The sequence below is a fragment of the Lissotriton vulgaris genome, chromosome 10 (genome assembly GCF_964263255.1).
Source record: "Lissotriton vulgaris chromosome 10, aLisVul1.2, whole genome shotgun sequence".
NCBI lineage: Eukaryota > Metazoa > Chordata > Amphibia > Caudata > Salamandridae > Lissotriton > Lissotriton vulgaris.
In genome coordinates, this window is record NC_141698.1 from 456,328,081 (window position 1) to 456,472,259 (window position 144,179).

At 45.6% G+C, this 144,179-nt stretch overlaps 1 pseudogene; it reads right to left on the reverse strand.

Moving 5' to 3' along the window:
• Window positions 1–18,817: 18,817 nt before the first annotated feature.
• On the reverse strand, window positions 18,818–72,710 carry LOC147685402 (uncharacterized; annotated as a pseudogene).
• Window positions 72,711–144,179: the final 71,469 nt, after the last annotated feature.

Genomic DNA, 144,179 nt, shown 5'->3' on the forward strand with positions numbered 1-144,179 from the left:
AAAGCATCCAGGTAATGCTCCAGCAACAGGATCAAGAACTGCTGAGAAGTATGTGCATGGACGTTGTTTGTCGCCGTGTAACTGAACCAACACTGACAATGCACATCCATCTTTCTCGTGTACATAAAGTGTAAAAAGCTTCGTATAATCAGGTGTGCCTAACACTGGTGCTGAACAAAGAGCTTGTCGCAACTGTCGAAAAGCACTTTCACATTCTTCTGTCCATGGAAGGGGTACTGGGGTATCTTTCTTCAAAAGTGCTAATAAGGGCTTAACAATGTGTGAGAATCCCAAAATCCACTGTCTACAAAAGGAAGTGAGACCCAAAAATGCACGTACTCCTATCTGTGTGGTAGGAACTGGTGTATCTAAAATTGCTTGTATGCAATCTGATGTCAATGCACGTCCCTCCTTAGACAAAAGGTGACCTAAGTAGGTTACCTTTGGTCTACAGTATTGCAGCTTTTTCCGAGAGACTTTGTGATGATGTGAAGCAAGAAAAGAAAGTAAAGATAAAGTACATGTTTCACATTGCTCAGGAGTGTCGGCAGCCAGCAAGATGTCATCGACATATTGTATGAGAGCCATACCTCTGATCAATACGAAAGAATCAAGTTCTCTTTTTAATGCTTGACTGTAAAAACTTGGACTCTCAGTATAGCCTTGAGGAACTCTACAAAATCGATACGATCTATTATTCAAAGTGAAACCGAACAGATATCGGCTATCAGGATGAATAGGGATCGAAAAGAAAGCATTCTTCAAGTCTATCACAGTAAATGTAGTGGCAGTTGGGGGAACCAAAGTAAGGAGTGTTGTGATATCAGAGACCACAGGATACTGCGGTACTACGATTTTGTTTACCTCTATCAAATCAATAATGAATCTGAAAACTAGTGTGTCAGTATCTCTCTTCAAAATCGGAAGAATCGGGCTATTGCAGACATTGTATGGGACTTCCTCAACAACCCCAACTCGTATCAAATCCTGTACAATTCGTATGAGTGCATCTTCTCCCTCCTGTGAGATGCGGTATTGTGGTAATCGGGGTAACACAGCTCCCTCCTTGACGCTAATCTGGATCGGAGGAATGACCATGTGACCCACATCAGTGTCTGAAGTAGCCCATAAGAATTCGGGAAGTGAGGCTAATGCAATATCTTCTTTGACAAGATAAATTCTAGCAGGTTCAATGTAGTTATGACTCGTACCCATTCAGGAAAACATCGTATCGTTGCTTTAAAATATTTCAACATAACCCAAAATATTATCTGGTGTGTTAGGGGAAAGCAAAAACGGGCATGGAGCATCAAATTTATCCACATAGAATAAGAGTGGCTGTGACAATGGGCTAAGGGAAGGTGTTCCATCGAAACAGACAAAGCGCTACGTGTAGCTCCTGTATCAACCAGAAACCGATCAGTAGAGCCCAAAACATGTGCTGTAACATAGGGACCCGTCTGATCTACTGGAACTTCAACTGATTCCTTACCCCATCCTAGGCAACCCTATGCATGGGCAGAATCATACAAATCGGGCTCAACATAATCAGACATTTGATTTTGATTTCGCCTATCAAAAGTGTTTTGTCTATTCTGTGAGGATGCGTTCATGTCAGATCGGGCACAATCGTTCGTGTTTCCTCGAGGCTCGGAGAAACCTGAACCAGTTCTCCCTTGGCCACGCCCCCTAGCATCATGCTGGGGACGAAGCGCCGGACAATTACGCATCCAATGACCCAACTGTTTACAATATGAACATTGATTTAAGGATAAATCCGTACGACCATAAGGAGCATTAGGGGGTGCTCTACCGCCTATGTCATCATTTCTGTCGGGGCCCCTATCGTAACCTCTAGAAGGCGGACCATAGACTTGGGCCAACATAACTTTCGTTTTTAACTCTTTTGATTTCTTGTCCTCGTTCCCCTTCGCCTCCGCTTCTTGGCGCTCGTAATATTGAGCCATCGTTAAGACAGAGGCCGGAGAGGAAGTAGTCCAAGAACTTTCGCTAGCTTTTAGGCGACTGGCTATCCCTGGTAACAGATTCATAACATATTTATCGACAAACAAATGCCTGCCGGTATCATCTGTTAAAGACTGGCCACTAAAATCATGAAAAGCTTCTTCGAAACGTGTGAAAAAATCAGAAACTGATTCATCTATCTTTTGTTTACACGATGCTAATACAGTCCAATCAATCTTTTTAGGGGGAATGATCGTTTTAAGTTTAGTCAAAATGTCTGCAGGAAGTTCTAATATTAACCAATGTGGTTTTTGTGTGGGCTCTCTGTCTGCATCTATGCGCTCTAAGTCCTTCCATTCAGCACCTAAAACAGCCCGATCATCAATTTTACGAACGGTCCTCCACATATCTGGGGGCAAAATGAGACCGAAAAACAGATCTATATCGCTTAAAGTCATAGTACAGTCATAGTACAGGAATTGAGAGCGCCCTCAACTTCTTCGTAAAAGGCGGCTGGGTTTTTACGCGGGTCAGGCAACGCATTTTTAAGCGCCATTACATCTGCTCTATTCCAAGGGGTGTATACCCAATTATAAATAAAATAACCCTTGGCATCAACAGAATTTTTATCATCATTATCACCCGCTCCTTTAGGAGGAACATACAAAGGCGCGGCTTTTCGCATAGGCCTCATGACAACTGGTAACATCTTATCTGCCACGAAGATAGGAGACTGCGCTTCTCCGGGCGGATTGGACTGTGGAACGTTGTCCGCAATCTTTTTCTGCTCCTTCAGATGGGTCGCCTCATCTCGAATTTTAACCAGTCGTCTAATCGCGTCTTCTACCTGGGAAAAAACAAAAGTACCGTCATGTAACTGTTTACGATTAGTTGCAATATCAGCAGGTTCTAATACTGAAGAGTGTTTTCGGAACATTTCTACAACTTCATCAGTAAATGACGCAGTGAAATATATCTGCTCCTTTTCTGTCCAAGCCTTTATCATAGCAAAAAGATTAGAAGCAGGATCAGTGCTATGTAATGCTTTACGAGCAGTCTGTCTGATGTGGACCGCTCGTTCAGCAGACAACATGGATCGAGTGTCCCGCGCTTTCTGTTGTCCCGAATCAGAGTCCTCATCATCCCCTGCCGGAGCGGACGGAATGGCATACGGAGGTGGAGGTCAAAAAAACATCTTGCGGTTTATTAAGGACAGGATAGAGAGGCTGACGGACAGGATATTGGCCAGATATCTGTAACCTACGTTCTTTCTCCTCTCGCTCCTGCAGTTCTTTCGCTTCCTTCTTTTTCAATTCAAGCGCTTTCTCATACACACTCTTCTGTTGCTCTTTCTCAATCAATGCTTGTTCACGCTTCTGTTGCTGCCAGACTTCTTTCTCCCACATTCGCAAACTCTCAAACATACCACGCCTAGACTTTTGCTCAAACAAACATCGTTCCACATACTCAACCTTACGCGCATCAAATGACCTATACAGTGGCCACCGTAACTCAGGGTCCCTTTTGGTATACATGTGCCACAACGTGCTGTACATTATAGCAGGAAGACCAAATTTTATGTACATCTCTCTATTAGGTGTCCCCTCGGGGGGAGCCGGCTGCGATTCCTCAAGTCGTAAACTGGTATCACCAAACAAGCAGCACATCTTTCGAAGTGCGCGAAGAACAGGCATGCTCAAAAATAGTGCAAAATATACACTACTATAGGGAAGGAGCGCTTAAGGTACTTTCTTAGTACGTTGCGCTATACATATCAAAAGTGGAGGAAAAGTCCTCACATTGCCTGCCTATATGGGTTGCAACTCATATATCCATATCAAATCATATCAAATCATATCATATCATATCAAGCAAGAGCCAAAGTAGACAAGTCTATCCCAAATACAAATATGCCACGGTAAGCGTTCCTAAAACTATCTTACCACTCAAGGGCATCCAAATTCCAAAACCTACAACAGGACTCTTACCAATCATAGGCTGTCCAGATTCCAACTGCCAAGTTCTAAATTCGACCAAATGGTCACTGCACGCAGACCAGCAGAAGAGATCTCAGTCGAGGACCGGCGCCGCCTGGATGGTCGGATCGGAAAGTAAGGAAGAACCACCTCGGCTGCCGAGACTCGGGTCTCCTCTGGCAGCCATCGCGTCCTCAGCGACATTCCGAACCTTCGTCACGACCAATCCTTCGGACATCCGAGTCGCCGGTGAGCCCCACGTGCCGGGCGCCAATTTGTCGTGCAGGCCTCAGCCAGACCCGCTAGTGCAAGTGGTTCGCCCTTCTGCGCACAGAGTTCTCAGACCCATCAGAAAAGTTGGCACGGAAACTGGAAATACAAAACATAGAGTTTATTACACCTCATGAGGTGGTGCTAAAGTTTGGACAGTACCCTTCAGCACTGTGAGAAGTAGCACAACCGGGCTACCGGACACAAGGCTTATTTATACCCACACAGGGGCTCAAAAGAAGGCGGTACAAAGCTTAAGAGCACATTTTATGTCCATACAAGGTAATATCGAGAAGCACAATCGATCAGTGGGAGGAGCTAACAGTCTTGGGGTCTCAGCTAACACATTCCAATCTATGGCTAACGAATAACAGATGTGGACCCTAACGGTCAGCAGCGAGGACAGAGAAGCTATTAATAGCTTGTTGCCGGGCAGATTTAAAAGGCCATGAGCAGAAAGGTAGGACAACACACATGGTCAACATGAGGTAACACGTGGCAGATAAAATGGCTGCCATGAACTCAAAATGGATGCCATCAAATGCTAAGATAATGGCAAAACTCAGATGTCTTTCGCTAACGCTCAACTTAATCACTGTCAAATTACAACAAAACTTCCTCACTCACAACACCGATTCCCTTTTTTACCCAAACCAGGAGATCCCTCGATGAAGTGGGAAGATTGGAGAGAATGCTTCATGAACTACCTAGAGGCCCTGGAGGACGAGAATGGAGAAGCATTTCCCAGCAAAAGAAGGAAGAGGATATTGCTTTACAACCTAGGTCCAGAAGGCATCAGGGTGTTCCAGAATATAGTCCTGACACCACGACAAGCGGCGGATGACGACGTGTTCCAGCACGCGATTGACGATCTCAACAAACATTACAGGCCGGCGGTGTGCACGTCCATAGACAGATACAACTTCCAACAAAGGAAACAAGCAGTAGGGGAGTCCATAGATGAGTATGTAGCAGCATTGAAGAAATCGGAAATCACGTGTAAATTCGGCACCCTACACGATGAATTCATTAAAGATCAAATAGTCATGCACACCACGAATTTGGCGATACAGGACAAGCTGTGGTTAAACGGAGATGCGACCCTGAAGGAAGTCAAAGCCATGGTGAAGAAAGCAGAGCTATCAAAAAGATGTGCAGAGGCAGTGAAAAGGGAGACAGCCGCCAGGCCGATGGTGAACAAAGTCACTGAGGCAGAACCACAGGAAAGAGGCAAGGGAGCCACAGGGGACATGAGGACACAGATCAAATGGACGTCCAGACCAGCACAGGTGAAGAAACCTGGCAATGAAGGCAAGAACACGTGCTACAGATGCGGCAGTCTGTCTCACCCAGCCAATGATAAGCGGTGCCCAGCCTTCCGTGCTAAATGCATGTTCTGTGGGATCGTAGGGCACTACGAGAAAGTATGTCGACGCAAGCAGAAAAGATTGACAGTCAAGTATGTCACGCAAGAGTTAGACGTAGAAGGTGAAGGAGAAGAAGAAGAAGACAGCGTTTTGTGCATAGAAGAACACATACTGGGGATCAACTGCAACCACTCTAAGAAACCTCAATGCGACCTAGTGATAGGAGGAATAGCGATCAAGATGGTAGCAGATCTAGGATCCCCGTACACTATAATACAACAGGCTGTGTGGGAGGAACACTTCAAAGACCAGCTGAGACACCACCTGGAACCCCTGGACATTCGTTCAGTCACCTTCACAGGAGACCCCATTCCTATGGTAGGATACCGTAGCCTTAAATTTGAATTCAAGGAACGGAGTGCAAAGTGCAAACTATACGTGGCAGAAAAAGGTCCCTCGGTCATGGGATGGATCGATCAAGGGGACTTGGGTATACAGTTGAACCCTGGTGGCACCACACAAGTTCTGATGACCAGCGAAGAGCAACATCCGGACATCACAAAACTGAAGGAAGTATTTCCCACCGTGTTCGGAGGCAAAGTTGGCAAATTGACTAAATTCACACACAAGATCGATCTCAAGACAGATGCGAAACCAGTGTGCCACAAAGTGAGAAATATCCCACTGACCATCAGAGAAAAGGTACAACAAGAATTACAGAGGCTGGAAGACAATGGCCTCATAGAACCGATAACAAGTGCAGAGTGGTTGGCACCGTTGGTGGTAGCAATGAAGCCAAGCGGCAAGGTACGTCTGTGTGTGGACCTGAGCGAATTGAAAAAAAACATAATAGTGGAAAAAATTCCGACTACCAAGAATAGATGAGATGCTGGCACAAACGAAAGGGGTGAAATGGTTCTCCACCATCGACCTCACCTCGGCCTATCATCAAATAGCCCTACATCGCACATGCCGAAAATTGACGTCGTTCATATCCACCTTCGGGTGCTACCAGTTTCTCAGGATACCATTTGGACTGGCCTCAGCAGCGGCCGTATTTCAAAAACTTATGCACAAGCTGTTCAAGGAAGTAGATGGAGTCCAGTACTTCCAAGACGACATCTTGGTGATGGGCATGAACAAAGCAGACCATGGCGCTAAGTTATCCAAGGTCCTACACATCTTGGAATGCAACGGACTCACCCCGGAGAGGGACAAGTGCCGGTTTGGAATGACATCTGTCACATACTTAGGCCACGAGATTAGCGACCGAGGCATCATACCCAAACAAGCCAATGTCAAAGCAATATGCAATGCACCACCTCCGGGAAACAAGGAAGAAGTCAGGTCATTCCTTGGCATGGCTGAGTTTTACAGCAAATTTGTGCAACATTTCGCCACTAAGACACACCACTTACGCCAACTCCTCCGAGATAAGACAACCTTTGAATGGACGGAGGAGGCACAGGAAGAATTCTAGAAGATCAAAGCGGACATCAGCACAGCAGTTCCTCTATGTAGATTGGATCAGAAAGCAAGATCTGTACTAACGACAGATGCGAGTGAGAGAGGCCTGGGAGCGGTCCTAATGCAAGAGACAAAAGACTGAGAATTGGCCACCCTCAGCTTTGCGTCTAGATCTTTGTCACCTACGGAACAGAAATACAGTGTAATAGAAAAGGAAATGTTAGCAGCAGTCTGGGTCATGGAGAAGTTCCGCCAGTTCTTATGGGGCACGAGATTCAGGCTGAGAACTGACAACAAACCCCTGGTAAAAGTCCTCACGTCTTCCGGACATGCAAATGCGACCCCCGCATCGCTGAAATTGTTGGACTACAGGTATGACGTAGAACACATCCCGGGAGCCAGAAACAAAGTATCTCAGTCGAGCCTCAGCAATGGAGGAAGCTCCTCGTAGTTCCGAAGACGAGGATACCAGAGTGGCATTCATGGAGGATCACGAAAGTGTGATGAGCAGGAGTGGAAGGAAGCATACGAGAACGACTCAGACATCAGGGCTGTCAAGCAGTTCATACTAAAAGGATGGCCCGAGAAGAGACACGTAGAGGCGGCGCTCAGAAAATTCATCGAAGTGAGAGAGGAATTATCGGTTGGAGACCGAGGAATCTTCTTGCGGAGAGGAGAAAAGGTAATCCTCCCAACACGCTGGTACTGTGTTTGCTTGCCCTCATACATGAGGGGCACCTAGGTATAGTGTAGACCAAGCTCAGGGCGAAACAGATGTACTGGTGGCCCGCCATGTATAACCGGATAGAAAGGCACGTGCGGGAGTGTGAACAATGTCAAAGAGCGGACAAGTCCCAAAGTTTGATGCGCCCACCCGTGGGAAAGCTGGACAATCCCGCTAACCCTAGGGAGGAGCTGTCGATAGGTCCAATATTGGATGCTCAGGTAGTCCAGAAATACGTAGTAGTCCTAGTAGACCGGTATTTCAAGTGGCCTGAGATCGACATAAAGGAGGACATGGATTCGGACAAAGTATTGAAGTTTCTAACAACCATATTCCTTACAGATGGTATTCCACGCTCCATCTTAAGTGACAACGGACCTCAGTTTACATCAGAAAAATGCAACGCGTACAGGGGAAGGAATGGTATAAAAGTCAAGTATACATCCATTTATCACCCGGCGGGAAACAATCTAGCCGAAAGGTTCAATAGAGTCATCATGGGCTCGGTACAGTCAGCAATCGGGGCTGGAAAAGACTGGGAAAAAGAATTAAAGATCATGCTGTGGGCGTACAGGATGACCCCGACCAGCACCGGATACAGCCCCTTCCAGGTCCTAAGAGGCCGAGACCCATTCACAAAGGACAATGTTGCATGGAAGTAGCGCACCATCACGAGCAAGTGATCTCCAGCAGTAGTGCACCATAATCTGGAAAAGGTGCAAAGAATATATACGGAACAATTCAATAGAAGACAAAATGTCAAGGGTGCAGTTAGAGAGAGGAGAGTGGGTTCGAGTCAAACTAGCCCAATTAAGAAGGAAAGGTGAAAGCAAGTTCAGTGCACCAATGCAAGTGGAAGAAGTTTACAACCGAGCAGCCCTGCTGAGCGATGGGAAGGTTTGGTCTCTGGACAGGATGTCCAAATGCAACAAAATACTGCGATGGAATGAAAGAGAAAGGGAACAGGTAGAAATCCCCCTGACCCAAGGCACACAAGTCATTCCGGCTGAAGAAGGAGCGAGAAACGATAGAGAAAGAGAAGGAGAAGAGGAAGTAGAGATAGGGAATGATCCCAGTGCTTTGGAACACTCGAGGAGCCCCGGTGGAACACCTCAAAAGAGCATTCCCCTGAGTACAGGAAGAAGTGGAGCAAGTAATCCCCAAGAAGTTGCTGTGTACACATCTAGTACACCTGTGAGGCGTACCCGCGCTGGCAGAGCTGTGGTAAGACCGTTGAAGTACAGAGACTTTGAGATGGGAGAAGGGGACGAGTCCACCAGCAGGTAGACTAGGACACATTACCTTAAATTTGAAATGTATGTCCATAAAGGAGGGAGATATGTAGTGTTGCGCGCTTTCTAGTCTTCACGCTCACACGTGATGAGGTAGAGCACAGCGGCCATTTTCGGGTGCCGGCAGATAGCGAGCAGCCCGCGAATTAAGCGGACGACTCCCGGCGCTCTCCATATGCGCATATGTAATAAATACTATTACTTACCTCAAATCCAAGTGTATGGATGTTCTTCCACCTGGGGGAAACGTTAACATTACAGTTATTTGCTCATTTTTTCCACTTCTACTCCTATGTCTGAAAAAACGGCTTTCACCAATACTCTGTTATCTGTGGTGATAACATTTTTTCTCATTGTTGGGTTCAGCCAGTTCTACGGCAGTTTAACTGTCCCAAAAAAGAATTTGTTATACTTTGCACGTGCTGCTTACCTCATCCTCAAAGCCGCACAGATCTTCTCGAGTTTCCAATGTGATGACACGAAGCTCCACTGCTTCAGAACAGGCTGTTTGATAATGTTTGGCGCCTTAACGTGCCTCCCGGCACCAGTGGCTTTTGTGCCACCATCTTGATTTTTCTTCAGAAACACCCGAGCTAAGCGGTTGTGAAGTTTGCTGTTCAGACTAGCCTGTTTCTGATCTTTTCTGGCGAGTCCCCGAGTTGTCTAGCTACTCTTTTCACTGCTCGGTTGCAAGCGTCCAATCTTTGAATCGTCAGCTGCTCTGTGAACATGGCGAAATTGGGTTAAAGGTAGGATTGTCTCCAGATCTCAGCTCTGGAACTGTGTACTCCTGATGAACATGAACAAATTTACATTGCCAGACGTGTGGTGTATTTCTTAAAGTACATTTTGTGACTGCGGTTATTGCCATCTCTTCAGGCTCTATTAGTTCAACTTCAGCATGTTTAAGTGGGTTACTCCACAGATTACAACATCCACATTCGTCTTCTATCTCTGAGCTGCCAGGCCACATTGGAGTAACGTGTCTAGCTTGGTTTTCTGCTATCCCTGCTAAGTTGGTTTATTCACAAACGGTGTGTGTCACAGGATTATGGTGACACGATGTCAGGACCGGAGGCTCCAATTATGCTTCTCAATTTTCTTTACTGAAAATTCTCAGCAGCCAATCAGAAAAGAAAACAAAAAATACATACTACAATACCCATGATCCCTAGAGGGAATTACATGGTAACCATAGAGAGGACCCCTATAAAAGGAGTATAAGAGACTAGAACATCCTCTTTCTTTGCTGCTCCGCAGCCAGTTAAGTGCATTTAATTTCCTTAATTGTACTGTTTTTGTAATGTTTTGATTACCTGCTTATATGCTGTTTATGCGCTCTTTCTTGCACGTATTCTGCATTTTGTGGTCGGGCTGCTCGTGCTGTGGCCGTCTGTGGAGTTTCATGCTTCAGTGGCTTCATTGTGTCTGTGGAGTTTCATGCTTCAATGGCTTTTTTGTCTTGTTTACTTGAAGCGCTCGTTCACGCTTGGTTAGTCACGTGCGTTTCTTTTTCATAGCGCTCCATTGCCCTTTCCCCGGCGACACTCGTCTGGGAGCGAGCGCCGCCGGTTTAATTTCTCTGCCCTTCGCGGTTCCTGTGTTTCTCTGTGCGTTGCTTGGGAGCATGGTTTTGCCTCCCGGTTCGAGGGCGCTCTGTGCCCTCAGCTTTATTTGGTGGAGTGGGAACCAGGGAGCGACGTTGCGCGCATACTGCTCGCGCTGACCTCGATTGCTCAGACGAGGAATTCGGCCCGTTCTGCGCATGCGCAACGGCCGTGTATTTGATACCAGTGTTTAAACAGCTGTTTCACTGGCAGTTTTTGGTGCGCAGGAGCGGCGCTTTTCCTGCTCAATACCCACAACCTTGTCGAGCCTCCCAGGGACGCCCGGGTCCTGTTGCAGACTTTGGGCTGAATAATTGCGCATAGGCTCTGCCTAGAGTGGTGTTGTCAGGCAAGCCCTTCCTCCACATTCTAATTTAACTGCACACTTGGTTGTCTCTCTTCCTGTGTTGCTTGGCTTGCCAGGGATCTGTACCACTCCCCCTTATTTGTCACTGCCTTTAGTTCTACGTTTATTTATACCATTGGCAGCGTTTATTTTTTCTCATTTCCTCCTGTGGGTATATTTTTGCACTTACAAGTGCATATCATGTCTGACTACTACTATGATGACGCTGATTATTTTGAGGAGGAGCCCTCTGGGTCTTTGGAGAATGACCTTGCTGAGATTCTAGATGTGGGTGTACAGCACTCCATCAACAAAGCTATGGTCAGGGCTATTGAGCCCCTGAAACGTCATCTCTGCAACTATGCCATTCAGCCAGGCTGGGTCCCTGGTGCTAAATATCGTTCTACTACTGCTGGTGTTAAGGTGTCAAAAAATCCACATTCAGGGGAGGAGCCGAGCCAGCGTCCAAGATGGCCGTTTGAAGATCGGCTCCGGCCGACCTCTCTTACCCGACTCGCCATCCTGAACAGATCCTGTCCCCGACCCGTCCTCCAGGTGGGGGAGCTGCAGCGGAGCTCGTGGGGACTGTCCAGGACTTTTTTGGTGCCCCGGCGACCGCGCTGCACCACTCGTAAGATTGCGGCCTGCAGCTTCTGAAAACCAGGGCCTCGAGTGCCTGCGACCCCCGGCCGCAACGCAACAACATCGGCCCCCGGGTCGGACCCGAATCAGCCCGGCCAGAGGTTGCGGGGGTCGCGGCCGCATTTACCCCTGGTGCCTTGCTGGCTGCTCTGGCCCCCCCATGTTTGCAGGGGGCGCTTGAAATCAGCCCCAATTGGATTGGCCCCTTGTTCAGTGCCCGGGGTGCCGGATCTCCGGAGGTTGCTGGCCTGCACCTTGGCTACTGGGGCTGGGGTAGGACGCCCGGCAGTGATCCTGCGCAAAGGGCCTAAGTGGAGGCCCCCACCGATGCTCCCAGCACGGCAGCCCGCCTGGACTTCTCTCCGATGGAGGGACAGGGGGCGGCCGGTCCCCTTCGTGTGCTGTGTGTCCCTGATGGTGTGCCGCAAATTTCAAAGAGGTGCTCCCCTGTGCTCCGGAGGGTCCTGGATGACCACGCTGGGCCCTTGTATATGAGGGGGGCCCTGCTGGCACGCAGCTTTCCATCCTTGGCTGCCCTGCACCCCTGGTGGGCCTTCTTCATTCTGGCTGCTGGTAGCGGGGCCACAGGGTGGTTTGCTACCTCTGCCCCAATGTTGTGCCCGGCTGGTGGATTTGAAGCGACGGGCACTATAAGGACCAGTGACGATACTAACCCCAGTTGTCGCAGCTGCTGAGAGAGTTGGTCTGGGTCCCCGGATCGTATCCGCTCCATGTGGGGGCGGTGAGGCACCTCGTTCCCTTGTTGGGTTCCGTGTGCCATCGGGCACTTCCCATTGTTAACTCCGGAGCGCGACGGCGGACGCATCAAGTGGGGGCACTATGGCGACGAAGACAGAGTCGGAGAAACTGTTGCCCAAGACCACCAGGGGAGCTAGGCAGGTGCAGTCCAATAAGTTGGACAGGTATACTCTGCCTAAGGGGTCACCGCTTGACTCGAGGAGGGGTCCAGGCGGAAGCTCCGACGATCATCCTGTGGGGTAGGAACCAACATTAAAGGACCTCATGGCGGCCATCACAGGGGTCCGGACGTCCCTGGGCCAGAAAATGGAGACTCTTGATAAGCTGGACACTGTCTCGATAGAAATGGGGCTGATCAGGGAAGACCTTTCGAAGGCAAACGAGAAAGTTAAATCACTGGTAGTTAAAACAACAAGCCTTGTTGATGATGTGAACCAGCTGCAGCAGGAGGTGCGTGATCTTATATCCTCTAGGGAGTTTACTGATCGTCGGCTTGATGAATACGAAGGCCGGGCTCGACGCAACAATGTTCGCATCCTGGGAGTGCTGGAGAAGGCGGAGGGGCAGGCAACTGATCTGTTTGAAGAGAACCTCATCCTCAATCATCTTAAACCTAAGGGCCTCAGTAAGTTTTCTACGGTAGAACGTGCCCACAGGATCCCGGGTGGCAGGCCTCGTGTTGGGGCGATCCCAAGACCGATCATTGCTCGAGTCCTTAACTTTCGTGACCGGGACGCTATCCTGCAAGCGGCTCATGCTGCGGATTCCCTAGAATTCGAGAATGCAACGCTCCTGTTCTTTCCGGACTTCACTCAGGCGGTGCAGAAGCAAAGGCAGAGGTTCATGTCGATCAAAAAGAAACTGGGAGACAAAGGTATGCGGTACGCTATGATGTTTCAGGCCCGCCTTCGAGTGGAAATGGATGGGAAAGCCTGGTTCTTTGATAATCCTGACGTGGCTGCGAACTGGTTTGATGGTGTTCAGCGGCCGGACCAGGAGTCCTGCGACCAAGGGGAAGCCGATGAACAATGACTTGGTTTATTGTGAGGTCAGCAGGGGGCTGTAGATAGTTGTTCGGGGGGCGGCTCAGCGGGGGCTAGTGATAGGATTACCTGCAGGTCTGTGTTCATACTGTTCTTGAGGAGCTTTATGGTGCGGGAATATCCACATGGAGTTGGGGGGTGGTTGGCCCACTCGTAGGCCCTCCTCTGTTTTCTACTTTTAGATTTTCGTAGATTAGCTGGGGCGATAGGCACACTGCTAGTTGGGGATGAGCGTAAGCTGTATGCAGGGGTGCAGGGAGGGGAGATGGAGGGGGTGTTTGGGGTTTGTTTTTGTTTTATTGTATGTTGTTTTATTTCACACTGGGTGCCGTCAGTCAATTATGTAACGTCATGGTATTGCAATGTCCTCCGATAAAAGGGTGGCTGGGATTTCTGCACTAAGTTGGAATGTGAATGGGCTTGGGGACAAAATCAAGAGAGGTATGGTTGGCCAGTTGATCCGGAGGCACTCCCCAGATGTGGTGTTATTGCAGGAGACTCATCTCATGGGAAAGCGATGCATGGCACTATACAAAGGGGGATACAAACTGGTCGCCCATGCTGGTTTCACAGCCAGGTTAAGAGGGGTTGGGATCTTGGTCAAGAACTCCTTTCCGCTGGCCATCCAGGCCACGTGGACTGATAATAGAGGTAGATATGCTGGGATTTCGGGGCTATGGGAGGGGAGGATTGTGACCTTTTTGTCCGTCTATGTCTCACAGGCCCTTCAGACCGATACTTTTCAGGACCTGTGCAAGATGTTTTTGACATTGCCTGTCGGGGTGCTGATTGCTGGTGGTGACTTCAATGCAGTTATGAATGGTGAGGCTGATAGGCGTCCGGCTATGGCTTTGTTGCGGTCCCGGAGATGGTTGACCGACTTTGTGGAGACTACTGGTCTGATTGATGGGTGGAGGCTTAAAAATCCCAGTGAATTGCAATATACACACGCTTCGGCAGCACACAAGTCCCTCTCCAGGATAGATTATGTATTGGTGCTGGCGGCACAGGCAGTCTGGATCCGGGAGGTGCGGCACTTGGCTAGGGGGGTCTCGGATCACTCGCCGGTCTGGATTGGTTTGGACCTTGGTGGGCGTGACGTGGCTAGAGTTGCACCTATTAGCGCTTGGCAGTTGTGGGACCCCACAGCTAAAAAGGAGATTGTGCGTGTTGCTGATAGTTATTTTCAAGAAAATGTGGGTACAGTGAACTCAAAATGTTCCCTGTGGGAAGCCTATAAAACTGTCATTAGAGGGGAATTACTATCTTTCATTTCGGGGAAGAAGAGGGAGGGCCGTGCTGAGGTTGACAGAGTGAAAGCAGGTCTGCTGGCATTAGAACCGGAGGTATTGCTTGACGCCACCCCGGAGGGATTGCACCGCCTGCGCCTCCTTAGAGATGAGTATAGGAGCTTGGCTCGGGATAGGGCGACGACACAACTGGGGGATACCCAGAGCAGGGTGTATGAACATAGCGATAAGGCCAGGAAGTTGATAGCCTGGCTGGAAAAAGGGGAATGGGTGTCACGGTTGGTACCGGTGCTGCAGCCCATCGGCTCGGATGAAATAACGGATCTGCAGCAGATTGCGGACAAATTTGCTGGCTACTACACGGTGGTGTATGCGACCGAAAGCAGGTACACTATGTCCGAAAATGCAGAGATGATTCGAGATATTCCAATGCCCACTCTCTCCGCTGAGAACAGTGATTACTTAGACTCTCCATTTACGAACAACGAAGTGGCGCGGGCCATTAGAGGGGTTCACTCTGGAAAGGCCTCTGGCCCAAATGGGCTCCCCATAGAGATTTATAAAGTGAATGCAAACAAACTGGCTCCTTTTGTCAAGGATATGTTTAGCGAGAGCAGGGAGAGGGGCCGGCTTCTGTACGATCATCGTGTTGCGAATATCGTAGTCCTGCACAAGGAGGGCAAACCGAAGACGGAATGCTCTTCATACCGGCCGATCTCCCTTCTGAATGCCAAACCGAAGGTCTTAACAAAGTCGCTTGCGACTTGCCTGGTTAAGGTCATCTCAGCACTGATCCATCCGGATCAGTCAGGTTTTATGCCCTGCCGCAATACGGCCCTTAACTTGCGCAGAACGCCGGGGTCTTGGGTGGCGCATCAAAAATACACGAGCCGACTGTCTTGTTGTCCCTGGATGCCACCATGGCTTTTGATAGAGTCGAGGTGCCTTATCTCTTTGCCGTCTTGAACAAGTTGGGCATTGGTCTGGAGTTTGCTTCCTGGGTCCGTCTTTTGTATTCTGATCCCCTTGCTCGGGTCGTAGGAAATAATCATAGGTCTGCTGACTTTGCCTTGGGGAGGGGCACCAGACAGGGATGTCCTCTCTCCCCGTTATTATTTGCCTTAGCGCTAGAGCTGCTAGCGGCGTGGGTTCGTTGGGACAGATCGATTAGGGGGATTAGGTGGGCATCCGAGTAGGAGGATAAGATATCACTTTACGCCGATGACATTTTATTATACTTGTCAACCCCCCCGGACTTCGCTGATAGTGTTTCTGGACGTCCGGGTGGTGTTTGGAAGAAATTCTGGTTTCGCCATTAATTGTGCGAAGTCGGTTCTCTTTGTTTTAAGTGGTGATCCCCCGATGTCCCTGCGGGCTGCCCAGTTAGATTGGAGCCGGAGGGGTTTGGGTATCTTGGCATTTTTGTGTCATTAAATCTCCAGAGTAGGTATATTAATAACTTGTTGCCACCACTGGCCAGACTCCGGAGGGACCGCTCTTCCTGCTGGGACGCATCGTCCTCTTCAAGATGATGGCTCTTCCCCGTTTCTTGTACGCACGCCAAAAGTCTATGGACCCTGTTCCCCCGTCTTACTTCAAGGAGATTGAGTCGTTCCAGAGGCAACTCCTTTGGGATGGTAGGACGCGAATCGCGTTTACTAAACTGACATTGCCGTGGTATGACGGGGGTATCGGCTCACCAAATATCCGGAAGTGTTATTGGGCGTCTGAGCTGGCGGCAGTTAATCATGCCATTTATGGATCGCCGCTGGATCCCGGCTATGCTATGGATCGCGGCCAGATTCCCGGTGGAGAGTACTCCAGGGCACTGTATGCCAGACGGGGGCGCTTTCCCCTGGTTGGGCGTACGGCGGTAGCTGTTCAGGTCTGCCATGAGGCTATTCGTTCCCTTAAATGGGATGGGAATATAACTTTGGCCACGCCACTATGGAATGCTGAATGCCTGGGTAGTTTATGGAAGACTAAAGGTTTTGACAAGTGGGACCTCATTGGGATTTCCCAGGTAGGAGATATATGGGGCAAAGACAGGATCTTTACGTTCGAGACTCTGCATGAACGGTATCAATTGCAGGAGAGTGAGCGGTTTCGTTACTTGCCGATTAGACATGCGTTGCTGTCTGGTATTCCCCGGGGAGTCACACCCCCGGAGGCTTCCCCTCTGGAGGATCGGGTGTTGGACGGCCATCTTCCGATGAAAATGATCTCCTTGATCTATAAAAAGCTAGTTAATCACACGGACGATTCACTTGTGGCTCTTAGAGATCAATGGACTGCAGATGGGCTGATCCTTGACGATGAAGACTGGAGGGACGTGGTGGCTTCCCCAAGGGTCATTGCTATCCAAATGAGACTCCGATTGGTGCAATTGAAGGTCCTCCACCGTTGCTATGTTACCGGCCCACGATTGGTGCACATGAGTTTGGCTGCAAGTGGTGAGTGCAGAAGGGGATGTGGTGAGGCTGGAACGTTTATGCCTATGTTATGGGACTGTACCATCATCCGGGGGTATTGGTCAGGAGTTCATGGCAAGATACGCGAGGTGTGGGGAGTAGGTTTCGAGTTGGAGGCACGCCGTTGTCTCTTGAATGTCTGGGAACCAACTGATTAGACATCTCACGGAAAGGTGTGGGTCACGCTGGCATGTACTATTGCCAAGCGTAATATCGCTCAATTATGGGGAGCAAATCAGCCGCCTCATATCGGGAAATGGATGGAAGACCTGGACTGGTGCATGTTTGGAGAGCGAGCTGTATACGTGGCCAGGGGGAGACCCAAGAAGTGGGGGAAATTTGGGGGGCCTGGAATGTGTATAGAGGTGATATATGTGTTCCCCCGCCACACCGGACGATCAAGCTGTGTCGGAGGATCCCTGAACCCGCACAATGTTATTGGTATTGTATTTTGTAATTGGGAGGATGTGAAATTATTTATTGCATGCTTAGACGCAACCCAGTGTATTTTATTGTCTGTGCTTTTGGTTTGTATTTTTTGTGTGAGTTAATAAAAAGAATTAAAAAAAAATCCACATTCCTCAGACTTTGCAAAACTGTAGCAGTCATTGTCTTCTGACCATTCCTATGTCTCCACTAACAAAGCTGCATCTGGCAAATCAACTCGCAGGGATGATGATGACACCTCTTCTTCTGCCTCGACGTCTGACCCAGAGGCTTCACCTCCCCCTGCCAAGAAGTTGCGCAAAGAGCGATACGTTGATGCTCCTTCCCACCCCACCTTGTTAACCTTTGATCCTACTTCCATTATTCATCCAAATTCTACCTCCTGGCTACCATCTACAGAGGTTGCAGATTACGTCCAATCCCACTTGTGACAACCCTTTGACAAGGATGTCAGGGCGCGTTTGAGGTCCAAATGCCCCCATCCGGATTTGTCAGACAAGGTTGCGGACACTACGGAAGTGGATCCTTCTATGCTCACATATTTAAAAAAATAAACCAAGGACCCTAAGAAGGGTATAGATCGTGCATGGAGGTCCTGTCAGGACAAATTGCTCGATTTGACCGGTCCTATTACAAAAATCTTGGATTTAGGTTTCAGAGCAAAGGTTACTAGGCAGATAATTAACCCTGATGACTTAATTTGTTGGGCTTAGCGTGAAGTTTGTCTATTGGGCAATGCCAACTGCGCAATGTCCAGCGAACGCCGCCACTCTATCCTCCTGAAACTTGACCCAAAATTGCGGAGTTGTCTTCCTCAGAGTCAGGTCCCTTGGCGCAGGGTCTTTTGTTTGGCCAACCGTTCCTGAAGGAATTGACGAAGTTTCTCGCCACCTCAAGTGGCCTTGATAAAGCGCAGGGTTCCTTGAAGTGGGCGTTTTGTCCGGTTTTTGGCAGGGCCGGACGACATCGGGGCGGTCGTTCGGCCGAGGTTACCAGCAAGGCACCCAGCGAGGATTTAACACTCAACGAGGGAAGTATCAAGACTCTACTTCCTCTGCAAATTTCTACCCGATCCCGTGGTTCCCGAAAATATAACAGGAAAGGACGTTATGGTGGTAACCAGGGAGGCCAACGCGATGCCGCTGCTTCAGGTGAGCCTAGTTCCTTTTTCAGAAGTTCAGTTGGGACAGGCTACAGTTTTTTCTCAACAAATGGCAAGAGATCTCGCAAGATGCGTGGATCCTCGCATCGGTTCAGGGATACAAAATCAAATTTCTTCATTCCCCTTCTCAGTCTCTTCCCCCGCGTCCGATGATTTTTTCTCATCAGGATCAGGTCTTCATTTCCAGCAAAACCGAGTCTCTTCTGCAAAAAGGGGCCATAGTGCGAACGGCTCGCCATCCTCAGGGTTTTGTCAGCAACGTCTTCCTGGTTCAGAAGAAGGGGGTGGATCCAGGCTTGTTTTAAATCTCAAGGAGTTCAATGGATGGGTTGTATATGTCACTTCAAGATGGAGGGGATCCATCTTCTTCAGGAAGGGGACTGGATGGTCCGTCTAGACCTGAAAGACGCTTATCTGTCAGTGCCCATCTACGAACCTCATTGTCGCTTTCTTCAGTTCCAATGGCAGGGGACAAGGTACGAGTACAAAGTCCTTCCGTTCGGCCTTTCGTCAGCACCTTGGTGCTTCACGAAACTTCTAAGACCTGTCGTGGAGTCTCTTTGTTCCAGAGGCGTTTGCCTCATCATTTATCTGGACGACATTCTCATCTTGGGTCAATGCCCTCGGCTGGTATCGCAACATCTTGCCTGGACAATAGACCTCTTGCAGAATCTGGGATTTCTGGTCAATCCTCAGAAATCGGTATTGGTTCCCTCGCAAACTATGGAGTTTCTGGGTTTTCTAGTCAATTCCCTTTTTGTCAGCTCCTTCTACCCCATCAGAAGATCAGATCAATCAAGAGAGAGTTGAAGTTGATTTTGAACAAGCAGACTGTGTCCTTGAGGTCTGTAGCCCGAGTTGTCGGGTTATAAGCTTCTTCAATACAAGTGATCTTCCAGGGTCCCCTTCATTACCGGGCACTTCAGCGACTCAAGATGTGTCATCTCCAGAAAGGCCTCCGGTATTCTGATCAGATTCCTCTCTTAGAGGAAGCGAGGTGGGAGATGTTGTGGTGGCTGGAACACATGGAGTCGTGGAACGGCCGAGCACTGTTTGGTCACACGCCGGAGGTAGTCATCGAATCCGATGCCAGTCGGTGGGGTTGGGGAGCCCGATGCGGCCCACTGTCCACACGCGGTCGCTGGTCTCCGGAGGAACTGTCTCTCCATATCAATTGCCTGGAACTCCTAGCGGGGTTGTTTGCAATTCGATGTCGCTCTCCCCGTCTGACGAGTTGTTGCATCCTTCTTCGCATGGACAACGTATCTGCGGTTCGTTATGTCAACAAGTTGGGCGGGACGCGATCCTGACATCTAGTGGAAATTGTGAAGGACTTCTGGCTCTTTTGCCTTCAGAACAAGTTGCTTGTAGTGGCGGAATACCTTCCAGGGTGCAGCAACCAGGTTGCCGATTGGCATTCCCGCCACCTTCGGGACTTCAGCGATTGGCGGCTTCACCCTCGAGTGTTCCGTTGGTTGAACAAGTTGTGGGGTCCTTGTCAGATTGCCTTCAGGCTCAACACTCAGATCCTGGTGTTCTTCAGCTGGCGTCCGGATTCAGAGGCCTCAGCCACGGATGCTTTCCTGCAGATTTGGCCTCAGGCTCCGACTCTTTGTTATGCGTTCCCTCCGTTTGCCATGATTCCAAGGGTCCTGGCTCGGACGAAATGTTATCAGACGGAAATTATTCTGATCACTCCTCTTTGGAGGGCTCAAGCATGGTTCCCGGTGCTTCTGGAAACGTTGTGTGCGATTCCTCTCCTTCTTCCCCAACGGTGGAATCTGTTATTGGATCCTCTCCAGTCTCCCCATCCGTTGATGACATCGGGTCAACTCATGCTGGTCGCCTGGCAACTTTCGGGGATCGCTGGAAAGTCCCAGGCCTTTTGAGAGACGCTGCCAGATTTATCAACGAAGCTTGGTCGCCCAACACCCACAAACGTTATGCTACAGCATGGAAACGTTGGTGTGATTGGTGCTCTCAACGGGACGTGGATCTCACTTCAGCAGATGTCTTTTTAGTAGTGAACTTCCGAGCGTCCTTCGCCACTTTCGGCCTTGCTTATCGTACTGTCAACAATTTCAGGTCAGCCATCTCGGCGGGTCACGTGTCCGTTGACGGCAAACAACTGGGGGAGCATCCGTTGTTATGCAAATTACTTAGGGGCAGCCGGTTAGTCAAACCTCCATGTTCTAAATATACGGAACTTTGGGATGTCTCCCTTGTTTTACGTCTCTTGGATTCCAGTCCTTATCTCGCAAGCAACTCTCTTCCAAGCTTGCTATGTTGCTTTGTCTAGTCATATAGTGCCGGTGCGGGAGTGGATGGAAATAATGTAATCATACATCCTAGAGTGATGTTTGATAGAAAAGTGCAGTGCTCAAGTGATAGTGATGGATAAAATCGACTACAGGGACTCCATACCACGTTTTAAACAGGAGTCCATGTGTCGAGGTTAAAAATACGCCAAGTAGTAAGACTACTCTCTGGCGCCGTACAAGATGGTCGACATGTTTCAGCCTTATGGGTGTTTGCCCCGGCTTTCTTCAGGACCTTAGAGATAAAGTGGCTACTGCAACTACACGTAATGTGTTCAGCGGATCATGACAAGAATGTACTTGTAAAAAAGTTACATGTATACCAATACTTAAGTGTCCACTGTAGGGAGAGAAGTATGTCTTCTTCCTATCAAAAACAAAAAGAAAACAATTTGTCAAACAACCCTAAACTACACACATACACCCACACACGCACACAGAGACCGTCTTGCCACACCTGCTAGAATAATTTGCATTCTGCATTATAAAGAGCATAATAGCTTGATCACCCTGAGGCATTTCCTCAAGGTGATACTCACCCAGCTTTGTGTGGGTGACGACCTCACCTCACCCGGCGACCGCTCGGGAGTATGAGGCCCCGCTCTATAGTGTAGAAAAAAGGGGGAACACAGTAAGCACATACCTTTACAGTGCCCAAACCAATGGTACTACACATATAACCCAACTGACGTGTGTTAGTGACCTAACTGTCAAATTAAGAACTGACACATTAAAAGATTCCCAAGAGGCGCATAGAAATCGCGCATCTTGCGATGTCCATCATGTCGCAAGGTGTTGTCCTGACATTCTACTGTGCCTCAAAACAGCTACTTTAGGACTCCTCTATAGATGATATAAATATAAATAATGAGTGTAGACTGGAGACTTAGTTAAAGGCCACAGTACATTGGTGTTATTGGGGGGTCCTGAGGGGCGCCCATGAGAGGCTATCTAGGCCACTCTCAATCAATGGCTCCTTGATTGTTAGGGAATACCAGAGTCCTCTCCCAGAAACATGAATGGCTATCTAGGCCACTCTCAATCAATGGCTCCTTGATTGTTAAGGAATATAGAATGACGGGGTCCCCTCCTAGAAACAGAGCCATCATGGCTCCTACTACCTGTCTCATCAGTAGTAACTGACCGGCATAAAGAAAGACCACCAGGCGACTCACCTGTCCGTCGGTGCCCCCGATTTTGCACGAGCGGAAGTGGAGGTGTGTATAGTGCCGCCCATTGCCCTTTTAAAGGCCACTGATAATTGAATAATCAGTCCTCCGTGGTGTAAAAATAGAACAGATGCGGAAGCTAGCGCGAACGCGAAAGATGCCGCTGCTTCTTCGCGCATGCGTGGTAATCAGAATCTGTTGCTTATTAGCGCATGCGCAGTATTTTTAGAGCGCACGGCTTCGGCTTTTTTCATCGATTCATGGCGCCGTATTTAGAAAAAATGAAAACAGAAAAGGAATAACCTAGCACTCAATCGTTGAGGCAGGAAACAAAGAGATAACTAAAAAATCCTGTCTTGTACTCGGTCCTGTCTCACTAAGGACTAATTTGCATGCCCCAACAGGAGACACTATTCCTCAGGCATGCGCACGGCGAGTCTCGCCGGGCTCCCCGTTTTTTTTCAAAAAAACTCCCAGTACAAAGAGGGGGGAGTAGGGGATTGGTTTACCCATGTGCGTATCTCCCAATGTGGGAAATAACACTGCATGGTGGAGTGGATGGTATCCCTACACCATGGAATGAAATATTGAAAAAATGATAATGCAAGATCATTCTTTAATGTGAAAACGCCCACACTGAGTGGCAAAGGGACGTACTTTCAAAAGTAGCTCTATAACAACCTGTTTATAGAAAAAAGGGAAGGAGGTGCCTAACCCACAGAGTAAAGATTAACAGTATAAATTTAATTTTAAAGGGCATATACTCCATAAGGAGTCGCTATTCGATGAGACCTAACTAAATCCCAAAGAGGATTGTTGGTTACACAGTGATTGTAAAGGAGATGGAAAGGATGTTGTTATCCTAGAGTGTCAGTAGAGATAGACAGAAGGGCAACATACACAATTCAGTTGGGTGAGCTCTAGGGGTGCAAACAAAACTGCGTTTGCATCCAATCCAAATTGACCCGCAACTAAAAAGTTGCTCTTAACACTAGAAAAACAGAAGGGTATGTGGAGGGTCGAGGGGAATATTTACCGACCTGTCTGCTCATTCCCCTGGATACAAGATACATGACACACAAAAGAGCAGACCAGGTCTAGAGATGGTGTGTAACTACAACAGTGACTGTGTGACAGTAGTGGTGCATGCATGAGAAAAACATTGAAAACAAAAGGCTAAAGTAATTCCCATCAGACCACCCTTTTGGTGGAGTTTACGTCATGTGGGAAATACTATTCATACCATCCCAAGTCTGGCCATATAGTGCCGGTGCGGGAGTGGATGGAAATAATGTAATCATACATCCTAGAGTGATGTTTGATAGAAAAGTGCAGTGCTCAAGTGATAGTGATGGATAAAATCGACTACAGGGACTCCATACCACGTTTTAAACAGGAGTCCATGTGTCGAGGTTAAAAATACGCCAAGTAGTAAGACTACTCTCTGGCGCCGTACAAGATGGTCGACATGTTTCAGCCTTATGGGTGTTTGCCCCGGCTTTCTTCAGGACCTTAGAGATAAAGTGGCTACTGCAACTACACGTAATGTGTTCAGCGGATCATGACAAGAATGTACTTGTAAAAAAGTTACATGTATACCAATACTTAAGTGTCCACTGTAGGGAGAGAAGTATGTCTTCTTCCTATCAAAAACAAAAAGAAAACAATTTGTCAAACAACCCTAAACTACACACATACACCCACACACGCACACAGAGACCGTCTTGCCACACCTGCTAGAATAATTTGCATTCTGCATTATAAAGAGCATAATAGCTTGATCACCCTGAGGCATTTCCTCAAGGTGATACTCACCCAGCTTTGTGTGGGTGACGACCTCACCTCACCCGGCGACCGCTCGGGAGTATGAGGCCCCGCTCTATAGTGTAGAGTGTGTGGCAAGACGGTCTCTGTGTGCGTGTGTGGGTGTATGTGTGTAGTTTAGGGTTGTTTGACAAATTGTTTTCTTTTTGTTTTTGATAGGAAGAAGACATACTTCTCTCCCTACAGTGGACACTTAAGTATTGGTATACATGTAACTTTTTTACAAGTACATTCTTGTCATGATCCGCTGAACACATTACGTGTAGTTGCAGTAGCCACTTTATCTCTAAGGTCCTGAAGAAAGCCGGGGCAAACACCCATAAGGCTGAAACATGTCGACCATCTTGTACGGCGCCAGAGAGTAGTCTTACTACTTGGCGTATTTTTAACCTCGACACATGGACTCCTGTTTAAAACGTGGTATGGAGTCCCTGTAGTCGATTTTATCCATCACTATCACTTGAGCACTGCACTTTTCTATCAAACATCACTCTAGGATGTATGATTACATTATTTCCATCCACTCCCGCACCGGCACTATATGGCCAGACTTGGGATGGTATGAATAGTATTTCCCACATGACGTAAACTCCACCAAAAGGGTGGTCTGATGGGAATTACTTTAGCCTTTTGTTTTCAATGTTTTTCTCATGCATGCACCACTACTGTCACACAGTCACTGTTGTAGTTACACACCATCTCTAGACCTGGTCTGCTCTTTTGTGTGTCATGTATCTTGTATCCAGGGGAATGAGCAGACAGGTCGGTAAATATTCCCCTCGACCCTCCACATACCCTTCTGTTTTTCTAGTGTTAAGAGCAACTTTTTAGTTGCGGGTCAATTTGGATTGGATGCAAACGCAGTTTTGTTTGCACCCCTAGAGCTCACCCAACTGAATTGTGTATGTTGCCCTTCTGTCTATCTCTACTGACACTCTAGGATAACAACATCCTTTCCATCTCCTTTACAATCACTGTGTAACCAACAATCCTCTTTGGGATTTAGTTAGGTCTCATCGAATAGCGACTCCTTATGGAGTATATGCCCTTTAAAATTAAATTTATACTGTTAATCTTTACTCTGTGGGTTAGGCACCTCCTTCCCTTTTTTCTATAAACAGGTTGTTATAGAGCTACTTTTGAAAGTACGTCCCTTTGCCACTCAGTGTGGGCGTTTTCACATTAAAGAATGATCTTGCATTATCATTTTTTCAATATTTCATTCCATGGTGTAGGGATACCATCCACTCCACCATGCAGTGTTATTTCCCACATTGGGAGATACGCACATGGGTAAACCAATCCCCTACTCCCCCCTCTTTGTACTGGGAGTTTTTTTGAAAAAAAACGGGGAGCCCGGCGAGACTCGCCGTGCGCATGCCTGAGGAATAGTGTCTCCTGTTGGGGCATGCAAATTAGTCCTTAGTGAGACAGGACCGAGTACAAGACAGGATTTTTTAGTTATCTCTTTGTTTCCTGCCTCAACGATTGAGTGCTAGGTTATTCCTTTTCTGTTTTCATTTTTTCTAAATACGGCGCCATGAATCGATGAAAAAAGCCGAAGCCGTGCGCTCTAAAAATACTGCGCATGCGCTAATAAGCAACAGATTCTGATTACCACGCATGCGCGAAGAAGCAGCGGCATCTTTCGCGTTCGCGCTAGCTTCCGCATCTGTTCTATTTTTACACCACGGAGGACTGATTATTCAATTATCAGTGGCCTTTAAAAGGGCAATGGGCGGCACTATACACACCTCCACTTCCGCTCGTGCAAAATCGGGGGCACCGACGGACAGGTGAGTCGCCTGGTGGTCTTTCTTTATGCCGGTCAGTTACTACTGATGAGACAGGTAGTAGGAGCCATGATGGCTCTGTTTCTAGGAGGGGACCCCGTCATTCTATATTCCTTAACAATCAAGGAGCCATTGATTGAGAGTGGCCTAGATAGCCATTCATGTTTCTGGGAGAGGACTCTGGTATTCCCTAACAATCAAGGAGCCATTGATTGAGAGTGGCCTAGATAGCCTCTCATGGGCGCCCCTCAGGACCCCCCAATAACACCAATGTACTGTGGCCTTTAACTAAGTCTCCAGTCTACACTCATTATTTATATTTATATCATCTATAGAGGAGTCCTAAAGTAGCTGTTTTGAGGCACAGTAGAATGTCAGGACAACACCTTGCGACATGATGGACATCGCAAGATGCGCGATTTCTATGCGCCTCTTGGGAATCTTTTAATGTGTCAGTTCTTAATTTGACAGTTAGGTCACTAACACACGTCAGTTGGGTTATATGTGTAGTACCATTGGTTTGGGCACTGTAAAGGTATGTGCTTACTGTGTTCCCCCTTTTTTCTACACTATAGAGCGGGGCCTCATACTCCCGAGCGGTCGCCGGGTGAGGTGAGGTCGTCACCCACACAAAGCTGGGTGAGTATCACCTTGAGGAAATGCCTCAGGGTGATCAAGCTATTATGCTCTTTATAATGCAGAATGCAAATTATTCTAGCAGGTGTGGCAAGACGGTCTCTGTGTGCGTGTGTGGGTGTATGTGTGTAGTTTAGGGTTGTTTGACAAATTGTTTTCTTTTTGTTTTTGATAGGAAGAAGACATACTTCTCTCCCTACAGTGGACACTTAAGTATTGGTATACATGTAACTTTTTTACAAGTACATTCTTGTCATGATCCGCTGAACACATTACGTGTAGTTGCAGTAGCCACTTTATCTCTAAGGTCCTGAAGAAAGCCGGGGCAAACACCCATAAGGCTGAAACATGTCGACCATCTTGTACGGCGCCAGAGAGTAGTCTTACTACTTGGCGTATTTTTAACCTCGACACATGGACTCCTGTTTAAAACGTGGTATGGAGTCCCTGTAGTCGATTTTATCCATCACTATCACTTGAGCACTGCACTTTTCTATCAAACATCACTCTAGGATGTATGATTACATTATTTCCATCCACTCCCGCACCGGCACTATATGGCCAGACTTGGGATGGTATGAATAGTATTTCCCACATGACGTAAACTCCACCAAAAGGGTGGTCTGATGGGAATTACTTTAGCCTTTTGTTTTCAATGTTTTTCTCATGCATGCACCACTACTGTCACACAGTCACTGTTGTAGTTACACACCATCTCTAGACCTGGTCTGCTCTTTTGTGTGTCATGTATCTTGTATCCAGGGGAATGAGCAGACAGGTCGGTAAATATTCCCCTCGACCCTCCACATACCCTTCTGTTTTTCTAGCTTTGTCTAGTCTCCTGTAAACGTGTTTCTGACGTCCGTGCTCTTGATTTGGCAGGTCGCAGGTTTACCCCAGAAGGGGTTACTTTTTTGATCACAAAACGCACTAAATGTCACACTTCTTCCGTTTCTTATCCTGCATTTCCTGACAACCCAAACTCTGCGTGGTTCAATGCATCCGGGATTTCGAGGTGAGTACCCCAAGTTTTCGTCCAGATTTGACAGGTCAATTGTTGATTGCTTTGCAGAAGCCTTTTCGCCCAGTGACCCCAGCTACATTAGCAAGATGGGTTCACTGGCAGATGGGCAAAGCAGGCATTGATAATTCCAGATTTGGTGCTCATTCTGCTCGTGGTGCTATGGCATCCAAGGCTTTTTCTCTCGGAGTCAGTTTAGCGGACATTATGAAAACTGCTGATTGGTCCTCTGACTCTACATTCAAAACGTTTTATTTTAAACCTATTGTAAATGCTGCATCTGTTGTGGTGGCTCAGCTTTGAACAAGCATAATCGGAGCCTCCAGTCCTCACATAGAATTAAAAATTTGCGAACATTTGTGACAAGAATTTTCAATTCTATTAAGGACGCAGAGGCGAGGATTATCCCACCCATAATTCAGTACTGTAATGTCTGATATGATATATTTATACCGCAATGTATATGTTATACTCTTGTTTACCCTTCCCTTCTGCTGTGCCTCCTTTTTCTGGAGTTCTGGTATTACGGCTTTGCCTTTCGTTTCAGATTCTGATCCCAAGTAAGATGGGGTATTCTTCGCCTCTGCAGAGACTCTTCGTTGATTCCTGCTGGATGCTGTTTCTTCGCCATTCACTTCAAGTTTTGAGGCTGCCTGCTGGCCGGTGGATTCCCTTCTGATGGATGAACTTTGTTTCCTATGGTTCCAGATCTTGAACTGTTTCTCTTATTATTTGGACATACCTGTTATTATACACAAAGAAAGAGGATGTTCTAGTCTCTTATACTCCTTTTATAGGGGTCCTCTCTATGGTTACCATGTGACTCCCTCTAGGGTTCATGGGTATTGTAGTATGTATTTTTTGTTTTCTTTTCTGATTGGCTGCTGAAAATTTTCAGTAAAGAAAATTGAGAAGCATAATCCTCGCCTCCGCATGCTTAATAGAATTGAAAATTCTTGTCACGAATGTTCGCAAATTTTAAATTATCTCTACACTATCAGTTACCAAAAAAAAAGTTTTTGGTGATTCGCATTGTAGCCTTTTGTATTTGTGGCTGCTGTTTCACCATTTGCATACATGTTTTGGCTTGTAGCACATTACATGAAGGAAATGTCTGTTTCTTATATTATCCTCCCTGGGATTGTTTGGGAGGTTTTGTGGCTTTCACATTTTATGTACATATCCTCCTGGTACACACCTTCAGGGGTTCATTTTTCATTTAACTTGTGTACAATTTACACTTTCTTTTTCCCTGCACAGGGATGGCAATGGGTCTAGCCCCATTCGCTAATTCTTCTTGCCTACACAGGCTACCTATGGTTTCCACCTTCACACTGGGCATTGTTCCTTGGGTGTTAGTCCCATTTACATTTGTTAAACAACCCTATGCTTAGGGATAGGTTATAGGTACAGTCCCATTTGCAGTAGCTACCCTCTTTTATGTCACGGGGTAGTGCATGGTTTCTTGGTGTACACTCTCTGGGGTACATTGTTCACTTTACATTTGTACCCTTTACACTGTGGTTCTTCCCTCTTTGGGATGGCATTGGGTTCTAGCCCCATATGCTCACACTACATTTGTGCCTTTCTCTCAGGGTTAGGCCATGGGTCCAGTCCCATCTACACGTTTTTGGGTGTTTAGTCCCATATTGGTGCCAGTCCCATTTTCATGGGTCTCATTCTTATTTGCTGTTATTTTTTCTCGCAATGTTATTCTTATATTATGGTATACTGTCTATTTGAAACCTCTATGTTTTACTTATTCCTTTTGAATTGTCAGTTTGAAAATGGGGGAGGATGAATTATTGTATTATATTCTCTCTTCCTCTGTTTTCCCGCCTGTTCAGTTCTCCTTGTGATGTTACACATTCTTTGCATCCTTGGTTTCTGGACTATAATTGGCTGTTAGCCTTCCCTTGTCTCTAGTATTTCCCTCTTTGCAGTTACTTCCTATTTCTTCCTTGTTTTGGAGGTGTTCCTTCCTTGTCCATTTCGTGGTCTTAGTGTAGTCTGGTGTGTAGGTCGTGTCATGCCTTTTCCTTCTTTCCCTGCTTGCCTACCTGGCCAGTGGGTATGTTTGGAGGTAGTCTTTGGTGCGTCTATGTCTCTCTGTTTACTTGTTTTTTTTGCCTTTTCACTGTTCTCTTCTCAAGTGTAATTCTTTGATGGTGAGTATGTGTCATTTCTATTCGTGTATTTTTTACCCGTTGCTTCGTCTACGTTTTCTTTCACCTATCTCTTTGCTCTCTCCTGTTTGGTTATTCATTAGCATTCTTTTTGTATTAGTTTTTGGAGAGTATGGGTCATTTCCTTTTGTGTTTATTACACATGGTTTCCTCCTCGTCTTCTTCCACCTGTCTCTTCCCTCCACATTTATAGTTCTTTTCTCTGACATTTATTCCGTTCCTTCATTGTTCTTCCTTGCAGTTCTTCCTTGGTTTACTCTCGTTACATGTTATTCAATTACAGGACTTGTGATTCTTTTGTGTAAGGAAAAGGGATATGTAGTATCCTGCTTTTGTTAATGTTATGTGATTTTCACCTCCTGCTCAGCCAGTGTCTGTGCTGTGTGCTCAATAGAATGTTGGAGTCATGATTTGCCTTGGAAAGTCTGGAGACCGTGAGGTGAAGTGACAGTTGAGCCTGGGCTAAGCGGGAGGCAGGCTGCTCCATATGGGCAGCTTCACAGAGCTTTCCTACCTGCTCTAAAGAACATAACTACTTGCTGTTCTGGAACTATCAACCTGTAACCATGTTCAATAAAGCTTCCTGAATTTCATCCTCCCTGCGTGAACCTCCTTACTACATATTTGTAAGCATATGGATGGTTGGTTGAACACCTGTGAATTGGCCATGACAGACAACAGAGCAAATTAAACCATCAAAATAATACACCTAATAAATAGCTATTATGGAATGCAGGTACCATTTTGCTTATAATATGATCCTTAGTTTTCTCAAATGTCTATTAAAACACTAGCAAGATTGCTTAACACTAAGGGGCCGATTCTGATCATGCTCAGATGGCCCTCCCAGAGCCATCCGTAGCCTTACCATCCGAGCGACTCGTTCCGGAAGCCGGTACGTCCAAACGACAAAGTACGATGCGAAAATGTGTCCAATTCCTAAGTGACACGCACACCCCGAATCCAGCATCATTGTCCGTACGAGCCAGCTCCGTAAACATTGAATGGACTCGTCTGGAGCCATTTCTAAAGCAGTTTCCGGCCGGGCAAGTACGATGCAAACTTACTACACGCAGAACAGGTCGCAACCTCCAGCACGTCATAGCATCCGGAAGAGCTGTAGTTCAGCTCCAATTCGCACCACTACAGGATCCCCGCGTACGAAATGACGAAGCAGCCATGTATCCGATCGCGCATGTGATCCCTAAACTCTACGCCTATGGTTGAATCAACAACTGTAACCGATGGGTTCGTCACAGACGGTAAGTCAGACACCTATCACACACAAAAATGTCACGATCCCGCAAAAGGCAACACACCCATAGTGGGTGAATGTCTATCCCTACCAGCGATGTCCACACCGTAAGGGATGGATGTCTATCCCAACAACATTGTCCACCCCATAGGGGGTGAGTTGTTGCGTGCTTATCTAGGTTCCTGATCGATACTGTGACCTTATGCCCCTATTCGGCTATAAATCCATTTATTCCCTATATTGGCATAACCGTTCAAGTGCGATTTTCTGAAAAGTCATCTCTGGCCTCACACAAACAGAGCCACATTCCAGCATGACTCTCTGCTACTTCCTTTGCGACCAATTAGTGCAATGACAGAGCAGCAGTCACTATCTGATATTCCTAGATAACACTCCGAGTTCTTCAACAAGATAAAAACTTAGCAAACCTGGAAATCCCCGCTTGCTATGTTTTGATTAGTAATGGAACTCTAATGAGCAACTGATAACTGTCACTTCCTAGTGACATCTTTAATTGACGTCTTATGTCCAGCAAACTTGCGTCAAACCCGGCACCTGTCAGGTATAAATATTACCAACGTTGCCTTAAGCAAGGAGAGAGATACGAACTGCGAGTTCGTTGCCTGTTGCTGATGCCAGCTGCCTGCATGACCCTGTGTTGGTAAAAACTAGCACTCTGTCGCTGCAGCTGCTATCCTGTGGTGGTGAAGCTGCTGATTACCATTATCGCCGCTACAGCGCGGACTATGGTGCAGTACGCTTAAGGAGCTGAACAGCCGTCCTCTGCGAAGACATCCAGCAGATTCCAGCTGCCCACGGACGCTGTCCCCCCTCCTTCCTCGACGCGCTGAAGAGAGCCGCTGCATTTCTCGTGCAGAGAAATCCAGTCCCGGCGCTTCCGGTTTACCCTCGCGGGTGACTGGGATATCGAGAGAGACCCCTGAAGGAGATACCAATCCTCCATCATTCTATTCAGAGGTATGGTGTTGACTAAACCCTTAGACGAGAATTCTTGAAACAAACCTTGGCAAAAACCAACTTAACTTAAGCTACTTACTTACTCCCCTTTCACGTGTTAGGCTTAGGTCAGGCACACTGGGGTAGGCTTAGTTAGAAGCACCAGTTGAGTATGTTAGCCTAATGTATATATGACTGTATATATGTTTTATTACTTTTAAACCATTGTATGGCTAAGAAACCATATCAATGCTTTTACAGTTCTATTTCGCAATACTTATCTTACTGTACGTACTTTTTATAATAACAATTATTGCAATTGTGGCAATACATTTCTCTTGTACGAGAAGAAAGACTGTTCAATAAATGTTAACCCTTTATTGATAAACGCCCGTCTCTCTATTCTCTACATACTGTGAAAGTAAACTGCACTAGACTGACTGAGTGAAATCTATGTCTATTGTTTCACACGACCCTAGAGATCGACTCTTGATCTGAGGAGCAAAGTTGTCATGTTGCACGGTTGTTGGAAAACTGAATCCCTTCTTGTCTGTGCCAAGGAAGCTGATCACTTCCTATGCAGAGAAGAAAGTTTCCAGTGACCTCTGAGCTAGTTGGTAACACAACCCAATTAAGTTTAGCATAGTCAGTGGAGGCCTGGAATATAAGCAGTTCCACGTCGATACTACTGTTTATGTTATTCCAATGCGCAGGGCCTAGTGGGAAACTAGGAACTACACTACATGGCGCCCAACGTTTTGGTAAGGCGATAAACTAACGCAAGACTTGTAGAGTAACTCAGTCGTGCATATTTCACACCCCTTTCTCCCGTAAATACTCCAATAGACGTCTGGAGTGGTTGAAAGGTTAAAATCCGCCGACCTTAGTAGGAAGAGATTCCTATGTAAAGCTCTGGTTTATTCAACGTTGAAGGATACAGTGTTCCAAAATATTGTGCACCTAATCTTTGTCTCCTTGGAGACCTACTCTGCAAAGCCTGCATTTTTAAAAATGACAGACAGTGAAGAAGAAAGGGAAGCAGTTAGACTGGCATCCCTACTAATAGAGGAAGACACGAGTCTCCTAGAAACAGATCCGGATGCTATTATCATCCCGGTCCAGTTAAGAAGATCTATAACTTTAAAACTTATAGAACACGGACTGACACCTCAAGGTGGTACAGTAATTTTCGTGATAGAGGCTCACGAGTATCGGCAGACAGAGGTATTCTATTCATGGATAAACTTTCCAGCGGTTAACGCTATAACACAAGAGTTTCACTATTACAAAATAGAGAAACCTCCGGAAGAGTACGCTCCTTTCGAGGAGATTGAAATTCCACTTAAATTTCAAGAGCACCTGCTCTGGTTTAATGGCGCCCTAAAACACAATGATCACATAACTAGGCTCGGTCCACTAGGTAGACCAGGAGCCACGTGGCCGGTTCTAGCCAGCTACACACCACATCCTGACATTGCAAAAATGTCTAGAGAAGAGCTGTTAGCACAGCTAAACACATTAATAAAAATACATAGGCAATTAGTCCAATATGTAATGCGGACTGCAACAGTCCAGCCAGCTGTTAATTCACATCAGCTGACCCCTCACCAGGGGAACACAAATAAAATTACACCACAGAACATACAGTCATGTCTTGGTAAAACACCCGTAAAACGGGAACAAATTCCTTTCTGGTTAGCCCAGAAAATCACTCAAATAGAGGCAGTATTTCCTGATACTACCCCTATTGAGAAACACAGAATCTTGACCATCTGCCTTCCTATGGGAATCGCACCACACGTGGAGGACTGCGACACTTGGGGTACAGTCTTTGCTTCCATTTACACAAAAACACACGGTGTTCCGTCTATGGCGGTAATACCAGAAGTGCTAAAACAGATTCAAAATGAATTCGGTCCAGAGCCCGCTTTAAATCTAGGTATGAAATTACTGAAAGACTTCAAGCAGGTCTCGGCTATATTATTAGCCAACATAAAAGGAGAAGCAGCATCTGTGGCGATTCGCCAGATGGTGAGGGAAACAGATATAAAAGATCCTGTTGAGCTTGCAAAAATCATAGAAAAATGCTATGAAGAATTAGGTAGAGACAGCTTGGGTGGAAAACCAGTTAAGCCCCAACTGCTCGAAAATCCTGAAAAATTATTTATTAAAAATAATTTAAACACTCCTAAAAAGAGCTGGGATGGAAATAAACAATCCACTCCCAAGGAAAAAGTTTTCCAGTCCAGAGGAAGGTCTCCTCGACGGAGGGAAAGAACTCCGACTCGAGATCGCCAGTCTCCCCAACGGGAGCCCTCTGAGAAAAGATATAACCTTAGAAATAGGGATAATCTGAAAAAACCTGATAGATATCAAAGTATTGATACACGTCCCTCTCGATCTCTTCCACAGAATTCGGAAAGAAGAGGACGGTCAGACCCAGGAGAGCACACCAAGTCCAAAGACAAGGAACCTGCTCAAAATAAGAAATCTCAATTTCCTAAAAAGAAGGTAGCCAGTATTAGAGTAATCAACCATGCCGAGAATACTGAGGACACAGTTGAAAAACGGGGAGTGGGCATTGACAATGTTGGACAGTGCAGCAGAAATTAGTATAGCGCACAAGATCTTGATGAGTCATCTGGAGACAGTGGACACGAATGAATACATTCAGGTTGAAACTGCCGACACCAGACTTAGCGAGCCCCATAAAATATATGAAATAACATTACGTATGGAGGGTGATAAGACTAGGAAAATTAAGGGTCTATTTTGGGATAAGCTCTCAAAAGGCTACGATATTCTGTTAGCTGAAAAAGATTGGCCCCCAGAGTTTGTCAGGGAGTGCCCTTGTGGCGAAGAAGTGATTATGCCTGCCTTCTCGAATCACATTCCGATTCACAAAAAATATACATATGCAAGGAAATGGGCAGTAGCCCAGGCACCTGCATTGTATAAAAATCATGTAGGATGGGATGAGGATTCACCGCCTCACAAAATCCAGCTAAAAAGTGAACCAACTGCCCAACGGCAGTATCCCATAAAGCAAGAAGCTAAAAAACAGGTCAGGGAGATCTTAGATCAACTTGAATACCAGGGGGTGATTGAAACATGCACCTCTCAAATGAACAATCCTTTGTTTCCTGTCTCCAAGCCAGACAATTCATATCGTCTAGTTTTGGACTACAGACATCTTAATACATGTTGCAAAACTTTTGCAGTACAAAACTCGCATAGTGCAGCCCTAATGAATAACATAGTTAGGAAAAAATACAAAACGACATTAGACATTTCTAATGGTTTCTTTTGTCAAAACATTGCACCAGAAAGCAGATATTTGACCGCTTTCTCCGCATTTGGGTCGCAGAAAAAATTCTGTCGACTCCCACAGGGGTTCAAGAACAGCCCAGGACTATTCTCAGCTAGGGTAACAGAGTTACTACAAATTTATGATGATGAAGCATTGTCTTACGTAGATGATATTTATCTCACAGACGACGACTTGGATACTCACTTGAAAAGAGTGAACACCATTATACTTGGGTTCGCAGCAGAGGGTTACAAATTCAACTTTAAAAAGTCCCGAATTGCCCATCTGACAGTACTATTTTTAGGGTACGAATTATCAAGTGAAGGGAAAAGCCTAGCGGACAACTTCTTAGAGAAGTGCGCTTTACTCCAAGCTCCAAAAACGCTGAAGAATTTACAATCCATACTAGGTTTTCTGAATTTCGGAAGAACTTACATCCTAAATTACGCAGAGAGGGTTAAACCTCTCTACGAACTAATAAAACCTGATTTAAAACAAATCAATTGGACTCAAAAACACACAGAAATTTTGAGATCACTGCAAACAGACATGTTAGCAAAAACAAAATTAGATACACGTGACAACACACGTGATCTTGTAATCCGAGTCATCCCAGGAAGATGCGGATTCACATACCTTACCTCTAATGAGGGAGAAAAGGTACCAATAGCTTACAAATCACATTTGTACACAAAGGCTGAAATAAAATTCAGTTCAACGGAGAAAATTCTAACTGCGGTTCAGACTGCTGTAGCGAAAGAAAGGCCCCTAGCACAAGGTAAACGAATAATAATCGTAACACCCATACCGGCTTTAGAAGCGGTAACTAAAGCAAGCATTCCTAATGCTAAAGCTTTGCATCCGAGATGGATTCAGTGGGATAATTCTCTTGCTGCAACAGACGTAGTTTACGAATTTGATCCTAACTTAAAGACACAGGAATTTTTACAATATGAATACGAATGTCCTCTGCCAATCGAAATCCTGCCTCTCGAAGAATACGGAAGTATTATATATACTGACGGATCAGCACAACCCGCAGTTGGGGGTAAGCAAGCTTACAGTGCTGCGTGCGCGATTGTTAAAGGTCGCTGGCACAAAGGAAAATTTAGACCATTGGTCACTAAAACACAATCTCTAGGAGATTGCTCGGCTCAACGAGCTGAATTAGTAGCATTTAAGATGGCGCTAGAAAATACCGATCGCGAATTCCCCACACTAATAGTGTGCGATTCTTTTTATTGCGTACAATCTTATAATGAATACTTGCAGAATTGGGTGGAAAATGGTTTCAAAGATGCAAAAGGTGGCACAATAAAGCATAAAATGCTTTGGGAACAGGTAGTGCTTTTACAGAAAGAACTACAAAAGACTCACGTGATACATACACTGAGTCATCAACGTGATGGCGTTCACGTTGCAGGGAATTCATTGGCTGATGAAGCCGCGAAGGCAGCTGTGCAAACGGCTTCCGTAGCTGCGATAACTCGGTCACAAACAAAAATAGACAGCGATATTCTACAAGCTGTCAGTACGTCAGTAAAAAATGATAAGAAAACACTCCCGAAAGGCTTTCCTAAAAAGTACTTGTACTTAACGGATACAAATAATGTTCCTTTTGCTCGAATCCCTGGAGTGGGGGATAGAGTAATTCCAAACAGGGAACACAGACTAGAACTGATCAAAGCGGCACACGAAGGGCTTGCTTCTGCACACGCTGGCGTTTCCGCAACAGTATCACTATTAAAACAGAGATATTGGTGGCCTCGCTTGAGAATACAAACTAAAATGTATGTATTAGAATGCGACATATGCCAAAGGATAAAAGTATCAACAGTGAAACGACCAGCGCAGACACCCCTTCTCATCTCGGATAAACCATTTGCATGCGTTTACCTGGACCACTGTGGTCCCCTACAAAGGGACGGTAACTATAGATATATCATGGTAGCAGTGGACTCCTGTACGAGGTTCATATGGATGTGGCCCCAGCGCTCGGCTGACGCTAGAACGGTTATAAAAGATTTGCGAGTCTTTATCGGCACATACGCAATTACCACGTTCCATTCTGACCAGGGTCCTGCTTTTAGCTCTCGAGCTTATAAGGAGGCCATGGCTAGCATGGGAATTGGGTTGCGGTATTCTTGTCCGTCGCACCCCGAAGGGAATAGTGTGGTAGAAAGAAAAAACCGTGACATAAAGCAATCTATAACAGCGAAGGTATTAGGTTCAGGCGCTGGGTGGGTCAAACATTTAATAAGTGTCCAGACTAGTCTTAACAACATGCAAAGAAATTCTCTAAAAGGTTTCAGCCCATACGAACTATTGTTCGGAATTAGAATGCGCGTTCAGGACCTCGATAGTCAGATGTCAGTGGTACAAGAAGAAACAACGCACTTTGATGTAAAAGACCGTTTGGCTGTTTTACAGGAACTGAATGAAACAAGAAAATCATTAAGCAACATAAAGTTAAAGCAACAGCCAAGTACCACTGACGAGGCACCACCCGCAACAGCCCCAGCAAGGCCTGTCTGGATTCCAAAGATTGGGGATCTAGTCAGGGAAAAGATCGCGGTTAAGAAGGAATTTGGGCCTTCTTACAGAAAAGCAGTACCTGTCTTAGCAGTCACCGGAACAAGATCAGTTGTGCTACCGCCCCTTGCTGGTAAAAAGGAGAACAGAGTCGTGTCTATCGATCTGGTAAAACCACAATCATGTGGCCTATAATCAACAGTAGGCCCAGTGGACTCCCAAGAAACAACAGAATACCCAAACTTGCAACAATCCAAGAGGTTCAAACTGAAAGACTAATCACATTCGATCAGCCTGCAGTGCACAATGAAGGACTATGCAATAATGCCATGGAACTCGTGACTCTTGAAACACAGATTGAAACAGTTCGTCAAGAAACAACACCAGTCTACAATGATGTGGCATCTGAAAGTGCTACCGAGAGACAGATTGAAAGAACAATCCCATCAATTGACAGAACTGCCTCTGGTTATTTCATCAACTTCGACAACTTCTCTGAAGATCAAAACGACCCCGAAGTGATGCCAGAAACAAAAAAGTCTTTTAAAGAAAAAGCAACAGAACTCTTTCATCAACTAAAGGAAATCTACCTTATTTCACCTTGGTTAGAGTTCTGGTTCGGTCTAGGTGTATTTTTCCTCCTGCTTTGGCTCATCATGGTACTATGTTTGGGAAAATTCACTGAGGGAAAATATATTACAATGGACACAGCAAGTCAGAACATCAACCTAGTCCTGAAACCACACAAATCATCCCACGTGAAGAAAAGAGAACTGTCAACAGTAAATGTCACAGCAATTCCAATACCTGGTGGGGTAGTATGGGAGAAAACAGACTATGAGATCTATGGTCCGGTCGAAATCCTGAAGTATCCTCATCAACTAAAGGTTTCCTTAAGTGACTTTGTGACTCCTAGTACATTCTCTGATGATTGGGACTTTAACAGTATTAATGACATGATGTCTGATTTAGTAATGTCAGCTAGATTCACAGATCATGATTATTTACAAGGTTCATCTAGTTATGAGCAGTTATTCTGTTACACCCACTATGGGGATCATTACTTGCATAAATCTGCACAGCCTAGAAATGTTTTTATGTATAATCAATGGGAACATTGTTCTACACCACCTAAAAGCAGTTCTAAAGCATTTTTTGAGAAATTCAAATACTTCTCAGGGTTTAACACCAGTGATGCAGAAACGTTTTATTACAAACTGTTAGATAAAACAGGAATGAAAACAATGCTGACAAATTCTAAATTGATATATTCAGAAGCATTTTATGACAAAATGATGACATTTGGTTTTGATTATTGGAAAAATAATATTGAAACGAAAACAATTTGGGGTACAAAAGATTGGCAGGTGCAAGGCATTGAAGCACTATTTAGAACCTGCATGATACCTGAACAAATGTTATTTTTAAATGACACAATACACCAAACATCTTGTCTTGGCCTAGCTAAGAACAAAGAACTTAAAACACCGTCTATACCAAAGCCAATACCTGAGAATACTACCGCAGATATTGAGTTAGACGTGTCTCAAATTTTACATTTCAACAGAACACATCCTGATTGGAAAAAGTGGTTAATCTGGCCTACAGACACAAATAGCTGTCAAGATAGATTCCTGAACAAAACACAGGGTTTAAAAATGACCAGATTAGACTCAAGATATTCCCAGAGACAACATCCGGGGATTATAACAACATACAGTGTAGGGAAACTCTGCCTAGAATGGCTAACTACATCCACACTGGCTGAAATTAAGCAACACTTGTCTTTATTAAAAGATGGTGCTGATTTGCGCGATTTCATTCTTGGACCACGCAAACAGCGTCAAAAGCGTTTCATAGCGACCAGTATCTATGCTGCTTACAACGAGGCTTGGAAAGTAAAGCAAATTGAAACTGCTGAAAAAATACGAGAAATTGATCGTATTAATTTGGAGAAATCACTTTCTGTAGTAGACAATGGGTTAATGACTCTGTCTTCCAGAATATACTCGTTGGACAATATTGTATCCTCTGCCTTTGATGTGATAGACAGAGATTTGCTTATGTTACAACATGGCCAGTCTCAATTACGCTCTATTATAGAATTAGGCTGGACGCTGCAAAATCTTCGTTCAGGCTATGTGCCTTGGCGTTTAATCAACACAACGTCATTATTTTCCAGTTTTAACCTTACTGATAAACAGATCAGTTTGGCACAGAAAGGAGCAGACTATACAATCCTGAGCATCGAAAAACTCGAGAGATTACCATTGACAATGTCAGAGAGTCCTGTCATTGAATGGATAATACACGGAATTATCACAATTCCGATAACAACTTTCCGATTTAAAAAGTGCCTTGAATACATACCTGCTGGCCAGTATGAACAATTGGGTAAAGGATTTGTAAAATCTATATGGAAATTACCATACACTCATTCTTGCTATAGTGACAGCGACAAAAATGTATTTCTTAGTGGTGAGAACTGTAAACATTCACTAAGCGGTATACTTTTGTGTCAGGGTATTAATTTACACGGAGCATGTGATGGAAATTCAAACAACCTTTCATGCCACCAGCTAGTCACACCTGCAACTCAGATAGAGCCCTTCTTTATGCAACTCGCAAACGGGAGTTACATTCTTAGAACGGATCACAGGTGTTGTGGCCTCGCGCCAGGGAAAAGCTATCTAGTACAAGTTACGTCCATGGTCAAATGCTGTATGCAAGCATTGTTTCCGAGCGGGCCTCCAGACATAGTGACTCCCCTCTGGCCTCGTCTGAATCTCTATTCTATACGAATTGATACATTAAGCAAAATGAAATCTGTGCTTTTACAGACAACAGTGCCTATAACGTCATCTAAAGAGACGTATGATCTTCTAGTCGCAAGGACGGCTACTGAAGTCCATGACCTTTTATCAACAAATTGCCCCGTGCATTTCGTAGAAATGTTCAGCCAACTCCTTAACATGTCTAGTGCAACAAGCATCCCAGGCATATTTAAGACAGTCTTTACGGGACTGCTAACACCCTTCCAGGCAATTTTGGGAATCTTTCCTAATTTTGTGCACTCCATTTTTGGCGGCATACCACTATTTTTGGGACTCATTGCAGGGATTCTATTTTTGATCGTCCTGCTACGTTATGGCAAGCCTCGGCTCAGACATAGCTCCCATGGGAATGGAAGAGACAATCCTAGCAATGCGCTACAGGGACAGGATAACTAACGTCCTCGGATTGGCCAGGCTGAGAGATCTAAACATGACCTGGTTCCTTTCATTCAGACCGATATGGCAAAATTGCATTTTACCTGTGCTACGGTGTATGCTTTGCGGCGATGAATGCGTGTTGGACATCTGTCTTTCACTTCCATCAGCAGTACCAATGGACGTCGATACTTTGCTCAGTCCAATAACGGCTCACGCATTGTGTTGTCCCCAGCGGCTACCAATCCTGATGACGGCATTCGTGGAGACTCCTGTACTACAGCCAAGTGGTAACAGTGGAGCGAGTGACAAAAGCAACATCATCCAGGGATTTACCAAAGCCCTGTGGCAGAGGGCAGAGGTTTAGCGCGCTGAGCGCTGTGTAGCCTTGTATTTTTAACTTTGTTCTGCTTGCCTCTCTGCTGCTGAGTGTTAGCAGCTTTAAAACTTCATTTCCCCCGCTGACTAGTAGCGGTGAGTGGCACACCTTGTGTTTTAAATTTCCTCCCCCACCCCGCCCTCTTGACTCCTCCCCCTCGGCGTCATCGCCTATTTAGGCTCCGCCCACTTTTGCCTCGCGATTTACCAAAGCCCTGTGGCAGAGGGCAGAGGTTTAGCGCGCTGAGCGCTGTGTAGCCTTTGTATTTTTAACTTTGTTCTGCTTGCCTCTCTGCTGCTGAGTGTTAGCAGCTTTAAAACTTCATTTCCCCCGCTGACTAGTAGCGGTGAGTGGCACACCTTGTGTTTTAAATTTCCTCCCCCACCCCGCCCCCTTGACTCCTCCCCCTCGACGTCATCGCCTATTTAGGCTCCGCCCACTTTTGCCTCGCGATTTACCAAAGCCCTGTGGCAGAGGGCAGAGGTTTAGCGCGCTGAGCGCTGTGTAGCCTTGTATTTTTAACTTTGTTCTGCTTGCCTCTCTGCTGCTGAGTGTTAGCAGCTTTAAAACTTCATTTCCCCCGCTGACTAGTAGCGGTGAGTGGCACACCTTGTGTTTTAAATTTCCTCCCCCACCCCGCCCTCTTGACTCCTCCCCCTCGGCGTCATCGCCTATTTAGGCTCCGCCCACTTTTGCCTCGCGATTTACCAAAGCCCTGTGGCAGAGGGCAGAGGTTTAGCGCGCTGAGCGCTGTGTAGCCTTGTATTTTTAACTTTGTTCTGCTTGCCTCTCTGCTGCTGAGTGTTAGCAGCTTTAAAACTTTATTTCCCCCGCTGACTAGTAGCGGTGAGTGGCACACCGTGTGTTTTAAATTTCCTCCCCCACCCCGCCCTCTTGACTCCTCCCCCTCGGCGTCATCGCCTATTTAGGCTCCGCCCACTTTTGCCTCGCGATTTACCAAAGCCCTGTGGCAGAGGGCAGAGGTTTAGCGCGCTGAGCGCTGTGTAGCCTTGTATTTTTAACTTTGTTCTGCTTGCCTCTCTGCTGCTGAGTGTTAGCAGCTTTAAAACTTCATTTCCCCCGCTGACTAGTAGCGGTGAGTGGCATACCTTGTGTTTTAAATTTCCTCCCCCACCCCGCCCTCTTGACTCCTCCCCCTCGGCGTCATCGCCTATTTAGACGGGCCCCATGCGTCAGCGCAGCGGACGAGCGCAGCGGGAGCGACGTAGGCGCGCCGGAGTCGCACCAGAGTCAAGCCCGTCTGCGCCCGTCCGCGCCAGGACGGGCCTAGGGCCCAGGGATGTGGATACTACCATCTCCTACTCATCCTCCGCCCTGACGCACCTTCGAGCTGCTGACTGCCCCCTATCGTTTGACACCTGGACGCGGATCACTACTTTAGGAATCACTGGTAATCTACCCCCCCACCTTGGCCCACTCACTCCTCCCACTTCCCTCATTATTCCTGAGTCGCAGATCCGCCTACTATATTTGAACACCCGTTCTTTAGTCAGGCACCAAACTGATATTTTCCATCTACTTACGACTGAAAGACCTGATGTTCTTCTACTTTCTGAGACCTGGCTTACGGACGACTCCCTCCCGGACATACTGGCAGCATTACCTCCTGACTACTGCCTGCTTAACACCAACCGCCATGGGGGTCGCCCTGGAGGAGGGGTCGCGGCGGTAATACGTAAGGATATTCAGGTTATCACCCCCACTTCCATGATCTTTCCCGATGTAGATAACCTTGTCTTCAGTCTTGGAACTGAGGTGGGCGCTGTTACCTTTATGGTACTTTACCGTCCCCCACAATCCATGCCCTCTTTCCCTGCACTGTTTATTGAGCAGCTTGCTAGCATTGCTACCTCTTCTCCTCGCATAGTTATTGCTGGGGACTTTAATTATTGGTTTCAGCACAGGGACGCTGGCCCCCACGCCCTCGAATTGTTTGAAGGTCTCTCGAGCCTGAACTTCAGCCAGTTAGTCACCTCCCCCACCCATAGTGGTGGCCATATACTTGATCATATCTGGGTCTATGGGGTGAAGCCCTCCCACCCGCTTATTACACCTTGCGTGTGGTCGGACCACCGCCTTATCGATACCACCATCTCGATGGCTGGTCAGGTCAGGATCCCTTCGCGGGAGGGTGGCATGGCTCGTAAGTGGAAGGCCGTCGACTCTTCCAAACTGCTAACTCATCTGTCTCACACACGTCCGCCTCCCCCCAATGACTCTGACATTAATGAGCTAGATGGGCAAGTCTCTAACTGGCTCATATCAGCCAGCGATATCTTTGCCCCACTAATCAAGTTCCCTCGCTCTCGTCATAACCATTCTCATAAATGGTTTACTCCACTCCTCAAAACTGTACAGTTAGAACTTCGTCAATTCGAACGCAGATGGAGAAGAGACTACTGCCCGTCAAGTATAGATATCTATGTGGCAGCTCGTAATAGGTACAAATCTGCTATCTCTGCAGCCAAGAAAACCTATGTCTCCGAGCGTATCCTGTCAGCTCCCTGTAAGTCGAAGGAGATTTTTAGAGTTCTGGATGAGTTCACGTCTGACGCCAGAACGCTTTTGTCCCAGGCCCCTACCCAGGAATCTTGCAATGCACTTAGCACCTTTTTTTTACAGAAGATTGTTTTGATTAAGGGCACTATCCCGGTCACCTCATTGGATGCTGTTCCCATCACACCCCCTCATAATGCTTTCTCTATCACCCAGCTTCCCCCACTAGACGCTATATCTTTAGCCAACCTGGCGGCCCGGATCAAGTCTGGCTCCCCTGACGACCACTGTCCACCTTCCATACTTTGCGACATCTGCCATTCTCTACCTGACTGTATCCTTCCTCTGCTCAATTCTTCTCTTCTTTCCGGGACGGTACCCAGCTCCTTCAAGGAGGCCGTTATAGTGCCTCTGTTGAAGAAGCCTGGAGCTGACCCTGCCGTCCCGGCAAACTATCGTCCTATCTCTCTCTTACCTTTTTTCTCAAAAATCTTGGAGGCCCATGTCACTGCCTGTCTCTCGGGGTTCATCGAGAGTTCCACCTTTCTCGAGGCCAACCAGGCCGGCTTCCGCCCTGGTCATTCTACGGAGGCTGTGATCCTGGCTGTCCTAGATACCTTGAGAGACGGAGCTGACAAGGGTACCTCCCAGGCCCTGGTTTTACTAGATCTGCCGGCCGCTTTCGACACGGTGGACCATAACATCCTCCTCCACCGTGTCGAACAGGCCGGCATCCAGGGCCTGGCACTGGCCTGGGTGAAATCTTTCCTTATGGGGAGATCCCAGTCCCTCAGCCTAGGTACATTTAGGGCCCCTAGGGAACATCTGTCTTGTGGGGTCCCTCAGGGCTCCTCTCTATCCCCTCTTCTTTTCAATCTCTATCTTCGCCCTCTTCTCTCTTCTCTGAGGCAGTGGGACGTCCGCGTCTTCTATTACGCGGACGACCTACAACTCATTTTCTCTCTAAACTCTCCTTCTTCTATTCCTACTTTTCAGGCAGTCATGTCCCATATCTTTCAGTGGATGTGTCAGAACCAGCTGAAATTGAACCCCGGTAAGACGGAGCTCCTCCTGCCGGGTAGGAGCGCCGTCCACTGGGGTCCATATTTCTGGCCGACAGAGCTTGGCTCTCCTCCCACCCCGGTAACCTCGGTGAAAAGCCTCGGGGTCACTATTGACGCTGGGCTCTCTCTGGGGCCGCAGGTGGGGACAGTGGTTTCCTCCTGCATGTTCCAACTGCGCAGGATTAGGAAGGTGGCCTACCTTCTTACTCCCGATGCCTTGCTTCAAGTCATCATGGCCCTTGTTCTCTCCCGCCTGGATTTTTCAAATTCCATCTATTACGGCTTGCCCAAATGCTCCATCAATAGGTTGCAAGTCATCCAAAACCAGGCGGCGAGACTGGCCCTCGGGATTCCGAAGTGGCAGTCCGCCAAACCCCTCCTTATCAAGCTACACTGGCTCCCGGTTAGCCTAAGGGCTGCCTTCAAGGTTGGCTGTCTTATTTTCAAATCTCTCTCTGGTTCCTGTCCCGCCTTTTTGAAATCCCTGATCTGCCCCTACTGTCCCTCACGTAACCTTAGATCACTTCACTTACATCTTCTGGTGGTCCCTCCCTTCAAACTCTGTAGATCTGGGGGTCGAGGATTTGCCTTTCTCGGCCCCAAACTTTGGAACTCTCTCCCCCTCTCAGTTAGGACTTCCGGTACTCTGATTCAATTTCGCAAATCATTAAAAACCTGGCTTTTCCCACAATCCCGCTAAAATCCCTCTGTTTCCTCAGCACCCTTTCAGCGCCATGATACCTCCGGTGACAGTGCGCTATACAAAATTCCCTTAACATAACATAACATCCAGGTACAACGTTCTGTGAGCATTGCTGGTCCTGCCTTCGATGACAGCAATCATTCTCACACCTGCCAAGTTACAGCGCTATCTAATTTGGTTGAACTATCACCTGAATTTGTAGACCAATTCTTTGCGAGCCTGTCTGATACGATGTTCTCACCCATAGAGAAACAATAACTTTTTAGAAGCTTTCCGACACACGGCGTTCCCATGAACTCTGAATTCGGCCTTCAGTTTTGATCAACAAAGACTGCAATAAGCTTTGGAACTCTATGTTTCCCCGTTCAAGCATTAAGAAAAAATTTTTTTTTTTTGAATTGGACAATTTTAATATTGACCCCTTTTTGGCACGAACAATTCTTTGCTTAACGTAAAAAATATTCTTAGAGAACAGAAGCTTCACACTTCTATTTCTAAACACATCTAGAGACATAACAACGTTACACCAGCCTCTAGCACACATGCTATTACAATGCATTTTTATGTGATGATTTATCTCGCCTTTCTTCTGTCAGAGATACTTCATGTGTAATTCCTTTTGCATAATCGTTCATTGATTTCATATGCAATAGTTTTGAATGATTCTATGCTTTAAAAAACGTACAGTACCTAAATTCCATGTATTATAAGTACGCCTATTTCGAATGCATTTTTGTATTTTGGGGTGGGCAATGTTACACATGCATCTAATTGCTTAGTTTTAGTGATTTTGATGGACATGAAAACGTGGAGTGGGTGTTGCGTGCTTATCTAGGTTCCTGATCGATACTGTGACCTTATGCCCCTATTCGGCTATAAATCCATTTATTCCCTATATTGGCATAACCGTTCAAGTGCGATTTTCTGAAAAGTCATCTCTGGCCTCACACGAACAGAGCCACATTCCAGCATGACTCTCTGCTACTTCCTTTGCGACCAATTAGTGCAATGACAGAGCAGCAGTCACTATCTGATATTCCTAGATAACACTTCGAGTTCTTCAACAAGATAAAAACTTAGCAAACCTGGAAATCCCCGCTTGCTATGTTTTGATTAGTAATGGAACTCTAATGAGCAACTGATAACTGTCACTTCCTAGTGACATCTTTAATTGACGTCTTATGTCCAGCAAACTTGCGTCAAACCCGGCACCTGTCAGGTATAAATATTACCAACGTTGCCTTAAGCAAGGAGAGAGATACGAACTGCGAGTTCGTTGCCTGTTGCTGATGCCAGCTGCCTGCATGACCCTGTGTTGGTAAAAACTAGCACTCTGTCGCTGCAGCTGCTATCCTGTGGTGGTGAAGCTGCTGATTACCATTATCGCCGCTACAGCGCGAACTATGGTGCAGTACGCTTAAGGAGCTGAACAGCCGTCCTCTGCGAAGACATCCAGCAGATTCCAGCTGCCCGCGGACGCTGTCCCCCCTCCTTCCTCGACGCGCTGAAGAGAGCCGCTGCATTTCTCGTGCAGAGAAATCCAGTCCCGGCGCTTCCGGTTTACCCTCGCGGGTGACTGGGATATCGAGAGAGACCCCTGAAGGAGATACCAATCCTCCATCATTCTATTCAGAGGTATGGTGTTGACTAAACCCTTAGACGAGAATTCTTGAAACAAACCTTGGCAAAACCAACTTAACTTAAGCTACTTACTTACTCCCCTTTCACGTGTTAGGCTTAGGTCAGGCACACTGGGGTAGGCTTAGTTAGAAGCACCAGTTGAGTATGTTAGCCTAATGTATATATGACTGTATATATGTTTTATTACTTTTAAACCATTGTATGGCTAAGAAACCATATCAATGCTTTTACAGTTCTATTTCGCAATACTTATCTTACTGTACGTACTTTTTATAATAACAATTATTGCAATTGTGGCAATACATTTCTCTTGTACGAGAAGAAAGACTGTTCAATAAATGTTAACCCTTTATTGATAAACGCCCGTCTCTCTATTCTCTACATACTGTGAAAGTAAACTGCACTAGACTGACTGAGTGAAATCTATGTCTATTGTTTCACACGACCCTAGAGATCGACTCTTGATCTGAGGAGCAAAGTTGTCATGTTGCACGGTTGTTGGAAAACTGAATCCCTTCTTGTCTGTGCCAAGGAAGCTGATCACTTCCTATGCAGAGAAGAAAGTTTCCAGTGACCTCTGAGCTAGTTGGTAACACAACCCAATTAAGTTTAGCATAGTCAGTGGAGGCCTGGAATATAAGCAGTTCCACGTCGATACTACTGTTTATGTTATTCCAATGCGCAGGGCCTAGTGGGAAACTAGGAACTACACTACAGAGTGTGTATCCCAACCAGCATTGTCCACCCCATAGGGAGTGGATGTGTATCCCTACCAGCATTGCCTATCCCATAGGGGGTGGATGTCAATCCCTACCAACAATGTCCACCCCCCAGATGGGTGTCTATCCCCACCAGCATTGTCCACCCCATAGGGGGTAGATGTGCATCCCTACCAGCATTGCCCACCCCTTAGGGGGTTGGTGTCTATCCCTACCAGCATTTCCCACCACATAGGGGGTGGGTGTCTTTCCCTACCAGCACTGTCTACCTCATATGGGGTGGGTGTGCATTCCTACCAGCATTGCCCACCTCATAGGGGGTGGATGTCTATCCCTACCAGCATTGCCTACCCCATAGGAGGTGGATGTCTATCTGTACCAGCAATGTCCCCCCTTAGGGGGTGAATGCCTATCCCCACGAGCACTGTCTACTCCATAGGGGGTGGGGGTGTAGCCCTACCAGCATTGCCAACTCCATAGGGGGTGGATGTCTATCCCACCCATCACTATCCACGCCATAGGGGTGGATGTCTATTCCTACCAGCATTGTCCACCCCATAGGGGGTGGGTGTGTATCCCTACCAGCATTGCCCACCCCATAGGGGGTAGATGTCGATCCCTACCAGCATTGCCCACCCCAATTGGAGGTAGATGTCTATCCCTACCAGCAATGTCTACCCCATAGGGGGTGGGTGTGTATCCCAAGAAGCATTGTCCACAACATAGGGGGAGGGTGTGTATCACTACCAGCATTGCCCACCCCATGGGGGTGGTTGTCTATCCCTAGCAGCATTGCCCACCAAATAGGGGGTGGATGCCCAAGCCTACCAGTAATATCCATCCCATAGGGGGTGGTTGTCTATCCCTAGCAGCATTGCCCACCAAATAGGGGGTGGATGCCCAAGCCTACCAGTAATATCCATCCCATAGGGGGTGGATGTGTACCCCAACCAGCATTGACCACCCCATAGGGGGTGGATGTCTATCCCCACCAGCATTGTCCACCCCATAGGAGGTGGATGTCTATCCATACCAGCACTGTCCACCCCATAGGGGGTGGGTGTCTATCCCTTGAAGCATTGTCCACCACATAGGGGGTGGGTGTATATCCCTACCAGCATTGCCCACCCCATAGGGTGTGGTTGTCTATCCCTACCAGCATTGCCCACCCCATAGGGTGTGGTTGTCTATCCCTATCAGCATTGCCCACCCCATAGGGGGTGGGTGTGTATCCCAACCAGCATTGTCTACCCCATAGGGGGTGGATGTCTATCCCTTGAATCATTGTCCACCACATAGGGGGTGGGTGTATATCCTTACAAGCATTGCCCACCCCATAGGGTGTGGTTGTCTATCCCTACCAGCATTGCCCGCCCCATAGGGTGTGGTTGTCTATTCCTACCAGCATTGCCCACCCCATAGGGGCTGGATGTCTATGCCTACCAGCAATGTCCACCCCATAGGGGGTGGATGTGTATCCCTAACAGCATTGCCCACCCCTTAGGGGGTTGGTGTCTATTTCTACCAGCATTGCCCACCCCATAGGGGGTGGATGTCTATCCCTACCAGCATTTTCTACACCATAAGGGGTGGGTGTGTATCCCTACCGGCATTGCCCACATCTAATGGTGGTGGATGTCTATCCCTACCAGCATTGCCTACCCCATAGGGGGTGGATGTCTATCCCTACCAGCATTGCCCACCCCATAGGGGGTGGATGTCTATCCCTACCAGCATTTTCTACACCATAAGGGGTGGGTGTGTATCCCTACCGGCATTGCCCACATCTAATGGTGGTGGATGTCTATCCCTACCAGCATTGCCTACCCCATAGGGGGTGGATGTCTATCCCCACCAACACTGTCCACCCCATAGAGGGTGTAGCCCTACCAGCATTGCCAACCCCATAGGGGGTGGATGTCTATCCGACCCAGCACTGTCCACCCCAAAGGGGTGGATGTCTATTCCTACCAGCATTGTCCACCCCATAGGGAGTGGGTGTGTATCCCTACCAACATTTCCCACCCCATAGGGGGTAGATGTCTATCCCTACCAGCATTGCCCACCCCATTGGGGGGTAGATGTTGATCCCTACCAGCAATGTCCACCCCATAGGGGGTGGGTGTGTATCCCAACCAGCATTGTCTACTCCATAGGGGGTGGGTGTCTATCCCTTGAAGCATTGTCCACCACATAGGGGGTGGGTGTTTATCCCTACCGGATTTGCCCACCCCATAGGGTGTGGTTATCTATCCCTACCAGCATTGCCCACCCCATAGGGGGTAGATGTCTATCCCTACCAGCATTACCCACCCCAGTGGGGGTAGATGTCTATCCCTACCAGCAATGTCCACCCCATAGGGTGTGGGTGTGTATCCGAACCAGCATTGTCTACCCCATAGGGGGGTGGGTGTCTATCCCTTGAAGCATTGTCCCCCAAATAGGGGGTGGGTGTATATCCCTACCAGCATTGCCCACCACATAGGGCGTGGTTGTCTATCCCTACCTAAATTGCTCACCCCATAGGGTGTGGTTGTCTATCCCTACCAGCATTGCCCACACCATAGGGGGTGGGTGTATACCCCAACCAGCATTGTCTACCCCATAGGGGGTGGGTATCTATCCCTTGAAACATTGTCCACCACATAGGGGGTGGATGTATATCCTTACAAGCATTACCCACCCAATAGGGTGTGGTTTTCTATCCCTACCAGCATTGCCCACCCCATAGGGTGTGGTTGTCTATCCCTACCAGCAATGTCCACCCCATAGGGGGTGGATGTGTATCCCTAACAGCATTGCCCACCCCTTAGAGGGTTGGTGTCTATTTCTACCAGCATTGCCCACCCCATAGGGGGTGGATGTATATCCCTATCAGCATTTTCTACCCCATAAGGGGTGGGTGTGTATCCCTACCAGAATTGCCCACCTCATAGGGGGCGGATGTCTATCCCTACCTGCATTGCCTACCCCATAGGGGGTGGATGTCTATCCCTACCAGCAATGCCCACCCCATAGGGGGTGAATGCCTATCCCCACCAACACTGTCCACCCCATAGGGGGTGTAGCCCTACCAGCATTGCCAACCCCATAGGGGGTGGATGTCTATCCCACCCAGCACTGTCAACTCCAAAGGGGTGGATGTCTATTCCTACCAGCATTGTCCACCCCATAGGGGGTAGGTGTGTATCCCTACCAGCATTTCCCACCCCATAGGGGGTAGATGGATGTCTATCCCTACCAGCATTGCCCACCCCATTGGGGGGTAGATGTCGATCCCTACCAGCAATGTCCACCCCATAGGGGGTGGGTTTGTATCCCAACCAGCATTGTCTACCCCATAGGGGGTGGGTGTTTATCCCTTGAAGCATTGTCCACCACATAGGGGGTGGGTGTTTATCCCTACCAGCATTGCCCACCCCATAGGGTGTGGTTGTCTATCCCTACCAGCATTGCCCACCCCATAGGGGGTAGATGTCTATCCCTACCAACATTACCCACCCCATTGGGGGTAGATGTCTATCCCTACCAACAATGTCCACCCCATAGGGTGTGGGTGTGTATCCCAACCAGCATTGTCTACTCCATAGGGCGTGGGTGTCTATCCCTTGAAGCATTATGCACCACATAGGGGGTGGGTGTATATCCCTACCATCATTGCCCACCCCATAGGGTGTGGTTGTCTATCCCTACCAGCATTGCCCACCCCATAGGGTGTGGTTGTCTATCCCTACCAGCATTGCCCACTCCATAGGGGTGGGTGTGTATCCCAACCAGCATTGTCTACCCCATAGGGGGTGGGTGTCTATCCCTTGAAGCATTGTCCACCACATAGGGGGTGGGTGTATATCCTTACAAGCATTGCCCACCCCATAGGGTGTGGTTGTCTATGCCTACCAGCATTGCCCACCCCATAGGGGCTGGATGTCTATGCCTACCAGCATTGTCCACCCCATAGGGGGTGGATGTGTATCCCTAACAGCATTGCCCACCCCTTAGGGGGTTGGTGTCTATTTCTACCAGCATTGCCCACCCCATAGGGGGTGGATGTCTATCCCTACCAGCATTTTCTACCCCATAAGGGGTGGGTGTGTATCCCTACCAGCATTGCCCACCTCATAGGGGGTGGATGTCTATCCCTACCAGCATTGCCTACCCCATAGGGGGTGAATGCCTATCCCCAACACTGTCCACCCCATACGGGGTGTAGCCCTACCAGCATTGACAACCCCATAGGGGGTGGATGTCTATCCCACCCAGCACTGTCCACCCCAAAGGGGTGGATGTCTATTCCTACCAGCATTGTCCACCCCATAGGGGGTGGATGTGTATCCCTACCAGCATTTCCCACCCACCTCATAGGGGGTAGATGTCTATCCCTACCAGCATTGCCCACCCCATTGGGGGGTAGATGTTGATCCCTACCAGCAATGTCCACCCCATAGAGGGTGGGTGTGTATCCCAACTAGCATTGCCCACCACATAGGGGGTGGGTGTTTATCCCTAGAAGCATTGTCCACCACATAGGGGGTGGGTGTGTATCCCTACCAGCATTGCCCACCCCATAGGGGGTGGTTGTCTATCCCGACCGGCATTGCCCACCCCATAGGGGGTGGATGCCTATGCCTACAAGTAATGTCCGTCCCATAGGGGGTGGATGTGTATCCCAACCAGCATTGTCACCCCATAGGGGGTGGATGTCTATCCTTAGCAGCATTGTGAACCACATAGGGGGGTATGTGTATCCCAACCAGCATTGTCCAACCCATAGGGGGTGGATGTCTATCCCCACCAGCATTGTCCACCCCATAGGAGGTGGATATCTATCCATACAGCACTGTCCACCCCATAGGGTGTGGGTGCATATCCCTAACAGCACTGTCCATCCCATTGGGGGTGGATGTGTATCCCTACCAGCATTGTCCACCTCATAGGGGATGGATGTCTATCTCCACCAGCACTGTCCACCCCATAGGGGGTGGATGTCTATTCCTGCCAGCATTGCCCCCCGTAGGGGGTAGATGTCTATCCCTACCAGCATCAACCACCCCATTGGGGGTAGATGTCTATCCCTACCAGCAATGTCCACCCCATAGGGGGTGGGTGTGTATCCCAACCAGCATTGTCTACCCCATAGGGGGTGGGTGTCTATCCCTTGTAGCATTGTCCACCACATAGGGGGTGGGTGTTTATCCCTACCAGCATTGCCCACCTCATAGGGTGTGGTTGTCTATCCCTACCAGCATTGCCCACCCCATAGGGTGTGGTTGTCTATCCCTACCAGCATTGCCCACCCCATAGGGGCTGGATGTCTATGCCTACCAGCAATGTCCACCACATAGGGGGTGGATGTGTATCCTTACCAGCATTGACCACTCCATAGGGGATGGATGTCTATCCCCACCAGCATTGTCCACCCCATAGGGGTGGATGTCTATCCCACCCAGCACTGTTCACCCATAGGCGTGGATGTTTATTCCTACCAGCATTGTCTACCCCATAGGGGGTGGGTGGGCATCCCTACCAGCATTGCCCACCCCATAGGGGGTGGATGTATATGCCTACCAGAAATGTCCATCCCATAATGGATGGATGTGTATCCCAACCAGCATAGTCCACCCCAAAGGGGGCGGATGTCTATCCTTACCAGCATTGTCCACCACATAGGGGGTGGAGGTGTATCCCAACAAGTATTGTCCACCCCATAGGTGGTGGATGTCTATCCCCACCATTATTGTCCACCCCAGAGGGGGTGGGTGTATATCCCTACCAGCACTCTCCACCCCATAGGGGTGGATGTGTATCCCTACCAGCATTGTCTACCTCATAGCCGGTGGATGTCTATCCCGACCAGCACTGTCCACCCCATAGGGGGTGGATGTCTATCCCACCCAGCACTGTCCATCCCAAAGGGGTGGATGTCTATTCCTACCAGCATTGTCCACCCCATAGGGGGTAGGTGTGTATCCCTACCAGCATTGCCCACCCCATAGGGGGTAGATGTCTATCCCTACCAGCATTACCCAACCCATTGGGGGTAGATGTCTATCCCCACCAGCAATGTCCACCCCATAGGGGGAGGGTGTGTATCCCAACCAGCATTGTACACCCCATAGGGGATGGGTGTCTATCCTTTGAAGCATTGTCGACCACATAGGGGGTGGGTGTATATCCCTACTAGCCTTGCCCACCCCACCCCATAGGGTGTGGTTGTCTATCCCTACCAGTATTGCCCACCCCATAGGGGGTGGATGTCTATGCCTACCAGCAATGTCTACCCCATAGGGGGTGGATGTGTACCCTAACCAGCATTGTCCACCCCAGAGGGGGTGGATGCCCATCACTACCAGCATTGTCCACCACATAGGGGGTGGATGTGTATCCCAACCAGCATTGTCCACCCCATAGGGGGTGGATGTCTATCCCCACCAGCATTGTCCACCCCATAGGGGGTGGATGTCTATCCATACCAGCACTGTCCACCCCATAGGAGGTGGGTGTATATCCCTATCAGCACTCTCCACCCCATAAAGGGTGGATGTGTATCCCTACCAGCATTGTCCACCCCATAGGGGGTGGGTGTCTACCCCAACGGCATTGTCCACCATAGGGGGTGAATGTCTATCCCTACCAGCACTGTCCACCCCATAGGAGGTGGGTGTCTACCCCTACCGGTATTGTCCACCATAGGCGGTGAATGTCTATCCCTACCAGCACTGTCCACCCCATAGGGGGTGGATGTCTATCCCCACCAGCAATGTCCACCCCATAGGGGTGGATGTGTATCCCTCCCACATTACCTACCCCATAGGGGGTGGATGTCTATCCCTACCAGCACTGTCCACCCAATGGGGGTATGTGTCCATCACTCCCAGTATTGTCCACCCTATAGGGGCTGGAAGCCGAACACCCCTACTACTTTCATGCCAAGTGTGTAAACTGGCTGCAAAAGTAACACATATTGAAAAAAATTAGACATACCCCCATCACTGTAGTTTCCAAAAGGTGAGTGTGGGTTTCAAACCCCCAAGATGTTCAAGCACATAGGGGATATGGGGTATAGCCCCCCCCCCATCACTGTAGTGACCAAAAGGTGAGTGTGGGGTTCAAACTCCCAATATGTTCAAGCACATAGGGGATAAGGGGTATAACCCCCCCCATCACTGTAGTGACCAAAAGGTGAGTGTGAGGTTCAAACCCCCAGCATGTTCAATCAAACATGTATGTTTTTTGGGCCTAAAACCACAAGCAATATAGTGACAAAGTAGTGGTTGTGTGCCAAACAAAAACATATCTGTTGAGGCAAACATGGTTGTGCTTTTAAAAATACTCTCGATGGATTTGAGCCCAGATCTTTGGAATGGGTTGAGTGTGTGACATTGATCCACATTCTAGCGGGCTGATGAGAGGTGTTACCTCGAAACCGGTCCGGTCCTCGGATGCTTGATTCCGTTCTGGGAAGGACATGGCTTTTGTAGTTCGGACTGGACTGTTCCCATGGGGCACAGGGTCAGAGCTGATTTGCATATCGCCATTGTCTAACCCAGGGTGGTGTGGAGTGCAAAAAAACGATGGATTTGAGCCCAGATCTTTGGAATGGGTTGAGTGTGTGACATTGATCCACATTCGGTCCATCACCTGTTGTTTTTGCATATTCCGCCCTAAGTGCGCTGGGGATGCCCAGACGTGGGTCCCAGGCACTCCACACCACTGGAGTCAAGCTAGCCGGGCTGATGAGAGGTGTTACCTCGAAACCGGTCCGGTCCTCGGATGCTTGATTCCGTTCTGGGAAGGACATGGCTTTTGTAGTTCGGACTGGACTGTTCCCATGGGGCACAGGGTCAGAGCTGATTTGCATATCGCCATTGTCTAACCCAGGGTGGTGTGGAGTGCAAAAAAACGATGGATTTGAGCCCAGATCTTTGGAATGGGTTGAGTGTGTGACATTGATCCACATTCGGTCCATCACCTGTTGTTTTTGCATATTCCGCCCTAAGTGCGCTGGGGATGCCCAGACGTGGGTCCCAGGCACTCCACACCACTGGAGTCAAGCTAGCCGGGCTGATGAGAGGTGTTACCTCGAAACCGGTCCGGTCCTCGGATGCTTGATTCCGTTCTGGGAAGGACATGGCTTTTGTAGTTCGGACTGGACTGTTCCCATGGGGCACAGGGTCAGAGCTGATTTGCATATCGCCATTGTCTAACCCAGGGTGGTGTGGAGTGCAAAAAAACGATGGATTTGAGCCCAGATCTTTGGAATGGGTTGAGTGTGTGACATTGATCCACATTCGGTCCATCACCTGTTGTTTTTGCATTTAAAAATACTCTCAGCCATGTGCAGCCAATCATTGCCTTTGGGGCCAAACACTGCCACCAATGTTCAATTGGACAATGTAAGAAGTGACCATCAAAATGCTTAAACACACATTTGTTAACAAACAGACACAAATACAAAGGATTCCATCGGAAACCACATTTTTGATGAGATCCTGTCCCCCCCTGTGGCAGCAATGGCGATTTAAAAAACATGATGGATGTGCAGACTGAAGATGTAGGAGTCCCAGGGCCAATGGATAAAAAAAGTCTAACAAACATCCACTCAATGCCCCTCAAAGCCAGTAGAAATCTATGGGCGAAGATGCACTAAGACAACCAGCCAGCCACACACTGCAGAACAAACACAACATGTGTGTGTGTGTGGAAGTGTCTCTAGGCTCGGCCAACACAAACAATAAAAAAAATAAAAAATTGATACTTGTATAGCGCACTACTCACCGCAAGGGTCTCAAGGCGCTTGTACGAATACCACTGTGGAACCCATCCTGGCTTTCCCTGTGAGGCGTCCACTCCTGGGCACCCCCAAGGTGGAGGCCAGGCATCCTTAGCGTTGTGGGGGCCGTTGTGGAGATGAAGCAAGCTATTGCCCAGAGTTGCAGAGTGGGACTCCATGATTGGAATAGACACCGAGGCGAGAATTATCAGGTCCGTGGAATTTTTGAGCCCAAGACCTGCCAAGGCGAGGAATTGAACCCTGGTCCCAGGCTAGACCTCTGCATCAGGGTCTGCCGCTCTAATCATTGAGCCGCACTTCTCCACAATGATGGGCTGAACTCCACTGAGACATATGTGTGTTGAGTATAATCCAGAAGTATCTCAAGAACTGTGTTACTGAATGTGGGCAATCAGGCATTGTTTGATGATCGGGTTCACAACAGTCACATTTGGAACAAGCTTGGTGGAACAACAAACAATACATCAAGAGACTGACTCTCTTCCGCAGTACCCTCAAGGTTACTACAGTGTGGTGACTGTATCCTGTCTGCTGACCTTCTGTGATGATAAATTAGGATGTGGCCCATACTTCGGAGCACACTCACTCTTCCACGCTGTCACATGTCTTGCCAGAACAACTGTCGTCACACATACCCAAACATTACTCACAGGGCATGGCCTGTAATGTAAGGCCACAATGTAGGTAGGGGTCTTGCCAAGGGAAAAGTCACATTTGGCCAGTCTAAACAGCACACACCTTGATCAGCAGCAATGTGCATCAGCTAAGCCTACTTTGACTTGTGACATTGCACACACATGCACCCATGACTATACCAGGGGTGATGGTGGGATCTGTGTTTTACAAACACAATACACATAGCTAGTCATTACACATGCTGAAATTGGTCTCACTGTTTAGGATGAAGTATATGTGCTTAAAATGAAATGTATCAGACACATTGGCAAATTTAACACTGTCCCAGAACAATGAAACTCTCAAGGAGGCCTGCAAATAAGACATGTTGCCATCAGACAAAAGGGAAGGGTAGAATCTGCTGAGTGTGAGCAGTCATATACACATACAAGTGCCAAACTAACAAAAACAGAAGACATATCAAAAACACACCGATGTTGTTAGCACAAATGGAACTCAGAAATCAAATATATGTCAAATGTAAGTTTGCCCACAATGCAGGCCCTTATCTCAACCCTAACCAGGGATGACACTAAAATGACTCAATTTTACCCATGCAACCACATCCTGGACACTCAAAGCCAAATAGGTTGACAAAGCACTGGGCTACACAGCAAGCTTTCCAAACAGAAACATCAGCTGGGACTACAGTCTTGGTAGAAAAAGGGCTTAGACTACAGAGAGTCATGCTCACATGACACACAACATGGGCTCAGAAAATGTCACAGATTAACACACTGCCATGAAGTGATTTCACTACTGTGAAAGATCAGCTGTTTCAAGCTTGGTTTTGGCAGGGGTCTACCATGTCAGAATGGTACTCGGACATCGATCCAACAATTACAACACACAGAATACTTTGGTCCCATCAGCCTGTGTACAGGTGTTTCTCCAAAGTCATCTGCGCGTAGTCAGAATCCCTGTTTACCAAGTTGCACTGATGAGACAGATGACTTGTTCATCATCAATGCACTATTCTGCATGTCCATTGGGGATAGTCGTACCGTTAAAATATTTACAATGTGTACAAATGTCAGCACGACATATGTGCAAAAGTGTAAGCCAAAGATGGGAGTTCGTGAAAAGAATGTCACACTCCTTGTCCAAAACAATGTGGATCCTGACAACCTGCAATTGCAGTAAATGATGACTCCGATACATACTGAAATAGGAAACATATACCATGGACCACATGGAGTCCATCACATCACCATATCATTATTGTCACTAAAAAAGATTTCAACAGCAATTTCAGTACACTCATCAGCAACATTATATACATGAAATGCAAATCAACAAAAGCTTTATTCAGCATTTGCATTTAAAAATGAAAAATCATGAAGAACAATAAAGCCAATGGCCAGTCCATGTTATTGAGTTCTTCAGGGGGTAAACACGATGAGTCGTTATCCATTGCTTGCATGCACTGACATAACTAGCGGACATCTCCCCTTGGAGGGGCATCTTTAGGGGCAGTCCAGGCACCACAGGGACAGAATTAGGGTGTACCAGAATGGGTTATGGGAGGGATGGGGGTTACTGGAATGTCTGTAGCAATAGCAGTGGACATGTGGGATTGAGGGGGTTGTGGCTCCACTGTAGTGGACATGTGGGATTGAGGAGGTTGTGGCTCCACTGCGTGGGCATGTCGGATTAAGGGGGTGGTGGCTCCACTGCAGTGGACAGGTCAGATTGGGGGGCCAGGGTCTCCACTGCAGTGTCTGGAACTGTCTGAGGGTGTGGTGTTGTGTGAGTGGAAGTGCTTGTGGTAGGGGGAGGGCCTTATCATCTTGGGGATGGTGTAATGATGTGTGGGTGAACCTGGGATGGCTTGTCAGGGGTGAACTTTGGGAGGGGTGGCCTGGGTTCTGGAAGATGTAGATTTTGTGGTGGAAGTGTGGGATGGTGATAAGGGTTTGCTTTCCTTTGTCCTGGGGGATATATGGATGGGGGCCCCAGTGTTCCTACTCTTAGGGGAGGGTTGCGAGTGCAGTGGTGGATCTCCTCTGTGTGTGGTGATCTCCTCTTCCCCTTGCGAGTCTGGTCTGATGATACAATGGGGAAGAGGCCAGGTCACAGAGGAAGATCCTCTGGGAAGCGGGGTTGCAAGAGAGTCATGGGTAGGGGTTTTGGAGGAAGAAGTAGCTGTGGAATGCAGAGTGGTTGTGGATGGGTGTGTTTGATGTCAGTCCCCTGAGTGTGCGTGCATGTTTGTTTGGATTTTGTTTTAGGTTGCTGTGTGCTGCTTGTGTCTGTTGGGGTGTGTGCATCTGCCTGTGGGAGTGTGCTTTGGTCAGGTAGGTTAGTGTGGACTGTGGATGGAGCAGAGGTAGGAGGGGTGAGGTACTGTTGTAGGAGGGACACTACTGCTGTCAGTGAGGAGGCCATGGACTGGTTAGTCTGCTGTAAAGCAGACATGTGTGCTGACATGCCCTCCATGTATAACACCAATTGTGTCAATAGACTGATGTGTGCATGGAGGACACTCAGCATGGATGACTGCCCCACATGTATCTGTTTGAGCAAGTCAACAGACTCCACACTCAGGGCAGCAGGGGTGACAGATGCAGGGGGTGCAGTGCCTGGACCAAAGGAGAGATGCGCCCCATCACGGGAGGGTCCACGGACCTTTGGAATGGGAGCAGCTGTGAGGGTGGAGATGGTGGTAATAGCGGGGACAGATTCTGTTGTTGTGGCCTCTGCTCTGGTAAAATACACCACCACAAGGGAGTCATCACTGAAGCTGGAATGGTCCTCAGCTGATGTGAATGTTTCTGAGCGTCCCTCAGTGTGGCTCTGCTCACTCTCCGTGCCACTGGGTCCCTCCTCTTCCACAGTGGACCCAATCTGGCTAGCTGCTTCCTTTTGGTCCGTAGAACTGTCTCCTCCATTAGCCGTAGATGATGCTGTGAACAAGGAGGAACAGATTCACATCAGTCATCTGCATAGACTTGACACATGAGTTCTATCACAACACATCACAGAGCAAGCTCTTGTATAATGTTAATGCCACTTTTTATATTCATTAGACATATGTGAACATGGCACTTGTCAGTCTGCCAGTGAACCATGGTCCCCAAACACATGATGGCAATGGAACCATCTGTTAGATGTATTTAAAATTTCCCTAAATACATGGCCAACAGCGCACTATTTTGCCTATTGTCTGATCAGTGATTCTCCTGAGTGTCATGTGTCATTACAAACATATCCCATCTCATGCAAGGGAGTCAGGAATGGGCACAGCAAATGGGATGGACAAATTCATAAGTTGGCATGATGAGCATACTTCCATCCCCAGTCACCATGAGGGCTTATGTCTTGAACGTCAATGCTATAATGGTCTGCATGCAGGACAACAGACAAGTACAAATACTGCATCTTCACAATTTTTCATGTGGCATACTATACCACTGGCCTGTCTGGCTAAACAGTCTGTACTGACTCTTGTTACAGTGGCAGGGAATCCCGACTTTACAGTCAGCACCATGTCACACTCATGTATTCACTGTTAAAGCAACATCTCTAGTGGTCAAGTATACATTTCCCCTATGTGCTACACACAATTGAAACACTTTGACAAGCTCACATTGTTCTACTGAGGCATTGGAGTATATGAATTAACAAATCTGTATACATGAACATTTTGCCAGCTCCCAAGAACAAAATAATGCAGCAAACACATCTATGTTGAAGCTACCATTATGCAGAGCCAAGGGGTGACACACACATGTTTTGTCCTGTGTATCTGAGGCAAAGTCCATACATTAGGGGCCAGATGTAGGTAAGTAACATTTACCGATTGTTAATTACCGAAAATTACCGAATTTTACCGATTCGGTAATTAACAATCGGTAAATGTGAGGGGTGGGTATGTAGGGAATCCAGATGTTCCCTTTTACCGAATCGGTAAAAATCGGTATTTACCGATTCGGTAAATACCGACCGGTAATGCTCCATTCATTCCTATGGGCTTAAATACCGATTTTGACAAGGGTGCAGGGGGTGTCACTTTGACACCCTCTAGCACCCCCAAAAAAGGTTCGGGTGCCATGTGGCAGGCATACCTGCCCTAAGGGCAGGTCTGCCTGTCATATGGCACAGGTGTGCATGCACACATGTGCATGCACACCGGAATCGGTATTTTACCATCAAATAGAATTTGATGGTAAAATACCGATTCTGTAATGCTTGTGGGACTCAGAAGAGTCCCACCTACATATCAATGTTACCGAATCTGATACAATACCGATTCGGTATTTTACAGAATCGGTAAATTTACCGATCGGTAAATTTACCGATTCTGTAAAATACAGGGCCCTACATCTCAATTTGCTTTTACCGGTCGGTAACGGCCGAAATCGGCCGTTACCGGCCAGTAAATGGCCACCTACATCTGGCCCTAGATGTCTGTCCATATTTAATACATTTGCCACATGTGAAATTTTAAAAGTTAGGCCTGAACACACTGTCACGGAGTCAGACACATGAATTTCAATAGAATGGGGGTTGGGAGCAAACTGCCTCACAGTCCCAGCACAGTTCGCCTCTTTGCATCCTGGTAAATGCAGTACACAGTTCAAACTTACTTCAAAATTAGCTGGAGTATTTCACCACAGTTGGTGCAGAAATTGCTGTATATCTCTAGACACGTGTTTCTGGGTTAAGCCCGTCTTCAGTAGAGAGCAGCAGTATTAGAGAACAAAGAAAAATCTTCTGGGGTTGCTGGAAATGCTGCCAAGTTTCTCTCAGGTCACAGTACCACTCACAGGCACACAGGTGCATCTCCAAAGCTCGTCAACTTGTTGCCTCAAGGGAGCCTTTTGAACAGAATGGGGGTTGGGAGCACACTGCCTCACAGTCCCAGCACAGTTCGCCCCTTTGCATCCTGGTAAATGAAGTACACAGTTCAAACTTACTTCAAAATTAGCTGGAGTGTTTCACCGAAGTTGGTGCAGACATTGCTGTATATCTCTAGAAACGTGTTTCTGGGTTGAGCCCGTCTTCAGTAGAGAGTAGCAGTATTAGAGAGCAAAGAAAAATCATCTGGGGTTGCTGGAAATGCTGCCAAGTTTCTCTCAGGTCACAGTACCACTCACAGGCACACGGGTGCATCTCCAAAGCTCCTCAACTTGCTGGCTCAAGGCAGCCTTTTGAACAGAATGGAGGTTGGGAGCACACTGCCTCACAGTCCCAGCACAGTTCGCCTCTTTGCATCCTAGTAAATGCAGTACACAGGCCAAACTTACTTCAAAATTAGCTGGAGTGTTTCACCAAAGTTGGTGCGGACATTGCTGTATATCTCTAGACACGTGTTTCTGGGTTGAGCCCGTCTTCAGTAGAGAGCAGCAGTATTAGAGAGCAAAGTAAAATTATCTGGGGTTGCTGGAAATGCTGCCAAGTTTCTCTCAGGTCACAGTACAATTCACAGGAACACAGGTGCATCTCCAAAGCTCGTCAACTTGTTGGCTCAAGGGAGCCTTTTGAACAGAATGGGGGTTGGGAGCACACTGCCTCACAGTCACAGCACAGTTCGCCCCTTTGCATCCTGGTAAATGCAGTACACAGTTCAAACTCACTTCAAAATTAGCTGGGGCATTTCACCAAAGTTGGTGCAGATATTGCTCTATATCTCTAGACACGTGTTTCTGGGTTGAGCCCATCTTTAGTAGAGAGCAGCAGTATTAGAGAACAAAGAAAAATCATCTGGGGTTGCTGGAAATGCTGCCAAGTTTCTCTCAGGTCACAGTACCACTCACAGGCACACGGGTGCATCTCCAAAGCTCGTCAACTTGTTGCCTCAAGGGAGCCTTTTGAACAGAATGGGGGTTGGGAGCACACTGCCTCACAGTCCCAGCACAGTTCCCCTTTTTGCATCCTGGTAAATGCAGTACACAGGTCAAACTTACTTCAAAATTAGCTGGAGTGTTTCACCAAAGTTGGTGCAGACATTGCTGTATATCTCTAGACACATGTTTATGGGTTGAGCTCGTCTTTAGTAGAGAGCAGCAGTATTAGAGAGCAAAGAAAAATCATCTGGGGTTGCTGGAAATGCTGCCAAGTTTCTCTCAGGTCACAGTACCACTCACAGGCACACGGGTGCATCTCCAAAGCTCGTCAACTTGTTGGCTCAAGGGAGCCTTTTGAACAGAATGGGGGTTGGGAGCACACTGCCTCACAGTCCCAGCACAGTTCGCCCCTTTGCATCCTGGTAAATGCAGTACACAGTTCAAACTTACTTCAAAATTAGCTGGAGTGTTTCACCAAAGTTGGTGCAGACATTGCTGTATATCTCTAGACACGTGTTTCTGGGTTGAGCCCGTCTTCAGTAGAGAGCAGCAGTATTAGAAAGCAAAGAAAAATCATTTGAGGTTGCTGGAAAGGCTGCCAAGTTTCTCTCAGGTCACAGTACCACTCATAGGCACACGGGTGCATCTCCAAAGCTCGTCAACTTGCTGGCTCAAGGCAGCCTTTTGAACAGAATGGGGGTTGGGAGCACACTGCCTCACAGTCCCAGCACAGTTCGCCCCTTTGCATCCTGGTAAATGCAGTACACAGTTCAAACTCACTTCAAAATTAGCTGGAGTGTTTCACCAAAGTTGGTGCAGACATTGCTGTATATCTCTAGCCACATGTTTCTGGGTTGAGCCCGTCTTCAGTAGAGAGCAGCCGTATTAGAGAGCAAAGAAAAATCATCTAGGGTTGCTGGTAATGCTGAGTGGAATTATGCCTGTGAAAATTAAGCGGCAGCATGTCCAGCAACCTACGACTTTTTCCCTACTGATGACGGAGGAATCCCGAAACACGTGTCTAGGGATACGCGATAACAAATTAAGGCATTAGCCTATTATTACTACGAACTTTGTAGTGAACTGGAAAGGAGGCACTACAGCTACCAAGCTGCCCAGAGGTAATGACGTGAGACGTGAAGACAGTGTGCTCCTACCCCCTTTTACTGTTTAAATTGGCTCCCTTAAGCCGCCTGAGCTGACGAGCTTGGGAGCGCCTGCATGCCCTGAGTGGAATTATGCCTGTGAAAATTAAGCGGCAGCATGTCCAGCAACCTACGACTTTTTCCCTACTGATGACGGAGGAATCCCGAAACACGTGTCTAGGGATACGCGATAACAAATTAAGGCATTAGCCAATTATCACAACGAACTTTGTAGTGAAGTGAAAATGAGGCACTACAGCTACCAAGCTGCCCAGAGGTAATGAAGCTGAGACGTGAAGACAGTGTGCTCCTACCCCCTTTTACTGTTTAAATTGGCTCCTTTGAGCCGCCTGAGCTGACGAGCTTGGGAGCGCCTGGATGCCCTGAGTGGAATTATGCCTGTGAAAAGTAAGCAGCAGCATGTCCAGCAACCTACAACTTTTTTTCTACTGATGACGGAGGAATCCAGAAACACGTGTCTAGGGATACGCGATAACAAATTAAGGCAATAGCCTATTATTACTACGAACTTTGTAATGAACTGAAAATGAGGCACTACTACTACCAAGCTACCCAGAGGTAATGACGCTGAGACATGAAGACCGTGTGCTCCTACCCCCTTTTACAAAGGTTTGTCTGACACACAAAAATAAGATGTGACAGTGTCTCAGATGGCCTGAGTTGGCATACCTGTCCTTTGTCCATGTGAAACATAGGATTACCAGGAGCACTAGGCAGGTGACTATGCTTTTTGAACGCTTATCCATTTCATTTGTTTGAGGCATCAACATTGGTCTCACCTGCTGCACGGGTATGTAGTAAATTTCTCACAAACCTGTGTTGACCCAGATCAGCATTTCAAACATTTATTCATGTACCACACAGAGTACAGGTCATATTTGAATCAATGTGCTGACACATGTCATACAATTACCTCACTCATGATGGTCAACTTAATGCACCTGTTGTATATGGTGTTGTTCACATTAACCTTGGACTACAGAAAATATACAGGACCTAAGTGACACATATCACAGACCGAAAGGGACACACCTGGGCATCAGATGATAATGGGGCATCATTACAGTTTTGCCACATAAGTGTTGTATCAGCAGACAGACAATCTGTGTGGGTGTTACCAGGCTGAGGGAGTTCAACATGCATGTCAGTAATGGTTCAGCAAAATGGCACAATCTCACCTCCTCCTTGCTGCTTTCTGGCCTTCAACTGCCCATCCAGGTCAGGGAAGACCACCGTCAGTATCCGGATCATGTGGGGGGTCAGGGTCCGTCATCCACCCCTTTTGCGAGGAGGTGACAGTTTCAGCTGGACTCTTGCAATCCTCCGGGTCCAGCCACGGAGGTCCTGCCACCTCTTCTAGCAGTGGCGTATATAGATCTCACAGCCCGGACAATGGTCAGCCAAATTTCCTGCTTCTGATGTGGGTCGACCTGTAAGGATGGCATAGTGACACACCATTACTACACATGCTACATGTTTGTTCATCATACACTTGGACATTATTATTATTATTATTTGACCCGTGATTTTCACCAGGCAATAGCCTTCTGCGTGCCGCCACTTACCTGCTGGGACGCCGTCGCTGGGGGCTAGAGCTAGCATCTTGCCTCGCCCGTGGACTACTAATCCCGCCATCCTTTGCGGTGCTGCACGCGGCGCACAGCATCATCGTGCCAGGAGGCACTGAAAAGGGGGACAGGGCCCCGGCAATGCAGGAGCCCGTAATTTTCACCCGGCAATAGCCTTGTGCGAGCCACCACTTACCTTCTGGGATGCCGTCGCTGGGGGCTAGAGCCTGCATCTTGCCTCGCCCCGCCTGTGGACCACTAACCCCGCCATCCTTTGCGGCGCTGCACGCCACACACCGCATCATCGTGCCAGGAGGTGCTGAAAAGTGCAACAGGGACTCCGCATCGCGGGACGCGTGCACGCGAAGCCCGGGCCAAGGGCGGGCCCGTTTGAGCCCATTAGAGACAGGAAAAGGCCGTGCTGGGCCCCCTCTCTAACCACTGTGGCCGTCCTGGTTAGTTGTTCTATCATCCCTGTTACATCTAGGTTAATAATTACCTGGGAATCTTGTACTTTGCACTTTTTACCTTCTTTTTGTCCCCTGCCAGAATGTCCACTTGTGAGGTAAAAGGCAGATCGGCGTTGACTGGGGGAAGCGTTGTTGGGACTTTGGATCAATTCTTAATCAGAGCCGGAGCTCTGTCTTAGCCCATGAGATTGCATTGACCAAGAAAAGACTCTCCTTAGACCCCCTGCAGACCAAACGTTCATCGCTAGGTGGCTTGGTAGCTGCACGCTCTCTTGAATGCCCCCTGACCCTAGCCATGGACTCCCTTGATTTTTTTTTTTGTAAATATCTTTTTATTGCAGCAATGTCATGAATGCATACAGTATATTCGAGCCATTTCCCTTGGCGCTCAATTGAAGCGCAACTCCCCCACCCCCGTATCACACAGCCATTCAGCTCACACCCCAGAGGTTGAGCGGCAATACCATGGGGGAAAAAACTGCGCTGGAGCATTCTGTATCGGTCCATAAATACCAAGTGGTTGGGAAATGGCAGAGCTGCTTTTCGGTCCTCACGCTCCCTCTTCCGCGCCCCAAGTCCAGTTGAACCAAGAGTCGCTTTTTACCCTTACTGAACATCCATCCCCCCTCCCCCCTCAACACTCCCATCCCCGCCTACCCCTCTACCCTCGCCCAGAACCACCCAGAACCGTCCCCCACCCCGCCCAGACCCCCCACCCACCCAGGCGTGCCAGAGTACCACCGAACCGAGTTCTCAACCCTCCCAACTTGACCAGATCCGAAGCAGAGCACCAGGATTTATCAGCAACTATTCGTAAGTCACCACATTGGAATGCAAATAGGGGATCAGCAGAGTGGGCCTAAGTCATCCCCCCGTCAGGCGGGCGCACCGCCGGAGCCGGACTATGCACCAGGGTGTCCTCCTCTTCCATGTCCAGGAGCGTGAGATCCAGGACCAGCCCCTCCCATGCCCTGGCCCTCTCCAGTGCCATGTCATTGCCTGACCTGAGCGCGGCCTGCAGACGAAGCTCACCCTCACACCGGGCCCATTTATGTAGTTCAGCCTTCCAGCGCTCTACCGTGGGGCCCCTGGTCGCCTTCCATTGGGACGTAATGGCCCGTTTCGCCAGGAGGAGCCCCAAATCCAGAAACTTGATAGTAACCTTGTTTTTTGATGTGCGTGGGAACCAGTGTAGTATGCAGTATGCCATGGTGAGTTGCAGGTCCCTCTCTGTTACCTCCCTCAGAACCTCCACTACCTCCCTCCAAAAGGACCCCAGCTCAGGACAGGACCAGAACATGTGTTGGAAATCGGCGAGATCCGCCGGGCAACGTGGGCAGGACGCCGAGTGGGCCGGGAAGTATTTATGTAGTTTGTCAGGGGTCCGGTAGGCCCTGTGTAGGACATAAAAGTGCACCAGCTGGAACCTCGCGTTGCGCGTCCCGTTTCGGGCCCCTTCCAGTATGCCATTCCATGCCTCCTCGGGGATCTCAGTCGCCAAGTCAGCCTCCCATTTCGCCTTCAAGGCCAGCAGTGGAGCGACGGACTCCGAGACCATGCGTCGATATAGGCACGTGACAGCCTTGACCGTCCCCGCCATCATCACGACGTACTGGCAGCCCAGGGACAGCGGTGGCTCCAACATGCCCGCCCTCCAGTGTTTGCGGATCGCCGCCGTTAATGCAGCGTGAAGGAGGAAGTCCCCTCCCGCCAGCTCAAAGCGGTCCTTCAGGAGGTCGAAGGGCAACATCGCCCCGTTTTCGTACAGGTCGCCCATGGATGACAGCCCTTGCTGGTCCCAACCGTCTAGCCCGCGCCACGAGCCCCCGTGCGGAAGTGCCCCGCAGAGTTTAAGTGGGATCTCAGGTGCGTACGGAACCGTAATACCGCTCCTTCGGCGATATCTGTTCCAGCATTTTCGGGCCGTCGCAAACTCCTGAGTAAGGTGGAAATCTCCCATCGGAAGTCCCAGGACAATCCGGGACAACACCTGGACCGGGCCCGCCGGTTCTCCTGATCCGTCCTCCCCTTTTCTGGCTCTTGCTACCCACTGTGTTAGCCATTGCAGTTGCGCCGCCAGGTAGTAGAGCTCGTAGTCCGGCACTGCCAGTCCTCCATCCGCCCGAGGGCGGAGAAGTGTGGCATGCGCCACCCTGTGCCTGCCCGCCCCCCACAGAAAGCGGATAACCATCGATCTCAGACGCCGAAAGTAGCTCGCCGGGATCCAGATCGGGAGGGTCCCGAAGAAGTAAAGCAGCCGCGGTAAGGTCACCATCTTGAGTAGCGCCACTCTCCCCATGAGTGACAATGGGAGCGTGCTCCAAAAGTCAAAGTTCCCTTTAGTGTGCCTGATCGCCGATCCGATATTTCCCTCAAGGATATCAGCCGTGTCATGGAAGATCGAGGTGCCAAGGTATCGCAGGCTCCTCTCTTCCCACGTCACGCCCTCCGTAGTTTGAGGGCATGCTCTCCGTGGGCGGGCTGGGAATAGGTGGGACTTCGCCCAGTTCACTCGGAGGCCCGATACTCTGCTCAGCGATTGCAGGAGGGTCTTAGCTCCACACAGGGAGTCCGCCGAGTTCGCCAGGAACATCAGCAGATCATCTGCATATAATGCGATGTGGTGTACCTGTCCATAGACGTCCAGGCCCTGATACGCCTGGCCCAGCCGGGTTCGCGCTGCAAGGGGTTCGACAGCCAGGGCAAACAGCAGGGGGGAGAGAGGACATCCCTGGCGGGTGCCCCTGCCCACCCTGCACATCTCAGAGATAACCCTCCCAGTTCTGACTCTCGCCGTCGCGTTCTGGTAGAGCAGCATCGTCCAATTTACGAAGCCTTCGCCGAGGCCCAGCGTGCGCAGAACGTGGAAGAGATAAGGCCATTCCAGGCTGTCAAAGGCCTTCTCCATATCGACAGCAAACACCACTGCCTCGTCGCCGTCATAGGTGTCAGCCTCCAGTACATGTAGGAGTCGCCGCACATTAAGCGCCGTATTGCGGGCCGGGATGAAACCCGACTGGTCCGCGTGAACCAGCATGGGCATGTGGGGGAGCAATCGCGTCGCCAAGATCTTGCTTAAAATCTTGTAGTCCAGGTTGAGCATGGACAGTGGGCGGTACGCTGTTCTGTCCCACGGTTGCTTGCCCGGCTTCAGCAGGGGGACGATCAGAGCCTCCCTCGTGGTCGCAGGAAGACAACCCAGCCGCTTCGACTCGTTGTACAGCCACGTCAGCCGGGGCGCAAGGAGATCCGCGTAGGTGAGATAGAATTCCGTAGGGAATCCGTCGGTGCCCGGCGTCTTGTTCCTCGCCATGCTCTTGATGGCGACCCGCACCTCTCTCTCCTCGATCTTGTCCCCGAGCCGCTGCGCGTCCTCCTCTTCCAGTACCGGCAGGTCAAGACCCACCATAAAGGCCTGGAATTCCTCCAGCGAAGGGAGGACCCTGCTGCGGTAGAGTTCCGTGTAGTAGTCGTAGAACAACGCGTTGATCCCCTGTTGATCAAATTGCGCCGCCCCCGCATGGTCCCTGAGCTCAAGGATGACCGAGCTCCGACGAGCCGGATTGGCCAGCCAGGCCAGAAGAGCTCCTGACTTGTCGCGTTCCGAGTGCGCTCGCGTGAGGTAGGCCTTGTAGTCAAAGTACCGGAGGCGCTCCACCGTCGCCGCCACCGCCTCTCGCGCCTCCAGCAGGGCCTCGTGGGTGTCCGGCTGTTCAGGCCTTGCCCTCTCCAGCCCCCGCAGCGTCCTGTCCTCTTTCTCAATTTCCTCCAGTAACGTTCTCCGCACCCCCGATGACGTCGCAATGCACTGGCCCCGTATCACAGATTTGAAGGCGTCCCATTCCGTCGCAGCCGAGCCCGCCGTGCACGCGTTCACCTGGAAGTGAGCTTCGATGCCCGAGGCAATTGTGGTACGGAAGAGCTGATCGTCTAGTGCCTCAGGGCGGAGTTTCCAAGCCGGGATCCTCGGGCGGATTTGCGACCTGCGCATCCGCACGAGAAGCGGATTATGGTCAGAGATCGAGCGCGTGAGATACTCACTGTGGCACACTTCTGCGTGCACGTCCTGGGAGCACAGGAAGGCATCTATGCGGACGTGCAACTCATGGAGAGCGGAGAAGAACGAGTAGTCCCTGTCCGACGGGTGGTTAGCCCTCCAGGAGTCGACCAGTCCCCACTGGCGTTTCCAGGCGGAGCGCGCGAGTGCAAGTCTACCAGCTGGTGCATTCGGTAGGGGGGGTGAGATCTGTCCAGGGCAACGTCAGCCACACTGTTAAAGTCGCCGCCCAGGAGCAAGGGTTCCACTAAGAACGGGGCTAGTTTATTGGACAGTAGAGAGAGAAATGCAGGCTGGTCCACATTCGGGGCGTATAAGCAACCCAGGTTAAGGTCCCCCCCATCCAGCTTGCCTCGCACCATTATGTATCTCCCCTCCGGGTCAATTACCTGTTGTGTACACTGAAAGGGTACCCCCGCCCGTATCCAAATGGCCACCCCCCTACCATAAGCAGAGTAGCCAGTGTGATAGACCTGCCCCCTCCAGCGTCGCTGCAGTGCCTTCCCTTCCTTAGCTAGCAGATGCGTTTCCTGAAGGAAGGCGATGTGTATGCCCCGCCTGACCAGATAGGAGTGGATCTTGTGTCGCCTATGCATCGAGTGCATCCCCCTTACGTTCCATGTGAGACATTTGTAGCCTAAGTCGGATCCCATGGTAGAGTCCACTGTGTCCTATTCGCCCTCTCAGCGGCCCCCCCAGCACGCCCAGGTCCCACCCTCGTCCCCCCCCAACTTGCGTAACCAAACTACCCCAACTCCCACACCCCAGGACAGACAACCAACGTGGAAACCCCATCCAAGCTCAAGTGTCAAAAGCGTATCACTACAGAATAGGGCTGGAGTGGCAGTGATGCCGGCCCCAGACAGGCCCGAAGCCCCCCGCCCCCGCCCCACCTCCCCCAACAACACTCAGGAGAGGTCCCCCGACTCTCCCCTCCCCCAAGATCTCAGTGATAAGTCCCGGGGGGTATCCGCACCTCACTGCATAGCGTCCGGAAGCGGCCCCCCTCCATACCCCAGTACCTTACATATGCGGCCAGTGTCCCACGATCCAGATCAGCCAAGGATACCATCCGCTGTTTGGGGAGTCACCACCGGCAGGTCTGTCTCTGATAGCTCGTGCCCACTGCTGGAGCCAGGGCTGGGAGCACTGGTCTTCGACTGCTCCGATGCGCTACTGGAGGGGCTGGCGTCTCCCTGGCTGATGGCCACCACTGCCTGCACCGCCTTGGCTCGTTCCTGCTGCCATCCCGATGGGGAGCCAGATCGTCGCATCGGCGTTGTTTCCGTGGAGCGTCTTCTGGGTGGGGTCTGCGGCGTGGGATCCGTGCCCGGCTCCCCCCTGGCATCCAACCAGCTCCAAGCCTCCTGTGGTGTTAGGAAAAAGTGGGTGCGCTCCCCAGCGACCACCCGCAGCCGCGCCGGGAACAGCATAGCGTAGGGCAGCTGCAGCGATCTCAGTTTCCGCTTGACCGCCAGGAAGGAGGCCCGTTGTTTTTGCACATCCCTGGTGAAGTCCGGGAAGACCATGACCCTGCTGTTGTCGATTCTCAGGTCCGGGATGTCCCTCACCTTCCGCAGTATATGGTCTCTGTCTCTAAAGTGCAGGAGACGCAGGACAATCGGACGCGGCGGCCCCCCCGGCTTGGGGGGGCGTGCAGGGACTCTGTGTGCTCGTTCAATGGCAAAGAACGGTGAAAGTCCTTCTGGGGCCACCTCAGACCGCAGCCAGCCCTCCAGGTAGGAGACCGCGTCCTGCCCCTCCACTTTTTCGGGGACCCCCACGAGGCGGAGTTATTGCGCCGAGAGCGCCCTTCACTGTCCTCAGCTCGGAGCTCCAGCACTCGTACCTTCTGCGCCATCTCTGCCAGTGTTGTCTTTAGCGCCGCTACGTCCCCAGGCAGACTTTTCAGGGTGACCTCCGAGGTCGCCACCCGCTCCTTTAGCTTCCTATGGTCATCCTTCAGTAGGGTCAGGTCCGATCCGATGGTATCTATGCGCTTTTCGAGAGCTTCCCGCGACGCCACAATCGCCTGCATGATGTCCCCCAGGGAGGGGTCCCGCGGGTGGGTCGAGCTCCCCGCCCCCGGCCCCGGTGGGTCGTCTTCTACGAGGTGTCCCGAGTCATCCAGCTTCAGGGCTTCGAAGCCCTTCTTCCTGCCACCTCGTACCATGCTGGTGGGCAGCTAGCTTCGTGTGCCCCTGCGGCGGCCGCCGGCGCTCCCACTCTCCGCACCAGTTCCGTTGCAGGCCCGTCGCTTTCGCGTATCTCTGGGCCCGCGCCACGCGGGGTCTTGATCGAGAAGCAGCCCAAGGGCCAGGTCCCGCTCCACCAGGGTCGTGGGGCACCAGCGCTCTGGGTCTGGTCGCCTGGCGAGGCCCCCTTCGCCCGGGAGTCTCAGGTTGAGTTCGTGCCTGCAAGCACCAGTCCCGATGCGGCGCACTGTACACGGGCGTCTCTGACCAGGTAGGCGCCCCTTCCCGCCTTCAGATCCGGTACCTCATGGGGGCGGGTAGCCAGTGCCTCCTCCCCTGCTCTCCTCACTGTCGCCGTCCGAGCGCCACGAGTCCGCCGGCGGTGTGGGCTCCGCGGCGATTCCACCACCAGGAGGGCGGACCCAGTGCCCCACAAGGTCCCAGGGGCTCCACAAACGGCCGCCAAGGCAGTCACAGGCTCTCGGGCGGCGCCATCTTAGGGTCAGGCAAACCGGCCGTCTCTCGTCCTCCGGTCCCACTTGCGAAGGTGCCAGCCAGTGCCCCTCACCTCTGATGGCTGTCAGGGGGTCCCCGCCGGCAAACGGCCAGCCACCCCAGCGTCCCAGGGCTCCTCGTCACCTCCCGGGCTCCGCCACCAGTCGTTTCAGGCCGGGACGGCGGCCGCCATTTTGGGAGCTCGCTTCCCCAGGTGCCTCGCTCTCCGCCGAAAGTTCAGTGGGGACAGATACAGGGGCCCCCAGTCCTCCGGATTCCCCCTACGCGCTCCTGATGTCCTCCTGGGCACTTTTGTGGGCTCGGGGTTCGATTCGGGGCGCAGGATATGTGGTGGTGCGAGGCGGGCGCGGAGGAGCTCCGGAGTCCCGCTTCCACCTACATCGGCGCCTTAGCCACGCCCCCCCATGGACTCCCTTGATCTAGCAAGAGGCGCCAGCCAGTCATCACAGACACCTCTGGAAATTTCAACAATTATGGAGGTTCCAATCACCCCCCTACCTACGGAGATGGCCCAAGAGGGTGCACCATGTGGTATACCTCCACGCATTGCCACAAGGTCGGTGCCCAAACCCATTACTTTACCCATGGCTCCAACCCCGGAGCCGGCCGTAAAGAGGAAGAGGGGAGGGGGCCCTCAAAGGCAGAAAAATGCTAAACTGCAAACAACTAACATAAATGGTGGAACAGTATCCCCATTGTCTTCAGTGCCTGTGCCCGTAACCTCTACTTCTGTTGCTTCAAATGTGGATTTATTGGATGCTCCCCTGTCTGATGCCCATGAAGTCTTGTTGGTTAGAGTCGGGCTTTGTTCTCGTCATCTTTATCCCCGATCCTCGACAGATTGGATTCGATTGAGGAAAGACTAACCAACTATGAAACGCTTCTGGCATCTAAACTTTGTAACATTGAGGATAATTTGGGTAAAATTATTCGGCCATCTGAAATTAAAACAAACGTCTTGTGTGACCCTGTTAACCCTAAATCCCCTCCCGCCATTCCCCCTATATCCAATTTACCACTTGTATCGTCTAGTAGGAATGGTGGGGTGGGTACTGTCTCTAAGGATGACCTAGTCCCACTAGGTGGTCATGAGGGTGAGATAGGGAACACGTCGAGTGAATTTGCCCAGCTCATTCCGAGTATTCCAAGGCGGGCGGATAGTAAATCCCGGGGCAGTTCTCCCAGTAATTTTTTCCAACACCTATCTAATGTTGAGACTGGAAATCAGGTCAACCCCGCTAATGGGCCCTCCAACCGTGACACATTAGCCGTGCAGAATTCTCTGGGCCGCAGCATAGGCGCAAATGGTCCTAGAGTATTACACCTCCCACCGGCCACCGCTCCTCTTGTGGTGGTCCTAAAGAATGTACAGATACTACAAGAGGGGCAGATAGAATCCACTTAGCAGTTGATGGCTAAAACAATGCACTGGCTTAGTGCTCAATTGAAGGTGGATGGGGTTCAGGGATGGGATATCTGTAACCAAATGATTCTGGATAGACGTGCATTTTGGGTTGGACACTCCATAAAGGAAGGGTGGGGTGACTGTGTAGTTTCCAACTTTAATAATACCCATGTTGTTAGATTTTTATTGGGTCACTTAAGGAGTAGAAATCAATGGCACCATGGGGCGTGGCTAGCCGGGCAGCGAAATGGCCGCTATCTAAGCGAGCTCCACCGGCTGAGCCAGTAATCCTGCAATTATCCTCCTAAAAGCGAGACTTCAGGGTCGCAACTTCGTTGATTTGTGAACCGGACCCCACACAGCACCCGCGGACCAAGTTTGGAGGTTCGATGTGCTTCTTGCACTACCCCGACGCGGTCGGCAGCGGAGTCCGGAGGTGGCGCATTGCTGTGGCCGGGACTAGAGCGGCCCTCCCTGGACGGCTCCCATAATCAGGCCCGGGGCTGTGCAGGCCTGCTGCGCTTAAAGTGGGGCATTGCAGCGGATGGTGAGAGCCTTCCTCATATTGGCGAGGCCCCAGCGGAGGTGTGGCGGCCCTCCAGCACCACGTCAGCTTCGGCCGCCCATACGGAGCCTGCCCAGGGTTGCGGTGAGTTGACGGCCTCCGATCCTGCACGGCGCCATTTTGTGGACGAGCGGTGAGGAGGCTGCCGGTGCGATATCCCGGCCCGATCCTGCCACGTGGGAAAGGTGGTGGCCGCTGGGCGAACGCTCTCCCTACCTCCTACATGACCACAGCCCTACTCCTGTTGCCCCCATTGCTGCTGCCGGGGGTTTACCGGATTGATCGCCACTTGCTGCCCCGTGTGCCCCGGGCGATCGTGGTGCTCTGGAGACCTCGTGTGGAGCTGCCGGCTGGGACACAGAGGGTGAGGGGCCCGGCGCCAGGAGCTGCGTGGAAGGCGAGCTGACCGGTGGTGAGGGGGTGCCCTGGGCTGTGACCCTGGCGGCGGTTCGGGGGCTAAGATAGAGACTGCCCTACATGATGCTGCACCCCCCCCCCCGCTTTGAGGCCTGGCCCTACGCTGTGTGTCCTTCCCGGTCCCGCTGCTGGTGTGCTTCATTCAGTGACCGTGTTGAGAGGCTCATCCTTTGGATTTGTGTCGTGTCCAGCGCCGGGGTGCTGGAAGCCTGTGGGGGGGCTGACACTGCTGCCTCCGCTCTGCAGCGAGTGATCCGTGCTGTGGGGCCTGGACATTATGGGGAGGTGCATATGATCAGGGACCTGCATGCCGATTTCCATTGTGAGGGTCTGAGCCTGGCTGGATTCCGCTACACGCAGGCAGGACCTGATCCTGGGCAATAGAGGGAGTTGGGACTAACGAGCCTTGCTTGCACCCTGCGACGCCCTACATCGTACCGTGAGTGTTGCATCGGCCCACGAGAGAACCATGGGCAAAACTGACACCCGTCAATCCAAAATCATGTTTGAGAATAAACGCCAGGCAAAACAGGTGGGCCAAGATCAAGAGACTCAGGGGGCCGCCGGAGGTGAAGAAGACGGCGACAACCAAGGGGAAGACCTTAGGTCATTAATGTTGGAAATGCGGAACAGTCCGCAAAATATAGATGCAAAGTTGGATACCCTGACGGCCCAACTTGATTCTGTAAAAACTCAAGTAGCCGCCCATGAAACGCGGCTAGATTGCCTAGAAAATCGACACACAAAGCAGCACGAATTCCAACAGGAAGCCAGAGAACAACTCCTAAGTATGGAAAAGGTACTGGACGTCATACGTGCGAAGTCGGACGATTTAGAGGCACGTTCCCGACGCAGCAACGTCGGAATCACAGGCATTCCAGAGACGACAGCCATCACGAAGATGGAGGTGTTTGTAACAGATCTCCTGCATGAGCTTTTCGATCCACACCTATCCTCCGTATTTGTGGTAGAGCGCTCTCACCAAGCCCTGGGCCAAAAGCCGCCGGTGGGTGGCACGCCTCGACCAATACTGGCTAAACTCCTAAACTATCAAGACAGAGACACGGTGTTAAAACTGGCAAGAGAAAAGGGTCGCATCTCGCATAGAAGTAATACCATCTCCTTTTACCCTGACTTTGCACCGACAGTGCAGGCAGCGCGGCGTGAATTTCTACCAGCCAAGCATCTGTTGATGGAGGCTGAAGTCCCGTATGCGTTACTCTATCCTGCCAAACTGAAGGTCTCTCACGATGGCACTGCACATTTTTTCACAGACGCCAAATCTGCACTTAAATTTGCTAAACACATATGTAGCCCTAAGGGAAAGAAATCAGGGGCCAAAGAAATTGGAACTCAGGGCCACCTTAGTGACAATGATTGACTCTATTGTCTTCCATGCGTGTTCCAATACCTGAACTTTGGTGCTATTTCCAGGTCCCTCATTTGACGCTTGAAAGTATGTTCTCCATGATACAATGCTGCTGCTAAATGCAGTGCTCCGAAAGTTGGTCTATCACATGTTTTCTGATACTACTATTCTACACTGTATTTTTGTTCTAATTTGTTTATTTTGTGACCTTGAGGTCGAGTTTTGTCACAGGCTCAGCCACCCTGTGCGAACTAGGGTTTATGCATGTGCTCCCATGCCTCCGAGGGATTGTCCCCACTGTTCAATTGTTCCCACTTTTTAAGTGGATCAGGGGGGGATTTGTCACAACCTAATTGGGGGGTTGAGGCGGGTGGGGGAAAGGGTTGGGTTGTTGGGTTTGTTCCTATGTTTGAGCTGTCAGGGATTTCTATATTTACACAAGTATATGGAAGTGATATCTGTATAAAGGTGGTTAGCCACCATGATATGACCCAAGCGCACTAATAGGGACTGACTCTAATCTACGTAGGATCCTCACCTGGAACATACGAGGAATGAATGATTGCCGAAAAGCGTGCCTAATTCATACTTACTTGGTGAGACATCACATAGACATATGCTTTTTAGAAGAAACCCACCTAAATGCCACACCATCATCACGCTGAAACATAATAGATGGTCAGATGTACATTCTGCAATATACTCTAATTATGCGCGTGGGGTAACCATACTCCTACGTAGGGGCCTTGATTGGAGGGAGTGTGGAGCTGAACTGGATCCCGTAGGTAGATTAGTTATACTTCAGGGTCTGCTGGGCGGGAAACCTGCTATCTTGGTGGCCCTCTATGGACCGAATGTTGACTCCCCAGATTTTCTCAGTGAGATTTGGGCTAAACTAGCTTCCATTGACTGCTCTACCATTATTTGGGGTGGGGACTTCAACGTGGTGCTACAGGACGCGTTGGATAGGAGAGGGGCGCCTAGGCCATTGCACCCTGCTGCAACCCAGGCCCTTCATGACCTAATGGACGAGGGGCAGATGATTGACATCTGGCGGCTCTGACACCCAGATTTGCGGGAGGGGACATGTATTTCCAGTTATCATGCTGCTTGGCCCAGGCTAGATTATTGGCTTGTATCCCCTGATGTAACTGCCTGGTCCGTTGAGGTCAGACACCTTGCTCGCTCTCTATCGGATCATGCCCCTTGTTTATTGACCCTTGCCCTCCCTGATCTACCACCTAGGGCGTTCAACTGGAAACTCCCACAGCATGCCTTATTAGATGAGGCATTTAAGGAAGCCATTCGATCTGATATTGCAGACTATTTTAAATTAAACACTGGTTTCCACGGTCGCTACTTTGTGGGAGGCCTTCAAGGTGGTGATCAGGGGCAAATGTATATCGAGACAGGCTGGGGTGTTGAAGGCAATCAGAGGCACCCTGACGGACATAGAAATACAAATTAGAGAACTTGAGAAACGATTCTGCACTAACAGTAGCCCCCAAGTGGCGACGGACTTGAAAGCTAAACTCTTGGATTTTGCAGAGGAGGCGCAACGTGAACTAAAGTTTTTAGGCAAATACGCTGAAGCTAGATGCTACAGTGAGGGGGATAGACCAGGACGCACACTAGCCACTATGATCCGAAAATCGGTATCCCCCCTTACATACACACAATCAATACCCCAGAGGGAGCTACCGTGGTAGGTCAGGAGAAGGTCCTTATTGAATTCCGCACCTTCTATTCTCGCCTCTACACTGCTACACAGATGGAATGTACGGAGGAAATGCAGGCCTTCCTTGACTCAATTGCACTCGTGTGGTTCAACGACTCACATCGTCAATACATGGACCTCTCTTTCACAGTTGCAGACATCAAGTCAGTCATAAAAAGTCTTCCCATTAATAAAGCCCCAGGACCTGATGGTCTTACGACCGCATTTTACAAAACATACACTGACGAACTGGCTCCACGCCTTCATGCAGTCTATGAGGAAGCCCTTGAAGCAGAAGTCCTCCCAGCATCCATGCGGGAGGCGCTGATTATGACATTGCTCAAACCTGATAAGAACGAAGCGGAACTGGACTCGTACCGTCCTCTGCCGCTCATTAACGTGTATGTTAAAATCTATGCGAAATTACTGGCCAACCGCCTCCAACCACTCCTGCCGATGGTGGCCCTCCCGGACCAGTCTGGGTTCATACCTGGTCGCTCGACGTCCCACAATCTCAGGACAATATTTTCAGTCTTACACTATTTGCACCCCTCAGAAAAGGCTGCCGCAATTTTTCTGGATGTCACGAAGGCATTCGATTCCCTTAAATGGCCCTATTTGTTCCGCATTCTGAGGCGTATGGGATTTAGCCCTCTGTTCATACAGCACATAAAACTTCTGTACATTGCCCCCCTGGTCAGAGTGCGAATTAATGGCTTGATATCTGATGCATTTCCGATCACACGTGGCACTAGGCAAGGATGTCCTTTATCACCACTCCTGTTTGCTTTTGCCATGGAGCCCCTTGCTGCCCGCATTCGCCAACACCACACCGCCAGGGGAATAGGATTTAGTTCTCGTAGTTTGCTGATTTCAATGTATGCTGACGATGTTACGTAATATATCTTAAATCCCTCCGAGAACCTGGATCCAGTGTTGCCGGAATTTATCAAATTCGGGGGCCTCTCGGGGATCTCAATAAACTGGAAGAAATCAGTCATATTCCCGCTAACGGATGGCACACCGGAGGTTACTTCGGAATACCCATTGGGTTGGGAAGCGGACGAAGTCAAATATTTGGGTGTTTGGGTGTGTCGCAATCTACAAGACATCTTGTCCATGAACTTTGGAAGGGCCACTACGTGGCTTGAAGGAAAGGTAGCGATATGGTCCAAACTCCCCCTATTAGTTGCCGGTATGGTGGCGCTGTCAAAAATGGTTATACTTCCGAAATTTTTATATCTTTTTGCGAACATACCGATTCCGCTTACACAGCAATTTTTTATATGTCTCCGATCCCATTTACTCTCTCTCATTTGGGCAGGTGGCCAGGCGCGCGTCTCATATGATCTCCTGACTTTGCCGCTGCACCAGGGAGGACTGGGGGCCCCGGATATGCAACTCTACGACTTATGCACACAAACCCAATTCTTGCATTTCTGGATATATCAGAATGCCTACCAACCGCATGTTGCGGTGGAGATGGACGCAGTGGCACCACTGCCATTGACAGTTGCATTATACAAAAAAGCAGATGTGAATACCGAGGAGACGCTGAGATGGGCCTGGAGAGCCCTTCAGCGACGGGCACACCTACCGCTAACGTACGCTCCCGCAATCCAGCTTCGTCACAATCCAATGTTAGCATGCTTGGAGCTGGGTGGTGGAGTTCCCGAACTTGATGGTACCCAATTACTGACATTTGCGGATTTGTACCCAGATGGTGCATTTCGGCCCCCCCCCCCACTGGTGTAGATGGGAATGAGGTCCCCTTTATGGAGAAATTTACATACCACAGACTTCGATCGGCATGTCAATCTTTTGGGGATGGCTTCCCTGAGGTCCCCCCTACGCTCCAAGCCTTACAGACTTTACTTGCGCGGGCGTCGCCAAGAGGTGGTGACTAGACTATATACAACCATGCAGGACCAGGCCCCAATTGTCACGCCACGATCCCTGGAACTTTGGAATGTTGACTTAGATCCCCCGCTAGATGAGGAACAGTGGTCTTTTTGCTGCAGACAGCTCCTGGGCCTCTCCCCCAATTATAAACTACACCTCATTCATTTTAAATGTTTACACAGATATTATAGAATGCCTGTTAGCCTGCACCAAATGGGATTGAGGGAGAGTGCTGGGTGCTGGAGATGCGGTTTTGAGCTGGCTACATTCCTCCATATGGCTTGGAACTGTCCGGAGCTCGACAGGTTCTGGTCGGATGTGTTCGCTACAATTAATCAAATAATTGGTAGAAATGACGACATTGTACCACATCTGGGCTTGCTGGGTCTGGTTAAGGACACTGTGCCGCAGAGGAGAAAACTTCATGCCCTTCTGCTCTTATATTCCCGTAGACAAGTTGCTGTTAAATGGGGTAGACGTAGGGTACCCACCTTTAGGGCATGTGTGAGCTATGGTCACACACAGCTGGGGACCTTCTGGGAGTTGATGCCCGTGGCCTCCAGGCCTAGAGATATTTGGGAGCCCTTTCTGCAGTGGTCTAGGTCGAGGGCACAATCCCTCCAACCCGAAACCTTAGAGGAAGGCTCTTGAGAATCCCTGATATGTCTATGTGATGTTGGGTGGGCAAGGATTTCCTGTCTCGATGTTCAGAGGCACAGTCTCAACCACATTTTACATTTTACGATAATGACATTCCTATTCGATGTTCCCGGGTTTCTAATTGTAGAGCTGTATATATTTTCCCTGATCACCATATTTCTCCTATATGTGAGTCAGTGCCCAACCTATTGTTTGCACGCACTTCATCAGTAAATATGATATCACTATCCAATAACTTGAGGCCAGACTATCCGATGTCATTGTAATTTTTCCCTGACTTGCTCACAGTCTTGTGTTTCTGAGATGGTTGTATGTAAAATGAATCTGCTTATTACTCGCTGCATTGGATACTATATGTTTGACTGTATGACATGTCTTTTTATTCAAATGCCAATAAACAGATTATAAAAAAAAAGAAATCAATGGCATCATTCCGGGAAAATCTCCCTCTTGCCTGTAGTTTCTTCAATAGACACCATTATTTTCCTCCAATAGAGGGCGGGAGCAGACTTGCACCAGAAAGACCCATAGGTAGTCTCTTTGATTTTAACCACACTAATAGATTTCCTCCCTTGTCTGGTTTAGATGCGTGCGACTGACTGACTCCTATAGTTCTATCTGCGACAGAGGTCACATTTAACCTACCTGCCGCTTCTAATGTGATTGTTTCAACTCCTCTGCTGGTTACAACTCTGGGGTCTGAGCATCCTGAGGCCCTGATGCTGTTAGATCGGGGTGAAGGTATCGCTCCCTGCACATTAAGTTTGCTATCATGGAACATTGCTGGTGTATCACCGAAGACAACTTCTTCTGATTGGTCGACTCTTATTTAGCTTTATGATATTATTGCCTTCCAGGAAACCTGATCCGTGAGTATGTTTTTCTGACCCGGTTATTTGTCCTTCAGCAAACCGGCCATTGCGAACCCCAAGGGGCGCCCCTCGGGAGGATTAACTGCTTGGGGAAGACAGCAGTTGGGCTTCCAGGTAGCCTGGGGATTGACAATGCAGATATACAGGTTTTTAAAATAAATTTTGAACATGACCCTGATTTTATATTTATTAATGTCTACGCAAGAGGTATGGCCGGCGGGAAAGCCTCACTGACCATCCTAGACTAGATTACTTTATCAAGTCACCAAAAGGGAAACATAATTGGGTCATTGCGGGGGATTTTAATGGCACGTTTGAGCCGCTTGGCCCAGAAGACGCCAGTCTTACTAGCGACGAGGATGCGACCTTGGGCATTCCATCGTTAACGCTCCCCCAATTAATAAATGTACGGAGTCAGTTTTGCAATTAAAACGTTTTACACTGGAGGGCAGGCTCAGGGCTGTTAATGGGAGATCCAAATCTGATGTCAAAGGTAACCCCACTTTTGATAATGGGAGAAGAAGTAGTAGGATTGACTACTTCCTAATTAACTTAGAATTGTGGTCAAGGCTAAAGGACATGGAGGTATTAACTAGACCAGAGAGCGATCATGATCCTCTATTGTTGACATTAGAGGTAAAGTGCCGCTTACTGCTGAGGGGCGGCACGGAGACTGTCACGCCAGACGTTGTTATGTCTCACGACTGTCGAAGATTAAAATGGGCACGTGTCTCTGAAGATGAGGGCACCATGGCACAGATAAGGTCTACTGTTGAAGAGTCCCTTGTAGCCCTATTCTATCTTGATTCCAGCGAGGCTAGCCTTACAACTCTTATAGAGACCCACAAGTCCATGTTTGCTAAGCTGAAAAGCTGGATGTATGACGTTAGCACGCATACTATTACCACGCATACCTTTACAACGCGGTATTTACAACGAATACCGTTACAACGCATAGCGCTTTGAGGTGCTGGATAGTGGTAAGTATAATTTTATATTCCAACTCCAGTCCCCGTGGACACTAGGGAAGGTGTTGGATATAAAATTAAACTTATTCCCTATCCTAGAGCGCCCCCCAGCGCAATGCGTTGTAATGGTATGCGTGGTAATGCCTGCGTTGTAATGGTAGTGCGTGGTAAAAAATGCGTGCTAAACGTTGTATACCTGAAAAGCTATTTTACTAAAAATATAAAAAGATCCAATGTAACCCCCATCCATGAAGCTGCAAAATGGTATGACAGGGAATATAAGATAGCTTGCAGACATTTGTCGCAAGCCATTAGGGTGGGATTCGGACAGGAGGTAAGGGAACTAAGGGCAGACTACAAGGCTATACAACTCAGGGCAAAGAAGGCTTACAATGAAACTAGATGGAGGGACCTCCTAGATGGATAGATAAGAACGAAATACTATCCACCTATCAAGCAGGATTTCGTTCCCATGTTAGCACTATCGACCAAGTTGTTAGATTCATGATGATATACTGGAACACAGTGGTCTTAGCAGGGGGGACACTCTATGGAGCATTCGTAGATCTCAAATCTGCATTTGATTTAGTTCCCCGCCATAAGATGTGGGAGGTTCTTAGGGAAGCAGGGATGCCTGCTGAGATCTTATCTTTTATTGTAAATCTACATGAGTCTACATTTGCCCAAGTACGATGGGGTCAGCAGGGTGAGCTAACAGACCGCTTTCCTGTGAACAAGGGAGTAAGGCAGGGGTGTGTTCTGGCCCCTACCCTCTTTTCATTGTTCATAAATAATGTTATCTCATACTACTCTGAACATTCCACGGACGCACTTACTCTTGCTGGATCCAAAGTTCCTCTACTAATGTTTGCAGACGACACCTTAATTCTGTCGAAGACGCAATCAGGTCTGCAACTTGCCCTTGATTGATTCACTTTGTTCTGCAATGACCATGACTTAGTAGTTAACGTCGATAAGACAAAGTTCATGGTCTTGCATAAACACAAAGTAGTGAAAGCTAGAGTGGAAATGAACAATGTGCCCCTGGAACAAACCGACTCCTTTGCATATTTGGGTGTTACTTTGGGCAAACCCTTGAACTGGAAGCCACAGTTAGATCTATTAGTCTAAAGGCATAACCAACTAGCAGGGGCCCTCCTAAAAGAATTCCGGTTGTCCCAAACCAAACCAGTTGGACCGGCTCTATCTACATACTAAGGGAAGGCTAGAGCCTCAATCATTTATGGGGCGGAATTTCGGGAGGTCGAAAACTTAGTACCATTAGTCTTAGCCCAGAACAAATTCCTGAGGGCATTGAACGGCCTTCCTCAATTCTCTCCTCTGAGACCCCCACATTTAGATTTAGGATGTATTTCCTTTGATGAGGCTGTGGGTTTTATACCACTTGCCTATTGGCGAAGACTTTGGACAACCCCGGAGCTAGCACCTTATGCCAAAGCTGATAAGTCCATTAGGGAAGCAGATAAATCAAACAAAATTTCTTGGTTACAAAAGATTAAGGCGTTGTTATCTGAAATTGGCCTCACTCACCTGTGGGAGGATCCAGAGGGGAATTCCTTTCCATCTAAAAGAGATCTTAAAGCCTTATATAGGGACAAGGTTTATGTAAAGTTGCTGTCCTCGGTTACTAGTGGTTCCCTCACAGGCCTCTTTCTTGAATATAAGTTTGAGTATAAGCTGGAGGCCTATTGGGACATTATCACACGCCCTGTTGATAGAAAACTCTTCCACCAATTTAGAGTGGGAACACTCCCCCTAAAATCGTTTACTAAAAAGTGGTGGGATGACCTGGATATAAAATGTGACACTTGTTTAACTGAGGACGAGACTCTATCGCATGTCCTGTTTCTGTGCCCTACATACAAGAGCCCCCGGCTGAAATGGCTCAAGCCGGTTTGTACAAAGTTTGGAACTAGATCTTGTCAAACGGCCTTGCGTATTTTAAAAGTTTCTGAGCTGGACTTGAGTCCTTAGAAGGAAAAACCTGCAAGGCATTATGTAATCTATCTGCTTTTGCATTGGTGTACTCAAGTTTCCCCCACGCCATTCAGCCCAACATTGAAGACTGTAACCAAGCCCTGTGTAGTTATGCATTAATAGCTTTTGACCCAGAATTCTCCCTTTTAAACCTAATCATTGTTCTTAACAGCCTCTTGTAAGAAATGTTATACCTTTTTATATCAAATTGTATTTGTCTTAATATGTCTTTTATGATTGATTATGATTGAATAAAGACGAAATTGAATTGAATTGAAAATTGAATATTATTTGACATTTGTAGAGCGCGCTGTAACCCTGCGGGCATCTTGGCGCTGAGACATAGTGAAGAAGCCAGTGAGAGAAGCTGCTGAATATAAGAGGAGGCAGTTAAAGTGGGAGTCATAGGACTAAGTCAGAAATCAGACTTTCAGACTTTAGGGAAGATCCAAGTCTAAACTCTCTTACGGAACAGCGTCAGTTTCTGTATGCTCCTGATTTCCAGGGGAAGAAGGTTCCAAAGGCGGACAGCTGCCACGCTAAAAGCTCTTCCCCCCAGGGTTGCTTTCTTTATCCTAGCAAGGCTAGCAGAAGATGAGCGAAGGATACGTGTGGGTTCGAACCCTTGGAACCTGTCTTGGAGCAGCTTGGGTCCTTGTCCATGAACTGCTTTGAACACTATACATAAGGATTTGAACAAAAACTTTTGAGCTACTTGGAGCCAGTGCAGCTCCGCCAGTGCTTGTGTTGTCGAGGAGCGGCATGCTTGAGTCAGAGCTAGCTTAGCTGCTGCCGCCTGGATGCTCTGGAGTCTAGAAATCAGATATCCAGGAGATACCAGAAGCAGGGCATTACAATAATCCAGGCAGCTCAGTTTAATGCTCCTAACTACCAGGGTTCTTGCCTGAACTGGCAACAGTGGTAGCACTTTCTGAAGTCCTCGGATGAGAGTATAACAACCTCCCACCAGTTTGTTGACATGGGACTCCAGATTCAGTTTCTCATTGAAGCTATCCCCCAGATTGCCTACAGTGCTCACTGATGCCAACGAGCCATCTGAGGTTTTTGGCCAAAAATCAGCAGGCAGTCCTCGGGAGATCCCCCCACCTAGCATTGTAGGATCTCAGGGGCATATTACCAAGAGCCTTATCGCCGCTTTAGCACGAATTTTACCCGCTAAAACGGCGATAATTTTATCGCCCTATTACCTAGCTGTCGCTAACACCAGTTAGCGACAGCTAGTAGGAGATAGCGATCATCTTCGGGCCCACTTTGCATGTCAGCGATAATTATCGCTAATGACATGCAAAGTGGGCGTGCCAAGATTTTAGCGACTGGAAACAGTCGCGAACATCGCTATCTCCTATTACCTACTTTTGGAAATATTTGCGCTAAGTGCGAATATCTACAAAAGCTAACGCCTGTCCAGAGCAGTTCTTAGCCATGTTATCCAATGGTAGGTGGATAACATGGCTAAGAGCATTAGCTCGGTAATGCATGAATATCGCGGACTTTTCAGCGATATTCATGCATTTCGGCTGATTTTTATCGCTTAGGAGATAAACCTTGATAATAGCAAGGCTTCTAAGTGATAAAAATAGGCGAAGCACGGCGATATAATTATAGCCGCTAACCAAGCTTAGCGATAATTATCGCTTATTCTTGGTAATATGCCCCTCTGTTTTCTCGCTTTTGAATTGAAGCGAGTTACTCTTCAGCTATTTTGCCATTTCATGCATGCAGGCATGAAAGCTGTCCAGTAAGTCAGCCTGGTCGGACACCATAACCTGGGTGTCATCGGCGTAGTTAAAGACGCTGATGTTATGCGTTTTAATAACCCCCAGCAGTGGTTGCATATATGCATTAAACAGAATGGGGCTGATTGAGGACCCCTGCGGTACCCCGTGTTCATTTTTTACAAACTCCGATTGATACGGAGGGAGCGCTACTGCTTGCCATTTATCAGATAGATAGGAGTGCATCCAGCTCAGTGCCACAACTTCACTCCTAGGATTTCCAGCCTTGAAAGAAGAATATCATGATTGACCGTGTCTAATGCAGCATTCAAAGGTTGTCTAAAACAGTCACCAAGGCTGTCTCTGTTCCGTGACCAGGTCTGAAACCAAATTGTTCCTCTTCCAATTTGTTGTTTGTCTCCAGAAAGAGGGACATTGCCCTGCTAACCAGACATTCCACGATCTTAACCGGGTAGGGCAAGAGGGAGTTTGGTCTGTAGTTCTTGTAGCAGCCTGAGTCCAGTGTGGGTTTTTTCAAGACCGGCTTAATAACAGCCAGCTTCCAGCTGGGCGACACCACTCCATTGTTGAGAGATTGGCAGCACAGCTGACTTAGGATGGGGAGAAGCTCTGGTCCAAGTTCATTCATTATCTTGGGGGGGATAGGATCCAAGGGTGAGCCTGAGGAAATTCCTAGGGCCACTCGGGTGAACTCCTCTTCCGAAGGTATCGGGAAATTATCCATAGTAACCCCAGGGACAGCCAGATAAGAATTACTATCCCAGTTATCACATATCTCCCCCTTTTCCTGGTCTAACAGACCAGATGGGGACACATCTTTCAGGCCTTCCACGATCTTATTAATGTTTTCTTGGAAGAAGAGAGCCAGCCCATCGCACAACTCGATGGGCTGGGTTTGATTTTACTGTTAGTGCAATCAGGGTGGGTTATATCTCTCACTATCCTGAAGATGTCCCTGGATTTATTGGAACTTTTAAGGATGGTAGAGGCGAAGTATTCTGCTTTGGCAGTGACTATTTCTTTTTTATATTTTATTATAGTAAGCCTCCAGCTGGCTTTGTCCTTCTCCATGTATTTCTTCCTCCACTGTCTTTCTGCCATTTTGCAGGATAACTTAAGATTCCTTAGGTTTTCCGTGTACCATGGGGCTGAGGGACTTCCTCTTTTCCTGATGTCTTTAAGCAGAGCAAGTTGGTCGAGCTTCCTAATTAAATGCTCACTGAGAGCTGGGCAGTTCTCTGTAACCTGTTTCTCAGGATCAAACAGAGCTCCTATGTGAATAAGAGGGCCCGTTTTTGCCTTTCTTAGTAGCCCTTTCCAGTCCCTACCACGGAAAGTCCTTTCTTGACTATTCAGGGGCGCGCTAAAATTGACCAAGTGGTGGCCATAAAGGTCATGGTTAGAAGGGCAGATAATGTTTAAATGTTGTACAAGTATCATCAGGGGCAGTTGTCCTGTGTGCAAGGCTGCCTTAACAACATGAGAGCAGTGCATGAAAATCAATCCCACAAAATATACCTTTACATCACTGTACCTGCCCTGAACATTAATGTACACACTGTAAGACTTACAGTAACTATGTGGGCATACTTGCCCTGGGGATCACAATGCCAATGCCAAGGCAGTGTAATCCACACTCACCTGCTCCCCTGGTTTTCCATACAGCTTGCTGTACTGTGGAAGGAGGCTGTCCAGCAGGGCCTGGTTCTCCTCTGTGAAAGCCTGTACCCTCTCAACAGGATGTGCCGTTGCAGATCCCAGAGGATGCAAAGACAGCAGCAGTGGTAGCCAGAAATGTAGTCTAGTAGCATGGAGTGCAGGCAAGGGAAGTCTCTTGGGAACAGATAGAGTTATATCTGTGCAGCAGAGGCGGATTCTGTTCCATGCAGCCAAAGCGATCGGTCCTAGTCGTTCGCATTATCCGAATTGGGCCAATCCACGACATTGCACGCATCTGACACGCCTACCACGTCGTTCAAATATTCCGCATCATAATACTATTGAGTTTGATACATGGTAGTTGTAAACCAATAGAATATGTTTGCATGCGATTCGTACATGAAGCAAAACCGCATCTGTCCCCATGATGACCAATAGCCAATGTGTGCGTCCGCCTCTGTTTGGATTCGTCCAACGTGTGTTTTGAATAGTCACCCGCATCTGTCCCGATGATGACCTATAGCCAATGTGTGCGTCCGGCTTGGTTCTGAAGTGTAGGACGTGTCTTTTGAATTCTCACCCGCGTCTATCCCCATGACGACCAATAGCCAATGTGGGCGTCTGGCTTCGATTCTGAAGTGTAGGATGTGTCTTTTGAATTCTCAACCGCGTCTGTCCCCATGACGGCTAATAGCCAATGTGTGCCTCCTGCTTGGTTCTGAAGTGTAGGAAAAGTCTTTTGAATTCTCACCCGTGTCTGTCCCGATGACGACCAATAGCCAATGAGTGTGTCCAGCTTTGTTCTGAAGTTTACGACACGTCTTTTGAATTCTCACCCACGTCTGTCCCCATTACAGTCATCAGCCAATGTGTGGGTTCAGATTGGTTCTGAAGTGTAGGACGCGTCTTTTCAATTTTTGCCCACGGCTGTCCCCATTACAATCATCAGCCAATGTGTGGGTCCGGCTTGGTTCTGAGGTATTAGACGCATCTTTTGAATTGTCACCCGTGTCTGTCCCCATTACAGTCATCAGCCAAGGTGTGGGTCCGGCTTGGTTATGAAGTATACGACTCATCTGTTGAATTCTCACCCGCGTCTGTCCCCATACAGTCAACAGCCAAAGCATGCAAACCACACTGTTTTGGCTGAGGCTCAGGTGCCCTACACTTATCAGTCAGCATGTCAGACAGTATAGAAAATCTTCATTTTCTGCTTCATGACATGTGTGAGTACAGTGATTAACATGTCATATTGGACAGAGCTCTTCATAGCTCGCAATTCTATGATGATCCATCCCTCATGTGCACCAAATACGTTACTTGTGATGAACATCACAACTGTGAGTGACAACTTTACAGATCACAAAAAAGTGTAATCAAAGGGACTTTGATGACATCCCTTAGGCACTCAAATCGGTGTAATCCTCCAAATAATCAACTTAAAGGTAAGTATGTATTTTCAAACATATTTTATTTTCTTCTCTGTTGTATGATATTCAATTCATATCCAATCACGAGATTCAATTTCGAAAAGTGTCTTTCACTCTGTAATGCATGTTAATATTCCAGCTCCAATGCATTTCGGGCTGAACAGCCCTTCATCGGGGAGCCTCTAAAAACAAAGACGAACGTATATGTAACCAATGGTAATTCTTAGTCAAATATATACTATCCTAAAGTTATACCTTAATCCCTTGTATGCACCGAAAAAGTAAATGAAAAGAAAGTGATGTCAGAGATTCGTATGGTAGGTTGTGACTCGGAATAGCATGTTATTCAGATGAGGTGACGATTGACAAAGATCGAGAAACAATTGAAAAAGAACGGAGTGGGCGGGAGAGCGTAAAGAGGATAAACCAAAAGTATTCTCCGAAATTGAAGTGAAGTTACAATGCGGAGATGTGCACAGGTGAAGGCATGCTGGAAAAGAGCCGTGCTCGGGGGTCAGAAACTTACGTTGGTCAGTATTCACCGCGTTTGCAAACGCCGACCGCAACCCGGTCTGGTTAATCCGGAAGTACGGAAGTGAGTGTGGTGAACTGGAGAAGTACAGCTAGGTGTGTCACGTGATCGCGAAAGCGTGGAAAACGAAAAAAGACTATCGTGATTAGTTGGAAAGAAAGTGCGTGGAGAAAAGATCAATAGTGGAATGAAAAGGCATAAGTTAAAACTAATGTGATATGTAGGAAAAGCAACTGAAGTACAAAATGTAATACAAAGAAATAATGACAAAGGTGTATATACATTGATGGGAATCCACAGTGCGGAGATCAGTCCAGAACTATGAGCACGATGGTGCTGTAATTCAAAATGTCAATAAAGTTACAAATAACATGAAAATTCGACTCGTTCATTTAAGCCATGAGGCTTAATTGAATTCAGCTTATAAATCCAGAAATTTTCTCTTTGTAGTAACATCCTGTTGTTGTCTCTTCCTTCTGCCTTTTGAATGATTTCTAATGCCATAAATTTAAGTTGTGCTATGCTGTGGTTCATATCCAAGAAATGTGACGCTACTGATGATTTGAGATTTTTTGTTCGAATGTTAGATTTGTGTTCATTAACACGGGTTTTCAACTTGCGCTCCGTTTTGCCAACATATGCCTTCCCACATGGGCATTTAAGTAAATAAACAAGGTTGTTAGAATCACATGTGGCTGTGACTTTAAGGTTGATGTTGTAACCTTTCATAGGGTGCGACAATTTGTCACCTGGAATTACGTTGTGGCAGTTATTGCAGTTGTTGCAAGGTCTAGTGCCTTTGAAGGCTGACGGTTGTTCAGTAGGTTGTTTGAGAATTTCGCCCACATTTTTTCCTCTGGTGTGGGAGAATATGGGTTTGGCTTTGAACATGTCTTTGAAGTCTGCCTCTACCTCTAACATTGGCCAATGTTTTAATATGATCTTTTTATACTCTGAACTGACATTGGAATATTTAGATACAATGACCATCCGGTCACTTTCTTTTTTCTTGCTTGGTGATGTCAGCAATTCATGTCTGTTCAAGTTTTCCACTTCATTTTTTGCTTTTTTAAGCAGATCTTCTGGATATTGCCTTTCTTTGAAGCGATCAATCATTTCATCCATTCTACTTTCTAGTATTGTGGGGTCAGAAGTAATGCGTTTTACTCTTAACAATTGAGATTTGGGTAGATGATTTTTCAGCGATGGTTGGTGAAAGCTGGAGTAGTGTAACATATTGTTACGGTCAGTTGGTTTTCTGAAGATGTCTGTTGTAATTTGGTTATTTTTTAGAGTAATGCGAACATCCAAAAATGTTATAGTGGTGGGGTCTATGGTCCAAGTAAGTTGGATTCGCTGATTGGCTGAATTCAAAGTGGTTAGTGCGAGTTCTAAATTAGCCCGTGTGTCTTTCCAAAGTATAAATAAATTGCCTATGTAGCGTACATACATTTTCAGGTGATCTTTCCATAACGGACTCAACCAGATGTCCTTCTCAAATTCTCCCATAAAGATATTCGCGTATGCCGGAGCAGCGCTATTTCCCATACTGGTGCCCACTAGTTGCAAGAACCAATTGTCTTTGTAGGTGAAGTAGCTATGGTATAGGGTAAACATAGCTAATTCCATCAGGAATAGTTTCAGAGGTTCACCTACGTCCAGTTTCAAAATGGCTTGTTCCATGGCATCTATGCCTTCTTGGTGTGGGATGGAGGTATATAAAGAGTTAACATCAGCCGTACATAGCCATAATTCCTCGTCGGGATCTATTTGAATATCCTGGAGTTTTAAAAAAAAATCTGTGGTGTCACGGATGTAGCTAGTCATTGATTGAACAATAGGTTGAAGGTGACGGTCTAAATACTGGCCTATTGGTTGGTGTATACTGTCGCATGTTGACACGATGGGTCTGATAGGTGGATCCATTATGTCTTTGTGTATCTTAGGACTGCATATATTTGAGGACTTCTAGGATGCGATTTTAATAAGAAGTTCTTGATTTTTTGGTTAATCACACCTGATGATAGTGCCTTGTTGACAAATTCTTGTAGTATCCTCATGAATTCTGTGGTGGGATTACCAGCTAGTTGCAAATACGTGTTCTCATCAGATAAATGACTGCAGATTTTTTGGTGGTACATTGCTGCATTCATAACGACTAATGCGCCGCCCTTGTCTGCTTTGATGCAGATTATTTCACCATTGTTCGCAATTTTCTTAAGTGTGTCACGGTCTTTTTGTGTGATGTTTTTATAGGTGTTTCTCTTGAAGTTGATTGTTAACAAGTCTTTTTTGATCAATTGTTCAAATAGGTCGATGGTTTTGTGACTCTGAGGTGCCTGGAAGGAGCTGAAGGTTTTTAGACCCATGAGAGGGTCTGGCTCATTGTTTCCCGATGGTGGTACTATGTTAGTGAAAAAATGGCGTAGTCTTAGCTTTCTAATCAGTTTGAATGTGCTGATTTCTAGTTCTAGAAGATCAGTCCTGGTCGTTGGTACAAAAGAAGTGCCTTTCTGTAGTAGTTTTATCTCCTGTCCTGAAAAGGTGTAGTCTGATATGTTAATGACTAGCTGACATTCGGTTTCTTCTTGTTGTCTTTTTTTGGTTGGGTGGAGCTTCTTGTTTGCGGTGGTCCTGTCTTTTGTTTTGCTCCTCCTGGATCGTCTGACTCTACGACCTGTTCTAAAAAATCAGTGTTAAGTGAGGAGTTCGATGTGCTTGGTGTTTGTTCACTTGTGATCACTTGTTTCGGTGGTAATCCTGGTTTTCTTTGGCGACTGGAAGTTTCGCTGTCCGAGGATGATGTTTCGGTGTTCTGTGTGTAGGGGCGGTTTCTTCTCTTTTGGGCATACACCTCTGCCCAGGTGTATACCTCCCCTAATTTATAGTCTAAAGTGTCACGGCGAAATTTCCTCAATTTGCGATCATTGATGTCATTCGTATGTTTTTCAAGTTGTTGTTTAATGTCATTCATAAAAGTATCTAGTTCCTCCGTTGTCATATTGTTACTGAGTTCCTCTGTTGTTTCGGATATCTCCTTTTCTAGGTCAATCAATATATTCGATAATTCCTCTATAATTAGAAGAATCAAGTCAAGGCTGCATTTGTTAAGTATGGCGTACCAACGGTCCTGAAAGGGTTTTGAATTTTTGCAAAGTGAAGGTTTTAATGCAATTCGCAGGCCTCGGGGTATGCGCTGTGTTTTGTGATATTTCACCAAGGTGTTCGCGTGTAGTTTCTGGTTTATTTTGCGTTTTGATAAATATAAGAGTTGTTTTATGTTCTGTTCCTTACTCCTATTTGTGGATGATTGTGATATGTCGTCTTGAATTAGAGCGTATATTCTTGAAGCTTCCTCATTGGCAAATGCAAAGGTGTCCGCTCTGGCTTCCGTGGAGGGGGCAATATCTTCATATTCCATATTGATATCTTTTGAAACGGTTAATTTGATCTTTGTTTTCGCGTGCAAATGGGTTTGTGGGGTGAATCCAGTATTTGTGCAAAATAATGTGATAAACCCATGCACTGCTGTTGATGCAGTTCTCAAAAAGAGTTCTAAAGTTAGTAGGTGCTTTAAGGTGTCGCCCAACACCCTGGGGCGATGAAGAAGCAATCTCAAAAAAGTGTTATCAAAGGGACTTTGATGACATCCCTTAGGCACTCAAATCGGTGTAATCCTCCAAATAATCAACTTAAAGGTAAGTATGTATTTTCAAACATATTTTATTTTCTTCTCTGTTGTATGATATTCAATTCATATCCAATCACGAGATTCAATTTCGAAAAGTGTCTTTCACTCTGTAATGCATGTTAATATTCCAGCTCCAATGCATTTCGGGCTGAACAGCCCTTCATCGGGGAGCCTCTAAAAACAAAGACGAACGTATATGTAACCAATGGTAATTCTTAGTCAAATATATACTATCCTAAAGTTATACCTTAATCCCTTGTATGCACCGAAAAAGTAAATGAAAAGAAAGTGATGTCAGAGATTCGTATGGTAGGTTGTGACTCGGAATAGCGTGTTATTCAGATGAGGTGGCGATTGACAAAGATCGAGAAACAATTGAAAAAGAACGGAGTGGGCGGGAGAGCGTAAAGAGGATAAACCAAAAGTATTCTCCGAAATTGAAGTGAAGGTACAATGCGGAGATGTGCACAGGTGAAGCCATGCTGGAAAAGAGCCGTGCTCGGGGGTCAGAAACTTACGTTGGTCAGTATTCACTGCGTTTGCAAACGCCGACCGCAACCCGGTCTGGTTAATCCGGAAGTACGGAAGTGAGTGTGGTGAACTGGAGAAGTACAGCTAGGTGTGTCACGTGATCGCGAAAGCGTGGAAAACGAAAAAAGACTATTGTGATTAGTTGGAAAGAAAGTGCGTGGAGAAAAGATTAATAGTGGAATGAAAAGGCATAAGTTAAAACTAATGTGATATGTAGGAAAAGCAACTGAAGTACAAAATGTAATATAAAGAAATAATGATAAAGGTGTATATACATTGATGGGAATCCACAGTGCGGAGATCAGTCCAGAACTATGAGCACGATGGTGCTGTAATTCAAAATGTCAATAAAGTTACAAATAACATGAAAATTTGACTCGTTCATTTAAGCCATGAGGCTTAATTGAATTCAGCTTATAAATCCAGAAATTTTCTCTTTGTAGTAACATCCTGTTGTTGTCTCTTCCTTCTGCCTTTTGAATGATTTCTAATGCCATAAATTTAAGTTGTGCTATGCTGTGGTTCATATCCAAGAAATGTGACGGTACTGATGATTTGAGATTTTTTGTTCGAATGTTAGATTTGTGCTCCGTTTTGCCAACATATGCCTTCCCACATGGGCATTTAAGTAAATAAACAAGGTTGTTAGAATCACATGTGGCTGTGACTTTAAGGTTGATGTTGTAACCTTTCATAGGGTGCGACAATTTGTTACCTGGAATTACGTTGTGGCAGTTATTGCAGTTGTTGCAAGGTCTAGTGCCTTTGAAGGTTGACGGTTGTTCAGTAGGTTGTTTGAGAATTTCGCCCAAATTTTTTCCTCTGGTGTGAGCGAATATGGGTTTGGCTTTGAACATGTCTTTGAAGTCTGCCTCTAACTCTAACATTGGCCAATGTTTTAATATGATCTTTTTATACTCTGAACTGACATTGGAATATTTAGATACAATGACCATCCGGTCACTTTCTTTTTTCTTGCTTGGTGATGTCAGCAATTCATGTCTGTTCAAGTTTTCCACTTCATTTTTTGCTTTTTTAAGCAGATCTTCTGGATATTGCCTTTCTTTGAAGCGATCAATCATTTCATCCATTCTACTTTCCAGTATTGTGGGGTCAGAAGTAATGCGTTTTACTCTTAACAATTGAGATTTGGGTAGATGATTTTTCAGCGATGGTTGGTGAAAGCTGGAGTAGTGTAACATATTGTTACGGTCAGTTGGTTTTCTGAAGATGTCTGTTGTAATTTGGTTATTTTTTAGAGTAATGCGAACATCCAAAAATGTTATAGTGGTGAGGTCTATGGTCCAAGTAAGTTGGATTCGCTGATTGGCTGAATTCAAAGTGGTTAGTGCGAGTTCTAAATTAGCCCGTGTGTCTTTCCAAAGTATAAATAAATCGTCTATGTAGCGTACATACATTTTCAGGTGATCTTTCCATAACGGACTCATCCAGATGTCCTTCTCAAATTCTCCCATAAAGATATTCGCGTATGCCGGAGCAGCGCTATTTCCCATACTGGTGCCCACTAGTTGCAAGAACCAATTGTCTTTGTAGGTGAAGTAGCTATGGTATAGGGTAAACATAGCTAATTCCATCAGGAATAGTTTCAGAGGTTCACCTACGTCCAGTTTCAAAATGGCTTGTTCCATGGCATCTATGCCTTCTTGGTGTGGGATGGAGGTATATAAAGAGTTAACATCAGCCGTACATAGCCATAATTCCTCGTCGGGATCTATTTGAATATCCTGGAGTTTTTAAAAAAAATCTGTGGTGTCACGGATGTAGCTAGTCATTGATTGAACAATAGGTTGAAGGTGACGGTCTAAATACTGGCCTATTGGTTGGTGTATACTGTCGCATGTTGACACGATGGGTCTGATAGGTGGATCCATTAAGTCTTTGTGTATCTTAGGACTGCATATATTTGAGGACTTCTAGGATGCGATTTTAATAAGAAGTTCTTGATTTTTTGGTTAATCACACCTGATGATAGTGCCTTGTTGACAAATTCTTGTAGTATCCTCATGAATTCTGTGGTGGGATTACCAGCTAGTTGCAAATACGTGTTCTCATCAGATAAATGACTGCAGATTTTTTGGTGGTACATTGCTGCATTCATAACGACTAATGCGCCGCCCTTGTCTGCTTTGATGCAGATTATTTCACCATTGTTCGCAATTTTCTTAAGTGTGTCACAGTCTTTTTGTGTGATGTTTTTATAGGTGTTTCTCTTGAAGTTGATTGTTAACAAGTCTTTTTTGATCAATTGTTCAAATAGGTCGATGGTTTTGTGACTCTGAGGTGCCTGGAAGGAGCTGAAGGTTTTTAGACCCATGAGAGGGTCTGGCTCATTGTTTCCCGATGGTGGTACTATGTTAGTGAAAAAATGGCGTAGTCTTAGCTTTCTAATCAGTTTGAATGTGCTGATTTCTAGTTCTAGAAGATCAGTCCTGGTCGTTGGTACAAAAGAAGTGCCTTTCTGTAGTAGTTTTATCTCCTGTCCTGAAAAGGTGTAGTCTGATATGTTAATGACTAGCTGACATTCGGTTTCTTCTTGTTGTCTTTTTTTGGTTTGGTGGAGCTTCTTGTTTGCGGTGGTCCTGTCTTTTGTTTTGCTCCTCCTGGATCGTCTGACTCTACGACCTGTTCTAAAAAATCAGTGTTAAGTGAGGAGTTCGATGTGCTTGGTGTTTGTTCACTTGTGATCACTTGTTTCGGTGGTAATCCTGGTTTTCTTTGGCGACTGGAAGTTTCGCTGTCCGAGGATGATGTTTCGGTGTTCTGTGTGTATGGGCGGTTTCTTCTCTTTTGGGCATACACATCTGCCCAGGTGTATACCTCCCCTAATTTATAGTCTAAAGTGTCACGGCGAAATTTCCTCAATTTGCGATCATTGATGTCATTCGTATGTTTTTCAAGTTGTTGTTTAATGTCATTCATAAAAGTATCTAGTTCCTCCGTTGTCATATTGTTACTGAGTTCCTCTGTTGTTTCGGATATCTCCTTTTCTAGGTCAATCAATATATTCGATAATTCCTCTTTAATTAGAAGAATACTTTTGGTTTATCCTCTTTACGCTCTCCCGCCCACTCCGTTCTTTTTCAATTGTTTCTCGATCTTTGTCAATCGTCACCTCATCTGAATAACACGCTATTCCGAGTCACAACCTACCATACGAATCTCTGACATCACTTTCTTTTCATTTACTTTTTCGGTGCATACAAGGGATTAAGGTATAACTTTAGGATAGTATATATTTGACTAAGAATTACCATTGGTTACATATACGTTCGTCTTTGTTTTTAGAGGCTCCCCGATGAAGGGCTGTTCAGCCCGAAATGCATTGGAGCTGGAATATTAACATGCATTACAGAGTGAAAGACACTTTTCGAAATTGAATCTCGTGATTGGATATGAATTGAATATCATACAACAGAGAAGAAAATAAAATATGTTTGAAAATACATACTTACCTTTAAGTTGATTATTTGGAGGATTACACCGATTTGAGTGCCTAAGGGATGTCATCAAAGTCCCTTTGATAACACTTTTTTGAGATTGCTTCTTCATCGCCCCAGGGTGTTGGGCGACACCTTAGAGCACCTACTAACTTTAGAACTCTTTTTGAGAACTGCATCAACAGCAGTGCATGGGTTTATCACATTTTTTTGCACAAATACTGAATTCACCCCACAAACCCATTTGCACGCGAAAACAAAGATCAAATTAACCGTTTCAAAAGATATCAATATGGAATATGAAGATATTGCCCGCTCCACGGAAGCCAGAGCGGACACCTTTGCATTTGCCAATGAGGAAGCTTCAAGAATATACGCTCTAATTCAAGACGACATATCACAATCATCCACAAATAGGAGTAAGGAACAGAACATAAAACAACTCTTATATTTATCAAAACGCAAAATAAACCAGAAACTACACGCGAACACCTTGGTGAAATATCACAAAACACAGCGCATACCCCGAGGCCTGCGAATTGCATTAAAACCTTCACTTTGCAAAAATTCAAAACCCTTTCAGGACCGTTGGTACGCCATACTTAACAAATGCAGCCTTGACTTGATTCTTCTAATTATAGAGGAATTATCGAATATATTGATTGACCTAGAAAAGGAGATATCCGAAACAACAGAGGAACTCAGTAACAATATGACAACGGAGGAACTAGATACTTTTATGAATGACATTAAACAACAACTTGAAAAACATACGAATGACATCAATGATCGCAAATTGAGGAAATTTCGCCGTGACACTTTAGACTATAAATTAGGGGAGGTATACACCTGGGCAGAGGTGTATGCCCAAAAGAGAAGAAACCGCCCCTACACACAGAACACCGAAACATCATCCTCGGACAGCGAAACTTCCAGTCACCAAAGAAAACCAGGATTACCACAGAAACAAGTGATCACAAGTGAACAAACACCAAGCACATCGAACTCCTCACTTAACACTGATTTTTTAGAACAGGTCGTAGAGTCAGACGATCCAGGAGGAGCAAAACAAAAGACAGGACCACCGCAAACAAGAAGCTCCACCCAACCAAAAAAAGACAACAAGAAGAAACCGAATGTCAGCTAGTCATTAACATATCAGACTACACCTTTTCAGGACAGGAGATAAAACTACTACCGAAAGGCACTTCTTTTGTACCAACGACCAGGACTGATCTTCCAGAACTAGAAATCAGCACATTCAAACTGATTAGAAAGCTAAGACTACTTGAAACTTTAATTGTTTCTTCTCCTATATGTTATCTCCTTTTGAAAAAGTTCATCACTCCATTTTTTCAATCAATTTTGATTCTTATTGATTTTTCATTTTTCTTAATTCCTTATCAAGAAATTTCATACATCGATATCTTTGTGTAATCAATATATCTCCATTATAACTCTGCCCAATGCATTTCGGGTCAGGTCATGTGACCCTTCGTCAGGGGCCTGTGAATAGACGAATACAGGACCTTAGCAATCATCATTATGTAAATTGGAAACATCATACATATTTCTATACAAAAGCAAAAATAATACATGCAGCATTTCAAGGTTTGGGTGAGCGGAGCAGTAAATAAGGTTAATAATGTGAAATAGTGAGAGGTGATCTGGGTATGCTAGGCGATGATAAGCAAACCGGGTCCAAACAAAAAATATGGCAGAACATTGGAGTATGGGGCGAAGGGTACGGGAGAGGGCTCCAGGGAGTCGGGAATGCACACCAAGGGATGGAAAACACTTACGTGAGTCAGGAGATCTCAGCAGTCGCAGTAATACCGGGTGGGTAACGGAGGGTAATCTCGTTAGTACCGGGCGGGTAGAGGGAGGTTCGCGCGCGGTAGTAATTTAAAGGGCTGGAATAGTTCCGGTCATGTGATCGTGTTAATAATGGAAGTCAAGGAAAGACTTCTCTAGTGTGTTCTGTACTTGGGATCGAGAGGGGAGTAGTTGCAATTAGAATATCGAGGGTAATGGCGATAATTTAATAAACTAAATCTGTGTGCTACACAGAAAAATAATCGGCCCAAAGTGGGGGTAACAATGTGTCTGGAAACATTAAGAGAGGACTGGGTAAAAGTAGCGTGGGTAAAAATAAACATAAAAATAGGACTATTGGTGAAGTGGGAAGTATATGGAGTAAGGAGTATGAGATGTGGAAAAAACTTGATGAATGCGTGCATGATAAAACGACTTAATAAATTATAACTATTGATTCCATTACATACATGAATATCAACATGGATATAAACAATAAAGAGATCTTGTCACAATTACAAATACCAATATGAACATCAGGCTCATTGATTCTTAATTGTCTTTCAAGGGTTCAGGGGGGGGGTTGGAATGGTCCTTATAGGATGCTATTTATAGGAAACATGAATATTCGATCCGATCATTCATACCAAATGGCTGAAGGCTGTTCAATTTCTTTATCCAAAAGAATTCGGCTCTTAGTCTTTGTTTTGTGGGGTCCATATCTCTGCGTTGTGGTATAGTCTCCAATACCGTGAATCTCAGTTGCGAGATTTGATGCTTTGCTTCAAACCAGTGGTTAGCTACAGTTGATTTCTGGTTGTGAAGTCGAATATTTGATTTATGTTCTGTTATCCGTACTTTAATTTTCCTTTCCGTTTGGCCTACATAAATCTTGCCACATGGGCATTTGATGGCATAAATAGTGTTGGTTGTGTCACAGGTGCTGGTATGTTTTAGGTCTATTTCATAGCCTTGAGTTGGATGCCTGAATTTGTTACCCACTATTACATTATTACAATGGGTGCAGTTAAAGCATTTGCACATTCCTTTGAATTTAGATTTTTGAACTTTATTAGATGAGGTAGTTAGAATTTCTTTCAGGTTTTTTGATCTTCGGAATGCAAATGTAATATTGTCATTGTACAAATCCTTCAAGTCTGGTTCCATTTTGATTAGATTCCAATGAGTGTTGATGATCTTTTTGATTTTCATGACATCAGTAGAATATTTGAGAACACATACTGTTTTTTGTTCTGCTGTTTCATTCTTTGGTATAAAGAGTTTTTCTCTCGGGATGATGTTGATTCTTTTTATAGATTCATCCAACACAGTAGTGGGGTATCCTCTTTCTAGATATTTTTTGATTTGGTCTTTCATAGAAATTTCAAGCTGTTGTGGATCTGACGTGATTCGTTTTAATCTAATCAGTTGTGATGTGGGTAGATGTTTTTTCAAAGTGATGGGGTGAAAGCTTTGGAAAAGTAGACTTGAGTTCCTGTCAGTTGGCTTAATGTGAACTTGAGTGGAGAAATGAAAATCAGTCATGTTAACTTTTACATCCAGAAATACGATTGATTCTTGATGAATGTTATGTGTGAATTTGATTCTTTCGTATCTGGTGTTTATGAGGCTGATGTTTTTTTCAAGTGCAACTTTGTTTCCTTGCCATAATACAAAAATGTCATCTATGTATCTTCTGAATACAATCAGATTATTTATCCAGTCTGGATTGTTGAGGATGAAATCTGTTTCAAATTTGGACATGAAGATACATGCATATGCTGGGGCTCCCCCGAAGCCCATGGATGTTCCATTGCTTTGATTATAGAAGCACTGTTGCCATTCGAAATAACTGTGAAATAGGGCGAACTGCATTAATTCTAGAAGGAACATTTTTTGACTTTCTTCCATCTCATTTTTCTTGAGTAAGCTCCATTCCAGGGCTTCCATTCCTTTATTGTGGGGGATGGAGGTGTAGAGTGAGGTCACGTCTATCGTGCATAGCCAATATTCTTTTCCAGGTGAAAGTGTCACTTCATTGAGTATTTTTAAAAAATCAGTCGTGTCCTTTACGTACGTGTTGCCTTCTTGCACTATAGGTTGAAGAAACCAGTCAATGTATTGGCCTAACGGTTCAGAGATTGAGCCACAAGCAGAGACTATTGGTCTAAATGGTGGGTTTTTCTTATCCTTGTGGATTTTGGGTAACATGTAGAGCTTAGGTCGTCTTGGGTACTTTGTTTCCAGAAATTGATGAGTCTTCTTGCTGATTATTTTCATGTCAAGTGCCTTATTTATTATCTGTTGCAGTATACTTTTGTATTCATCAGTAGGATCTATGTCAAGTGGCATGTATATGTTGATGTCTTTAACATGTGTGTTGACACTTTCCGTATAATAGCTGGTATCCATTACAATTAGAGCACCCCCTTTGTCGGCTCTTTGGAAGGTTAGTTCTTCATTTTGACGTAAGTTTTTTAGGATATTCCATTCGCGAGGCGATAGATTCGTTCTCTTTGGTTTGGCAAATTTGATTTTTTGTAGATCAGTTAGTATTGATCGTTCAAAGGCTTCTATAGTTTTGTGGGTGATAGGTGCGCAGAATGTGCTTTTAGGTTTAAATTCTTTAGCTTGACTTGCGATTTCTTGAGGTGGTATGTTCTCATTAGTTTTAAAGAAATAACGTAATTTCAAGTTCCTGAAAAATTTGAAGAGAGTTATTTCTGTTTCAGCTAGATTAGTTTGGTAGGTTGGGACAAATGAGGTGCCTTTATTCAAAATTTTCATTTCAGTTTCGTTGAGGTGTTTCTTAGAGATGTTGATGACTAGGTCACTTTCGTTTGGCTCCGTGTGACTCGTTTCATTCTTTCCTCTTCTGTTTCCTTTGCCTCTCCTTGTTTTGTAACTTGTGGTGTTTCGTTGGCTGCTGGGCTTATGTCTAAAAAAGCCGGTTTTTGGACTTGGGTTTGAGATTTTTTTTTAACTCTGGTGGTTTTGATGTAGCTGGAATTGGTTCTCTTGTTTTTGAAATTGGTTCTCTTGTTTTTGCGATCTCTGATTCTGAAACTACGCTTTCTTGGGATGAGCCCACATTTGATTTCGATTGCTCTTGTGGTTGTTGCCATTTTCGTTGATTATAAATTTCTGCCCACGTGTACACCTCTTCTAATTTATAATCGATGGTATCACGTCGATATTTCCGAATCTTTCGATCGTTAACCTCTTTGGTGTATCTTTCAAGTTTTTTGTTGACGTCCTCTAATAGTTGTTGTAAATCTTCCTGTTTGTTAAGTTCTCTTTTTATGCCTTCCAGTTCCTCCTCTAGTTCTTTTAGAACTTTTGATAATTCTTCAATTATTAATAAAATTAGATCTAGAGAGCATTTGTTTAAGATTTGATACCATCTTTCAATGAACTTTTTGTTGTTTTTACATAGCATCGGTTTAAGGGCTATTCGTAGTCCCCGAGGAATTCTTTGGTGCTTATGGTAATGAATCAATGTTGTGGCATGAAGCCTTTGATTGATTTCCTTTTTGGATATGTATTCAAATTGACGTAGTAATTGTGTTACCGTTGATATCTGAGGTGTGAAAGCTCTGGTCTCCTGTATCAGTCCGTAAATATCTTTTGCGGCTTCAGGCGTGAATGCTAATGTTTCTGCTTTGTTGGCTATTATCTGAGCTATGTCGTCAAGTTGCATTTTCAAATTTAATTGTTGGTGCTACAGAGAAAGGTTTTAGGCAGTGCGTTCAATGAGAAAAGTTTTTTGGTCTCTGTGCACACATTTATTCCTATTTTCTGAAGTATATACGATTTTTTGTGTTAGCGCTACATGTTGTCACACGATGCCTATTCGTGTCTTTTAATAATGGCGGATTATGTGAAAGTTGGCTAACTTCCACTAACTGTGCGCTGAAGTTCAACTTGAAACTTTAATTGTTTCTTCTCCTATATGTTATCTCCTTTTGAAAAAGTTCATCACTCCATTTTTTCAATCAATTTTGATTTTTATTGATTTTTCATTTTTCTTAATTCCTTATCAAGAAATTTCATACATCGATATCTTTGTGTAATCAATATATCTCCATTATAACTCTGCCCAATGCATTTCGGGTCAGGTCATGTGACCCTTCGTCAGGGGCCTGTGAATAGACGAATACAGGACCTTAGCAATCATCATTATGTAAATTGGAAACATCATACATATTTCTATACAAAAGCAAAAATAATACATGCAGCATTTCAAGGTTTGGGCGAGCGGAGCAGTAAATAAGGTTAATAATGTGAAATAGTGAGAGGTGATCTGGGTATGCTAGGCGATGATAAGCAAACCGGGTCCAAACAAAAAATATGGCAGAACATTGGAGTATGGGGCGAAGGGTACGGGAGAGGGCTCCAGGGAGTCGGGAATGCACACCAAGGGATGGAAAACACTTACGTGAGTCAGGAGATCTCAGCAGTCGCAGTAATACCGGGTGGGTAACGGAGGGTAATCTCGTTAGTACCGGGCGGGTAGAGGGAGGTTCGCGCGCGGTAGTAATTTAAAGGGCTGGAATAGTTCCGGTCATGTGATCGTGTTAATAATGGAAGTCAAGGAAAGACTTCTCTATTGTGTTCTGTACTTGGGATCGAGAGCGGAGTAGTTGCAATTAGAATATCGAGGGTAATGGCGATAATTTAATAAACTAAATCTGTGTGCTACACAGAAAAATAATCGGCCCAAAGTGGGGGTAACAATGTGTCTGGAAACATTAAGAGAGGACTGGGTAAAAGTAGCGTGGGTAAAAATAAACATAAAAATAGGACTATTGGTGAAGTGGGAAGTATATGGAGTAAGGAGTATGAGATGTGGAAAAAACTTGATGAATGCGTGCATGATAAAACGACTTAATAAATTATAACTATTGATTCCATTACATACATGAATATCAACATGGATATAAACAATAAAGAGATCTTGTCACAATTACAAATACCAATATGAACATCAGGCTCATTGATCCTTAATTGTCTTTCAAGGGTTCAGGGGGGGGGTTGGAATGGTCCTTATAGGATGCTATTTATAGGAAACATGAATATTCGATCCGATCATTCATACCAAATGGCTGAAGGCTGTTCAATGTCTTTATCCAAAAGAATTCGGCTCTTAGTCTTTGTTTTGTGGGGTCCATATCTCTGCGTTGTGGTATAGTCTCCAATACCGTGAATCTCAGTTGCGAGATTTGATGCTTTGATTCAAACCAGTGGTTAGCTACAGTTGATTTCTGGTTGTTAAGTCGAATATTTGATTTATGTTCTGTTATCCGTACTTTAATTTTCCTTTCCGTTTGGCCTACATAAATCTTGCCACATGGGCATTTGATGGCATAAATAGTGTTGGTTGTGTCACAGGTGCTGGTATGTTTTAGGTCTATTTCATAGCCTTGAGTTGGATGCCTGAATTTGTTACCCACTATTACATTATTACAATGGGTGCAGTTAAAGCATTTGCACATTCCTTTGAATTTAGATTTTTGAACTTTATTAGATGAGGTAGTTAGAATTTCTTTCAGGTTTTTTGATCTTCGGAATGCAAATGTAACATTGTCATTGTACAAATCCTTCAAGTCTGGTTCCATTTTGATTAGATTCCAATGAGTGTTGATGATCTTTTTGATTTTCATGACATCAGTAGAATATTTGAGAACACATACTGTTTTTTGGTCTGCTGTTTCATTCTTAGGTATAAAGAGTTTTTCTCTCGGGATGATGTTGATTCTTTTCATAGATTCATCCAACACAGTAGTGGGGTATCCTCTTTCTAGATATTTTTTGATTTGGTCTTTCATAGAAATTTCAAGCTGTTGTGGATCTGACGTGATTCGTTTTAATCTAATCAGTTGTGATGTGGGTAGATGTTTTTTCAAAGTGATGGGGTGAAAGCTTTGGAAAAGTAGACTTGAGTTCCTGTCAGTTGGCTTAATGTGAACTTGAGTGGAGAAATGAAAATCAGTCATGTTAACTTTTACATCCAGAAATACGATTGATTCTTGATGAATGTTATGTGTGAATTTGATTCTTTCGTATCTGGTGTTTATGAGGCTGATGTTTTTTTCAAGTGCAACTTTGTTTCCTTGCCATAATACAAAAATGTCATCTATGTATCTTCTGAATACAATCAGATTATTTATCCAGTCTGGATTGTTGAGGATGAAATCTGTTTCAAATTTGGACATGAAGATACATGCATATGCTGGGGCTCCCCCGAAGCCCATGGATGTTCCATTGCTTTGATTATAGAAGCACTGTTGCCATTCGAAATAACTGTGAAATAGGGCGAACTGCATTAATTCTAGAAGAAATTTTTTTTGACTTTCTTCCATCTCATTTTTCTTGAGTAAGCTCCATTCCAGGGCTTCCATTCCTTTATTGTGGGGGATGGAGGTGTAGAGTGAGGTCACGTCTATCGTGCATAGCCAATATTCTTTTCCAGGTGAAAGTGTCACTTCATTGAGTATTTTTAAAAAATCAGTCGTGTCCTTTACGTACGTGTTGCCTTCTTGCACTATAGGTTGAAGAAACCAGTCAATGTATTGGCCTAACGGTTCAGAGATTGAGCCACAAGCAGAGACTATTGGTCTAAATGGTGGGTTTTTCTTATCCTTGTGGATTTTGGGTAACATGTAGAGCTTAGGTCGTCTTGGGTACTTTGTTTCCAGAAATTGATGAGTCTTCTTGCTGATTATTTTCATGTCAAGTGCCTTATTTATTATCTGTTGCAGTATACTTTTGTATTCATCAGTAGGATCTATGTCAAGTGGCATGTATATGTTGATGTCTTTAACATGTGTGTTGACACTTTCTGTATAATAGCTGGTATCCATTACAATTAGAGCACCCCCTTTGTCGGCTCTTTGGAAGGTTAGTTCTTCATTTTGACTTAAGTTTTTTAGGATATTACATTGGCGAGGCGATAGATTCGTTCTCTTTGGTTTGGCAAATTTGATTTTTTGTAGATCAGTTAGTATTGATCGTTCAAAGGCTTCTATAGTTTTGTGGGTGATAGGTGCGCAGAATGTGCTTTTAGGTTTAAATTCTTTAGCTTGACTTGCGATTTCTAGAGGTGGTATGTTCTCATTAGTTTTAAAGAAATAACGTAATTTCAAGTTCCTGAAAAATTTGAAGAGAGTTATTTCTGTTTCAGCTAGATTAGTTCGGTAGGTTGGGACAAATGAGGTGCCTTTATTCAAAATTTTCATTTCAGTTTCGTTGAGGTGTTTCTTAGAGATGTTGATGACTAGGTCACTTTCGTTTGGCTCCGTGTGACTCGTTTCATTCTTTCCTCTTCTGTTTCCTTTGCCTCTCCTTGTTTTGTAACTTGTGGTGTTTCGTTGGCTGCTGGGCTTATGTCTAAAAAAGCCGGTTTTTGGACTTGGGTTTGAGATTTTTTTTTAACTCTGGTGGTTTTGATGTAGCTGGAATTGGTTCTCTTGTTTTTGAAATTGGTTCTCTTGTTTTTGCGATCTCTGATTCTGAAACTACGCTTTCTTGGGATGAGCCCACATTTGATTTCGATTGCTCTTGTGGTTGTTGCCATTTTCGTTGATTATAAATTTCTGCCCACGTGTACACCTCTTCTAATTTATAATCGATGGTATCACGTCGATATTTCCGAATCTTTCGGTCGTTAACCTCTTTGGTGTATCTTTCAAGTTTTTTGTTGACGTCCTCTAATAGTTGTTGTAAATCTTCCTGTTTGTTAAGTTCTCTTTTTATGCCTTCCAGTTCCTCCTCTAGTTCTTTTAGAACTTTTGATAATTCTTCAATTATTAATAAAATTAGATCTAGAGAGCATTTGTTTAAGATTTGATACCATCTTTCAATGAACTTTTTGTTGTTTTTACATAGCATCGGTTTAAGGGCTATTCGTAGTCCCCGAGGAATTCTTTGGTGCTTATGGTAATGAATCAATGTTGTGGCATGAAGCCTTTGATTGATTTCCTTTTTGGATATGTATTCAAATTGACGTAGTAATTGTGTTACCGTTGATATCTGAGGTGTGAAAGCTCTGGTCTCCTTTATCAGTCCGTAAATATCTTTTGCGGCTTCAGGCGTGAATGCTAATGTTTCTGCTTTGTTGGCTGTTATCTGAGCTATGTTGTCAAGTTGCATTTTCAAATTTAATTGTTGGTGCTACAAAGAAAGGTTTTAGGCAGTGCGTTCAATGAGAAAAGTTTTTTGGTCTCTGTGCACACATTTATTCCTATTTTCTGAAGTATATATGATTTTTTGTGTTAGCGCTACATGTTGTCACACGATGCCTATTCGTGTCTTTTAATAATGGCGGATTATGTGAAAGTTGGCTAACTTCCACTAACTGTGCGCTGAAGTTCAACTTGAAACTTTAATTGTTTCTTCTCCTATATGTTATCTCCTTTTGAAAAAGTTCATCACTCCATTTTTTCAATCAATTTTGATTTTTATTGATTTTTCATTTTTCTTAATTCCTTATCAAGAAATTTCATACATCGATATCTTTGTGTAATCAATATATCTCCATTATAACTCTGCCCAATGCATTTCGGGTCAGGTCATGTGACCCTTCGTCAGGGGCCTGTGAATAGACGAATACAGGACCTTAGCAATCATCATTATGTAAATTGGAAACATCATACATATTTCTATACAAAAGCAAAAATAATACATGCAGCATTTCAAGGTTTGGGCGAGCGGAGCAGTAAATAAGGTTAATAATGTGAAATAGTGAGAGGTGATCTGGGTATGCTAGGCGATGATAAGCAAACCGGGTCCAAACAAAAAATATGGCAGAACATTGGAGTATGGGGCGAAGGGTACGGGAGAGGGCTCCAGGGAGTCGGGAATGCAAACCAAGGGATGGAAAACACTTACGTGAGTCAGGAGATCTCAGCAGTCGCAGTAATACCGGGTGGGTAACGGAGGGTAATCTCGTTAGTACCGGGCGGGTAGAGGGAGGTTCGCGCGCGGTAGTAATTTAAAGGGCTGGAATAGTTCCGGTCATGTGATCGTGTTAATAATGGAAGTCAAGGAAAGACTTCTCTATTGTGTTCTGTACTTGGGATCGAGAGGGGAGCAGTTGCAATTAGAATATCGAGGGTAATGGCGATAATTTAATAAACTAAATCTGTGTGCTACACAGAAAAATAATCGGCCCAAAGTGGGGGTAACAATGTGTCTGGAAACATTAAGAGAGGACTGGGTAAAAGTAGCGTGGGTAAAAATAAACATAAAAATAGGACTATTGGTGAAGTGGGAAGTATATGGAGTAAGGAGTATGAGATGTGGAAAAAACTTGAAGAATGCGTGCATGATAAAACGACTTAATAAATTATAACTATTGATTCCATTACATACATGAATATCAACATGGATATAAACAATAAAGAGATCTTGTCACAATTACAAATACCAATATGAACATCAGGCTCATTGATCCTTAATTGTCTTTCAAGGGTTCAGGGGGGGGGTTAGAATGGTCCTTATAGGATGCTATTTATAGGAAACATGAATATTCGATCTGATCATTCATACCAAATGGCTGAAGGCTGTTCAATTTCTTTATCCAAAAGAATTCGGCTCTTAGTCTTTGTTTTGTGGGGTCCATATCTCTGCGTTGTGGTATAGTCTCCAATACCGTGAATCTCAGTTGCGAGATTTGATGCTTTGCTTCAAACCAGTGGTTAGCTACAGTTGATTTCTGGTTGTGAAGTCGAATATTTGATTTATGTTCTGTTATCCGTACTTTAATTTTCCTTTCCGTTTGGCCTACATAAATCTTGCCACATGGGCATTTGATGGCATAAATAGTGTTGGTTGTGTCACAGGTGCTGGTATGTTTTAGGTCTATTTCATAGCCTTGAGTTGGATGCCTGAATTTGTTACCCACTATTACATTATTACAATGGGTGCAGTTAAAGCATGTGCACATTCCTTTGAATTTAGATTTTTGAACTTTATTAGATGAGGTAGTTAGAATTTCTTTCAGGTTTTTTGATCTTCGGAATGCAAATGTAATATTGTCATTGTACAAATCCTTCAAGTCTGGTTCCATTTTGATTAGATTCCAATGAGTGTTGATGATCTTTTTGATTTTCATGACATCAGTAGAATATTTGAGAACACATACTGTTTTTTGTTCTGCTGTTTCATTCTTAGGTATAAAGAGTTTTTCTCTCGGGATGATGTTGATTCTTTTCATAGATTCATCCAACACAGTAGTGGGGTATCCTCTTTCTAGATATTTTTTGATTTGGTCTTTCATAGAAATTTCAAGCTGTTGTGGATCTGACGTGATTCGTTTTAATCTAATCAGTTGTGATGTGGGTAGATGTTTTTTCAAAGTGATGGGGTGAAAGCTTTGGAAAAGTAGACTTGAGTTCCTGTCAGTTGGCTTAATGTGAACTTGAGTGGAGAAATGAAAATCAGTCATGTTAACTTTTACATCCAGAAATACGATTGATTCTTGATGAATGTTATGTGTGAATTTGATTCTTTCGTATCTGGTGTTTATGAGGCTGATGTTTTTTTCAAGTGCAACTTTGTTTCCTTGCCATAATACAAAAATGTCATCTATGTATCTTCTGAATACAATCAGATTATTTATCCAGTCTGGATTGTTGAGGATGAAATCTGTTTCAAATTTGGACATGAAGATACATGCATATGCTGGGGCTCCCCCGAAGCCCATGGATGTTCCATTGCTTTGATTATAGAAGCACTGTTGCCATTCGAAATAACTGTGAAATAGGGCGAACTGCATTAATTCTAGAAGGAACATTTTTTGACTTTCTTCCATCTCATTTTTCTTGAGTAAGCTCCATTCCAGGGCTTCCATTCCTTTATTGTGGGGGATGGAGGTGTAGAGTGAGGTCACGTCTATCGTGCATAGCCAATATTCTTTTCCAGGTGAAAGTGTCACTTCATTGAGTATTTTTAAAAAATCAGTCGTGTCCTTTACGTACGTGTTGCCTTCTTGCACTATAGGTTGAAGAAACCAGTCAATGTATTGGCCTAACGGTTCAGAGATTGAGCCACAAACAGAGACTATTGGTCTAAATGGTGGGTTTTTCTTATCCTTGTGGATTTTGGGTAACATGTAGAGCTTAGGTCGTCTTGGGTACTTTGTTTCCAGAAATTGATGAGTCTTCTTGCTGATTATTTTCATGTCAAGTGCCTTATTTATTATCTGTTGCAGTATACTTTTGTATTCATCAGTAGGATCTATGTCAAGTGGCATGTATATGTTGATGTCTTTAACATGTGTGTTGACACTTTCCGTATAATAGCTGGTATCCATTACAATTAGAGCACCCTCTTTGTCGGCTCTTTGGAAGGTTAGTTCTTCATTTTGACTTAAGTTTTTTAGGATATTCCATTCGCGAGTCGATAGATTCGTTCTCTTTGGTTTGGCAAATTTGATTTTTTGTAGATCAGTTAGTATTGATCGTTCAAAGGCTTCTATAGTTTTGTGGGTGATAGGTGCGCAGAATGTGCTTTTAGGTTTAAATTCTTTAGCTTGACTTGCGATTTCTTGAGGTGGTATGTTCTCATTAGTTTTAAAGAAATAACGTAATTTCAAGTTCCTGAAAAATTTGAAGAGAGTTATTTCTGTTTCAGCTAGATTAGTTCGGTAGGTTGGGACAAATGAGGTGCCTTTATTCAAAATTTTCATTTCAGTTTCGTTGAGGTGTTTCTTAGAGATGTTGATGACTAGGTCACTTTCGTTTACGGAAAGTGTCAACACACATGTTAAAGACATCAACATATACATGCCACTTGACATAGATCCTACTGATGAATACAAAAGTATACTGCAACAGATAATAAATAAGGCACTTGACATGAAAATAATCAGCAAGAAGACTCATCAATTTCTGGAAACAAAGTACCCAAGACGACCTAAGCTCTACATGTTCCCCAAAATCCACAAGGATAAGAAAAACCCACCATTTAGACCAATAGTCTCTGCTTGTGGCTCAATCTCTGAACCGTTAGGCCAATACATTGACTGGTTTCTTCAACCTATAGTGCAAGAAGGCAACACGTACGTAAAGGACACGACTGATTTTTAAAAAATACTCAATGAAGTGACACTTTCACCTGGAAAAGAATATTGGCTATGCACGATAGACGTGACCTCACTCTACACCTCCATCCCCCACAATAAAGGAATGGAAGCCCTGGAATGGAGCTTACTCAAGAAAAATGAGATGGAAGAAAGTCAAAAAATTTTCCTTCTAGAATTAATGCAGTTCGCCCTATTTCACAGTTATTTCGAATGGCAACAGTGCTTCTATAATCAAAGCAATGGAACATCCATGGGCTTCGGGGGAGCCCCAGCATATGCATGTATCTTCATGTCCAAATTTGAAACAGATTTCATCCTCAACAATCCAGACTGGATAAATAATCTGATTGTATTCAGAAGATACATAGATGACATTTTTGTATTATGGCAAGGAAACAAAGTTGCACTTGAAAAAAACATCAGCCTCATAAACACCAGATACGAAAGAATCAAATTCACACATAACATTCATCAAGAATCAATCGTATTTCTGGATGTAAAAGTTAACATGACTGATTTTCATTTCTCCACTCAAGTTCACATTAAGCCAACTGACAGGAACTCAAGTCTACTTTTCCAAAGCTTTCACCCCATCACTTTGAAAAAACATCTACCCACATCACAACTGATTAGATTAAAACGAATCACGTCAGATCCACAACAGCTTGAAATTTCTATGAAAGACCAAATCAAAAAATATCTAGAAAGAGGATACCCCACTACTGTGTTGGATGAATCTATGAAAAGAATCAACATCATCCCGAGAGAAAAACTCTTTATACCTAAGAATGAAACAGCAGAACAAAAAACAGTATGTGTTCTCAAATATTCTACTGATGTCATGAAAATCAAAAAGATCATCAACACTCATTAGAATCTATTCAAAATGGAACCAGACTTGAAGGATTTGTAGAATGACAATATTACATTTGCATTCCGAAGATCAAAAAACCTGAAAGAAATTCTAACTACCTCATCTAATAAAGTTCAAAAATCTAAATTCAAAGGAATGTGCAAATGCTTTAACTGCACCCATTGTAATAATGTAATAGTGGGTAACAAATTCAGGCATCCAACTCAAGGCTATGAAATAGACGTAAAACATACCAGCACCTGTGACACAACCAACACTATTTATGCCATCAAATGCCCATGTGGCAAGATTTATGTAGGCCAAACGGAAAGGAAAATTAAAGTACGGATAACAGAACATAAATCAAATATTCGACTTCACAACCAGAAATCAACTGTAGCTAACCACTGGTTTGAAGCAAAGCATCAAATCTCGCAACTGAGATTCACGGTATTGGAGACTATACCACAACGCAGAGATATGGACCCCACAAAACAAAGACTAAGAGCCGAATTCTTTTGGATAAAGAAATTGAACAGCCTTCAGCCATTTGGTATGAATGATCGGATCGAATATTCATGTTTCCTATAAATAGCATCCTATAAGGACCATTCCAACCCCCCCCCCCTGAACCCTTGAAAGACAATTAAGGATCAATGAGCCTGATGTTCATATTGGTATTTGTAATTGTGACAAGATCTCTTTATTGTTTATATCCATGTTGATATTCATGTATGTAATGGAATCAATAGTTATAATTTATTAAGTCGTTTTATCATGCACGCATTCATCAAGTTTTTTCCACATCTCATACTCCTTACTCCATATACTTCCCACTTCACCAATAGTCCTATTTTTATGTTTATTTTTACCCACGCTACTTTTACCCAGTCCTCTCTTAATGTTTCCAGACACATTGTTACCGCCACTTTGGGCCGATTATTTTTCTGTGTAGCACACAGATTTAGTTTATTAAATTATCGCCATTACCCTCGATATTCTAATTGCAACTACTCCCCTCTCGATCCCAAGTACAGAACACAATAGAGAAGTCTTTCCTTGACTTCCATTATTAACACGATCACATGACCGGAACTATTCCAGCCCTTTAAATGACTACCGCGCGCGAACCTCCCTCTACCCGCCCGGTACTAACGAGATTACCCTCCGTTACCCACCCGGTATTACTGCGACTGCTGAGATCTCCTGACTCACGTAAGTGTTTTCCATCCCTTGGTGTGCATTCCCGACTCCCTGGAGCCCTCTCCCGTACCCTTCGCCCCATACTCCAATGTTCTGCCATATTTTTTGTTTGGACCCGGTTTGCTTATCATCGCCTAGCATACCCAGATCACCTCTCACTATTTCACATTATTAACCTTATTTACTGCTCCGCTCGCCCAAACCTTGAAATGCTGCATGTATTATTTTTGCTTTTGTATAGAAATATGTATGATGTTTCCAATTTACATAATGATGATTGCTAAGGTCCTGTATTCGTCTATTCACAGGCCCCTGACGAAGGGTCACATGACCTGACCCGAAATGCATTGGGCAGAGTTATAATGGAGATATATTGATTACACAAAGATATCGATGTATGAAATTTCTTGATAAGGAATTAAGAAAAATGAAAAATCAATAAAAATCAAAATTGATTGAAAAAATGGAGTGATGAACTTTTTCAAAAGGAGATAACATATAGGAGAAGAAACAATTAAAGTTTCAAGTTGAACTTCAGCGCACAGTTAGTGGAAGTTAGCCAACTTTCACATAATCCGCCATTATTAAAAGACACGAATAGGCATCGTGTGACAACATGTAGCGCTAACACAAAAAAAAATTGTATATACTTCAGAAAATAGGAATAAATGTGTGCACAGAGACCAAAAAACTTTTCTCATTGAAAGCTAAGACCACGCCATTTTTTCACTAACATAGTACCACCATCGGGAAACAATGAGCCAGACCCTCTCATGGGTCTAAAAACCTTCAGCTCCTTCCAGGCACCTCAGAGTCACAAAACCATCAACCTATTTGAACAATTGATCAAAAAAGACTTGTTAACAATCAACTTCAAGAGAAACACCTATAAAAACATCACACAAAAAGACCGTGACACACTTAAGAAAATTGCGAACAATGGTGAAATAATCTGCATCAAAGCAGACAAGGGCGGCGCATTAGTCGTTATGAATGCAGCAATGTACCACCAAAAAATCTGCAGTCATTTATCTGATGAGAACACGTATTTGCAACTAGCTGGTAATCCCACCACAGAATTCATGAGGATACTACAAGAAATTGTCAACAAGGCACTATCATCAGGTGTGATTAACCAAAAAATCAAGAACTTCTTATTAAAATCGCATCCTAGAAGTCCTCAAATATATGCAGTACCTAAGATACACAAAGACTTAATGGATCCACCTATCAGACCCATCGTGTCAACATGCGACAGTATACACCAACCAATAGGCCAGTATTTAGACCGTCACCTTCAACCTATTGTTCAATCAATGACTAGCTACATCCGTGACACCACAGATTTTTAAAAAAAACTCCAGGATATTCAAATAGATCCCGACGAGGAATTATGGCTATGTACGGCTGATGTTAACTCTTTATATACCTCCATCCCACACCAAGAAGGCATAGATGCCATGGAACAAGCCATTTTGAAACTGGACGTAGGTGAACCTCTGAAACTATTCCTGATGGAATTAGCTATGTTTACCCTATACCATAGCTACTTCACCTACAAAGACAATTGGTTCTTGCAACTAGTGGGCACCAGTATGGGAAATAGCGCTGCTCCGGCATACGCGAATATCTTTATGGGAGAATTTGAGAAGGACAACATCTGGTTGAGTCCGTTATGGAAAGATCACCTGAAAATGTATGTACGCTACATAGACGATTTATTTATACTTTGGAAAGACACACGGGCTAATTTAGAACTCGCACTAACCACTTTGAATTCAGCCAATCAGCGAATCCAACTTACTTGGACCATAGACCCCACCACTATAACATATTTGGATGTTCGCATTACTCTAAAAAATAACCAAATTACAACAGACATCTTCAGAAAACCAACTGACCGTAAAATATGTTACACTACTCCAGCTTTCACCAACCATCGCTGAAAAATCATCTACCCAAATCTCAATTGTTAAGAGTAAAACGCATTACTTCTGACCCCACAATACTGGAAAGTAGAATGGATGAAATGATTGATCGCTTCAAAGAAAGGCAATATCCATAAGATCTGCTTAAAAAAGCAAAAAATGAAGTGGAAAACTTGAACAGACATGAATTGCTGACATCACCAAGCAAGAAAAAAGAAAGTGACCAGATGGTCATTGTATCTAAATATTCCAATGTCAGTTCAGAGTATAAAAAGATCATATTAAAACATTGGCCAATGTTAGAGTTAGAGGCAGACTTCAAAGACATGTTCAAAGCCAAACCCATATTCGCCCACACCAGAGGAAAAAATTTGGGCGAAATTCTCAAACAACCTACTGAACAACCGTCAACCTTCAAAGGCACTAGACCTTGCAACAACTGCAATAACTGCCACAACGTAATTCCAGGTAACAAATTGTCGCACCCTATGAAAGGTTACAACATCAACCTTAAAGTCACAGCCACATGTGATTCTAACAACCTTGTTTATTTACTTAAATGCCCATGTGGGAAGGCATATGTTGGCAAAACGGAGCGCAAGTTGAAAACCCGTGTTAATGAACACAAATCTAACATTCGAACAAAAAATCTCAAATCATCAGTAGCGTCACATTTCTTGGATATGAACCACAGCATAGCACAACTTAAATTTATGGCATTAGAAATCATTCAAAAGGCAGAAGGAAGAGACAACAACAGGATGTTACTACAAAGAGAAAATTTCTGGATTTATAAGCTGAATTCAATTAAGCCTCATGGCTTAAATGAACAAGTCGAATTTTCATGTTATTTGTAACTTTATTGACATTTTGAATTACAGCACCATTGTGCTCATAGTTCTGGACTGATCTCCGCACTGTGGATTCCCATCAATGTATATACACCTTTGTCATTATTTCTTTGTATTACATTTTGTACTTCAGTTGCTTTTCCTACATATCACATTAGTTTTAACTTATGCCTTTTCATTCCACTATTGATCTTTTCTCCACGCACTTTCTTTCCAACTAATCACGATAGTCTTTTTTCGTTTTCCACGCTTTCGCGATCACGTGACACACCTAGCTGTACTTCTCCAGTTCACCACACTCACTTCCGTACTTCCGGATTAAACAGACCGGGTTGCGGTCGGCGTTTGCAAACGCGGTGAATACTGACCAACGTAAGTTTCTGACCCCCGAGCACGGCTCTTTTCCAGCATGCCTTCACCTGTGCACATCTCCGCATTGTAACTTCACTTCAATTTCGGAGAATACTTTTGGTTTATCCTCTTTACGCTCTCCCGCCCACTCCGTTCTTTTTCAATTGTTTCTCGATCTTTGTCAATCGTCACCTCATCTGAATAACACGCTATTCCGAGTCACAACCTACCATACGAATCTCTGACATCACTTTCTTTTCATTTACTTTTTCGGTGCATACAAGGGATTAAGGTATAACTTTAGGATAGTATATATTTGACTAAGAATTACCATTGGTTACATATACATTCGTCTTTGTTTTTAGAGGCTCCCCGATGAAGGGCTGTTCAGCCCGAAATGCATTGGAGCTGGAATATTAACATGCATTACAGAGTGAAAGACACTTTTCGAAATTGAATCTCGTGATTGGATATGAATTGAATATCATACAACAGAGAAGAAAATAAAATATGTTTGAAAATACATACTTACCTTTAAGTTGATTATTTGGAGGATTACACCGATTTGAGTGCCTAAGGGATGTCATCAAAGTCCCTTTGATAACACTTTTTTGAGATTGCTTCTTCATCGCCCCAGGGTGTTGGGCGACACCTTAGAGCACCTACTAACTTTAGAACTCTTTTTGAGAACTGCATCAACAGCAGTGCATGGGTTTATCAAATTTTTTTGCAACTTTACAGATCACCCTCCTAGGCCTGGGCACAGTCCCAGGGGCCCATTGTTTTATCACAGGTTACATACGCTCAGAATAACTGCTATATTGGACTGTGTGTTACAAAGTGCTTTGGATGCAGTTTCATTGAGTGAATACACTGTATCGGAGAATTGCACAATGCACACACTCCATTGTTGATGTTGTGGATGATATTCACTTTAAACATCAATCTGTATTTGACAAGTGAGTTGCTGTTGTGTCTTTGTGTCACAGACATACCTGTGTGTTTGGCAAACTAAATGTGATACACATCATGGGTGTTTTATGTGTGTGATGGTACATGTATGTCAGACATTACCTCATGACAGTGTCCAGGTGGCATTACATGAACCCTGTGGTAGCCTCTCCACCATGTGTCTGTTGTTCCACACATTTATCTTTGATAGTTTCTTAGGTATGTGTTTAGTGTGTGATGTTTGTTAACATGGACTGTGACAGACACCATTGATTGGTCACAGCACAGCATTGCACTTGTTGTAAAACCATCATGACATGAAAGGTTCTGTGAGGGTCACATAGCTGGCCTTTGTGTCAATATTCAACATCACCCACCGTACTTCATTGAGTCTTGCTTTGATGTTGCATGTGATATTTTGCATGTTACTTGCCACATTTGAAAATAAATTGATAATGTTTCTTTGTCACCTATGTACCGCAGAAGACCTACTGTCCACAGACCCTTCCCCGACCAAGAGACCATGGTAGAACGTGACAGCATCAGACATTACCGCTTTACCAGACCACTCATTGAGGAGTTGGCAGAGCAGTTGGGCCCACATTTGCTACCTGTACGCCCTTATCTATTTCTTTGCCACTGGAACTTCCCAGTATACTGTGGCTACTGATTGTGGGATGTCATAGAAATGTTTAGCCGTGTGCTTCGTGATTTTTTGGAGGCAATGTTACGTTTTCTGAACCGGTACATCAAATTCCCAACACCACGACAATTTGTTGACATCAAGAGTGACTGTTGGGATACAAAATTAAATGTACTTATGGTTGGCCCACTATGTACCATATAACCGTATATGCATATGAATAATCATGTGTTATTATGTAGTATATGTATGCTTCGCGATTGCTTCATGAAGGCCCATTTCGACCTATTGGTATAACTGCGGCCACCTTGTTTCGTTTCTCCGTGTGCCTGCACTGCTTCTCAGAAGTCACGTGAGTTAGCTCTTGGTACAAAACCATGTTGTCAGGCTTAGCCTCCTTCTCTGATCTCTAGTGAATAGCTCAGGGAAACCCAAGGTCACACCTGCCCCTCTTGTGGGATGCGGGCATTCTAGCAGAGCCAGTTCCTGTACTCCCCGGGCTACAGATAGACAAGAGGGCACCTCATCGACCTGCCCCCTGGAATCGCTCTGGCCTAGCTACTAGCAATCAATAGTTCCTTATATGGGTCTTCCTGCTGGCTCGCTGACAACTTGTATTTTTCCTTGTAGGGTGTTAACCTGAATATGTGAAAACAAATATATGCTTTGTATCACTTGTATGAAGTCAGTCTCCTCTGCGCACCTCCGTGGGTCGTGTAGACCGAGGCTCCCCTGTCAGGGTTTGCATTGATTTGAATAAACGACTCGACCTTCTCCGTTGCCGACTGCCTTATTATTCTTTTATGATATATGTGAGCTATTGGTAAGTATAGTCCGGACATGCAGAAATTTGAATCCTTCAGTTGGCGACTCCGCCGGGACTCCGCGATAGGGTTGTCCCCTCCTGTAAACAGGAGTAGAAGGGACAGGGAGGAGTTCTGGCCGAGTGGGTGGACGAACAGAATTTTGATCTGAAGCACCCGTTTTGTGGTATGACAACTAGAGATTCCGCCCTCGAGCCCAGTATCCCTCCCAGCTGCTGAAGACCCTACGCCGGAGGCTTAACCTGAGAGAAGAACAGGCTGTGTCGGTCTGTCTAGAAGTCGGCAGTGGAGAATTCGTGATCGGCCTGAGTGCACCAGGTGAGTGAACTCCTTGATTATATTGGAAAACGACGCTTGGAAGAGTGTTCGCTTAGTAACAGCAGTCTGCTTTTTGAAGTGGTGGCAGGGGAAGCCGGTCCACAAGGGAATCAGGGGAGTCTGACGTTGCGGCGCAGGGGCTGCACGGGTAGACACCTCGTGGATTTGTTTGAATGTAGGAGATAATACTTGGTGCCTTCGCGAACTACGGAGTGCTTGCTTGGCTAGACTCACTCCGGGAGAACCCTTTGAGCAACTGGGTAAGCTGGGGCTCTGGGGCTCTGCGCCCCGAAGTCCGGCCCAACCAGGAGGACCAGGGGATGACCTAAGAGTGGGTCTGTGGTTTGCCTACCAAGTGATCTCAGAATGGTCTACGGACTGTTCTTTTCGTGGTTGAATTTGGAATTCTTTTGATTTGATTCCCTGAACAGGATTCGACGGGCTCTGTTCGTTTTGAAGACATGTCGTTCGCATTGAATTTGTACTGAGCTCATTTGAACCCTGCCTCGCTTTACAGCACTTTTATGGTTGAAAAATAGGAAGAGTGTGAGAGAGAGTGGATGGTGAAGAGGGCGAGCCCGTGTGCAAGAAATGATTGAAATGCATAAATCAGAACTGTGATATTGTATTATCATGCCTTGTTTCAGCAAAATATGTTTCAGGTGCTGCTGTCGGCGAGGGGGTTGGCTGGAAGAAAGACAGCCCGCCCCTCCCGAGGGAAGCCCCAGTTTCGATATGTATGTTAAATATGGTCTTACCCCAATCCTGTTTAATACCCTATGGCATAAATACACAAAGGATAATACTGATTTGCAATGGCCTTTAACAGGGTCATTTGATGAGAAAAAGATTAATTATCTCCAAAATAAGATATTTATGAAGGAGAGCCGTCAGTCGATGTTTGACTCCTTGAACCTATGGTTGAAGGAAGCAAAACGGTGACGGATAAGGGAAGAGAAATTGGGAAAGATTAAATCCGGACAGACTGTTACTCAGAAAGCCATAGCTTATGAAAAAGGAAAAGTGGAGGAAAATATTGCACAGATGGACAGACAGTTCCGTCTGGAAACGGACAAAAGTTATGTGGCACGACCCGATACTGGAGATGAGCTGAAGGACTTGTTAAAAGCCCGTCCGCCTCCTCCTTATGCTCCACAAGGCTTATATCCAGCAGTACCTGTGGCCCGAATAGATCGGCCAGGGGCCTTGGTAGCCATTAAGGATCCAGTAGGAGCAGTGGCCACGGCCCCATCTGACGGGTCTGTACGAAGTGCGTTACTTCCCCCTCCCTCACTCCGACTGACCACCTCACTCTTGATTTCGTTACAACTGGACACGGTTGTTTCTTCCCCCTTTTCTCCCGTATTTCTCTTCTGTCCGGCTCAAAGCGCTATAGACCCCCGAGCTTTGGCCGTCCTAGATACCACGCCTAAGCGCCTTAAGTCCGATTTGAGTGATCAACAGACTTTTACTAGATCCTCGTTAGGTATGGTAGAAAGAAAGACTATAGTAAATCAGGCATCCCAATGGATGCGGAATGCTATTTACACGATGGAAGACATTTGGAGTACTATGAAAGATCTTGAACCCGTTGCACAGCAACTAGCTCTGGAGAACCTGGCGATTCGATTGATTTCGCTATGGGAGCAGTGTTCGAGGAAGGGTTTCCCCCTCAAATACTGAGAGACATTAGAGATCGCGCCCATAAATTCCATTTACAGGCCGACGAAGTATATCAGAATGTAGCAACCCTTTTGTATTATCGAGAACGAATGCATCAAAAATGCGCTGACTGGGGAACGCAGAACCCTATGAGAGAAGTGCACCCCTCTTTTTCCCTGAATTACCTGAAGTGCGGGATGACAACAATGTAGTGACACAAGCTCGTGTGGACACCAGACTTCAGGAACAATGGGTTTATACCCCTTGGAAGCGAAGTGAGGCCCTCACTTTAAAGGCTCAACTTCCCGACCTTCGTAAAAATCCAACTGCTTATTATAAAGAATTGACCGAAGCTGCAAATTCAGCCATTATGACGATACCTGATATCGAGCTCTTCTTTGGTCTCCTGATTCCGGTAGATATTTGGAGACAAATACACGATACAGATCATGTCCCCGAGTTAGGAGAAACGTGGGATCAATTAAAGAATTGGGATAAGGAACGCAAACCTGGAGAGAAACCTCGAGATGAAGTCTTAGCAGTGCCAGATAAAATTATTACCTACATGCAGACCCTCCTCCCTCCTAGGAAAATAGATTGGGATAAATTAACAGCTTGTAAACAGAAGAAGGATGAAAGTGTGTCAGACTTCTTTACCAGGTTTGAGAAAACGTTCATAGATTTTAGTGGGCAGGACCTATCCACAGATGGAGGGATACGATTGTTTGTGAACAGATTTGTTACGAATCTGCTCCCGGAGATTATGTCTCGCCTCCAAGCAGCCGAAAGTACTTGGACGACGGCCACCCCGTCTGTGATTCTCAGTATGGCTCAATATTATGAGAATCGAGAAAATGAGAGCAAAGAGAAGACTGAAAATAAAACAAAGGATTTAAAGACCAGAGTTTTGCTACAACAGGTTAGTAGAGGACAAAATACTGGACGAGGTGGGCGTGGTTTCTCCCAAAGGGGAGTAACAGCAGGTAGAGGAAGAGGATGTCCACCGAATATCGATATTAATCAAGGTTCATATTGTAAGCAGGAGGGACACTGGAGGGCGGACTGTCCTTTGTTGTTGTCAAGAAATGGTCCCAGTAGGGGACGAGGACGGGGTCGGGGAAATGTGGATCGCAATAGTATGCGACGGGAGGAGGAGGACTCTCGAAAAAACTATTTCGATAATCCACAAAACAGACAGTACTATAACGAGAATTATAGAGACGACGGATACGATGGACAGAATTATGCATGAGACAGCGAAGGACAGAGAGGGGGCCACATTACAGTACCAGTTGACCAAGAGGGACCTTATGTACAAAGGGAACTGTTGGGTGCATCGGGAAAATTCCTATTGGATACTGGAGCAATGAATAGTTCAGTTGCTTATACCGTGGTCCCAGGGGCTGCTCTGTCTGGCCAAAATAACTTATCAGTAGGATTCTCCGGAATACCTGTGGTAAGCCCCGTTTCTAAGCCTTTGCCTTTCACTGTAGGTCCTATTTCTATACAGTCACCTTTCCTATTGACATCCAATTGTGGTGAGAACTTGCTGGGCTTGGATATTTTAAAGAAATTGCATGCTCGGATTTATTATTCACCGGATGGGGTGTATTTGACAATGCAGAAACCTTCTTTGGCGGTTGCTCAATACTTTGCAAAAAGTGAATGTCTTCCTCCCGAATTTTCTACAATTCCTCAGACACTGTGGGCTACGGGAGACACTGACGTTGGTTTGTTAAGAATAGCCCCTGTGTCGATCACTTTGAAACCTAATGCGCAGCTGCCTCGCATTCCACAGTATAAAATTTCGCCAGAAGGTGAACGGGCTCTGTTGCACATTATTCGCGACCTTATTCAAAAGGGGGTAGTGGAAGAGACAGCGGCACATACTTGTGATAGCCCGATTTTACCGATTTTGAAGAAAGCACCGGTTGATGGTGCCCCAGATTATAAGGATACATATCGTTTTGTGATTGACCTCCGAGAGGTTAATAAAATAGTGGTTCCACAATACCCGGTGGTACCCGATATAACTGCTATTTTGACCATAATTCCTCCCACGGCCCAGTACATTTCTGAAATCGATCTGAAGAATGCCTTCTTTAGCATCCCGATTCATCCTGATAGCAGACATATTTTCGGATTCTCATTGGCTGGCCGAAGTTTTAGATTTACGCGCGCCCCCCAAGGCTATACTGAAAGTCCTAGCATTTATAGTCAAGCCTTGAAGGCAGTTCTTGATGAATTAATTTTGCCCGCTGGGAATACAATTATTTAGTATGTAGATGATATTTTGGTGGCCTCTGATACGAAAGAGGGATGCAAAGAGGCTACGGTAAAATTATTTATCAAAAAAGATTCCTTTCTGTGTATTTTTCTTTTAACTGGTGACCATGAGGTCTACACATTTAAATCAGTGACTTTTGGTCTGTAACTGTGACACTAGACAAGTATTCGTGCTCCACACTAAAATATCATTTTTGTAACTCAAGGTTTATTTTCATAAAAAACATTTGTATTCAATCAAATCGCCGCAATATGGAAATATGCCGCAACACGTATTAGTAGGCAGGAAATATAAACAACAATAATAGAAGGGGCGTTGTATATAATAAAGTAGTAAGAGCCCAAGGAATAGACCATGAATATATAAAGTGAGACCCGGGATCGAACTCACGATCTTGTAGTCCCCGAATTGTCTCCCCTAAAAAACTACAAATATGGCGCTGACTCCAGGTGGCCGTAATTAAAACACAAATACCAATTTAGGGATAATAAAGCAGTCAATTAACTAAATAAAGGGGTATTTAAATCCCGCATGACCGACTGCCTTCACCAGTTGCGGTGGAAGCAGGACGTCGATACGAGCGAGTTAGCCGAGATTTACAAAATCGGAAGGTAAGGACTTCTAAGCGTGGATGCTATCTGATGAAGATAGATAGTATGCTCTAGATAGCAGTGAGCTCTGTTCTTCAAACTTGAGGGTGGGGGCTCCGTAAATGTAAAAGTTATAGCTCTGCAACCTGCATTGAACACAAGTTCAAGGGAGGAGCGGCAGTTGGTGGCGGGCTTAAAAAGTATGAGGGAGATAGAAAGCCCTGACACTTTACCCCAGAACAAAAAAAGATTACAGCGTTACCACTTCAAGACAATAGTCTTACAAACGGTCTAAAGCACGTACTCCATTGAGGGGACGTATTCAGTAGCGCATTCAAAGACTAAACTAAGGCAATGAAAACAGAGCATGCTTTCTTCTAAAAGGCTCTGGATAGCACAGATACATATCCCAGCTCACTCCCGGACTGCATTTAAATTAATAGCGGAAAGGAGAGTAGAGATTACACTAGCCAGCGTCCAATGGGGTACGAAAATCATTTTAATATGCATTAGTAACTTCAAATGTGAGGAATTAATATAAACCACACTTAATATGACTTTCCACCGCACAGGTTGGGAGAAGATAGAAGTAAAAAGACCCCAAAACCTGAAAGTGTGGCCAACACGCTTAAAGAAAAGGAGATAGCGTCACCCTAATCCCAGGCTGCCAAGGAAAATTGCAGCTTATAATCGGTATGTATGTAACCTCTCTAAAGAATGCATGGGCATGCAGATGAGAATTTCTTGATCCGTGTACACCCATTTAGTAAATTAGAACGTCATGTTATTTTGGACATAGGTATCAAGACACCACTTAAGGAGGTGAAGGGAAGAACAGCCTGAATGTCATCATCAGATACAAAACGAATCGGTATGTACATAGATGATATTCTTGAAAATAAAGATTAGAGCTAAGACATCCCTATCCAGAATATACATAGCATTATCTGTGTACTTTACAGGCACAGCAATTTAGACGGTGCACATCGAAAGACGTACCTGCTTTAAGACACCATTGAATATGTGTCACTCAGACTTCTAACAGTAAGTGACTCTGCGATAAGTATAAAAATAGGTTGTGAGTCTTAGTAGTAAGGTAAATACTTCCGTGCTCTTCTTTGTAGAAGCCTATGATTCCACTAAACTTGATGCAAGTGGTTTAAATAAAAAATTAAAAGGAGATACAGTCGTCCTGAAAAGTTTGAGAAGGACATCAATCCCTATACTTCAAGTAAGGGTAGTCATTATGTAAAAAGTGAACACTACTAGAATAGTCCACAACTACAAGTAACTCTTCATAGTGATAAAAAATATTAATCATATGCATTCTCTTTTCTAGAAAGAAGTATAAAAACTTTTAATCTTCGTCCGTCCTGAGGAAGGTGCCATAATTGTAACCAACGCACCGAAACGCGTCGGCAGTGGGACTTTTTAATGTTTATGAAATGTATTTGTTCAGTGTTAATTTGTAATTATGAAAGTACATGATTTTAAATATTGTGTGTGCTTCTGAGATAAACACCGTAAATCGGAATTGTTAGATAGTGTATATATAAGATTGTACCAGAGCACCGAATCAAAGTATATATTGAATGCATTTTTAAAATAGGATTTCATTGAATACAAATGTTTTTTTATGAAAATAAACCTTGAGTTACAAAAATGATATTTTAGTGTGGAGCACGAATACTTGTCTAGTGTCAAAGTTACAGACCAAAAGTCACTGATTTAAATGTGTAGACCTCATGGTCACCAGTTAAAAGAAAAATACACAGAAAGGAATCTTTTTTGATAAGCAGTTGATACCCAGTCCTTTCTGGTCCCTGGGAAACTCTCTTTTTTTTGGAGATACGGTAAAATTATTACATCATTTGGCTGAGAAAGGAAATAAAGTGTCCCTTTCTAAATTTCAATATTGTCAACAGCAAATGACCTACTTAAGCCATTTCCTGTCGAAAGCGGGAGGCGACTAACTCCTGAACGAATATCTGTTATAACTAACATGTCTGTACCTCGTACTCAGCGTGATGTTTGTGCTTTTCTTGGCATAACCTCTTACTGTCGCCAATGGATACCTAACTATTCACTTCTCTCTAAACCCTTGTTGCATTTGACAACCAAAGATGTGCATGAACCCCTGCCCTGGACGGATGAATGTCAAGAAGCCTTTGATTCTTTAAAGTCTGCTCTTTGTTCTGCACCTGTGTTGGGAACCCCGGATTACCGGAAGCCTTTTTCACTTTATGTGCACGAGGTGGACGGTTTTTCATTGTCAGTGTTAACTCAGACTTTTGGTGGAAAACAGAGACCCTGTGCATTTTTCTCTTCGGTTTTAGATATTGTTGCTTGAGCCCTCCCAAGTTGTCTGAGGGCCACTGCTGCAGTAGCACTGGCCATCCGACAATCAGAAGGAATAGTCTTGAATACTGACCTTACAGTCATGGTACCGCATGCTGTGGACATCCTTCTAAATAGAACCAAAACCCAACATTTGACAAGCGCTAGATTAACAGGATATGAGCTGACACTGTTTGCCCCCCTCATTACTATTAAAAGATGTGCTACTTTGAACTCAGCCACATTGTTACCTCTCCCTGAGAATGAAAAAGAGATGATGTGCATGATTGTATATTTTGAACAGAGGAATAAACGAAGGGACGTGTAGATTTGTCTGACACCCCTTTACTTGAACCCGAAGGAGAATTGTATCTAGATGGCTCTTGTTTTAAATTACCAGATGGCACTGCGACAGCTGCGTATGCCAATATGACTTTGAAGACAGTGGTGGAAACCGCAAGGATTTCACACCACTCAGCCCAGGCAGCTGAACTAATAGCCTTGTTAAGAGAATGTGAATTGAGTGAAGGACTGAGGGTGAATATTTTTACAGACAGCCAATACGCCTTTGGCGTTGCCCATAGCTTTGCGAGGCTGTGGAGGGAGAGGGGTTTCTTTACTACGCATGGCCAGAAAATTCAACAAGGTCCTTTAATTGATCGATTGTTATTTGCTTTGACATTACCAATGCAGGTGGCCATTATCAAATGCAGTGCCCACAAGAAAGTTGTAGAGTCTACTAGAAAGGGAAACGCTTTTGCCGATTCAGTAGCAAAGGAAACGGCTCAAGCTAAAGGAAGCCCCATGTTCCCTAGCACATCCGCTTGATGGCCCACCAAAACATCCCTTTTTGACAATACCATTGAAAGTGTAAAAGAATTACAGAAAGAAGCAACTATGGAAGAGATGCAGAGGTGGGAGCGGGACATTGGGAAATTGGATAAGAATGAATGTTGGATAGACCGATCCGAAAAACAGCAATGGTTGCTCCCTAATGCATTGGTATGTGCAGTAGTGACCATGGCCTAGGCCCAGCCCATATTAGTGCAAAAGGAATTAGTGCAGTATTAGATCCGGTATGGAATAACCCGAACATTTCCAAAACTGCCGCCCACATTGTCAAATATTGCCCGGTGTGTTTACAGCACAATCCTGGAGGTAGAGAATCTGTTTTGAGTGGCAATTTTGCTCCGCCATCTTTGCCATTTGAAGTCATACAGATGGATTATATACAGATGGAACGTGTGAATAATTTGAAGTATGTATTGGTAGTGGTGTGTGCTTTTAGTAAATGGGTTGAAGCCTACCCCACCAAAGATGCCACAGCAGTTGCCACTGCCAAGGTTCTAATAAAAGAATATTTTCCCTGATTCTGTTTGCCCCGAATTATCTGGCCGGACAATGGGCCCCATTTTAACGCCCTGTTGGTACAAAGTGTTTGTGATGGACTAAAAATAAGACAAAAATTTCACGCCGCTAGACATCCTCAGTCAGCAGGTTTAGTTGAAAAATATAATGGTACCTTAAAATTAAAGATGGCCAAAGTTTGTGCAAGCACTGGATTGAAGTGACCAGATGCCCTTCCATTGGCCTTGTTGTCCCTTAGAACGACCCCTCACACTAGAACAGGGCTATCTCCTCATGAGGTAATTTTTGGACGTCCAGCCAACGTGTGGGAAGTCCATAGGCCAGGATCCTTCAGGGATATTGATTATCCATTGATGACAGATTATCTGCATGCTTTGACTAAAGATCTGTGTTCTAATTATCAACAGGTATCGGACACATTGCAGCCACTACCGGAGGGTCCTGGACATCATTTGGAACCCGGCCAGTGGGTCCTAGTAAAGAACTATCAACGGAAATCGAGTTTGGAGCTCAGGTGGTCCGAGCCCTACCAGATCATCTTGGCTACGAGGACGGTGGTGAAGGTGCATGGCCAGAAACATTGGATCCATGTGAGCCATCTGAAGCGCCTGCCGCTGCCCCTGCCTTCTGATCGGCAGAACAAACTTGGAGTGCCGAGCCAGGAAGGCGAGCTGCTTAAAAGCTTTGTGCCCTTTTCGGATGCTCAGGAAATAGGGCAATCAAGTGAAGTGTTGCCTGAAGGGGAAGGTGTGACAGCTCATTCAGAAGCAGTTGCCAGTCCCGAGGTGCCACAAGGGGTGACCGAGTCTGTTACCCATGCTACCGAATTGTTTTCTGACCAGGAGGAACCTGGCCGTTGTCGATACGATCTGGGGCCCCGAAAACAGCGCAGTACCCCACTCACTAATGGAAGAAACTAGACCAAGACTTTGTGTTGAAAACCCTTGAGTAGAGTGATTAGGGGTACTGAGCGAGACACTGGACTGAACTCGTAGAGAGCTTATTCGAAGAATGTTTTTATTGAAATGCTGCACCAGACCCACAGTACCACAAACAAAACTAATTGTTGGGTTTGTGGATTGTTACCATCAGTCATGCATCAGCATGAGTTATTCATTTCCCTTCCTTTGTCCCATTTAGCTAGCTGTGAGGCCTGGTTTCAATTGTTGTCGTTAATGTACTCACACTATGTTGAAAATCCTAAAATATATTCTGAAGGGGACTATGAAGCCATTTTGAAGTATATAGAACCGCACCAAGGATTTGATGCTGAAGGGAATGGAGTTCAGGGATCATTGGACCCAGATGCCTGTATGAACGTATATACTGATTATAAGAATGACACCTGGTTGCAGGAAGAAATGCAGGATTTTTAACTTTTTAATTCTACTATGGATTTTCAGCATTTTAAGGACCACAATGTTATGAATGATAAAGCTTTGCCAATCCCCATAATAAATGCTACCTCCCTATTCTGTATAAGGGGGCGAGGTCATGTCAAGGTAGGGAGTAGCACATGTAATTATACTTACAGTTTGCAGACTGACAGTACTCCTCCAATGATTATTCCCCCAATGTATATTTTGTGTGCAGTGAAAATGCTTATACTTGGCTCCCTCGAGGATGGGCCGGTCGATGTTACCTGTCTTTTCTCTATCCTCCTGTATATATTGCCCCTTCTGATTATCACAAGACCCATTGGTTGGTAAAGAGAGAGATAGAATCCAATCGGACTATTAGGAGTTTTGATACTGATAGTACTGATCAGACAGATACCTCACTGCAGCAGTTTGAAGACATTTCCAAGGGTCTGGTCCCATTCTGGGGCCCGATTTTCAATAGTCGAAATATAAGACGATTATCTAGAATAGTGGAAAATGTGGTTCAGACTACAACTAAGATACTGACCAACCTTACCGTTGAGCTTCAGGCTACGAGACTTGTTTCGCTTCAAAATCGGATGGTGTTAGACGTCATCCTGGCGGATAGGGGAGGAGCTTGTAGAGTGATCGGCAGCTCTTTCTGCGTTTTTATTCCCGATTCGGCCCCTACCATACATCTCGCTATTAAGGAATTACATCGATTAGCCAGTGAGCTTCATGTAGAGAATGGGACTTGGTCACTCAGTGGATGGTTCTGGGGTCTCATGACTACCTGGGGTTGGAAGATATTCATGATCTTAGCAGGGGCCTTTGGAGTTATTTTCACTTGTTGTATATGCCTCCAATGTGGCCCAGCATGATGCACTTTCTGTGCAACTAGGATAACGTCTGCTCTAACCATTTCCCGACAGGAAAAGATTAAGAAACAGATGATTCAGAAGGAGGTAATCGACCTCGTGCAAATTGATGAGGGAGTGTTTGTTGAGTGAAGTAGTTATATTGGCCATAGTAGGCCAAAAGGGCCGTCTGTTGGGATACAAAATTATATGTACTTATGGTTGGCCCACTATGTACCATATAACCGTATATGCATATGATCAAGGGCATAATTTGCCAGAAACGCGTAGCTGCTTTCTGTGTACCGAATAAAATCATTATGATGCTGAATCTTGGTGGTCCATCTTCCTTCTGTTTGCTGGCGTGCTAAAACTGGAAACGCCGAGAGATTCGGAGGAGTCACGTGGTATATGAATAATTATGTGTTATTATGTAGTATATGTATGCTTCGCGATTGCTTCATGAAGGCTCATTTCGACCTATTGGTATAACTGCGGCCACCTTGTTTCGTTTCTCCGTGTGCCTGCACTGCTTCTCAGAAGTCACATGAGTTAGCTCTTGGTACGAAACCATGTTGTCAGGCTTAGCCTCCTTCTCTGATCTCTAGTGAATAGCTCAGGGAAACCCAAGGTCACACCTGCCCCTCTTGTGGGATGCGGGCATTCTAGCAGAGCACGTTCCTGTACTCCAGGGGCTCCGGATAGACGAGAGGGCACCTCATCGACCTGCCCCCTGGAATAGCTCTGACCTAGCTACTAGCAATCAATAGTGCCTTATATGGGTCTTCCTGCTGGCTCACTGACAACTTGTATTTTTCCTTGTAGGGTGTTAACCTGAATGTGTGAAAACGTATATATGCTTTGTATCACTTGTATGAAGTCAGTCTCCTCTGCACACCTCCGTGGGTCGTGTAGACTGAGGCTCCCCTGTCAGGGTTTGCATTGATTTGAATAAACGACTCGACCTTCTCCATTGCCGACTGCCTTATTATTCTTTTATGATATATGTGGGCTATTGGTAAGTATAGTCCGGACTTGCAGAAATTTGAATCCTTCATGACTTTTATGCTTTCGGAAGAATGCCACATATCATTGGCTCCATTGATTGTACACATGTGGCTTTGGTCCCACCACAGGAAAATGTACTAACATACAGGAATCGTAAGCCTTTTCGCTCTCTAAATGCCCTGGTGGTATGTCTGCCTGACATGACAATCTCACATGTCTGTGCACATACCCCAGGATCAGCACACAACGCATACATCATGAGAAACAGTAGGATCTCACAGGTGATGTCTCAGCTGGCAAATCAGCGTGCCTGGCTTGTTGGTGTGTAATGACTATTTATGTTGTGTGTTGGTTGCATGTCAGGTTGTACCCTGTTTTCTGACACATGACGTTTTTTCAGTTTATATTTTGGTGACTCCGGATACCCCAACATGCCGTGGTTGCTGACCCCACTCAGGAACCCTGTCACCCCTGCTGAGTCTATTTTTAATGAGGCACATGGGCGGACCAGGCGAGTGAATGAACGGGCATTTGGGCTACTGAAAAGCAGATTTTGCTGCCTGGGCCGTTCAGGAGGAGCCCTCCAATATGCACCAGAAAAGGTGTGTAAGTGTAAGATCATCATTGTATGTTGCATGCTACAAAACCTGGCAGTGAGGAATGAGCTACCTCTCATCCAAGATGACAGGGACCAGCAGCCTCCAGCAGGGGAGGATTCAGGCCTGGATCATGTTGCCAGTGATGATGAGGGGGAGGTGGATGTTTGGAGACAGCTCATCAACAACTTTTTTTCATGATTGTAAGTATACAATGAAAAGTTGACAAAGCACTGTCTTTGCATGATATGCGTCTGTTGTACAAAATCTATGCATACGTGTGGGTGCATGCTACTTGACATGATCCTTGGAGTTGTTTTGTGTCCATTGAGTTAGTATGTTTACCAATACAGTGTTGACATGACTCCTAGCTAGTGTTCACAATTTTTAGGACTTGAGTATGAAATGTCTCTTGGAGATGGATGCAGAATTTTAGGTCTGTAAAGACTGCTCTATGTCTCTCCTTCACAGGGTCCTTTGGCTGTTGTATGGAGACATGTGACCTCCCAGACACACAATGCAGTTACAGAGTGTAACTTTTCTTGGGATAAGGAAGCTGTGCCACTCACTCAACTCCGAACATTTTGTAACGTCTTCTTTAACTTGTGCTTATTGTCACTGTGTGATTAGATTGCATCTGTTGCGGAGGTAACATGTTGTTCCTATGTAATAAACCTGTGCTCCACATTGAGGTGTGCCTAGTCTGTATACACATATCCAACATTCATTTGCATACTGTATCTGTGCCCTGATTTCCACTTTATCTGACAATGTTTAGTGTTTGTGCATTGAAATGTGTTTCCGGTTTACAACAGTGGAGGCAATGAGGATATATTCCATGTACTATTTGTGTTGTGTTGACCTTGTTGTGTGTATCTCTTATATGTGTCACATCACATTTACTCACACTGTGTTTTAATTGCTGTAATTGTTTTCCTGCTACATACTTGTTTTTACGTCATCATCTCTATGTTACAAACAGTGTTTAATTCACGACAGAGGCAAGCATTGTGTGATTATGATTTTATTACGATGTTTGTGTGAAATAGTACAAGTATGTGATAGTGCTGTACAACGTTTAGAAATCCAAAGTTCAGACAGGAGTTTTTAGTGGTAGTAGATTAAATTTTCAAAGCCAAGTCCACAGTCATTTGAGTCATTGATCCAACTTAAACCCTCCATCCTATGTGGGAGAGTTCAGTGAGAGAGCAAACCCAAAGAGGATGATGGATAGAGTATTGAACATTGCAAGCACTCACCCCAGTCAACTGATCTGGATTTAATCCATCATCATTCTTTAGCTCACTCCGCCACCCCAGTTCAGATATGGGCATATGCAAATCAGTCTGACACTGTGCCTCATGGGAACAGTCTAGCCTGAACTGCTAAGCCATGTCTTCCCTGGACCGAAAACAAGCATCCTGGGACTGGTTTCTGGCTAATCAGCCGCCATCAGCCAGGCTAGCTTGAATCCAGTGAGCAAGGGCCATCATCTCCTTTGGTTTTGCTTTGTTCGCCCTAAGTTGGCAGAGTGTGCCCAGATGTGCCTATAGACATCATACCCCACCCTTTTCACTTCTCACTCTAAGAAATATCCAACTTGAGTCCCAAAATAACCTTGAACAGAAGCAAGCTGTATTACTGCTATTGGACTGTTTTCCCAGATTGGTTTTCCACCACCGAGATGAACCTCCCTGATAAACCATGAAAGTAGTGAAGTAACTGAAGCAGTGAAAGTTATCAAGCTTAAACCATATAGAATCCCAGCAGCACGGTGGCATGCTGTCAAACAGGAAATAGAAACCATGTTGCGAGCTGCCATTATATAACCTTCTAAGAGCGCTTGGTGCTCACCGGTAGTACTTGTCCCAAAACCAGACGGGAGTATCCGTTTTTGCATTGATTTTTGACAACTAAACACCCAATTCGATACTTATCCGATGCCTCGGGTGGACGAACTGATTGAAAGCTTGGGCGCAGCCACAATAATGTCCACCATTGACTTGACCTAGGGGTACTGGCAAATACACCATCACAATCAGCCAAGGAAAAAGTAGCTTTTGTCCACTCCATCCGGACTGTATCACTTTAAAGTAATACCATTTGTGCTTCACGGGGCTCCAGCTACGTTTCAAAGACTTATGATATTATACTCCGAGCCCATCAAGAATATGCTGTTGCCTACCTAGACGTCATAGGGCCAGATGTAGGTAGGCTTTTACCGGTCGGTAACGGACGAATTCAGCCGTTACCGACCGGTAAAAGTCTTTTCCTATGTAGGAGTCTATTTTACTGATTCGGTAAATATCGAATCGGTATTTACCGATTCGGTATTTACCGAATCATCATTTACCAATTCGGTATTTACTGAATCTGTAAATGAGATGTAGGAAGCACTTAAAAGAGTGCTTCTGGGCTTTAAGAATTCGTTATTTACCACCAACTATTAGTTGGTGGTAAATAAGGAATTCCTATGTAAATGCATTAATGTGCATTTACACCTGTGCCATGTGACAGACATACATGCCCTTAGGGCATGTATGTATGCCAGATGTGCACACCAGCACTAATCAGGGGTGCAAGAGGGTGTCAAAGTGACACCCTGCCACCCTTGACTTTTTCCCAATTTTACCGAATCGGTAATTACCTATTCGGTAATTGACATTCATTCCTATGGGCCTCCAGGCCCATAGGAATCAATGGCATATACCGAATCGGTCAGATTCGGTATTTTTTACCGAATTATTATCTACATTGCAATTACCGATTCGAAAATACAGAATCGGTAAAATTCAGTATTTTCGAATCGGTAATTTACAATTACCTACATCTTGCCCATAGTTGTCTATAGTCCGAATTGGGAAACCCACCTACACCATCTCCGCCAGGTCCTTAACGCCTTACACCAAGCAGGACTCACACTAAACACCCCCCCAAAAAAAACTTCGCAACTGACCATATTGAGTATCTCGGATACACCATCAACGCAGGTACCATTAGACCTCAACTTAATAAACTTGAGGCTATAGAATACATCCCTAATCCCACAACCAAAAAATAAATATGATCCTTCTTGGATTTGGTGGGTTATTACCGCTGCTTCATCCCTCATTTTTCAGAAATAGCTGGTCTCCTTACAGACCTCATGACCCAACAACTTTCCAATAAAAACATTTCATGGACAATCCTCCAAGAAGACAGTTTCTGTCAATTAAAAAAAAGCCTTTCCCATGCCCCTTTATTGATGTGTCCTGATTTTTCTAAAGTGTTTGTTCTCCAAACTGATGCCTTTGGCCGAGGCCTGGGTGCCGTCCTATCACAACCCGATCAACAGGGGGATTTACGAGCCATCTTGTTTCTTAGCTGGAAACTGTTTCCACGAGAGACACATTAAGCCACTATGGAGAAGTAGTGTTTGGCAATAAAGTGGGCAATGGAAGCCCCTCAATATTATTTACTGGGCCGTTCTTTCATCCTTCTTACTGATCATGCACCCTTACCTGGCCTGCTACCCATAAAGACACGAGCCCCAAAATACTGAGGTGGTTTTTGGCTATGCAACCTTTCACGTTTCAGACATACCATGTTCCAGGGAAACTGCAGGGAAATGTGGACTTCCTGTTTCGCTGTACGGTTTCTACATGGCCTGACCATCCATGCCTGGAAGAGGAGCAGTGTGGTCCGACATCGCAGACAAACGAGAACCTAGTTATGGCCGCACCTTCTTTCCAATCGCTTCTCGGAGTGAACGGTCAATCTGTTGGAGCAAACATCATGAAGGCGCCAGATTCTAGACCAATCAGCGACATAGCTGGGCAGACGCAAGCAGCCAGTCAGGAAGAAAAGAACGGAAGCAGGGCGATAGGAGAGGGAGAGGACGTGGAGTGAGACTTCTGTGGTGATGGAGAGGCGTTGCTGAAACCCGACTTCGAGGAACAGCATCCAGAAGTGAGGGAAGACAATGGACCAGTTACTGAGGGCCCAGGAGAGGCAGAGAAGGCCAAGATGAACTCCGCCATGGCCCTGGAGGGCCGTGGGTTCAGGCAAGTGCCGGTCTTCCAATACTTTTTTAGGCAGTGGTGGGAGGGAAGACCACGGAACACTAAAGACACTCCTGGTCCCCAAGGTTAAAGAAAAGAGACCACACACTATATAAATAGGGACAAAGGCGAGGAAAGAAGGGGGACACTCCCGGAGGGAGAAGAAGCGAAACAGGAAGAGACACAAGCAAGAAGACCTTGCTGAAACCCTCAAGCTTCAATTGTTTAGTTTCCTTATATTTATGTTAGACGGAGCTTCTACTCTCAAAAATTTGGTTGGGAGTTTCTCATTGCGTATCCACAGTAGGAAACAGGGTTTTGATATTTTCCCGGCTGGTGCAAAATGATGTATTCCAACTCTTGCAGCCCCCACCTCTCATTGCAAGCGGACATCTTGGCCTTTGGATTGCCAAATATAGTAAGTAATGTTTTATGATCAGTAACAAGCATAAAATGATTCCCATACAGAAACACATGAAAGTGTTTTCAAGCCCACTCAATAGTTAGGCTTTCTTTCTCAGGTCGCAAGTAAGCTCATTCAGTCTGTGACAAACTTTGGATAGCATACGCTACAATATGTCTTTGGGCATTTGCATGTTCACTATGTTGGCCGAAAATCCCACCCAAACCCATTGCGTTGAGTTGCCGGTCGTGTTCGACCGGCGAACTTCAGCAATAACTGGCTCCCACAATCACGCATGCGAGGGAGCCAGCCAAAGAGCACAAATTCTCCTGGATCCCGAGCAGAGACGCTTCGGAAAGGAATATAGACTGCTTCCAGTCCTTTACCGGAGCAAGGCCAACCCACAGGGCCAAAAAAACACTGTTTCTTCGGCAACGAGCACAGCCCACCAGCAAAAGACACAAATTACCTCATGGCCCAGTAGTGATGGCACCAATTCTCCGGTGACTCACCAAGCTGCCATATACCAAAGCTACCTCAAACCACCTTATTCTACCAGGTCTTAAGGACTCATATTCTCTGGGATCCTTCGAAGCACTTCCTAATTCAGACAACCAGTCCTGATGATGATCCTAATTTCTCTGGATCGAAACTCCGTCGACCCAACAGCCTGACTAATAGGCGCACTTTTCAGTGGCTCTAGACCTGAACCAAAATTAACTGTGCCCACTGTGATATCACAATGTCACATGCGCCGTTCTAGCCACCCACTGTAAATAGTTTGCACTTTATGCACAGTGCGCTGACTACGCTGTTTTCTCTCACTTGCGTCGCCACCTGCACTATTTATTCACGTTTGTTGCACCAAGTCCCATGTGGTTGTCAATACATTCTATGCAGTGCTGTTTTCTAACTGTGTATATCCGACCTTGAAATTAATGTTACCACATAAAGCTGAATAAGTACCTTTTGACAAAAAATATGAGTTATCTCCTTCTTGCCCACCCAAGTAATTCTATGTGCATGCTATGAATAATTGTCTATTGACTTTTACCTTTCAGGACATTGTATTCTAATTGCATTTCTCCTGAAAGCGGCGTCTCGTCTCATGGCTCCGCCCTCCCTCCCTCTTTTGGTCCTGGCTTCAGAATCCTAATAAAGAAAAGGAGAAACAGAAAACTGCATAATTCATTTTGGGTAACAGCGTTTGGGCCCTGAATATACTAATTGTTATTAGTTATTTTTTACGTTACTTATCTGACATGGACTTGGTGTTTTATGGAGATCTGCTTTTCTTTAATTCCTGAAAATATGAGGAATCTAATTAGACTCCCCTGAAGTTAAGGTGGAGTACACATTAGATAAAATCAAAGACAACCTTAAATTGCATGATCTATAAATGGCAGCCATAGCATTTTCTTTGGTGAGCTTTCTGTACAACTTTCTCTTGCCTACTACATTTTCTTTATTTCTTAAAAAAGATAATTAACCTTATCGCTCCAACCTTGTTTCTCTCTAGACACACACCATCTGTTCCTTAACACCAATTACTGGAAGTCCCAGAATAATAGAGCAATTCAGGTAGATATATACATTACACATAAAATAAAGATAAATTCCCATTGGGGGAAGCAAGACTTAGCATACCTACCTCATTATCTGTCCTTTTTCTTGACAGAGACCTTCCTTGGCTGTCTGGATTGCTTCCTTGAGTGGAGTGCAGCGTGGAACCTTGTTTTTCCCTCCTTGTTTTCTCCCTTCTTCCCGGGTTACCATTTGGTGCCTAGGCTTGGTTGGGTGCTGTTGGTGATCAAGGGAGGTTGAGGATCTTGTATTGTTTGCATGGCGTTTCTGAAGAGACGTGAGTAAACCTTTACACATTGGGCTGCCATCCACAACAATCTGTGTATACAATTTTGGATAAAAGTAATCCATTTCAGTTATATTTTCAATTTCATGCTTAATTGTCTTGAATCTTTGATCAAAATCACATGACCACTGAAATGAAACATTCTTTTTCGTTAACGCTCTTAATGGGGCATTCACAGCGGCAAAGTCCTGGAAGTAGCTGAAAAAATAACTGGCCATACCAAGAAAAGAACACAGCATGGTTACACCTTGTGGAGGGAAGGTAGATGAAAAAGCCTGAACCATGGCTGGATCCGGAATCATTCCCCCTTCTGAGAAGATTTGCTCAAAGAATTTTAGTTTTGTTTTGTGATATTCACACTTTTCAGCTTTCAATGTAAGACCTGCATCAGCAAGTAGAGGGCACACTTATGTACGGGCTTTATCATGTTCCTTTTTTTGTGGCCCGAATTACTAGTGTATCATCACTTTAATTGAAAGCATGCAGGACAGGCTGTATAATGCCACAAATGACATCATGGCAAAGTTAAGCAGCTGAAGACACTCCGAAACTCAATCTTTTGTATCTGAACAAACTCACATGAGTTGAAAAGGTAGTAATGTACTTGCAATTTTCTTCCAGTTTGAGCTGATCATATCTTTTGTTCAGATCAAGGCGAGAAAAGACGTTTGCACCATTCAATTGGGTAATCATATCAACAATCTACGGACCTGGATATCGTTCTCTTTCTATTGCTGTGTTTGCTTGACACATGTGAATGCAAATTCGAACAGACAACCGCCAATGTGTTTTTTAGGTACCACCACTAATCGGTGACACCCATGACGCTGGGCCACTAGAATGCTCAATGATATCATGTTCTAGTAAAGTCTCCATTTTTTTTTCTACAGCTACTTGTAGATGAAAGGCAATTCAGTCTGTCAAATTCACTTTATTCGGTTAATTAAAACTATAAAAGTATGCAACAAATATGCAATAAAATATCCCAAAAATGTTATAAAATACAATCTAGTTCAACAATATACTCAGTAAATAGAAAGTCCCAGAAAGGCAATTCCACTATGTCATTGAGCAACAGGATGAATGTCCTCATTAATGTGGAGCTGCACTTTCATTGTCTTATGTTTTCTTAATCCATTAAACAATGACGGAAACTGATCCACTATGTCGTGATGTGCATTGACATTGTAATTCACAGAAAATGAGTCCCATGTCAACAGCAGTGGTGAAGTTAAGTAAGCATACACGTGACGAAATGGCCTGAAGGACATTGTTTGGGTCTTGTACCTTCATCTTTTTTATGTTTCATAGTCACAATAAATAAACCTTGACTTTGTAACAGTGTTGAGGCTGCCCACTCGTATATACTTTGGTTTTCAATGGTGCGAGATGGTGCATCGGAGACAGCACATGGTACTTTTCAGTTGGCATGATATTTATCGACGCACCACTGCCTATGATAAATAAAATATAGCAGCTATTAACCTTTACTTTAAGGTTGGGACAATCTCCAAAAGAATGTCATGATTTTACTTGTCGATTTTCTTCTGGCTTGTATTTTTTCTTGCAAGAAATCAAACTACATACGCACATCTTTCATTAGTCAGCATTGACATTGCACACCCATCTTCTTCACTATCACTCGACAGTAATGTCAAAGAACCTTTCGATGAGGAATTAGATGACAATCCGCCTCTTTGAAGTTTCTGCTTACCTCAAATTATGTCATTTACTTTGGTGGGCGTGACTGGAATGCTTCTGGAACTTTCTGGCATCCATTTTGACTTCATGATGTGACGCACTCACGTTTTCTCTTGCTTTGCACACTGTTACAAAATGGTTCTCTTCAGCACAGCCTTTACATATCTACCCAATGGCGGGACATTAACCTTTATGTGGAAAGGAAAATCCACTTTCAAACCACAGCTTCATCTTCTTCAGAGACATCATTCTGCAGCCTTCTACCTTGTTTTTTTCAGAGTTTTATGTAGCTCAAACTTGACCTGAATCGAGTATCAGAGCGCTTTACATAGCACCAGTTACATTAAATGAGGACACACATTCATTTTTGTTAGGCACGGGGAGATTAAGTTATTTGCCCAGAATCACTGGATGTTCCCCAGGTCCGAGGTCAAGCACCCTAGCCATTAGGCCGACTCCTCTCCCCTTCTGTTTTTGCTTGCTTAATTACTCAATGTTGATTAACTCTGGACTCCTCCGGCCTCCATGTTAGTAGCTTGTTTGTCAACACGTTCTTCAGCTCTGGCCGCCATAAACACATGCTCCAGATGGAGCATTCCGCTCAGAATTCTAAGTTTGAAGAAATCGGACAAGCAACCATATATGACTTCTTTATCATTGAATTCATTGAATGTATGTGTTTGATGAGCATTTCAAGTCTTTCTACAAATTCATCCATTGTTTACCCATCTCTTTGTCTCTCCTGACTGAATAAGATGTACCTTTCATGATCAATGTTCTGCATCGGATTGAATTTGTTGTACAGCATTTCTTTATCACTTCTTTCATTTCGTCACCTGCTAAGATGTTGAGATATTTGATGATCTTTTTGTCATCTGCTTCCTCAAGTGGATCAATGAAGTCATCGAAAGCTTTGATCCAGTCAGTCCATCTTGCACTAATATTCTGCTTCTTGGCAACATTGAAAGTAGACAGTGGTTTAAATACGGTGGCAACACCGTATCAGGCGTTCTCTTCAACAGCCATGGAAGAACAAAATGTCACTATTCCAACTGCTACTCATGGCCTTTGTTGTCTGCTTGACAGGATTTGATGGCCTTGTAAACACAGACACCGTGCTTACACATGGATCTCTGCTTCTGTCGCTGAGGTCGGATAACTCTTTTTACTCTAGTTGTTGGGTAAGTCAATGCTTGCTTTTTGTATATGAAGCACTCCACCCTTGGCATTTCTTCACACTTCCTTACACCTGGTTGACTCTGCCTTGTAGTGCTTCTTTGTGATTATCTAATTCTGCTTGCAGCATTCTCTTACCCCTGGGTGTTGCTGCTTATGAGCATCTTGCACCTGACATGTCCACACTGTATGAATGAAAGTTCTATTTTCATTTATGGCATCACACTTCTTATCTCAGTTGAGTTAGCAATTTTCTGACTGACGATAACTGAAACTTTCCTTAGGGCCTTCACTTTCTTCAACTGTTTTGTACTGGCTGGAGTTGCGCTTTTACTCCACATACGCCAACCACGATTCTTCGCTTAGACTGAGGCGCATGCGGCACGCACATACAGTTTGCTTGAGCACTCTCATATTCTTCAGGTTGCGGGGTTTAAGTATCCCCTGTAATCAGTTGCAGTGTCCTCCCCAGCTTTATAGCATATAAATAAATTGTGCCACACACGGAGATCTTTATTACAAGTCTTTATTTCTCAGAGTGTGAACGGAAACGGACATGTACTGCACAATGAATTTTATTAACTACACCCAACTACTTACATCACTGGACTAGGAAGTCTGTTAGGGACCATAGGGTTCCTGTGCTACATAGTACACAAGACACTACAGAGGTGGGTGTGTTCGTATGGTGCTAGATGAAGGAAACACATCCTACGGGTTTCTACTAGAATCAGACCTCTCACCCTGCTGCCAATACACTTTCAGCCCTTCATGAGCGGTAAAAGAACTGTTTGTCAGTGGCTGACGGGGAGGGCAGCTCAGGAGGGGTCTGCTTAAAGAAGCTTCAGGAGCAGGGCCATCTATAGAAATGCAAAACAGCCCTGAATGTGTCACGTTGTATGCAAATTAGAGGGGCCTCGCACATTACCTTTCAGCGCGGGCCCCACAAATCCTAGATTCGACCCTGGCTAGGAGAGTTCAATTTATTTAATTATTTATATAGCACAGACATTACCCAAAGAGTGTTTTACAAGAGAAATATATTGTTACATTGAAGTTACAGGTGGTTTAATGTAGACAATACTGCTATAAGTAATTACAAGGTTGAAAGTAAAACAGGTAGATCATTACATAAAACAGAATGTATAAAAGTTGTAAGAAGGTTGAATTAATATACAAAGTGTACAAAAGGCATGTATATCCGTAAACAAGTTGAAGTAGTATACAGCCTTAAAAAGGTTGAGGTAGTATGGAGGTCTGTGGATAGGGTTCTGTATAGTGTTTTAGCTGAAATACTGTTGGAAGAAAAGGGCTTTCAGGTCCATTTTGAAAGTTGTCAGTAAGGTAGTTGTGCGCAGATTTGGAGGTACTGAATTGCGCTTACTAAGAAGGATTGTGCTACCAGGCGTTCCCTTTTAAACAATGGTGGGTTCAAGAAGCATTGCTTCAGCATTTAACGATGGCCTGGAGCTGGTTTATAGCTTGAGTTTGTCTGCCAGATAATGGGGAGTGGATGTTTGCAGGGCTTTATGGGTTATGCAAGCAGTGTTGTTGATAACCGTTGCTTCAACTGGCAAGCATCAGATTGTAGAATCGTTTCCAGGGGGGTGGGATGGTTTTGAGGAGACAAGTCAGGAGAGAGTTACAATAATCTATTCTGGAGAGCACCGGTGTATGAGCCAGAGGTTTGACCTTGTCTGGGATGTAGCTATGGATTCTCCAGAGAATTTTGGGCCATGGAGCTGATTTTAGAGTGTAGGTTGATTATTTTGTCTAAGATGACTCCCAGAGACTTGTCACTGTCAACAATGGTGGGTTTACTGTTGAGGTTGTTGTGTGGGTCCATCCAGGATTGCAGAAGAGGTATTGATTTAAAAGGGGAGAAAAGGAGAAATGTAGTTTTGCTGTAGGTTATTAGAGGTCATCAAGGTGTGAACAGAATTAGGGTGGTGGCGAACTGCGGAATTTTGTTTTGTGAGGAGACATTTAGATACAGCGCCTTGAGACCCTTACGGGTGAGTAGCGCGCTATACAAATTTTGTGATTGATTGATAGTGTATTCATCTGTATATTGATGATAGAAGATCCCTGACTTCTTAAGATGAACTCCATGTGGCTTGATGTTTAGGTTGAATTGGGTTGGGGTAAGGATGGACCCCTGGGGGAGTACTTAGCCTACCAAAATTGATGATGCCAGTTGGTTATCAATTTTTACTCACTGCGATTTGCCTATGAGGAATTAAGCAAACCATTTCAGGACCATGCAATGGCCATGACATTTTTAAGTGTGTCTAAGAGCAGGCGGTGGTTAGCTGTGTTGAAGGCTGATGACAGGTTGAGGAGAATCCGGAGACACGGTCTATCTGTGAGAATTCAAAGAGCATCATCGACGACCTGTAGTAGAGCAGTTTCTGTGCTGAAGCATTGATTGAAACCAGACTGAAATCATCTAGGAGGTCATTATTTTTGATGTGTTGGGTTAATTTATCTGCTACACATCTTTTGATTTTTTTGAGAGGAAAGGCAAGTTGGAAATTGTGCAATATTTGTTGCAGTCATTGACGTCTGCAGAGGTTTTTTTTAAAGAGAGGGGTGACATGTCCAATTTTAAGGTAGTCAGGATATCTTCCTTGGCTGAGGGACAGATTCGCCAGTTTTGTCTAGTGGTGAAGCATGTGAGTATAGAGGTCTTTTGAAATGTCACCAGGGATTGGGTCTACAAAGTTGTTTGAGGATTTTGTGGGTATGATAATCTTGAGCAAGTTTTCCTCTGTAATGGAATGAAATAGTTGCCAAGACTCTTTGGATTTGCACACTGGAATAGAGGTAGGGTGGATATCATGGCATAGTAGCCATTGAAGGTTGGAGTCGAAGAACTAAAGAAACTCCTCTGCTTTTGATGGTAGGCCGTCCAATTTGTTG